General features: G+C 40.6%; 2 protein-coding genes across 4 annotated transcripts; one reads left to right on the top strand and one right to left on the bottom strand.

Moving 5' to 3' along the window:
* Nucleotides 1-19,714: 19,714 nt before the first annotated feature.
* On the bottom strand, nt 19,715-37,454 carry UBE2QL1 (ubiquitin conjugating enzyme E2 QL1). The gene is made up of 2 exons (XM_026107122.2): nt 36,183-37,454; nt 19,715-21,047 (listed from the first exon to the last, which is right to left on the bottom strand). The coding sequence occupies exons 1-2, from the start codon at nt 36,990-36,992 to the stop codon at nt 20,916-20,918; spliced, it is 942 nt and encodes a 313-aa protein (XP_025962907.1). The 5' UTR covers nt 36,993-37,454; the 3' UTR covers nt 19,715-20,915.
* A 15,643-nt stretch (nt 37,455-53,097) lies between these two features.
* MED10 (mediator complex subunit 10) lies at nt 53,098-57,263 on the top strand. Of its 3 annotated transcripts, none has more exons than XM_026107131.2 (5): nt 53,098-53,282; nt 53,560-53,643; nt 54,808-54,910; nt 56,493-56,568; nt 56,994-57,263. In XM_026107131.2, exons 1-5 carry the CDS (start codon nt 53,155-53,157, stop codon nt 57,029-57,031), a joined length of 429 nt encoding a protein of 142 aa, XP_025962916.1. In that variant the 5' UTR covers nt 53,098-53,154; the 3' UTR covers nt 57,032-57,263. The 3 variants fall into 3 exon arrangements, with proteins under 3 accessions (XP_025962916.1, XP_025962918.1, XP_025962917.1); XM_026107133.2 differs by having other exon boundaries at nt 56,493-56,613; XM_026107132.2 differs by having other exon boundaries at nt 56,493-57,263.
* The last annotated feature ends 43,699 nt before the right edge of the window (nt 57,264-100,962 follow it).

Here is a 100,962-nt window from a genome sequence, read left to right as displayed (position 1 = left end):
GGACATTTTCATTTCCTACAGAAACCTGGAATCATGGCTGGATTATCTGCCTACTAGCACAGGAAAGTCCATGCTCCCTTTGACTTTGGCCAAGAGACATTCATGCACCAAAACAAGTTCTACCCCAGCACTGTGCCCTGGCCTGAACTTTGACCAAAAGGGATTTAAGACATTGTTAACTGATATGTGGTAAAATAAGCAGAGGCAGGAATTTCAGTTTCTCAGTTATCTCATTTCAAAAAGGAAGGCTAGGCACTACTGGAATGGCAGTCTGTGAGGCACTAGTCCTGGTCGGACTACAGCATGTTTGAAAGAGGTTGTGAAATCCCTTTCATGGAAAGAAATATGTGTGGAAGGTGTTGATAGCGAGCATGTTCAGTTCGTTCTGGGTGGCTTATGAGACAATCTCAGAAAAAATGGTCTGTGGAGAACAGCAACACATTTATATACTGATGGGTCTCCTGTAGGTCCCATGTCATGACGGCCAATCCCATGAAGAGGTTTCAGATGCTCTAGAACATCTTAAAGACTGTTAGTGGCTATATTAAGGCAACTGACTCTCACTTCCCTGTGTGCGGTACTTCAATGTTTGGCTAATATCAGAAACTATTTGGTTAATTTTGGTTTTCTTTCTGAAAAAAGATATTTTTGTCATAGCAAAATTGTTTCAAGGAACGTAGGTACACCTTGCACTGGAAAAGGGTGAGCTAGAGACAAAGGTGTGTCAAATAGCAACAGCAGTCACCACAACCAACAGATAATTCATCTGCTTCCTATGGAGAATGAGTTTATTCTGCTTTTCACATCCAAGTGGGATTTGAATCCAGTTCCAGTGTTCAGGAAAATTCACATAATACCTCACTCAAACCCCCTGAATATTAACTAATTCTTTAATGTTTTCCTTAAGGAACTGCAGCAGATCATGGAAGTGGCATGCTTTACTATGAATTGATATACAAAAGTTCTGCAAGATTAGAATGAAGTGAAATCTTTAATCATGCTATCACAGAGACTGCTCTTCCTTCTGAGAAGAAATGATGGGGATCATGTAATAGTAATGGTGAAAAATAATTATTTGGGCTTTCTAAGGAGTTTGAGCACATGGCAAAGTACTAATATTTTATTCTACAGCTTGGCTTTGCACAGCAGTGTGATGATAAATAATTCTATTGACTTCAGTGAACTATACATATTGAACATGAGAGCAGAACTTAATTCAATTCATAGAAAAGTATATTAAACCAGATCTGATCTGGAAAGGTAAACATCATGAATCAGGGTATTTCCCAATATTCTTTGTAGTATCCCAACCATTTACAAAAAGTTAACATAATTTTCTGTCTTCCTAAATTAATTTTCTATCCCTACTCCAAGGTAGACTAAACTGCTTTTCACATCAACTCTGAGGCAGGTCCACTAAACAAAGAACACAGAATCATAGAAATAAAAGAATAATTTAAGTTGGAAGGAACTTCTGGAGGTCATCTAGTTCAGCCCCCTGCTCCAAGAAGGGCCAATGCCAGGCTCAATAGAAGGGCCTTAATGTGCAAAAATGAACAGTAGCATAAAGATGCTGATCATAAAAAGAAGTTAAACATCTCAAAGAGCTGGTAAGGATGAACCTGTACTTAAATTTATGACCAGAAGCACCAAGCAAAGCTGTTAACTATGATTTCTGGGTGAGGTCTGGGGACGGAATTGTTAGAAGTGCCTGGTGATCACTGGAAATCCACCGTATCTGCCTCCAGAGCCCCAGCTTGGAGGTCACAGATAGAAAGACTGGCTCCAGCTCAAGACCTTCTCACTACCTTACAGATGGAAGATCAGTACTCACAGCAACAAACTGCTCTTCCATATGGACCATGTAAGAGATGACCTAGAAAAGACCTGTCACAAGAAATCAAAGAATATGCAGCCCATGATGACAGTTCCATAAGTTCTCATGATATAAACTTTGCTTAAAGGGGTGACCATGTTCAACAAACTGCTCAAAAGCACTGTGTCCCACCCAGCACCACTAAGTTGTATAGGACAGGTCTTCAAGAGCCCAAGATGCTTAAAAGCACTGTAGTTTGAAAGTGGCTGGAGGAGACTGCATGAGAAGTGGTTCTTCAGTGAGCAAAACCATTGTGAACACTGAATAAAATCCCTTTCATTCAAGAGGTGCCCTGCAGTGCTTTCCTTGCTTAAGAGAAAAGCATGGATTGATCCGACGGTGAATAAATGCTGTCTGCTTATTCTCATGTAGAGCCGTCCATTCACAAACTGATCTCTGCTTCCCAGTAGGAAAGTGAAATTAGCTCTGAGTATACATACTGCCCAGGGGAAGCTGCCAGGGAGTGAATGCTTCCAAGGGAACTGGTGAACTAGATGGGAAGTGGGAGCACAAAGGACATAATATATATACATCATAATACATATATATACTCTATATTCAATGTGTATTAGATATATATATACAAATTATTTAATTTTGTTGTATAAATTTATTTTGTTAAATGTTTACATTTAAATTTTTAATTTTATTTAGATATATTTCTATTTATAGCATAAATTATATATGATGTATATATATAGTATACTTATATCATGTAATATATAAATATGTATGTATATATGTACATGCACATTTTATATATACAAATATCTGTATTTTTATATATATATAAATTGTAATATGTTACATATTATTATCTATTATATTATTAATTTATACTATAATATATTATATATGTTTAAAATATGTTAACAGTCAACAGTTTATCTTTTATATACTACAGTGTATATTTGGTCTATATAAATATGTATTACATGATATATAAAATAATATATATTACAGATAAAATATAGACATTAAATACATACAGGAAATTTTAATTTCTCATTGAAACCTGATTTTGTGGCAGAGGATTGAAGATAAGCAAAATGTTAAGCATCTGTTTTGTTTTCAAATTGAAAAAAAAAAGTGATCCAGAGAATCATGAGTCAATAAACTTTGTAGCTGACAGAGAGGTATAGTTGTTCATTCAAAATAAAATTTAAAAAAAGAACACCTTTTAGAAGCAATTTTGTAAATGAGCAGCTGAGGGAGAACATTATTAATCATTCAATAGGCTTTGAAGAAGTCCTTTCTTAGCAACTATAAAAATGCAGAATCTTGCTATGGCTACAAATCTGGCCATGAGACAGAAAACAGAGTTTAGGAAAACAGATTTTCACCATTTTCTGGCTGGCAAAAGAGTAGAATCATCAAAATGTTTAAAAACATTAAGCTTCAACAGTTGATCTGCATAAAATACTAAATACTGATTTGGAAAGAGGATATGAACAGTGAATTAGCACAGCCAGCAGAGGCTATTTATTTTATTTAAAACCTATTAGTTTTAGTTAAACCTGTTAGTCTGCTAGGCTTGAGTTAAAGTCTAGCAGAGTCCGATGAAAGACAAGTAAATGGGCTGTGTTGTAGTGAATGGCCCTCCCTACTGAACACAACAGAAAGAGCACTGGAGAGAAAATAGAAAAATCTTTAAACAATTTTCAGGGTTTTAAATGGATAAAAACAACTTGATAATGAGCTCTGGGCATCACTACACCAAGCTCAGGATAGACCTCTACTTGATGCACAGTTCCATTCAAATAAAAAACTATGTCAGGTTGAGACATAAACTGGAGAAACGAAACAACAATTCTCTGTCTCTTAAGGCTGGATTTACTTACAGCCAGCCTCTGACCAGACATGTTCAGGGAAAGAGGACAAGATCCAGCAGCCACAATTTGCAGCATGGGAAATTCCAGTTGAATGCGAGGAAAAGATTAAGCCCCAGGAGAGCGACTGAGCACTGAAACGGATTGCCCAGAGAGGTGGGGGGATTTCCATCTCAGGAGATATTCAGGACTCACCTGGATAATGCCCTGAGCAACCTCATCTAGACTTACAGCTGGTCTTTTCTGAAGTAAGGAGCTGAACTAGATAACCTCCTCAGGTCCCATTCCAAACTAAATCATTCTCTTTCCCAAGGCAAGAATCTTACACTGTCCTCTAAGCCACTGGGATACAGAATTAGATGACTATCTGATCCAGCTGGAGAATGCATTTGTACTGATTTCAACATTTTTGTGTTATCTCAAAAATATAAAACAGATGCCTGTTTCAAATCTTGGCTAGCACAAGATAAAACAGTTGCTTTTATTGCACCTCATGAACACAGAATGGAATTTGCAAGTAATAGTGAAAGATTATGAGATATCATATATAAATACTATCCTACATTCTTCAGGAAAAGCATTATACTTTCCTGTATGTCTGTACAGCATGTTCAGAGTCTGTGGATGCCCTTGCAATAAAGCTGCTGGCTAGGTAAAGCTGTCCCACACATAACACAATATGAAGGCTATGATTCCTTTTCAATCAACTTTAGGCATGTCAAAATTTCCAGTGGTGTCAGGTGCAGTAATTAATAAAATCCAAGTTTTGGCATAACATTAGAGCATTAGCACCCTTTTCAGTTCCCTTGTGGTGAGGTTATGCAGAGATCTAAGACAGTGTGAGAGCCTTCCAGCCTGTTGCAATCCCACATGGGGCACAGGCTGGACTCAGAGCAAATTCAGAAAAAAGCATTGCATCCCTGGAGTGATATCTGGTCCCACTGGAGTCCATAGTTAACTCCTACTGATTTCCACAGGGCCACTTTCCACTTTCTGAAATAATTGTGTCGCTTTACTCTAAGTAAAAGGTTCTTTTTATCTGAGTAAAAAGCATGTTTCTGAGTAGTGCTGGTAAAATGAATTTTTTTTTAATTACTTTCAACCCTGAAAATGGAAGATACAGTGAAACTTTGTCTTAAGTCCTTCTTCTGGTCCAATCCAAAGTGTTATATTGCTCAGGAAGGAAGAGACTGAGGTATGAAGGGAGGGTGAGGTATTTCCTATGGGCTTGGATTTAACTATGTGAGTCACTTCTATGGATTTCTGCCTTACTGCTAGAAAATGGAAAACAGTGAGAGAACACAAGGAAGGATATAAAGGTGGTTGTCTCAGTTGAGTTCATTTTCTTGCTAGCTGATTTTCTTAATTTGCTCCTTGTGGCCAGACCTGTCTAGACAGTAACACTATGGCTTGTTGCTCTGTGCTAGCTTGGCTTTTCTTTCCTCTTCCCTTACCCCGTCCTACTCTCATCCCTCTGCTTCCATCTCACCACAAGGACTCCGCTCTCCTCCCCTTTGTGCTTTCTTGTGGTCTCTCTCTGCACTTACGAAGGAACAAAAGAGTGGAACGAAGAAAATGGAGAAAGATTTAAAAGCAATAGGAAAATGATTTAATGTGAGCTCGATGCAGTGTTGCAGTGGTTTGAGGATCTAGGTAAAGTTCCATGTTGCTATAAATGCTGAGCTGTATGCATTATAGTTTTATGCAATTCAGGATCATCTTTCTAACACTTGCTTCACACCTTGTTCTGAAAGACAGGGAGGGGAACCCAATGTCTTATCTCTAAACACACCGTTCATTCAAAACATCCCTTTTGAGTAGTTTTAAACAGTTCTAAAGAGAATGGATTCCTCCCCAGTAAAAATAGCTGCCTCCCTTTCTCGAAATTGAAGGGGGCTTTTTTCTCTTTCTTTGGCAAAAATCTTTTGGAATGACAGTAATAGAAAATCACGTTATTCTGAGCTTCATGGTTCATTTCAGCTTCAAAATGCAACTTCATCCTGAATTTAGCTTTTTTCATTGACAATTCTTCCCAGTTTTCCTGTACTCTGTTGCATATTTCCTTGTGTCCTCTTTGGTGGACTTTTCACCATTTCTTTTTGCTTCAGCTTAGCCTTTCCCCTCCCTAGACTGACTTCTTCAATCATCTGTCTGCACACAGACAGCAGAACACTTATTTTTGCTGTTTTTTTATCCACTGATTCAACTTCTTTCCCACAAAGCATTCCTCACTCTCATTTTGCAAGACAGAAAGGATGTGAAGTCGTGGTTGGCAGGCCCAAAGGAGTATTATTTTGAAGAGCAGCTGACCTTTAAGGAGCTGGTGAGAAAAAAGCAGAAATCAGCAGCTCATCTCTATTTAGTCTGACACACACAACATTGTTACTGTAGATAGGGTGAGCCATTGCTACAGTCAGGGGCCAGAACTGATCAACTCTGAAATCTCCTTGTTGGAAAGGGAATAGATTGTCTTGTGATGAGTAGTCAGCAAAAAGAGCTTAATTTTCATAAGAACTACAGAGAAGGAGACAGAAGTTTCTGGGCTGGAGCAGTAATCTCCACCGGTTACTACTGCGCACCACTGTTCGGATGCATTTCCAAGAGAAGGCTGGGCAGGTTTGCCAACACTGCAAAATGGAGGGAGAGTCTGGGCCATGGACGTCACTTGGGAAAGTAAAAAAGATACCAGGGATGATAAAGCATACGGAACACAGTCAGCCCAAAGGTTCACAGGTGTGGCAGTTGGCATGAGTCAGGCCTGGCTGAACATTAGTTATAAGAAAGTAGACAAAACTAAGGAGTAATTTAAGGGTAAACAACCCGTGTCCTTACAAACTGGTGGAGAACATTTGAGGGGACAGGCTGTGCATGGCAGTGAGACAATGGCCAGTTGTTGGGCTGAGCAAACTTGAATGAGCCAATCTAGAATCGACCCAGTCCAATAAATGATGTCCAGAGTTATTCAAGAGGGACCCAGAAGAGACACCAAGAGAGACACTGGGGAGAGCCAGGTCGATTCCAGGAGTACCTGAGCAGAGGGGACACCACTGCACTGACTCACCCAGCTTCTCTCCTGGACTGCTTTGGTATCCAAGCCCATTTAGTCTCTGCACTGTCAGTTTGGTCTTAAACTGCAAGAACAAAGCAGGGAAAAACAAATAAACGCCATGCATTTGCTAAACATGGTCCCAACACTCAATAGGCCACAACAGCATGAGTCAGTAACAAGGAGGAACTCAGGGAGGCTTCTTTCTTCTGTGGAAGGGAATGTTTTTGACTGCTGGACCAGTCACAGCTGAGAGACCTCAGCTGTGGAATTAGAGACACTTTGTGACAGGAAAAATAGCTAGATGAACAAAATTCACAATTGGCAACTTGTAACTCTGAAAAGATGCTGCAACCAACTCTCAAAAGGAGTTTAAAAACACAGAGGAAAAAATGTCAAGGAATGGCATGCAAAGGTTTTCTGCTTTTCCTCAAACTGTGCATTGCATGTCTCACCTAAAATAAAGAATGATTGTTTTAGAAATTTGGTATCAGTGTTCTCCATCTGTTCCATGTCCCTGAGAGAGCAGACTGTATATCAGGGTTTTCCCTGAGCACTCCAGCATGTTGGAAGCCCTGTGGCCTTCAGCTTAATAACAATAATTAGGCACAGCAGATCTCAGGTATTGTCAGGTGACTTATCAGGTCTTGAACCTATGTAAGCTTGATTGATTTTAGCTGTAGCTGCAAAAAAATTATTTAAGAAACTTTTTGCAGAACCTGCATCTTGCTCTAGGGTCAGATGACTATTGTCTAGGTTATCTTAGCTGTAACAGCAAAATTATCACAAGCATTGAGTCTCTGTTGCCTGTCCTGTGGTTTTGTTTTAGTTATATTATTGCACAACTTGTTTTAGTTTAAATTCTTTTTGCTTAGCTTTGTGCAAATGTGTGGTTCTTCTCCCCCAAAAGAAGCCATACCTTATGTGGAGAAATAAAAAACATAAGTAATCATAACGCAGCAAACCCTGTGGGGTTGTTACAAGACAACCCTGGGAAGCTCAGAAAGGATGTTCATACTGTTTAAACTAGGCAGATTAGGATAACCTCTATCTGTATTTTCTGAAAAGAAGCATTCTTTAATCAAGGGCATCCTGGAACTGCTAAAGCCCTAAAAGAAACATTAAATCAAAATGTTTTATTTCTAGGTACGTATTGCCAATTTGGCAAAAGAATTGGAGGTCCATGTATCCCTAACTGAACTGTCCTCATTATAATACAAAAAATCATGCCCATAGGTCAAAAAGACCTGTGCCCAGGTGAAGACCCCTCCCCTGAGCATGCGTAGTAGTAAAATAGTGTGTAAGCAAAATTACAATTATATGTAAATCACTAACCAATCAATGTAAAAGAGAAAGTTGCAAACCTGGCAATTTGTTTGTATAAATGCTACTTGAAAAGCTGGGGGGGGGGGGGGGTGTGCTTGATTTGTGGGAAACCACTGAGCATCCAGGCTTGCGCAACTCAAATAAATAAGCAAATGTCTTTCCTGAGTGTGTAATTATTGGCTTATTGCACACCGGGCAACGAATCCGCTTTTCGGACAACAGAGTGGCAAATAATCAGAATAACCTTGGGCAAAATGATGAGGAAGAAATGTCCACATTGTACTCCTGTTGAAGCACTCAGGATACTGACAACTTGTTGTAACAATGCATTGGAAGCGTGAGAACTTGACGTCAGAGGAAAGGGGCACATATTGGTGTCTATGGATTTTATTGTATTATTAATGATCCTGATTAGAAATTGGGTTATTTGGATTATTGTTGTTACTGGCCTAATAAGCAGTTGTTGTATTTTGGTAACACCATTACGGAATTAGTTAAAATAACATTAAATTCTGATCCTTAGATCCTCATGTAAGGTATGTTCTTTTAGTTGTCCATTACAAAATCATCTGCATAACTAAGGAAGCTGATCAACATAATTCTTAGGGGTGGCTGACAAATGATATCTCGTATGCTTGGAGCTACCTGTCAGGCAGGAGCGAGAGTAAGGGAGTGTGAGCTGGGAGCTTAGGCAGTAAGGGGCAGCGACCTCAACCAACAAGGGGTGCGCAGTCACACAGTATTAAAACACGATGAGTGGAGCAGGTACAGATCACTGTAAGCAGGTAAGCAGGTTTAGCCACCAGTCCAATGAATGTCAAACAAGCCTGGAGTGACAAGGCAGTCCAAAGTCAAGTAAGGAAGTAAAGTCAGCAAGCCAAGATGATGATCAGCAAGGCACACAGCCAGACACAGACATAGCTGCAACATAGCTTGAGCAAGCACCAAGGGCAAGATCTGGAGCATATTTGTCAGACTATCAGCAGATACCTTCCTAATTTTTCCTGTGCCACCTATAGGAACAGGATGAACCTCTAGTAAACACTCCTACAGCCACCATAGTGCTTTCCTTCCAACATTTTTCTTCTGACTGTTAGGCCTAATAAAATTTATTTCTCTTTAGGCTTAAAAAAATCAGTTAATTTCTAATTCTGTAGACTTGGACTAATCAGAATTATTTGCATAAGTAGAGTCATGCTCTAGTGTAAGTAGAGTACGCTCTACTGTTTGCAGGACTGAGCCTCAGGACATAATTTCTTCCAAGCAAGTCTCACATTTATAGTTCTGTTAAGTAGCAGTAACGATTATGACATCTAAGTGTTTAAATTTGCTCAGAAAGTGAGGGACAGGTGACCTGTTCCAACCCCCACTAAAAGAACAGGAAAATTATTATTATTAGGAGATAAGCACTTGGCAAACCTGCTTTCATAACTATTTTTAAAGGGTTATCTCCAGTGATTTATTTGAAGCCTGCTTGTAATTAGTTACACCTTAGGGCTGTCACAACTTGCTGCAGCCCACTTGCCTGCAGTTGTAATAAAAGACAAGCACTCCCTTTCACATTTCAACCCCTAGATTTTCTCCATTCTTTTGGAACTGTAATGAAATGACCAGTGTGTAATTAAAAGCCTGCTTACATATCGGCAGCATTTCTAATTATAAAGTATATCAATGCCACTGCAGTGAACCATGCCACTAGAAAGCCCCAATATGAGGGCTTGTACAGCTCGCGCATGGGCAAAGGCCTGTGTGTGGTTAAACTCATCACTGGAATCATTTTTAAAAGCACCAAAATTCTACTGCAAATTCCCAGCTTTATCTCTAAATTGTCTTAGAGATTTATGAAAGGCAATGGGATTTAGAGACCTGTATATTAAAATTTATCCAGGGCCTTTCAGCCAGTCGCAGGCTATCACAACAGAGACTATGTAATAAACTGTGAGCCCATCTGAGCTGTATGCCCTGCAGTTAGCATTCTGCTCAAGAGATAGTAAGGCTTGCAAGTCACTGAGCTAGACTCTAAAGAGATTTTCAAAAGTTCATTGGCTTAAGTCCAAGCCTGGTGTCATAGAATCACAGAGGATTTAGGTTAAAAGGGACCTCCAGAGGTCATCCAGTCCAATCTTCTGCTCAAAGCACTGCCAAACTTCATAGCTGGACAGGTTGATCAGGGCTTCATCTCAAAGAATAGAGATTCCACCACCTCTCTGGGCCACCTGTTCCCATGCTTAACTACTCTCATGGTGAAGAAGTTTTTCTTTCTGTCTGATTGAAATGTCCTCAGTTGCAGCTTGTGGTCATTACCTCTTTCCATTTCACTGTGAATCTCTGAGAAGAGTCTGGCATTGAAGGCTTTGGAGAACTCTTCCCTCTTTCTGAATTTTTTTTCAATATACATAGTACTGTCTTTGTACTAACGGACAAAAGCCATTTAAACCTAAGAAATCTTTTTACTGTCAGGGTGGTCAAGCACTGGAATAGGTTACTCAGAACAGTTGTGGAGTTTCCATCCTTAGAGATATTCAAAACCTGATGGGACACAGACTGGGGCAGCCTGCTCTAGCTGATCCTGCTTTGAGCTGGAGATTTGGACCGGATGGTCTCCAGAGGTCTCTTCTAACCTCAACTATTTTGTGATTCTAAACCCACTTGGGCCCTGGGGTGTGTGGGGACAGCTTGAATCCTTCTTCCCCTGTTCAAATCCACCAGGCTTCAGGGGCAGCTTGAACATCCTCCTTTATCCCCAAGCCCACTCCGGCCTCCAGGGCCCCTTATAGGTAGCTTGAACACCCCTAGCCACCCCCAGGTCTCTCATGTCGTGTCCTTTTCCCAGTGCCCTGTCCATGCTCTGGCTTTATGTTGCCTGAAATAGCCCACTGACACCCCACAGTAATTAAATAACTCCACAGCAAGTCCCTTCTGAGCTCAGGCACACCTTGCTGGTAGGGGAGGCTGCTGTCAGGGCCTGTGGGAATTAATAAGCCTTAATGGCCTTGACGAGCTTCATCTGGGGTTTTCACCCTGCCGTGGGTCCAGGAGCCCCATTTAAGCGCAGCCTTGGGCCTTCAACCCTTGCCTGAGCTACACTGTAGAAGTACCATTTTTCTGCTCAGCTATGTCCGTACCTGGCCATGGACCTCATTGAGCCTGACCTGCAACCTGACTTCCCAGGTTGACCTCAGCCCTGTCTAGTCAGTATGACCTGCCTGGTGATCGCTGGACTGTGTCTGTCCTTGGCTGCCCTCACCAGACCTGATTCTGACCTGTGGATTGATTTTCTGGCTTTGACCTCAGACCTGCCCCATCACCATGAACTTGCCTGGTGATCTATACTCTTGGTTGAACCTGGCTCTCATCTTCAGGTCTGCCCTGCTCAGGTGCTGTGGGACTGGACCCTTGGCCCTGGCTGGCAAGACTCCTGCCCTTCCAGCCATGTTATTATGCTCAGGTCCTGGCTCCCTGTCCTTTGATAAGCAGCTGGTCCTTGCTGCTCCCTGATGTTGAGTTCAGCAGGCTGTTTTTTCTGATCTGGATTTTGCTCTTGTCTTGTGAAGTAATGTGGGAGAAAAAGGCAAAAAGATGAATTTCCTGGTAGTCTTTCAAATTTCTATGCACACTCTCATTTCTCATGTGAGGCAGTTTGGCTTTTTTTATCTTCCAGGATTTTATGATGTTGTCTGTCAGAAGCTTTCAAAAGAGATTTAGAGCATAAACTGAAGCTTCTCCTTCAGGGGGTTGCAATAACTTTCATTTCTTTCAAAGGGAGTTTTAACTTTTTCCAGGACTATAGTTACAATAACTTATGGTCACCATGTGTACTGTTTTGGGGACTGTTTCTGACTCTTTTTTTTCCTATCCTCAGCACACACACTCAGGCTCCTCTAGTTGGTTCTATGTTTTTGTTTTCCATAAAGAATTTGCCATGACTATTATAGGCAGTATCCAGCTGTCTTTTTGAGAACTGATGCATGAGTTGTAGAGTAGACAGCTCCTAATACAACTTGATCATGTCATCTGTCAGTGAAGCAGATCTCAAGGAACACATTTTCTCTTCAAGTTGCTTCCAGTGGTCAGGAACCTTTGAATTTAGCCCTGCCAGTACAGAAAAAAAAGCAGACATGGCTAGATAAAGTTGTCACTTTTACCCCAAGTGCTGCAAAAAATGCATATGTAGTTCTTCTCCAGGTCTGAAAGCCTTATGGTTGTTATGGTGAAAAAAATACCGGAGTAGTCTGGTTCAGCTTTGGTCTTGATTTGGGTTCAACCTTCCTCTGCTGAAAGCTACCAGGAATAATTGAGTGGTAGAAGAGCTGGCCAGAAGAGCATACCAAGAGTCATATTTGTCCTGTTTGGTGACGGAGGAGAGGTGACAGGCACCCTAATGTACATACAGCTTTTTTGCAAAGGACCCCTTAGAGGCCTGGTACCAAATGTGCTTGCTGAAAGCAGCAAAACTGCTCTTGCAATGCTTAATGCTGAAACCAAATGCACTTCCAATATTATTCCATTTTGCACAGTGTAGAAGATAAATGAGCTGAATCACAACACTATTCACTGTTGCAATGTTAACAGCTGTGCTGCTCAGGCTATTCACTTTGAATAAATTAGCTCTTTGTTCAGTCCCTTTGTTTCTCTGAGTGCTCTGACTGTGCTTGTGAGGGAGGGGTACTTGACGACACAACTTTATCTCAGAACTGATGTTAAATGTGCCTTCACTGAAGGCTTTCCTATCCACGAACAGTGATGCAAAGCATTCCAGGAGGCAGGGAAGGAAAATCCAGACCCTCACACTGGCCTTCTTTGAGTCTACAAGATGGGCAGGGGAATCAGATGTATTGACCAGAATGGGATCTCTTTTGCAGCAGAATGTGGGCATCAAACAGAAGCCAATGTGCTGTATTATGATATATTCCAAGTGAAAGTCCCTCCCAGAAATGTCATCAAAATCTCAAACATTGGTTTGCAAACTTGGCTTTCAAACACAGAGAACTTTCTTGCAGAAAATCCCATCTGTAAACTCTAGCTGTTTTGCTTTACCTGATTTCCTTCCTGTTCTCCCTACTGGCTGAGATACTTTTTGGTTTTGCATTGTAAGGAAGGAGACACCATGAAAAGCCTGTTAAGCTCTGTGTTCTTCAATGACAGCAGAATTACAAGTCAGGAATCTCAAAACACCAATTTAAATAGGAAATATTTATAGCAGTGGACCAGTAGCTGGCATATGTGTGCAAAATTTTAGTGTGGATATGTTACAGTATCCCAGTAGTATCAGGACAAGGCACATACTAATTCATGTATCACCAGCTGTGTTTCCCTTCCATCAGTGCCAGTGTAATTAATTTTTGAATTCACATGTATGTAAATTTTTGGGTACCTTTCATTCATACTCAGCTGTGCTCTCAATTATGGTTGACATAATTTAATTCTCAAGCATAGCATGATGGAAAATACTTCTCTGTATTACAATAATTTAATTCAATGAGTTTTAAATAATGAAGGCATATTTCTGAAAGTGTGACTGAAGTTGCATAGCTACCAGCTTAGTGAATCAGGCAGAGTTTAACATATTACAACAGGTGTATTTTTGGCCATAAAATTTGTTTCCCACAAACTTCTGAATAGCAAAGCTGGTAATATATAAATAATGCCATAGAATCACATAAATATTTAAGTTGGAAGGCACCAACGGAGATCTATAGTCCAAACTCCACTTTCAAACAGGATTCACTTCAAAGCTGTGTCAGGTTGCTCAGGGCACTGTCAGCTTCAGGGCACAGTCTCAAATCTCCCAGGATGGAGATTCATCACTTCTCTGGGCAACATATTCCAGTGCTTAACTGCTCTCATGGTGAAGAATTTTTTTCCTCTGTCCAACTGGAGTCTTGCTTGCTGCAGCTTGTGTCCATTACCTCTTGCCCTTCTGCTGTGCATCTCTGAAAAGGGTATGGCTCTGCCTTCTCTGTAATCCCCCTTTGGATATTGGATGACTGCAGTAAGACACCCCCATCCTTCTCTTTCCAGGCTGAACAGAGGCTGCTCTCTCAGCCTCTTCTCACACATTTTGTGTTCCCAGTCCCAAACCTTCTTGGTGGCCCTCCTCTGGGTTCCCTCTAGCTTGTCAATGTGTCTTGCATAGGAGAGCTCAAAACTGGACACAGCGCTCCAGATGTGGTCTCACAAGAATCAAGGGAAGCATCACTGCCTTTGACTTGCTGGCTATGCCCTTGCTAATGGAGTGAGGCATGTGGTTAGCCTTCACTGAGACAAGGGCACATTGCTGATCCCTGTTAAACTTGCTGTCCAGCAGGACTTCCAGGTCCACTCCTGTAGAACTGTCCAGCCTGTACTACTGAATTGGATAGCTCCACTAAAAGGACAGGACTAAGCATCTGCTGCTGTTGAGCTTCATGAAGTACCTGTTGGCCCATTCTTTCAGCTTGTTCAGGCTCCTCCGAATGTGAGCCTTGCCTTCCAGAATATTGACCACTCCTCCCAATTTAGGGGGATTATTAAAATACTACTAATACAAATAATTTGTATATAATGATTAAAGGAATAACAAAAAAATCTCATCAAAGATAAGGCATGACTTGTGTTTGTATTGTTATCACACATTCTCAGAACTAAACAATTCTGAGATAAATACAATCTAAATTTCTCTTAAAGGTAGCTTGCTTTCAGTCCCAAGATACATGCTAATTCAGGATAGCATGGATTTTGTGCTGCATGCAAAGTCTCAATTGTATTGAGAAACTTCAGAAGGGGAATCTGTAGTAAAAATCTACAAATCTTCTTAGTGCAAACGGCAAGCAAAGAACTCCTCTAAATCACACAGACAGTTAGATTCAGTTCTGTTACATTTCACTGACTTCTTGTACAGAGGACCTGTGACATACTTCAAATATTGCTGTTAGTAAACCACAAATAATTTAAAAATACATGAGGTCAGTGAGTAAGACAACACAAAAATACTTGACAACAAAAGATAATGAATGTTAAATGTAGTGGCAAACACTGAGTATAAACCACAAAGTTTTCAGAGTGTGAGGAGTTATCCCTGAATTCTCATTTGGCAAAATACAACTGCAATAAATATTTACTTGCCACCTTATTTAGCGGCATGAACAAAAAGAACTTTTACAAATAAACAAATAATACCCTGCTGGTTTCACTGCTGTTATCCTGGTGTTCTATTTTTAAATTAATCAAACTGAAAGACACAGCAATTGGGGAAAAGATCAAGTCAAACACCTATATTGTAGTTTCTATTTTTGTGTTAACTACCATCCTCACTGATTTGCCCAAGGCTTACTAGCGTGAGCATGTTGTTAGCAAAATTTGGCAGGTGTCAGAATGCCATTAGACTGCTTCTAGAATGAAATGCAGGTTTTAAATGTAAACTTATATGACCTGTTTCAAGGTTTCCTTAGTATATCAGTAAAGCTTGGAAGTGATTTATAGGGAGGTAAAACTTACAAAGGAGAGCAATGTAAATTTAAGAGGGTGTAATTGAATTGTCAATAATAGAGTGGTGGCGGGGGAAGGAATCATGCTCTATCTTTGTTCTATAATTTCTTGCAATGTCCTACTGGCTGTTCTTGCTGCAGCACCTCACCTCTACTCTTTGATATACAAATGAAACTGCATCTCCAGTGCAGTTGTGCTGATAATAGCAAGTGACTTGCATTCAACCTATTTGTCCTCAGACCTAGTTTGACAGCTACATTACTTTTCAGTGCAAGCAAAGCTTTAATTGTGTCACTATCATATATGAAAACCTGCAATGCATATTTAATAACCCACCTGTTCTGCAAAACCCAACCCAGGTCAGAGACGTATGGAACAGTTTAACTCAATCCAATGAATATAAAAGGTTGTAAAGTACTTGCAGTATATGGATGCAAGATAGGCTGCATGTTGCCCAGATAAGCTGAGGGCCTGGATGACCCCAGCTTCCCACCGCTGACCCCTCGCAAGGCAGTGCATGCCGTTATGATAATGCCCAGCCCTCTCTGTTGCTCTCCTCCACTTAGATCAGGATTGCATCCCCCCCCCGCTGGAATTCACTGGGAAAGCTGGAGAAGATACATGTCCAGCAGCTTTTCTTCAGGGTCTCTACTGTCATCTTCTGCAAAATGATGTGTGTTGCAGAAATCATTTAATATAGGTGCTTGCCAGGTGCTGATAGTTTACTGGAAAAGTACATTGTACTAGCAGGTTGCCTGCTTAATTCTGTTTGTATAATTCATAGTACACATTGAAAAACCTTCTTAGCTAGAATTTACCTACCATACGGAACAGACAAACCTTTTGCACTGATTTTATGCAAATGGTTCCTAATGTAAGTTCAGCTAAGCCTTCAGGTGCCTATGCATACATCACCCCTGCCCATGTATCAATAAAAAGTAAATCCTCAGTACATCAGCAAAGCTCCACACCCAGGCTCTGAGTGGAAGACAGCTATCCTCTAAAAATCTCACAAATGAGAAAAGCATGTTCATAACAGACCATCTTATTTGAGTCAGTAAATAACCATGCTGGCCTTGATGCTGGTGTAAAACCAAGATGCTCCATATCTGTGCCTGAAAATCTTGAAAAGGGAGTAAAATGTGGCAAAGAAAATTCAAGAGATTTGAATGCCAAACACCACTTAGTTCTGCAATATTTTCTCTGTATAGTCAAGCATGTCAAGATTATACTTCTTCAATATTACAAATTCCTGTGGAATGAAGAGTACACACATGCCAGTGTACTGTCCAGGACAGAGAGATCATTGCTTGGCATCTGTGACTTAGAATATGTTTTTCTGATTTTCTAAAATAAATATGTATTACACAGTCATATCATGTGGATTTGTTGTACTAGAAAGGCTTTGTGGTTCTGACCCTGCTACCTATATAAGAAGCTCTATTTTAGGACCTTATTTACTGCTTTGGACTAGGAGAATGGATTGAGTCTTTTTTTTTTTTTTAATATAATATAGTGTTGCAACACTAAATAAACAGACCATACCTATTATTTTTGCTTGGATTTGGGGCTGAAGTTTGTATTGAAATGAATGAGACACACCATCTTTGGAAGAGAAAACAAGACAAGTTCAGGGCTTCTTTGACTGCTGAGATTTTGGTTGATGATTTTTAGGACCAATTTTTAAAGTCACAGAAATGTGTTAGTATATAAATCATAATCTTCTTCCTGGAAATCTTTCAGTGTCTAGGTTTTCACAGACAGCTTTCTTTCTTCATCATAGGCTTTCTTCATTCAATGCCTATACTCAGCTGAGTAGCCTTTTCAGACTTAGAGAGGGTCCTTCAAAAGGATATAACTTAAAAAGAGCCAGGAAGTAGCCTCCTAATATAACTTTATGCCTCCCCAGATGATAGTTTCAAATTAATTAACTCTTCTGGGGACAGCAGATGAAAAAATTCTTGATCATATGAATATAATGAGAGCTGGAGGAACTGCTGATTTACAAGATCTCATAGGAGTTTTTGGATTGGATAAAGGGGAATGTTGCAATCTACTGTATGTAGAAAAAAATCCCCCCACTTTGATATTAAGGAACTTTGACAAAACTGAAGACTGGCTAAACTATTTTGATTTGGATCTGCTTGAGCTTAGGATCTGGGAATGACACTTGACTCTACTTCTCCAGTCACAAGAGTGAGCTGATGGCCTGGTTAGAGCTTCACCACCAAAGCTCCAAGTCTTAACATCCTCCTCAGCTCCCAAGAGGATAGAGCAAGGACGAAGCAGATACTGCTTTCTAGGACACAGATGGAAAGCACCTTTAAGGATCTTTTTTCACCGGAGCTTGCTCTGCATAACATAAAGGCACCTGGAGCAGCTGTGCAATCAACTTCTGCAGTAGGGGCTATCTAAACTGCTGTCCTTTAACCCTCCTTGTTGCCTCTTTCTGGTAATGACATTCCCCTTTGATTCCTTGTTTTTCCCCTTCCATGAATAGACTTCTTTTTTCCTGTGTTTTTGCTGTCCACTAATATACTCCCCCAACCCCCTTAACTCTAGTCCTTTTCCTTTCTCTCACACACCTTTTCTTTCTCAGTTTTCTCATTCGTTTTTCTAGGCTTGTCCATTGCAGAAAAAGCAAAACTTGTTCTTCAGTAGTAACATGGATGCATAAACTACTGATGTAGCCAGACAAAAAACATGCACTAATTTTCCTAAAATAGATCAACCCTCTTTCACAATCTCTTAATTAACTCCATTCCTAGCAGTCTCCCTTCCTCCCTAGGCAGCAGCATAATCCTTGTGCTCCCTGCTGTCCCCCTTTCCCTGCATTTCCTCCAAGCATGGGCTGCTCTTCCTGTATGCTGCCTCTTCAACAGGAGCGCTCTTATTTTTGGTGTGGTAGCAACTTCATCCTGCCCTAGTTTATGCAATGTATTTTTCCTTCTTTCTGCACTATTGGTTGCTGTAGCTTATCATATGCACCCTGCTCTCCTTCTGCTACTGCTTCAAAGCACTCCAGATTTTTTGATTTGCCTTTCCTACTGCTCCACGATGTTGAGCGATGCAGAGAACCTCCTACAGCCAGAAGGTGGCTGTGATTTTTAGCAATGATGTTTGCAAGAACTATTTAAAGCATACTTAAGAAGATAGATACATAATAAGTAGGTTTGAGGGAAGTGGTAGTAATCCACCTGCTACCTTCCTTCTAGCTAACCCTTTAATTAAATATTAAATTTAAGATTCTCAGGAAGATTTAAAATAAACCACTGACAGACACAAGTTAAAAAAACGCAGAGAAAGTGATACCCCTCTCCCCAAGGTTTACCACACCCTCGCAGTGCTTTTGACAGAAGTGTTCTGTGCCTATGAGGGAAGAACTTTAAAGAAAGGGAAGCAACAAACCTTATGCTTTTCAGTGCTAGAACCCACTATATATTCTCAGCAATTCCCATTAGGGATTGAAAATTATTCGATGCCTAATAAAACATGCTAGTTTCCTCTTTCATAAAGGATAACAAAAAATATGTTTATAAAAAAATAAATAAATGACTTGCAATGTTTTCCTCACTTAAAGCTACGTTCTGCTGTTGGATGCACAGAATTGATATGCACAGTTTGAGGGGAAAATTACTTGATGTACACTGAATCATGCTACTGCCTGTAAGTATAAAACAGGGTGGGATAAATCAGAGTAGGATCTGTGCATATTTATGGTAAAAGGCATTTCTTATTGCAGTCTAAATTGAGATAAGGCACACCAGGTGGGGATCACAAGCGGTCAGAGTGCTGGATGCTTGCTCTGCTACTTCTTCATTTGCATTCTAATTCCTTCCTTCTTTGTTATTCTTTTGTTCTTCTCTGTTATGTGCAGTTTGAAATCAAACTCTAAACCTCCAAACCCTCTCTACAGTCTCCACTGCTCTTGTAATATGACCAGAAGCTGCTCAACCGTTTTGCTTTGGTCTTGTGTTAGACATATAATGGAAAGTGCTTTCAAACATGTACGTTTTTTCCTCCAAAGCCCTACAATCAACTTTATATCACACTTTCAATTAAAATATTACCGCAATGGATATATCTGTAATGTTTCTAGAATTTCACAGTACTAAATCTATTACTTTGAATACAAAAGTTGGCCAAAATGATTGAATTCTTGAGGCAATGAAAATGATACTGGTGATTTTATTCAGCATGTGTCCAATACGATTTTCCATTTCAATTCCACATTTTTTTTAATGCTTTCCTTATAAAGTTCTAAATGTTACCTTCAGATTTTTTGGAGTCCCTTAAAAAGTTTTTTAAATTGTTCACCAGAAAACTTAAATTTTAATGATTAAATAATAGGAGATTTATATACATCGGGGGGGGTTCTCAGATACTGGGCTCTAAGTACATACAATGTCTATTGAGTAAAAAGAAAAAAGAAGAATCCAGTCATGCAAATCATTTTACAAACCATGTTTCATTTGCTTTAAAAAGTTTTACTCTGTTACTGGCACATCATTTTAAAGTTAAGCAGATAATTTTTTTAAGGTTGCTTTGTCCCTTTCCATTTATTTGCTTTGCCATTTTGCAGAACTGACAGGTCACATGCTACTGTAAAAGGTACTGGAAGGTTTAATAATGGTTCTGCTACCATCAGCCACTCCAGGCTTTGGAGTGGATGTGTTTAAAAAAATCACCTAACCTCCAGTTAACTGCACTGGTTTGTTTCTAAACAGCACACCACAATATCAGCATAGATTGCGCATTGTAGCCAGTCGGGTGATTCCACTTAATAATTTTTCAACACTAGAACCTTTCATCATTGTAATTCTGTTCCATTTATGAATTAAAGGTCATATATAGAGCACAAATAAGGTCTAAATTTAGTCACAGCAGACCACAGTTCCACATAAAGACAAATCTTCAAGTTATGTTGACCTGCTAGGAGACAAAGATAAACAGCACAGCAAATATGTACCTGCAATGCACTGCTTCCCTATTAAATATTAACTGTTTCATTTACATTTAAATGAACTGAGCAGTAATGGATAGACTTTCCAGTACCGCTGTTTGGTGCTGCTGTCACGGAAAGAAGCTGCAGACAATGTGGTTCGTATGGGGGCTAATGATGCCATCTCAACCTCCGCTCAGGTGACTTCAACGACGATCGGTCTCCAATCTTGAAATATAATCCTAAACAGCTTTCTTTTTTTTTTTCTCTTCCTCTGTAAACACATCTGTTTATAAATAACTTAGGTGTCTCCTTGACATTCACGGTATCTAACTGAAGCTGAAATAGAAAAGGATGGGTGGTGTACAGCACTGAGGAGATGTCATAGTACTTTTGCTTAGCATTTTTGCCAAGTGCCGGTTGCTAATATCAGCCATCAGAGACGGGTGGGGTGACCCACCCATATTTTTCATGGGTCTTCACCAAACTCTTAAATGTTGCTTCAGCTTCCTTACGACTGAACGACTTTTTTGATTTGCCAGCTTTTCTGCAGATACGGCCCTGCACCAAACAAAACAGAAACCCTTCATTAAACACATGAATATGCAGCTGAAAACCACAGTTGAAATTTTCAACAAGTCAGACCAATAGGCATTCACTTACGGATACCAGAAAAGAGAGTTCCCAAACTGGGACAAATCTGTTATTAGAGATGATTAAAAACGATATGCAGTAAAGGAGAAAAGACATCTGCTAGGCTATTTTTTCCCAGAGAAGCCATGTGCTGGCACACTGCCCTGAGCGTAGTGAAAAGCCACTGCTGCCGCACAGCTCATATCTCTTTCTTTTATGTGGGGACCCATTCAAACAAATGAAGGGATCTTTGCCATAAAATGTTTGGAGCGTAACAGTGTTAAATCCTCATGCCTCCATATGATCACAAGTGCAGGCCTGAGCAGAGGTCATGGCATTTCTTAAAAAGAGAAGTACTTCATAACCAGCTTGCTTCCAAACTGCATTAAAAAAACCTACTTTGTTTATTCCCCCTTCATGACATATTGGTTTGATGACAAATGAAAATATAAACACTCAAACATACAGCATCTTTATTAGTTTGGAATTAAATATTACCTCTAAATGCATGGCAGGATATAATTTCAAATCTTTGTTTGGCAACGTAGACATTTAGTGAGTTACGAATAGCTTACCTCATTTTGCACATTGGTCCATGGCAATTACCAAGTAACAGGGACACAAGAAAGAAACAGAGCTGCAGATTTATTCTACTGTACAACAATAATACCATTTAAAGTATTTATGCTTATTGGATTTGTCACATAACAGACATTTGTTATAGTCACAAATCTAAAAATTTTTATAAACTGATAGACTGCCCTGAAAGCCTTTGTCTGAATAAATAGTATTTGATGAGCAGACACCATACTACAGTGTTATAGTTATGAAGAACCAAGTTAATATGCTCTCATTTTTGCACTCTTTTGCTGAAAATGCTGGGCCAGGTTGTATTCTTTGCTTCCCATGTTTTGCTGCCAATTTGGAATGTAAACTGAAAATTGCCATTCTTAATCACATGGAACAAGTAATAATGAAAAAATAATTAGGTATGTGGAGGAAAAACAGGTAAAAAAGGGAAAAATAAAACCAGCAACTGACTCTGTCCTCAGAGTATCAAAGTTATTTTTACAGACTAAAATGAATGAGGTTACTTTGCAGCTGGGACAAATCATCTCCTCCTAGAAAGCTGTCACAATATTGCACAGATATGTTTTTGTGTTCAGCACTGCTATCATTACAATAAAATTATGGCCATAAGAGTTTAAAAAGCTGTTTCCTACTCCTCTTTTAATGAGTAATTTTGATATGTGATTTCACTTGTTTCAGAGTCTAGCCTATCTAAAGACTAGGAACAGCCTCTAACTGCCAGACTGGATTTATTCACAGCCAACTTACACCCATTGGTTCTGTGACAACATAGTTCTGTCTCATAGATAGCTATTTTACCATTTGATGTTTTTCCTCCCCTTTCCCCTGGCCCCCATTTATCAGCTATTAGCATATTGCTTCTTAAACACTCTTCTGCTAGGCTAAACACCAAAGACAACTTCCCCATCCTCACACTAATTCAGCAATTAGTATTTCCCAAAGAAGGATGATCTGAATGGTACCTGATTTAACTAGGCTAATACATTTTCTCAGCAAATGTTCCTTTTTAGTTCTGACAAAAGGAATGATTAAATAAAACTGGGTAATATTTTTCAAAATCTCATGAGTCCTAGGTCTAATATTGCTTTTCTCTCAAAAATTGCTATTCCAGTTGTATGCTGAAAACATAACACATTCTCAATGGCTAATTATCTTACATATCCTGCAGGAGTATTTTTGTTATTACAAAACATATTTTCTATTTTCTTCCTAAGCCAGGCTTCCTTTGGAAGTATACTTGGAGAAAAATAGGAAAAGATAAGGTCCAACAGCAGGTGAAATCAGCACAGGAAATGATGTCCTCAAAATGTCACCAATGAAGTACTTTTGAAAGTAAATATAACTCCATGAACTTACTCCACTACTTAGTTTATGGATTAGGTCCATTTGCCATCTCTTGTCTTATACATTTTTTTTTTTTTTTATCATTTCAGGCTTTGATATCTTTCTGAATTGTTTGCATAGTCTTCCTCAGCTTTGTCATAGTACTAATACTATTCTGTACCTAGAAATAGGATCTTTACATTAAGAATCACCATCACTCATACTCAATATGTCAACTATGTACTGCTCTGAAAGCAGGAGCATACGAATTTTTTGGTCTTCCAACACTGCAATGACTATCATGCTGTCTGAAACGTTACTGCAGTTAGAGCACATGAAATGAGCACCTTTCCATAAATATATTTTCGTACTTGTTATTAATGTAACAAATCATTAAATCCACTTCTAAAGTGCATTCAGGCACCATATGCAGGCTGTATGTAAACTGCATCATCAAGGACTAGCTAATTCTACCAGTTTCCAAGTATGTATTTCTATATACTTATACAGCAACTATGAGTGGCATGGTTAGCACTGTCTCTTATTAACCAATATTCTGCCAGGTGTTTATAATTTGGATAAAATTTAACCTTGTGGGCTGAAAGTTTCCCTGTTTGGTGCCTCATGTAAATCTGAGGTAAAGAGCAAGAAGTATGGAATTTCAGTCAAAACAATTCTGATGCTTTTGAGACTATACTGGAGTGATACCAACTGCGTTAATGATTTTTAGCAATTTACCATTCCCACAAAACTTTTCCCAAGGTTAACTAAAAATGGTGTTATGCACATAATTATAAAAGAAAATGTCAGACAGCTATTTTAACAGGTGCTGTTACCAGTTCTGACTACAGGATGTTTTCAGGTTACTACTTAAACATACAGTCACTTTAACTCTGGCCAGGAGACTATGACCTACTGCATATTGTAAATATGATAAATACAGTAAATATAGTATGTAAATACAGTACTGCACATAGCACAGTTGCACGCAACTGTATATTGCCTGATCTCTAAACCACACAAGTTGTCACTATGGCCATAGTAAGGAGGACAGATCACTTGCATGGCCAATGTTTTGATGCACCCAGCACCCAATCAAGAAAAGACATCAAACTGATATCTGAACAAGATGAGAACATAGCACAAAAGATTAAAAGTAACAAAGAAAACTGAAGAAAGCTTCTCATAAAGATATTGATGATATCTTTAACTCTAAGAAAGTTGTACCAGAGCTTATTTAAATATTTGCAATACTTTCAGATGCTTTTCATAACTGAAAAGCCTGATTAAAATAAAGAACCAGAGAGAACATTTCAGATTTTACTATCTGCTGTAACTTTATGCATGCATTAAGATATAATTTCAACAAGCCAGAAACATATGAAAGGTGAAAGTAATGCCACAGCATCCAATTGTTTTTACACAGCTGTGCTGAAATGCAGGAGGATGCATGCAGCACCGAGCCTTCTCACTCATCTGTGCTCCTACTGTACCTAATTTACACAGCACTGTGAGCAAATGCATGTCACTCATCCACTCCTTGTCCGAACTAACGGCTTTGAACAAACAGCTGCTCAGGATCCGGCTAGAATCTTGTTAACTGTGCTGGGAGAGGATCTCCTGGAGTATCGTCTGCTACATGTGGTCTTTTCAGGACCCTGGTGATACGGAGGGACCATTACCTCCTTCCATATTCAGCAAAAGACCTGATGTGAATCTCACACAGGATTTGGCACCCTCATTTACACAGCACTGTGGGCAAACTGTGTGATCTGACAGCTTTTCTACTTTTCAGGGATGCCACAGTAGTTTCCACATTTTCCCCAAACCATCAGTGCATCTGTATGCCCCCTCCTCTAGAATATGGTGTGACATTGTAGAACATCCTCAGTGATATTCAGCTCAACATCTAATAGGTCTTTAAAGTCCCTCGGTGTTGTTATCAGCAATTTGCTGTATCTGCTCTTCCCCAACATCATGTCATGAAGTGGTCCAAAGACAGACTTAAGTCCTGTACAGAAAGACCAAATACGAAGCCTCTTTAGCTTTGGAATCCCACTACAACCATGCTTCCACCCACATTAGGCCTATGTGTCATGAAAAAGGTTCCTAACATTTCTTCTGGTATTTTCAGAAACAGGATGGCCTCAAGGGGGTTTCTGTGGCAGCAATGAAAGGACTTATCTCTTTCGTCAAACCACTTACAGTAGCTCCCAGACACAAAACCAATGGTTTGCTCTACGGCATAGTGTACAGTGTCAATTTGTTCTTCCATGCTGTATCAGTTTTGGCACTACCTGAAAACACTGCACTACTGAACAGTGACCAGCCTCTCACAGAACCACAAGAGCACAGAAGTGCTGGGTGGAAGGGACCTGTGGAGGTCTCTAGTCCATCTTCCTGCTTGGAGCTGGACTGCCAGCTGAGGTCAGGTCAGCTGTGACACTGTGTAGCCAGGCCTTCGAACTAATTCCCAAATTTTCAGAGATGCATTGTACACAGCCATCAGCCCTTAAATGACTGAGGTTATCCTGAAAATGGTTTAAGTCCCTGTGCTACACAATGCTGTAATCTCTGAGATGCCACAGCCGACCCTTCAAGCCCATCCAGACTTTCTTTTCTTGTCTGGTTACCAAAAAATTGTATTTATTACAAACAGTACACAGACTTAGAAGCAGGTTCATGCTGTTAGCACCAGTTTTAATGTGAACTCCTCAGTCCTGCATTCCTTTTGTTAATTCTGTATATGCAAATAACTCAAGATGGCATAAGGAAGCATGAGTAAAGTTTAATTTCCTCCCTTCACCTCTTAAACAGGTGTGCCACACTGCAGCTTTCTGTGCCCAGAAAGAAGCAGGTTCTATGGATCCACCACCAGGTAAAAGGCAAGAGCTAGAAAATGAGCAAAAGTTTAGACAGGTACACAAAAGACAGGAGGAATTCACTATGACACATTGTACCTGTGCTGATCCCTCCAAAGACAGGAAGGACATCTGCAAATATGTGCCCCACTTTCCAAGTAAGTCTGTTGTCCTAGGCTTCTCCATGGATGATGCAAAAATTCAGATTTTCTAAGAGCTGGAGCACAATATGAGGCTCTGGTATATCACATGCTCCACTAACGTACCAGTGACTAATGGGCTTGGGCCTCAACCATTCAAAGCTGCATACTACACAAATATGGTCTAATGTTTTCAGATAAGAGATATATAATGCTACAGCCTAAGCCAGTCCTTTTTAGAATATTTAAGCAAGTTTTAGAGAAAAATATTTCTACTGGCTTTAGAGAAACTACCTGGTCATTAAAGTTAAAGCAATGCTTAAATGGGCTAGTATCATGCCTTCAGTGCAATGACTGACTGCAATGTGCCATAACATCATTTTTAGAGTTTAATGTACACACTCTCTCCCCTCCCGACTACATGGTTATAATTTCTTTCCTTAATGTACTGATGAGACACAGTTAAACATATCTCAAAAGCGACACAGAATTTATATTGCACTATATATAATTACTAGCTATAGCTAAAATGAAGTAGTATAGAAAATGACACAGACAAATGCTGTTAACGTCATGGCACAAGTGAATTAAAGACTGAATGTTTTTCTGCAAATGTGTAATTTCCGAAGCAGTATTTCTATGCCTTTTTAAACTCCTTTGCGAGAATAATCCCTAGAAAGAAGTGGAAACTTCCAGCTTTGGAGCATACTATGAATTGCTCCTTTTGGGAATGTAACTATTCATTGCCTAGGAAAAGAAATCCGAGTTCCAGCTGAGTAATTATTAACACTCACTAGTCTGTGTGCAGTCTGTGTGCAACTAGCTCTTAATCAATATGAACACCTACAGTCCTAATCCCTGTTTGACAGCTACAGAACACTGCACTGCTTTTCCTTGCTTTTCCCTATAGCCAACACAGAGCCAACAACATGATTTCTATTTAGCTGAGGGTTAAGAAACTTCCTCCCTTCATTTTAAGGGTGGGATGAACTCTGCTTTGGCAAAAGAAAAAGAGTATTTTGACAGCTAATGACATTCTTGGAATATACTCCTCTAGTGCTGAAGATGTGGTCTTACAGTATGGGTTAAATTAGCCTAATAGTGGGCTTCTGTCAAAAGAGGGTCCCTCTCCTCTGCCATCAAAAGGTCACCTGCTGACAATGAGTCATTTTCTCTGTCAGTTCTCTGCTGAGCCCCCTGGACTACATCTCTAGGGAATCAGATGACAGCAGTTACCGAGAGCAGGTTTTAGTCCAGGTGAAAAGGCTGGGAATGTGGCAACCCCTCTTTTGTGTCAGCCCACAGATAGCCCATCTCATGAAACTGCAGTTAACCAAGTTAAACAAACCCACAGTTGTAAACCAAACCAAAGCAAAACAAACTCAACCCAACCCAACCCAACCCAACCCAACCCAACCCAACCATTCTTCATGTTGGGTTCTAAAGCCAAAGAAGCTACAGCCCAGAGAAGAATGGATGAGCACAGGAGGGAGAGAAACACTGCTTAGCTCTGCATTTCCCAGAGTTTCACCATGACAAGAAACAAAACTAAAAAAGACTGCCTTTAGGAACAATTAAATGAGTTAGGAGCAAATCTGGCAGCATTAGGGTCACAAACTGATGTGCTTTTTCCGTTGCTACTTATACAAACATGTTAGTCTCCTGACTATATTTGTTTCATATTGATCCGCATGGACATCTATTCATATAGCTTCTGTTTTTGAGTGCTTTAAGAATGTATCTTCAGATTACCTTTGAAAAAAGGATTATCTACACTTTACAGATGGGAGAGAGGAATATGGTGAAGTTATGTGACTTAATCACAGTTGTACCTGAAGTCAGTGGCAAAACCTGGAAGTTATACTTGGATCATCTCTCCTCAGCCTACGTGGTCTAACTGAAACATCCTTTTTTTCTGAATAGTTATAAAACACCTTAATTATATTTTTATAGAAATCCTTAATCTTGTTGAATTTATAGAAAATTTGACATTTACAGAAGTTTATAGAAAATTTGACAAGATTAATAACATCAATTTCCTCCTTTTTGTGATGCTTTGGGTTTTGTATGGGCACATGTTATGGAAGTAAGTCCCACACTTCTTACTGGATCTGGGGTTTTGTTACCATTTATAACATAAACCTATGACCAGGACAAATATCTAGTCATTCCTCATCTCATAAAACCTGACTATGAGAAGCATTGGAGCTCTACGTCATTTTATAAAGCTGGCTTACTCTTCCTTCCTCAGGTAAATTTTCTCTCATTTTTGGACTTTGATTTGGGATTGTTACTGGTTTATAACTTTATCAAGAGGTCACTGTAGAAGTTCGATGGATTTTGAAGAGCCTGTGCAGAAGAGGATTAAATCACTGAGGATGCTTGATTTGACAACATGCACAAAATCACAAAGTAGATAGAAAATACATTTTTCATCGACAGAACCTGCGCGTGCATGAGGAAGGCATGTGGCATGCTTCTGTCACACATGGCCGAGTACAGGCATAATTTATGTACCACTCCTCAATCTGCCTGTTAACTGGGATGGGGCAAGTTAAATTGACACCTTGATTCTATTTCAGAACAGGAGTCACTTGAACACCTAAAGTATGGTGGCCACTTACCTATTTGTGCAGACCAGTATGGAGTGTAAGTTCATTTTCAGCAAACTACACCTATGTTTTTCCCTATCTTATGCTTTTTCATGTTTTTATTAAAGTAACAGTAGGAAAAGTGAATAGAAGTTAAGCAACTTCCAGTGCAGTGCTGATTTCACTGCCTGCTCGGTTAGGTAACTATACTGTCACAGTCCTGTGCAGCTTGGTCCTGCAACTTCTAGAATCTATTCAATTACCACAGTTTTTAGTTGGAGTTAGATTTGTGGCAGTCTTCAGCATCCTCCAGAAATGACTATATAGAGTATGACTGAACCATGTGTCAGACCAGCCCCATATGTCATATGCTTTCCAATAATATGATATAATTCAACAATAACAGTAACAATAATTCAACAAAAGAATGGTATTCAATGTACAAGTTGGGCAACTGGATCTTGTGCATATTAAATTTAATATATGTTTTGAGCCTTTCAGGTAGAATACTCATTGCAACCTCTGAAGTTCTCCCTGTTTAACTACAGAGTAACTGTACCTGGCAATCCTTCCATGCTTAAATCTCCTCTGTGCCTAATGTCACCATTACTTTTTTTGGATAGTTGCAGGAAAAGATAATTTGTAAACTGGAAACTGTATGGGAAAGACTGAATACATCAAGGGAGGAGGAGATCTTCGCTGTTTCTCAACAGCCCAAAGACGTTTAGATGGGAAAGAAACCAATGTCCCACTTTGAGATAGAAGACACCTACTCAGGTATATGCCTTGGATCGAGCCTGGCAAAGACTCCAATGAAATAAGGACCAGAATTATTGTGGAGTTACAGATGTTCTGTTTAGAAGTCTCTGGCCATGCATGGAAATCTCTGGGCATCGTGTAGATCCTAGGAAATCTGTGTATTTTCAAGGCTAACCTATTGAAGGAAGAGTAAATCTTCCTCACATTAGAAAACCAGTTCTATTTGAACACCTTCACTGAAGAAAATGAGGGCTTCTTTTACAATTCAGGGAAGAGGAATAGCACTCTCTGAGCAAATTCAATTTTGTTATGATCCACAGCAGACAATTATTTTAAATTCTTACTAGGAGATCACCAAAGTATTACAAGGAAGAATTAGTTCTACCTGCTAGAAAAGCATGTTTCAAAAGAAGCAGTTTGTTTCAATTTAGCGATTTAACTTAATTGATGACTATTCTAACAATAAAGATGATAACTGAAAGTACTTTAAAATCTCTACAAAATTTTTTTTTATGTTTTGAAGCATATGAAGAATGGAGATCATGTTCCCTCTGCTGTTTAAAAGAATTAAAACAACTCCTACTTCAATGAGTTGAAATCCTTGTGTCTTCAATCCTCTCAGTAGAATATATTTGCATAATAATACAGTCTATAGTCAGAACAATAATATATCAGAGTACACATGAACAGTGTTTCTTCCAGCCCATTCATCACTCCCAGCATCTCAGCATAGCAAATACATGCTCCCTCTTAAGCTTCAGCTTGAAAACCTGAGACTTCTCAATGGCAATAAAAGAAAAATCTTAGAAGGCCAACACATCTGATTTTCCTCTGTAACTAAATAATATTATTTGCTACCTCTTTGACTCAGAGTTTATATCTTTTCATGGGGTACAAACTCCATAATCACATTCTTTGTTTCCTCTGTAATTTTTGTATAGGAGTTGATGTGTTTCTCAACCACCGACCTATAGCAACGTTCCTTCCTTTGACGATAACTGGCATAATTTGCTCAACAAAAAGCAAAACACAAGCCACTTTTATTTTTTAAGGCCCTAATATGGTAACATAGCTTCAAATAACTTAGCGACCACTGTGTTCTCTACACGTATCTGTAGCATTTGAGATTATCTGATTTATTCATGGCTACAGTCCTCAAACTGAGTATCTGGAGCATGGTGAAAGCCCATGGATTTGCAATTAATTTCTGCTATACATATGTGAAAGACCTGCAGTCTGCTGACCTTCTGGACACTACGTAAGTCCCATCTGCTATCTGTTCCTTCATACTTTTGTTTGAAAGGATGAAGAGGAAGCTATTCACACTATGATTGACAGCTACTTTCTGTATTTGTTTTTCATAGAATGACCCCAGTGATTGTATCACTCTATTGTTTTGACCCAGTAGAAGTCAGCTGTGATACTAGTATTCCAAAAATTGAAAGATAGATTAGTCCAATATTCTTCTAAGCCACGGAACTCTTGAAGCAAACTAATAAGATTCCACTGAGATATTTCTAACCTTACAATGTGAGTGATGGAAGTCCTATATACTGATATTTTTTGTTAGAATTCAGGCAGTAGAATGTTAATTACAAACTGCATCTCGATTTTAATTTAAATCCTTATACAGAAGCCTACGAGAGTGAGAGCACTCATAGTTAGGGGTTTCCCTTTCCTATTTCAGGACAGCATGTCCTGACAAAATTTTCATGCTCATCCTATTTACTGAGAGAATGGGGGCGTATTTTCCTGAAAACAAAGAACTTTTTACCTGATGTAATCTGCAGAATCATCTGGTAGCTGATAGTTACCTTTGGCTGGTAGGCCTGTCCCCAGCATCCACTAAGAGAACAACTGACTCATAAAAAGGAGGACAAGACTGCTACTGATCATTTTTATTACAAGCTTAGGCCCAAAGTCCTCATCAGGTACAGCTACTTCAGTCATTCTTAAAAGAAGCAATTCATGATGTATTATTCCTACATTACCATACATAGTTTTGTCTTCTTTTAAACTTCTACTAAACCAGAGTCAGATCATTCCTCTACAGTGAAAGGAATCATGGATTTATTTCACCTTTCAAACTGCCTAACATCATCAAAGGAAACAAGCTATGGTGTCTTTTTCCGCTAAATACAAAGTGCGAGTGTTTGGTTTAGGTTATTAAAGGACATAAAATCCTGTTCCACTTTTGGATAAAGTCCCTTTCTTCTCAGTTGGGACCATATTATCTGCCGTGCTTTCAAGTGAGAGAATATTCCTTCAAACACTGATGCTGCCCCCAGTCATGTACATTATTCAGTGATAATCGCAAAGTGACCTCCCACTTTTTCATTACTATCCTATGACCGGCACTGTTCCAGCTTCCTTCGTTCAGTGATTAAAAGTTATTAATATTATCATGACAATGATCCTGCTATCAGAAAACTGATAATAATAGATTAATTTAAAAATCTCTGTTTTAAAGTTCATATTATTAATAAACATATTTAAAGTGTGCCGCTAACAAGGAATAACAGTAAACACACAGTTTCCAGAGCCTAGATAAACAGATATAAATGGGAGGTTCTGTCTAGACAAGAATGTTAAACAGTTGCCTCCAGGACAACAACAACTGATATTTAAATTATTTTGTTAGTATCATCCTAATTCTTTGGGGGAAATCCTAGCCCAACAGTAGCTAATAGCTGTTGTTTTCACTGGTTCAGCAGGGCCAAGTCTTTGCCCAGTATGAGGAAAGCCAATGAGCAATAGGCTTAACGGGAAGCAAACACAGTGTCATCCTCTTAAAAGCAAGGCTATAGTTGAGTTAAGGACAACACAAAGTTTTTAAAATAAGATTCTGGATTTCAGACAGATAAACAGTTTTAGGCCTTTGATGTACTGAGAATTCCCCCCAAGATACTGGCTAGAGCTGTGTGAATAATTGATTTTTCAGCTGAATGGCTCAACCAACCAACCAAACAAACCCCAACTTGTTTGTTAATTAACATGTTTTTCTCCCGTAAAAACTGGGGGGAAAAAAGCATAGTCTGGGATTGCTGAATTGTTTCATTCAAACAGAAACTGTCTCTCTTCCATTTTAAACATTTTTCCAGATAAAAGCACTCACAATGAAATATTACATTTGTGATAGGAAGAAAGGGCATACATAGAAACACAAGATAATTCCTGGCCTAATGGGAATGCTGCTGCAGCCCATGATGTAGGGCATCCCTCAAGCAAGGTCACCTGAGGGATGGGCTTCCTGCTTGCTAAATGTGGAGAAACACCCACCCTACCTTAAAACTTTCCAAGAGACATGCCCAAGTTCACATTCCTGCTCAGGTCTGGGGAATCTGAACTTAGGTTTCCCCACATACAAGGGCAGTTCCTTAAGCACAATGCTGAAAAGCAGTGGAAAGGTGCTACTCCTCCATTTCTATGATTTATTCCTTCAGTTTTCTTATGAGCCTAACTCCAGGATCAAATGTTTCACTTTCAAAATGTCAAAATGATTTATTTGAATTTTCATTTTACTCTTAAAAAATCTGTTAAATCTGTTTTTAAAAAAACAGAATTTGTCAAGAGTCTTGGCTGCCCCAAAACATATTTTCAGAGTTATTTTCATTTGGTTTGTGATCACTTTGTTGAAAAAAAAGCTATATAGATTCACAAGTTATTTTTAGGTTCAGCAAAAACTAAGTAGTACCGTAGTTTTCTCCAAACAATTAAAACCCACCATTAAACAGCAACAGTATAGTTAGTATTTGGAAACAGGATTGATAATAAACAGTGAATGAAATCAACCACCCTAATTTTATCATTCAAATTAATAAAATGAAACTGTAAGCTGGTGAAAAGTTCAGGTCTGCCTACTCACATCTGCTGTCATATTAAAAAGGCACATTTTCATATGTGTCACAGGCTCAACTATTTACAATGATTTTGCATTAAATCATCAAACTACTAATCAGTGACATTTCTTTTAATCTAAAAGGTTTAATTTATTCTTGCAAATGCCGCTAAAGGCCCAGTTCTCTATGTACTCTGCAAGGCAAATCCCATTAAAGGTGGAGGAACGCTCCCATTGACTGTAATGGGAGCCGGGTTGGGATCCATACTGAGACAGATCCTGCAAGTGGATATGGTAAGGCCTCCTGTGAAGATGTACAAAGTCACGCAGGGCATTATAACGCCCTATTAGCACAGCACTGGTTACACCAGCTTCACAGTCTCTCGCTGGAGTGGGGACTAATAAGCACCACTTGCTCATGCACTGTCATTTTTAGAAAGTGGCTATGGGACCTAGTTCTTTCAACCTTTCTGAGTAATAACAAGCCTACTTAATATTTTGCACTATACTGTAGTACAGAATATTTACAGAAATTAAATCAATTAGCCTGACATAAGTCATCATTATTTGTTCATGAAGACTCATTGTGGCCAATGAGACTGTCTACAGCATGACAGCAGTTACCTAAAATCAGCCATGTAGCTCAGGAAAATGCAGTACCTGCATTTGCAACATTTTTGTCACCCTATTTTCATTCAGAATTTACAGTCAAAATGAAGTTAGCCTTTAAAATAAAGAATGAAATGGGGATACAGGAGTGTCTGTTGCACTTTGAGCTGTATTATGCAATTGAATCAAGATTACATAACTCGAGTGTGATTACAGAAACATGGCTCCCATTACATGGAGCCTGGCTATGATTACAGAGTGGCAATCCATCACAGATTACAAGTCTGTAACTGAGAAATTAAATTTATTAATATTATCTATTAACATTTTAACTTGGAATGCACATCATGAGACTTTGAAATACGCATGTTCTAAGTATGTAACTACTAAGTTACTGGCAGTAATTTTTTCAGCTTTTTTATTTTATCCCACAAGCATACATCCATTCTCTTTTTTATAATTAACATCTTAAACTTCTGGAAGGATGTTACTGAAACTCTTTTATCTTAAATCTGTTTATTAATGATGCACACATAAACAGCCTTTTTACCAGAAATTATTATTACTTTCTAGAAATCTCTTCAGTGGTTTAGGGAAGAAAAGTATCAGGTTATATAATGTGTAACTATATATTTATTATTAATCAATAATTTAATGTGTTTCTTTACTGAGTCCTTCTGTGATCCCAGTAAACCTTCCTTTAATCTTTTTACATTCAACATTCAGTATTGCAGAAAGACATTCAATTGTTAAAAAATGGTGAGAATTTAGCATTGTCCTTCTAAATCCTGTTTAAAATAATGAGAAATAATGATCATAATAAAAAGAGATGTATTAACAAGTAGTGAGACTAGTGGCTACAAAACTTTAATACACCTTGGGGTCAACGTAAATTAAGGCTCTTTTTTTTTCTGGTAGATGTTTTTTATATCTCAAGGTGACCTAGGGAACCTGACCTCTTCAAATGAAGTGCAGAAAAAAATACTACCTATCTGGTTAAAAAAAGGAGCAGTAGGCCTGAATCAAACAGGGAAAAAGGAGGAAAAGCCATTTACAAAAGAGTCCATTAAATAATCAAAATAAATATTTTGTGTTAAGACAAACTGAGTCTTTACTTCTGCTCATGCAAGCAGTTCCATAGAGGCAAACAGGAGTAACCTCATTTTTAAACAAATAAAAATATGTTATTATTCTACTCTTTCTGCCCTTATTTTGCTCAGATACAAACTGAAGAAGTTACTTAGCATCATTTACTGATAGACATGGAGCTGTGTGTGTCCACCGGGTTCAAGGGCATCCATGAAGTGAAGCAAAAAAATCAGCTTGCCACAGCCATGTGTATATTGCCCACTACAATGACCATAAAGCAGGACAGGCTATGAGTTCAGCTGAAATATTTACTCACTTATTTAAATTACCCTATGAAATACTTCTCTTCTAAGCATATTCTGCAGGAGAGAAAGAAAAAAGGATAATCTGCAGGAGAAAAAAAAAAAAGCATAAAACACCAGTGTGTTCAGTTGGGAGAAAATGGCCTATCATTTGACATCCTCTGCTGAGGGAATTAAGAAACTGCTCCAGAAAGAACCTGGCAGGAATTAACTGCTGCAATTGAAGCATGTATCCTAAATTATTTGTTCCTTTCAGGCAGTGAGATTTTTAAAGGGGCATAACTTTGCCAACAGCTCAGGCAAGAAGTCCAGGTGTGACCCTGGGCCAATCCTTTGTCTGGTGCACCAAGTTGAAAACTGGGAGCAAAGGGTGCCAGGGGGGTCCCCTCTTCTCCACCTGCACTATCTGGAGGAGTACAGGACAGCACCTGACAAAGAGCTGGGAGCCGCTGCTTCAGGTGTTGCATCCTAAACCAGTGGCAGGACCTCTAGCAGGAGACCAGCAAGCATGGCTGACTAATGGGTGAAGAGCAGGAGGCAGAGACTTGAATCCCAAAACCCACTGAAACCTGACGGATCCCTTTTGGCATAGGGCAAGGGAGGTATCCCTCAGGGGCATGTGTCTGGGTGCACCAAGCAGCAGCGCCAAGCGCTGGGACAAAAGACAGGCAGGAGGACACCATGGAGACATTTGCTCCTCACCCCTCCGAGCTGCCTCATACTTCCTCCACGCTACCCAAGAAGGGACCCCAAAAGAGCAAAACATGTGTGTCCCTATCTCCTTCCCACCGGTGACGCTCAGACCTCGGGGAAAGGTGTCACCCCGGCTTGGCCAAGGTCAGCGCCTGAGGGGCTTTTGACCCGCTGCCCTTTGTTGTGCCCATCCAGCACACGCGCGCGCGCACGCACACACACGCACACAGGCACCCAGAGGTGGCTCCATCCCACGGACCCCCCTACCTGCCCCTTGACCAGGCTGGCTGCAAACTGCCTCATGACCGCCTCCACCGTGTAGGCGCTGGACCAGCCGCGGGGGGTGAGCAGCTCCATGCAGATGGCCCCGCCGTCCAGCACGTAGCCGTTCTCCAGGCGGGGGCTGAGCACCCGCATGAAAGGCGGCGAGAAGGGGAAGTTGTCGGGGAAGGTGAGGTTGAGCAGGATGTACTCCGTGTTGGTCTCCTTCATGTCCTGCCACAGCACCGAGTCCTTGTCCACCTGGTGCAGCTTCACGTTCCAGTCGAAGAGGCTCTCGTCCACCAGCTCCACCGAGATGAAGCGGTCGCTGAGGCGGGCGATGTCTTGCAGCTCCTTCATCAGCCGCCGGGTCCGCACTTGCGTGCAGTGCTGCTGCCGGCCGGCGGGCACCAGCGGCGCCGAGCCCGACGGCAGCGGCCCCAGCGGCGCCGAGCCGGGTCGGCCCCCGCTGCCCAGCGCCGCCTTGCTCTCCTTGACCGAGCCCGGGTCCCTCGCCGCCTCCCTCGGCCTCTCCCTGCCGCCGCCCGGGCCGGGCTGCGCCGGCTGCCGCGCCGGCTCCGGCGCCTTCTTGCTCCTGTGGCCGCCGGGGCTGCCCTCGCCGCCGCTGCTGCTGCTGCTGCAGCCGCCGCCCCCGGCGCTGCCCGGCGGCGGCTTGTTGCTGCTGTTCTTCTGGCTGCCCTTGGCCCGCAGCGAGGAGCCCTGCTGGCTGCTGCGGTGGTGGTGGTGGTGCTTGGGGTCCTCCGTGTCCCTGTTGTGCAGCCGAATGAGGCCGATTTTCCGGAGCAGAGTGGCCATGTTGCGCGCGCCTCGCTTTTCCTCCTTTCTCTCTTTTCTTAACCCGCCGCCTGGCAAATGCGGTGCCCCCGCTGGAAGCGAAGGCGCTGCGAGCCCTCCCTCGCTAGCGTGGGCGCATCGAGCAGCGGGCGACGCGGAGAGAGAGGCGCCGCCGCTGCGGGAGGATGCAGCGCCGGCCGACGGCCCCGCCGCCGCTCACACGCCGCCTTTCGCTAGGGCTGCGGCGGGCAGCGTCGCAGCAGCGCCGGGGCTGCCCTCGGAGGCATCAGCGCTCCGCTGCCGGGGCCATAATCCCGTCAAAAGTTAAAAGAAAAAGGAAAGAAAGAAAGAAAAGAAGGAGCGAGCCACCCCCCCGGCAAAATCGCTGGTGCAGCAGATGGCTCCCCCAAAGCGCCCCCAGCTCCCGCCGACCCAGCCAATCCCCGGCGGCTCCGCGGCGGGCTCGTCCCCGCGCCTCGCCGCGCGCCTCCCCGCCCTCCCCGCGGGCACCGGCAGCGGCGGCTCCCGCCCCCGCCCCCGCGGCGCCCACCGCGGCCGCCCGCGGGCTCCGCGCTCCGCCGGCGCCCGCCGCGGCCCTTTGTTCGCCGCCGCCGCCGCGCTCCGCCCGCGCGCGCGGCCGCAGGGCGCGGGCCGGGACCCCCCCGCGCAAGCTACGCGCCTCGCGGCATCGCAGCCGCTCACCGCGACGGGGGCGGGACCGCAGCGCGGCCGCGCCGCGCCGCTCCGCCCCGCGCTGCGGCACCGCGGGCCCCGCGGAGCGGCCGCGCCGCCACGGAGGGGCCGGGTCGGGCCTCCCCGGGGGCCCCGGGGCCGGGCCCCGCCGCCCACGGCACGGCCCGAGGATGCTCACATGGGTACTGTACTGACGCACCTGTGTGTGCACGCGCGCATCCTGGCTCACGGCGCTAGAAAATTGCATACCATGCACTGAGAGTTTAATGCGTACATATGTATACGTAAAAAATACAGATATATAAAAACTATATAATGATATATAAAGATAGAATTGCTTTTGTATGTGTTTTTGTACATGTATTTAGTACGCATATATACCTATCTAAACACCGAAAATTACACATATAAAGTATATACATATATAAAATGACACGTAATCATGCCTGTATAAAGTAGGCAAAATTCTGTATGTCTACATATATTTGTGCGCATGTGTGTGTATGTATTTCTGTATTTCTGTTTGTGTGTGGGTAATGAGGAGACAATCTTTGTCTCCTTGGCACAGCAGATATCTCCTGTCCCCAGCATACTTGCTCCCCTCCAGACTGGGTAGGTCCATCCTCCTGGGACTGTGTGTGGCACAGGAGGGAAAACCCAGTTCCCAGAATCTTTGCCCCCACAGCTCTCTTTTCCTTCAGAGACTGGAAAAGAGAAAACAATAAATAAACACTTTGAACTAGGGGGTAGTGAAGGCAAGAACTAACGTGTAACTATATCTGTTGTGCAGAGGATGTAAAGTAATGGACAGTTTATGCATATAGGAGCATTATATTCCATAAAATCTTTTACAAGTAAATACTCTCCTTTTCCCCAGGAGAGGCCTAAAACAGTGTCTTCCGTGGTTTTGAAGAGTAACCTAAACTGGAAAAGGGCTGCTGTAATTCTGTAAAAATTGCATTTTGATGCATGATCTCTCTCTACAGAATCCTGATCGACAACTCTTCTGTGTTACCACATACAGTCGAACCATGTCTACCAGTTCCATGTGCAGAAGTCAGGTTGACCTAGTCTGCAATCTATCAGATGCTACTCCCATGTTCTCACTTTGGAACAGGACCGGTTGCTCCACTTACGGTGCATAAACACATCTAGAGTGATCAATGACTTCAGAATCAGGCAGGTAAGGACATCTGGGTGTGAAACATAGGCTGACATCTGGCAGATATTTCTGGTACATCTTCACCTGGAGAGCTGCTTTCAGGCTCGGCCATTGTGCACTGACTAGAACACTGACTAGGACAGTGTCTAGAGCTCAGGCTCAGCAGCAGCCCTTGACCTCGCGTAGAGTGGGCTGCTGGTGATGGAGGGCACCTCTCAGGCTCTTCTTGGAGTAGAGAGGCATCTCTCACTATCTGGAGACTCAGAGCTCCCAATTGCAGGTGCAATGTCAATTTGTTCTTATCTGAGGCTACCAAGAAGGTGTTACTTTCTGACAGTGTTTTTCTCATTATTTATGAGTTTGCAAAAAAAAAAAGTAAGTTACCTAGGGCTCAGTTAAAAGCTGAGATGCATATTATTTGCAGGAGAGCTGTAAGGCCTGAGCACAGGTTTAGCCATTTATATTAGAATGTGTTACCTAAATTGAACAGATGCAAAGAAGCATTTATAGGATGTTTAGGGGAACCAAATGCACCTCTTCTCAGAAGAATTAGAAGCTCTTGTCTTGTTTAGTCTGGCCCAGTGAAGACTGAATGGCGAGGTGGTAACTCTTTATAAATATATTTCAGAAGTAAATGTCAGGGAGGGGCACTGACTTCATCACATGATCAAATGCTTGTACAGTGAGTGGTACTGAATGTATCTGAACTTAAAATTTAAAGGCGGCTTCTAGGTCTCTGATGAATGAAGGACTGGAATGCTCTTCCAAGCTGCAGATGGAAGCAGTCCCCTTCAACCATGTAAGATGGAGCCTGAGAAGCTGATAGACATGACTGTACAACAGAATAGGAGAATCCCTGAAGATAGAAAATTAAGCTTTTAAGTTCCTGGGCATCTGATGTGTTGGTATCCACGAATGTGTGAAAATAGAGACTAGATCACTGCTGATTTGCATTATACTTATATTAATCCCATGCCTCATGGCTTTCACTGAAGTTTGGAAAGATTTTTTATTTGAATAATTTGTCTTCTACTAGTCTTTCTTGCCTTCCTCTGCAGGTCTGCAGCTAGATTGCTCTAGCTGACATTAAAATCTTAGGGTTTGTGTGTTGTACTCAGCATCAGGCCAGCCTCTAGATATGGAATTCTAAAAGAGCTGTTTATCTAAATCAGTTTGGTAGGTACCATTCCTTGATAGTATGGGTCAGAGTTTCCTCCCTAGATTGAACTGAAGTTTTAATTGACAAATCTGCAAACACATGGTTTTCCAACAAGTACGCTATATATTCGTCTCTCCCTGCTTTGCCTGATTGATTTCTCCCAACACCTACTGGTATCTTACTAGCCATCTTAGATTCTTCATTATTTGTCTGCCTCCTTTCATCCTCCAAAGTGGCAACATCACTTATTACAGAGTTTATTCAGAGGAAAGGCATTGCTAGCAACAAACATGAAGAAAGAACAAAGACACAAAACAATACTCTATCCAGGAATGTAAAAGCCTGTAGCGGTGCATGTGCAGTTCCTATGTTACTGTTGACACATCCTCTGAAGTTACCTTTCTCTCAGCACCAGAAATCCATCTGGCATTTCTCTTCTCTTTCACTGAGTTAGAAGAATGAAATACACGAGGTGACCTCTACTCCACAGACATGATAAGCCCAGGTAAATGCAAAGGTAATGTTTTAGATAAATGAATAGCTTGCATATCACAACAACAGCTTTTGAGAATGAGGAGGCCTGGAGAGCATGGTTGTTTGTTTTCTAAGTCTGCACAGCAGTAGAAATGTTCAGAAGAAGCTTTTAATGTCCACGATGTTCACCCTGGAGTATTGCTACTTACCAATTAAAAGAGATTTGCATTCAGGAATTCTGAATCATAGAACGTCCTTTACTTTGTGTCAGAGATCACCATCTCACATACACACAAGTATGTTTGAAGTCCTACACTTGTGCACAAATGCAAGATATGATTAGTTATTCTGAGAGAAACCTTATTGTAAAGCATGCAAAACACTCATAAATTTCTCCTAAAATAAAAGTACAGTGCATCCTTCACTTTGTTTGACTTTCAACATTGACATCTTCAGGCCACATATTCGTGTTACAAGCTCCCCTTCGCAGTCACACTTGAGCAACTCAGCTATTATGGTTAAACAGCTCTTTTTTTCCTATTGAGGTATTAAGTAAAAGTCCCTACAAATCAAGGAAACAGGAAGGTGTATTTCATGCAATGTTTGGAGGAATGGCAACAATATAACGTTCATTCTAAGGTTCAGAAGTTCCTGTTTGTATTTGTAGATAGTGACTTTCTACACTTTCTGGCTAGCATTTCTTAAGACCATGAACTTTTCTGGACTGCTGCATATAAACAGAGAACCACAGCCACCAAGGAGGCCTTACAGATCTCCTGCATTTAAGTGGGGGCAAATAATATGTATTTGAGCTTTTAGCTGAGCCCTAGAAAACACCTTTTTTTGCAAGCTAAGTCTCCATATAGTGATGAATGCCTCTGTACTCTAAGAAGAGTCTGAGAGGCACCCTGCATAAGCAGCAGTACACTCTACACAAAGTTGAGGGCTGCTTCTAGAACTGCTTCGCTAGGCTGATGGCTGAGCAGCACTCCAGTCCCTTTAGGACTCACACAGGTAGCTGATTATCTGCTCAGTATGACAGTTTAACCCCCAGCTAGAAGAAGGTACTAAGACCCTAGGTCACCTAAGTAACAAATGGATATCAGTGTGAACGAAGCAAACACAGTTAACGTATGCGGACAGTCAAACCCATGGAGCTCAACTTTAAAGGCAGAATATTGGAATTCCAGCAATTTAGTCTCAGATACTTTATGATGCAATCAAATCATTTTTGCCTCCTGAAGTTTTAAAACTGCATCCCAGAGCTCTTGCTCATCTGAAGTAACAGAAACAGGATAAAGTTTAATAGTACAATGTACAAAGGTCATGTGCTGAGGGGTCAATGATAAGGAATTTTTACATAAATCTGGAGGAGCAGATGAAGAAAGAAGAGATACAGAAAGAAGAAAGAGTGTGTTGGTAGACTGGATTAAAAGTATGTACTGCCAGAGTGATGCAGCTTAAAAAAAAAAAAAGGCTAATGTGTCTAAAGATGGCACTCCATGAAGTGCTTTTAGTAAAGATAGGGAAGTATTAGAACCATTCTATAAGATGTTCTTAAGGTCACACTTGAATTACAGGACAACACACTCATCTTTGATGCCTGCTAGACCCTTTTGCTTTGACTCTGGCCAATCCTTTACCTTTGTGCTCCCTTCAGATCTAACTACATTCTGTCATATTCCTCTTTACAGCACATAGCCTTAAGAAAGGTCAATTGTGACACATTAACGGACAAAGAACTCTCTCTTCTTTCTCCTAAGATCTTAACATCACCTTTGTCATCACCATGGCAAGAGAGAAGCTTTAGCTTGGGTGTTCCTCAAACAATTAGAACTCCCAAGCTACCATGAAAAGGTTCAAAGGGGGTAAGAAAGAGAGAACTAAATATTAAAAAAAAAAAGGATTAATTATAAGATCACTAGAAGTGGCTCTATTTGTCAAAAGTGTGGAGTATGTGTTTACACACACTGTCACTGGCAACTACAACCAAGTCCTCACCCACTCATCTTGGAGAAGCTGAACTGCTGCTGCCACCAGCTGGTTGTTCACTGGTCCTTGGCCAGAAAGGGATCTTACTCAAAGAAGTCCCAGGAAGACAGGCCCAAAAGGAGGTCACTTCTACAAAAAAGGTTGAGAAATACTGCTCCAGCCCAAAATACATTTTGGTACTCCACAAAAGAAAAAGTCTGTATTATGTTAAGAGGGCAAACTGATAACCACATTCACAATCGGCAAGAGTGACCCATGAGTATGGCTGGACCAACAAGCATACTGAATTCATAGCATCACAGATGTGATGCTCACATTCATGTGCTTCAGCACTTGGGTTCCTGAAATAAATTTGGGGTGACAGCTCCTTTGTACTGTGGAGGCAAAAATGGCAGTTTCTTGCATGCTTCACTGTTGCATCTGTAGGGCCAATGTAAGGAGGAATCTAGTAAACACTATGTCACGTGCCATGCAAAGGACGAGTGGTTTGGCAGCCTAATCAGTGTTCTGCTTTCACTCTGTACTGCTGCCTTACAAGCCCAGCAGCAATGGAAATAAATGAAGCTTCCCGCAGCTACTGAGCCTGATGCTCTGCTAGTCTTTTTGCAGGATGATTTGCTGCTGGTAAAAATGAGACCATAAACACAGACTGGTCACAAGTGTTTCTGTGTTTTTCAGTTTGTCACTTCCATTCATTATTGCATTCCCAATACATCATGGTAAGCATGAATTATAACCTGCAGATATTTAAGGCAAGATTCGTAATTTTATGCTGAGCTCACCCCCGTTGATTGGCTAACATTTGAACGCCACTGATCACAGAGAAAAGAATGCCAGTTATTTACGGAACGTAACAAGAGTGACCATCAGAACATAGCAATGCCCAGTATGAGCAGGCTGAAAGCTGGAGCTGCTACTTTAACAGAAACACTTACTTAAAAAGAGGGGGGTTTGGCCCATTCTACTTGCGGGCTGTGGATGTGCAGGGGAACACTAGTCTCGTGTGCATCAACAGGAATGCTTTTTATCTACTATCTCAGATGAGATCATGAGCCACAACAGCTATTCTGCAGTACTCAGTGTGGTAGTGTGTAAAGAATATTGCTTTATTTGGAGGTCTGAGACAGAATGCATGACCCTAGATATCCTCATTCTCAAACACGAGAAATAGAAAATCTTGTTAAATTTTAGGCATGACTTCATAGCAGCTTAATTTAGGGCTGCACAAGTTCTGTGTACTCATTTGTGCCTCAGCCACAAGTGCACCAGTGGTGATGAACAGTGTTTATTGTAAACAAAACCACTGAGTCCTAGCTGACTATCAAAGAAGTAGCAGAGACAGAACTACTGGCTTCAGAGTCTGCCTGACTGATGATGCCTCAGTCTTTCTTCATTAGTGAGGCCAAGCTTTCTTCCTTAGCCACTGGTATCAGCTTGGTGATGTCTGAGTATCTATCTATGCTGTGCCAGATATTGCTTACCTGCTCCAGCCATTCTGAGACACACATGTGGACTAAACTGTGATCATCTGCAGAGTCTATGTGGTCTATCTTTGCTCAGCTAACTGTGAGTAGGTGAACCTCAGGTAGCCACCAGTATGCCCAATCTATGTGCTTTACTACTGCCCCTTATGGTACCAGGCAGGAGTGCTGGTTGGCCATTCCAGATTTTTTTTGCTCCTGCTCCTCCTGCTCATAAAACCAAGCCTGGTACTACCACTGCTAGTGCTTCCAGATCCCGAGAAGGCAAAGGAGGGGCCATATGTGCATATTTGACTCAACATCTGATTCAGAACCAATGCTCATAAGGGTAGCAGCAATAATGCAGCATAGGTTCTGACCTTAACCTCCATTTCTTTCTCTCTGCTCCTAGACTCTGCTTCCCTGCCTCCATACCTCTGTGACACCAATCATGTAAGAGATGCACAATCCTCCATGAAACCTCTTAAGCTTGTGAATTCCCTATGCAAGACACATAAGTCTCTTAAAATCTGTCGCTGCAATTGCTGGCTGTTACCTGCTTTCCTTCTCTCCAAACAACATTTTGCTTCAGCTTCCCATGGCAGCCTCTGAGAAGTGTCTGCCCACACAGCAGGATCTGAGCTAATGTATACTGTGCTGGGTGTCTCACAAGGAGATTCAGACTCAAAAGGACATGGCAGTCCCAGCACCATTGCGACCACATGGTTGATAGGCAACCTGGGCAAGGTGGGTGCTCAAATGTCATTCTCACTGTGACCACAGGGTTGGTAGGAGATCAGGGGAAGGAGACGGCAGGGGCTGAACCCTGAAGATAACTTCTTCCCTCTCCAAGCCTGGACCACTCTACTAACTTCCATCTTGGTCTCCCCTCTCCCCCTGTCAGAAACAGAGAGGCATTTTCAGGTGGGGAAGAGGGCTGCCAAGTGTGGGGTGTTTACTTCACCTTCATGGCACATAATCATAGTTACAGGGCTGGACAGTTGTTTAAATTGGGCCTTCATCCACCTGCACCCATTCTCACAAGTCTTACCACAAGAATCATACATATCCTTGGAATCTGAGCCAATGGTGGCATTTGGATATGACATGCGCAAGTAGAAAAATATGTGAAAACCAGAAGAAAAGGATCTATCCAGGCTTCTACATAAGGTAATTTTTCTTACAGTGTCCCATGAGGCTTGGCCAAGCCTTTTCCTGAGACCAGGACAAGGACCACACCCAGACCATGCTTGTTGAAGGAGGCTGTAAGCAAGTCTTCCACTCTGGTTCTGGTGGTAGAGGAAAGACAGGTAGTGGAAGGGTTCCACTCAGAAGCACCAAGGTCATGAAAAGGAAAGGGACCAAACAATTCCTGAATCAGTTTTTCCTATTTAATTTCTTCCTGTTTCCAGAACATATGGGCTCTTCCTCTTCCTCAGCCTTTTTCTGGCACCAGGGCAGGCTTTTCCTTACCTCTGTATGGTCAGCCTTGTCTGCCATGGCCCCTAGGACATTTAGTATCCTCTGTTTCCCCATCCTCTGGTAAACAGTATGTGCCTTCCAAGATGGGTTCAGCCAGAGCTTGTAATTCCCTTTCAGAAATATCTGTGAAGGGAAAAGGAAGTAGGAAGACACATAGCCCCCAGTGCTGACACGTTCCAGTGAACTATTGCCCATAGTGATTTTCTCTGCAGATACCTCCATCTCTAGACCACATTTTGGTTTAGAGGGGCTTTGGTTGGACTTACTCTATTGCAAACTGTATCTCAGAAGAACTGCCAAGACAGGAGGGCTACCAGCCATTTGTCAGAAGGGTGGACATGGCAGTGCTCTGATGTTTTGTCTAAAGATCTGTGTTGAGAAGTAGAAAGCAAGAAGGAAGCACAGAGAAGAGCCAAGCTGTGTGCTTATCATAAGAGAGTTACATAGAGAGTTATCATAAGAGAGGACTTTTTCCTGCTCTATCTTTTCAGCCTGCACAGTACAGAGAGCAGTCTGAGTACCTGTGCTACTACAGCTGTCTTGGAAAGGGAGGGACACTGAATGCTCCTGAAAATGGTGTTTTTATAAGATGCTAAGGGTGTGTGTGGCATGGCCTGAGGCAGGAAGTGTAGGGACATGCAGGAACATAAGGCCTTCTGGTATTGGACAACTTTAGTAGGCTGAGCAATGCAAACCTGACACAATACAACATGTAAAATCAGGATCTGGGAGCAATCCCTTATTCCAGGCTTCTTCTGCAATTCTACTCAGATCAAGCTAGTCAAATCACTCTGAAATCAGTTCTGAGAGCAATGTGACATATCAAGTGATCTGTTCCTGGGGTCATTCGCCTGCAAAATTTTATTTGGCAATGGTCCCAGTGGAGTTCCCTGGGGGGTCTAGTCCTGGCATATAATAGTTTTATTGATGCTGTGGAGGTAAATATAAAAGTGCAAATAAAATAAAGAGTGGGCAGAAAGGTCAAGAAAGTGATAAATAGCGAGGAGGCTGCGTAAACTGAATAGTACAATTTGTCAAAGAAGTGCAAATGATGGCAAACTCATTCTCCTAGAAGCAAATTGTGCAAGCCACATTTACGGAACTGGAGACTATATTCCTTACAATAGTAATCTGAAAGGGAATTAGGGGTCATAATGTGCCAGCAAATCGACACAAACATCTAGTGGAACACTGTAGCAAAAAGGAGTTGTGCAATCCTGGGATGTATTAATAGGGAAGGAGTGAGCAGTACAAAGCATGGGAGAGTAAGACTAACACCTCTGTGGAGACCAATACTAGATTTCGATGTGCAGTTCATATTGCCTTTTCTGGTGATATTGAAAAATTGGAAACAGTACAGGAAAAGGTGAAAGTGATTCAAGAAAATGATGTAAAGGGTTCAGTTTGTTTAATTTATCATATAGAAGACTGAGAGATGATTCAATTATTTGATTAAAGAATAAATACATCACAACAGGAGTAACTGGATAATAGAGCATTCCTTCAGCAGGCAGAGAGAGGTGTGCAAAGAATCAGTAACTGTAAATTAGAATCTTATTCAGGCTACTTACGTGAGTAAAACTTATTTAAAGACTGGATGCTGGGCATGAACAGGAAAGAAGGTATCTTTCCCAGAGATACAGAGAGATACTAAAGAGGGTAGAATATGAATGCAAAAGTGTGCAAAAAATGATCTAAAACTTAAAGAGTTACTTCAACAACAACAACAACAACAACAAAACGAATAGAAAAAGGAGAGTCTTTAGCTCAAATGTCTACCTGTCTCATAGTGCCTTTCAGGAAGTAGCCTTATGACCCTTCATTTTTATCATATGTAGTTGGTTGCTTGTATCAAGGGAGAGTAGGCTGAATCCTGTAGTGCCTACTGAATCCAAACTCTCTTGCATGAAGTCCCTGCAAGTTTCAAGACTACTCCCAGGGCCAAGGTGACAGTGCCAGTAGTTCCATACTGTTAATAATGGCTCCATGAAGCTTGGCGGACATACAGCTTAAACACTTTCATGACAGGTTATAATTGCAAATACTAAGTAATCTTTCTGATTTTCTGATTTGTTCTGTTCTAAACCCATACAGGTATTCCTTTCTCTTGTACACCGTGCATAGCTCTATCTTAGAAAAACTAAAAGTGCCAGGGAATGGCACAAACGAACACAACCATCCATGTCCTTCAACTGTTACAAAGTACCCAGTCAGCTTTTTGGCCTAGACCAACTAACATTCTCCCTGAAGTGTCTTCAGGCAAATTTCAGGGGTCAGAATATAGGTAAGGGCAGCTCTGTACCAGCTGGACTCAGTGCTAGAGAATGGTCCCAGGTCTGTTTCATTTGCTAGCTCAGATGTGGTCTGGGAATCTTGGTATATTCTACCGCCTGGGGTACTCCTATGCCTTCTTTCCTGTCTCTCTGGTAATGAGAAAAGTATCAGCTTTAAATATAGCTCCAAAAAAAGGCAAAAAGAGATTAATCAATCTTACTTATTGGTATTCTATAATGAAAAGTTAATAGTTTTCTAAGAGCACTATATATATACATTTCTCACATCTGTGGGAAAAATCATGTGAAGGTACTTGGTAAATATTGAAAATGCCTCTGCATTTCAGAAGAACAGATTTTTTTTTAAATAACATGTGGTGACAATATGGATGCAATATAGACCCAGTCAAATAAATAAGATTAATATTTCAGATGAAAAAAAAAATCAAATAATTCCGTTGATTTCTCAGCATATTTTTTTTCAAATAAAATTATCAATTAATTCTTTATATAATATTTAGGGATAGTATGAAACAAAAGTTTTCAATATTGCAGTTCTAGATGCATTGTCATTATGCTACGGAAATCGAGTTCCTGCCTGAAACATACGCATAAGCTCTTTATCATATCTTGCTGGCTTCCTTGGAGCCAGAATTGCAAAAAAGGCTCTCTCATCCAAAGTCCATTACCATCAATAGAAAGAGTCCCATGGGGTTCCGTTATTTTTGGATTAGGTCCCAGAACATCTGAGGATCTACTGGACTTGGAAGAGCAAAAATTACATGAACAAAAGCCTGATCCTGCGGCTGCTTAGATAAATATATTTAGATGATTTCAGTAACGCTGAGATCCAGCCATGTTGCATAAATGCACCACCCACAATCTGTGGTAAGTAGGTTTTTTCAAATCATTAATGAGCAAGCTGTTAAATACACGATCTGTATGGGAGCTATAATTACACCTCTTATTCAGCTGAATAATGGGAATGTATATCTTTGAGATTTATTTTATCACATCGCTTTTATTCCATTTAATATAAAAATACATTGCAGCATGCTTCTGAGTAAGTCCAAAAATTCCTAAATATAAGTCTTATCAACCTGATTTATCAAGAACAGATAAATAGCTATTCTCTGTGCTGCTCACACTTATCTTCCCTGCTTCTCTTTTGCTTATCACCTGTTGTATTTAAAACAATGAAGAATAGTTGGCTTATAAAATGGAATTTTTAGGTAGGTGACATTCTCTGTTAATGACCTGAAATTTTAACTGCATTTCTGGGTCTTCACAGAGACAGAATGAGGAAGAAGTGGTCTGTATTTTAGAAACAATCGTGCAGGAAAAGAAAAGAAGTGAATGACAGGAAGGAGCAAGAAATAAGGAGAGAAAATGTACATCACTGGAACTCAATGGGCTTTATCTTTTTCATTTGCTTTTTCCATGTTATTGGCCAGTGGCAGAAAATGAAAGCTGTGAGGAGAAGGACAATGCAGGAGATGGACAAAAAGATGAATAATCTGTGGTTATTTATAACTCTGAGAAGAAAAAATGACTATGACAGTGCTTTCAGTAATTAAATACTGCATTGCGCCATATAACACTGGAAGGGTGGTTTATCTGACATATATCACGAAAGAAAATGGTGAATCGAGTTTTGTTCAGACCTTAAGGCCCATATAAACAGTCTCAAATCAACCTTTTTTTATGCTCTGTGTGGTAAGAAACCACCATGCAATCCCTCTACAACCTACACAGAACTGGTCCTTCTTTGACAGCTCGAGCAGCCACAACCTCACAACAGCAACCACACAGATTCGAATCAAGGTTCTATCTCGCCCAACATCTTGTGTTCAACAGCAACTAGAAGCAAACACTTAAGAGCGAGAACATGTATTAGACTAATCCTGGACTTGGACTACTTTCAGTTCAGGGGATTTCCTGGGCTAGGGGTGGCTCATCTACCTCTCTGTAACTCTCTCTACCAAGCACTTGTCCCATCTCCCCTTCAATCCAATTAAACTTTTAGTGTCCACAACATCTTTCGGCAAGAAATTCTACAAGCATATTAAGCCTTGCATGACAAAAATCACTTCTTTCTGTGTGTTTTGAACCTGTCTCCCATTGGCTTCATTTGATGGCAACTAGTTCTTGTGTTGGAAGACAGTCCAGCCACACCAGACCACTCATGGCTTTGTAGATAAAGCAGAACATCTGTCATTGCCCCATTTGGTGGGCTCTTTCCCAATCTGAAAAGACCCAGTCTACTCAGGCTTTCCTAGTACAGAAAACACGTCATGTTGGCAGCCCCTCCCTGAATCATTTCTGGGTCTAGTCTGACTTTGAGGGAACCAGGACTGCACACAGTAGTCAAGGTCAGGGTGAACTGTGGATTTATACAATAGCACAATGACATTCTCTGCTTCATTCTCAAAATACTTTCCTAACAATTCCTAACTTTCCATATGATTTTTTACCACTGCTGAGCACTGAGCAGATAGCTGATAGATGATTTTGATGGTTCTCATTGTGGAACAAAAATGGTTGCAAGTTGTGACTATGAATATATAAACTACATTAAATTTGTTGACCAAATATCATATCTATGTTGGTTTAATTCTTATTTCAAATATTCAGATAATTCATTGTGAATCAAAGGGTCAGATTCTTATCTGCTGTAAACTGACAGCTAATTCCTTTTCAATCAGTGGTACTTTGGAAGACATGAAGGGCTGACCTTTAGTTTTAATTGAGATTACTGGACTGATCTTCTCAGATTCAACTGAAAACAGACGCACTGGAAAGAAGCTGTTTATAAAACACACATTTATTGTGAAGTGCCACAGGAACTTAAACATGTCAGATACTCTTCCCACAGGGTAAATTATATCTGGATTATTTAATACAGACTAATATTTTGTCATTCCTCAGATGATCCCATTATGTTTTTTATTATCAAGCAAAGTTCTTCTGTGTATATTAACTCTTCTATTTTTACACAGTTTAGAAAAGCACTCATTACCAGCAGATATAAGAGAGGTTGAGAAGATTATGAGTACTTATTAGATAATGAGTCCCTGGTTCCTCCATTTCTTTGTGTGTGGTATGCCAATTCTTTTCTTTTATTGCCCAAGGAATACTTAATTTCCCCACAAAGTGGAACAGCCACAATGAGAAGAAGGAACTGAAAGGACCCCACTGAAAAATATAGTCTAGCCTCTGAGATCAAGGCTTTCTGTAGACTCTGATTCTTATAGGTAAAAGAGAGATTTAAATCCAGGTATCCTGCATTCCAGGTGAACATTTTCCCTGTCAGATAAAAGGAAAGCCTGAGGGCTTCCTTTATGTGTAGAATCAGGCATTGTCGGAGCACATCTACTGATCAGACACTGGGAGTGACACAGGCGGAAAAATACCTGCTTTTTAGATCTGCACGGTTACTTGTATCACAGTAGCATATATGGCCTTTACCCATGCATTAGGTCCTACTGTGCTAAGAACTTTACAAAGATGATCTCTAACACAGAGACTGTACCAGTAGACAGCAACTTGCAGCTGTGAAATTTACTGTGAGTATCAAGGGAAGTAATTTTAATGAGCAATTTGATGGAATGCACTGAAGCAATAGGATAATTACACACAACCTTACTTTTGCACATTTATGGTTATTAATGGCAGTATGAGAAAAACCATGAAAACCTCTGAAAATCTTTCACGCAGGTAGTGGGCTCTAAACTGCAAATGGATCAGGACTAGAATTTAACCTTTTGTACAGCATCAGGGTGGTAAGCGAACTGGAGTCAGATGTAAGCTATGAAAGTATCTGAAAACGAAGAACAACTTGTATGTAAGTTATAACATAGACTTGACACGCATAACGTGTAACAGTGTAACACAAAGGGGAAACTCAAAAGAAGAGAGGTTCGAAGTGATAGTTAAAAATATCAGCAACATGCTGGTATTTGTTGAGGACAGAGAAAATGATAATGGAAAAAACAAAATGAGAGTGGATTAGAACAGTTTCATAAGAGTGGACTGGCAAGAAAGATCATGTCTTTGGGAAGTCACACAGAAAGACACTTAAAGATCTAGATGGAGCAGCCCATGTCTGGTGGGCCACAGCATTAGCAGTGAGTTTTCAAATCTCACCATTTCAAAAGAAGTGCTGGAAATTTTTTCAGGGATGCTATTAGTTGCTTTGAATGCTTCCTACTCAACTGGGTTCTGCTGAAAAATTCCTAGAGATGCTATATGGTAAAAAGAAATTAAAAAAAACAAAGGAAAGTAGTGCTGAGGGCTATTGAATGATCCATATTGTCAAACTCCAATTATCTGGAGTTTGTAAAAGATGCTAATTATAATTTAGTATTGATTTGCCTTCAGAGTAAAAATATTTCTCATTATTTGCATTCATATATTTGATAAATCTAGAATGCCCAAAAGCCAATACTGACCTGTGCGAATTAGGGTTTATAGATCTTACTTTTGTCTACAATTCATTTTCCATCAGTTGTGAAACTGGTGAATTGAGCATCCTTCAGTTCCATAAAGTGAGACACATAATTAAAATAAGTCATCATAAATGACAAATTGTGTTTGAATGCTAGTCTCGGGAACATTTTGAGGCTTGTATGATACCTACTTTGACGAAATGACATAAGCAACTGCTGAACTCTCTAGGAGCAAAGGTACTACTAAAAAAGGACACAGCTCAAGGCAGACAGGAATTGTATGCAGGTGGTTGGGGCATTTTAATAAAGTCCTTTTAATAAAAGAGCAGAAACTTCTTGAGAAATACAATCAAGTGTCCAAGACATTATGTGTATAAAACCTGTAGTTACAATTAATACTGCATACTCTAACAATTACAAAGCATTCACATGAGTATACATGAGGTATTCAATCTAATGGCACCATATTTAACTAAAGAATTGAAGCCTCATACATCTTGGCTACAGGGCAATTCCCATGAAATAAGCATGTACATGGTGCTTTCTCAAGGACTCCTGCAGACAATGCAGTTCCAACACATGGAAGGACTGGTGGTCCTTGCTGCTGGGCATTCCTTAGATCTTAATTTTGCTCTAATTGTCCCGTGATTTTGTATGGCCCGCACAGGCAGTTTCTGTGGAGCACGTTTGCACCGGACACAGCACGGGACCACCTCCCGCCCACACCTGCTGCCATGTCTTGGCCCCATCAACGTCCTGGGCGCCAAAGCCGGAGGCAGCGCTGGACTGTCTTTTGAGAGGCACCAAGTGGATAAACACGGCCGGAGAAATTAAAAAACATGGAGTGATTCCTGAGGAGAGGAGACTTGAAAACCCAGGGCATGGCACCCCGGCAGCCGCACAGCCAGCCACGCTCTGCCACGACAGGCCCAGAAAGCCCCTCCACGCCCAGCCGCCTTCCCACCCTGCCGGCAGGGCGGAAGTGGCGTGCGGCAATCCGGAAGCTGCAGGGAGGCGCCCGGAAGTGGGCGGTGGCGAGCATGGCAATGGCGGAGAAGTTCGACTCGCTGGAGGAGCACCTGGAGAAGTTCGTGGAGAACATCCGTCAGCTCGGCATCATCGTCAGCGACTTCCAGCCCAGCAGCCAGGCTGGCCTCAACCAGAAACTGTGAGGCGCCCCTCGGCCTAGGGCAGGGCGGGCTGGCGGCTCATTGCCCCCCTCTTCTCCGGGCAGGGCCTGGCTGCGACGCGGGGAGCCCCGGCTGCGGGCCGGGTCCTGCCCCGGGGCCCTGGCGGGAGGTGCCCCTGGCCTGGTGCCGCCGCTGGCGCCCCTCCGCCGTGCCGAAACGCGGCGGGGGGCTCGATGGCTGGGGCTTTGTGTCGCGAGCGGCCCCTGTCAGTGGCGGTTAGGGTTAGCGAAACGCGTGCCCCGCTTTCTCTTCCAGGAATTTTATGGTGACGGGCTTGCAGGATATCGACAAGTGCCGGCAGCAGCTTCACGACATCAGCGTGCCCCTGGAAGTTTTTGAGTGAGTAATAACCGTGTCTGGAAGAGAAGGTGTTGTAGGCTGTGTGGTTTGAGGTAGCCTGCGTTTGTGGTGTTGGATCCTCCTGCTGAGAACTGGCTGTTTCTTAAAACTCTGTCTTTGGAATATCTCACTGGAATGTGAAGGCAGAAGGGTATGGGAAAGGGCGAATTGTACATCTGCTTTCTTTCAGGTCCCTTTTTTTTCCCCCCCCCCCCCTATCTATATTGCATGGCATTGCATGATTAGGCAGAATCTGTCTTACTGCCTGCATTTAGTGACTTGCTAGGTAAGCTTTTATTTTGGAAAGATACTTTTATACTACATTCAAATCAAGATGTAAACTTGCAGGTGAAAATATAGGCCAATGTTTAGGTGTTTAATTTCATTAGCAACCATTTCCTTGTTGGCACAGAATTAAGACAGTAAAAACTGTCATGAATGTGGAGGAAGAGCTATACAAGATGGCTTTTACAGTGTAGCTCTCAAGTTAGTGTACTCATTCTCCATCTTCCGGTCCAGATGCTGTCGGCTTGCTACATTCTGGTGTGTTACTGACTATAGAGCTACCTCAGGAAAATTTTTCACTCTTTATTCTAGTAACTTATGTTAATAGTTTTGTGTCTTCCATTTTATTTATACAATAACAATATATCTTTGCCAATTACATTTTGTTCATATTGCAAAGCAAAAATGTGCTTATATGTTTACTAACTCAAGTGTGTTAATCTTTTTTAACACTTGTAGAGATGCTTCCTCCTCATCCTTGAATTGCTAGGTACCTTATTCCTAGGTGCCCATAGCTAGTTAGTACATGATGAGCACCTTTAGGGTTGGTTTCCTTGCTTTTGGTTGGAAAGGGAGCGCCTTTCTCTTTCATGTGGAAGGTGTTGTGTTATTGTCTGTGAGGAATTGGATAGCTATATTTTTGTTTGCTTTTAATAACCTTCCTCAAAGCTCCAGCCTTTCTGGAAATAAAGATTGAGGCAGCTGTTAGCAGGCCCCAAGCTTGCTTTCCTTGAGTTGTCTTTTGAAAATGGCTGACCTGAACTGTGTTTTAAATTGCACTTTTCAGTAACAAAAAGAAAGCAGTGTGAATAATTCTGTTTCTTTGTGAAAATTGTATTTGGAATATGATCATTTAGGTGGTATCTCTTACATTTTCAGATACATAGATCAAGGCCGTAATCCTCAGCTTTACACTAAAGAGTGTCTGGAGCGAGCTTTGGCTAAGAATGAACAAGTAAAAGGAAAAATTGACACAATGAAGGTAAACTAGAAAAAATGAAAGTGCAAATGTATGCAAAACCTTTTTTGATAAGTTCTCACTTATCTGTAAATCTGTGTATTTTTCACTTGTGCAGTTATTAAATTTTCCCTATTAGGTGGCTTGCATTAGGGATTGCTCTACTTCTCTGTATTTTAATTGGTGATGATACAGCCTATTGTAAAAAGGAAATTTCTAATTTCTCCTGCAATTGGAGAAGCAATTATCTGCATGGTTTTTTTGTTTTGTTTTGTTTTGTTTTTTTGACTAAATGTGTGTGTTGTGTTATAGAATGGAATGGGTCTTGGAGTACTACTACGGCAAATGGTTTGCAAGCACAAGCTAATCTTTATGAAATGACCTAAAATGTATGCTAGCAGTTAGGTTTTCTGAACTTGTAGTTTCATCTGGTAATAACCTGAGCATTCTGTCACACTGTTTAACCATTGGAATGTACTGCTGAAAGTATGAACAGAAAACAAAGTTCAGTAAAACTCAAGAAAGGGTTGTTGGTGTTTCAGAACATCTTTTGGCTGAGCTTAAAATTCATATAGAGTATGGCTACCTGTGCTGCAGAACATAGGCATATCTCCGTATGTCATAAGGTTCTCTTTTCTTTTGGTATAACACTGCATGCTTGTAAAAGTTGTAGGAAGAATTATATATCTTGCAGGAGGTGGGGGGGATTCCCTATCAAATCAGGTGCACCAGTCCTTTATCAACTTTGCATTAATAAGGTCATCTAAAAAAAGTCTTATTATTAAGAAGGTGTAATTGGAGCATAGTATGTTCTAAACAGTGAAATGTTTATGGTTAGTCACTGGAAACCTTAGTGAAAACAACATCAGTGGATCTCATTGTGCTCCAATTTCCTGTTTGTTCTGAGTGACCTAGGGCTGGTAGTAGGAGGTGGTGGTGGGGAGCACTGCATACTTTCCTAGCATTTCAATATTGCTAGTTAATTATCCTACACTTCTGCATCCCCTTTCACTTGAAAGGGAAATAAGGTACTGAAGTAGTCCTGTATGGTTTTTGTTTGTTCTTGTTTTTCTTCCCATCCCCTGAGATGAGAAAGTACTTGGAGTAATGAAGGATTTTGGCTCATAAATTGCCTCAGAAGTTTCATTGAAAGAGGTGGAAAGCATTGGAAGGGAAGGTGGTAATAAAAGTAATACGAATAAAATATTTTGAAACTCAAGTTTGCAAGTATAACATACTTCCAGTGCAAGTTGTGCTAATCTTTAAATTATAATTCTTGGAAGAAACTGTTCAGAGCTTTTAAGAACCAGACAGATACTAACTACTTTGCATTTCTTGGATAGGTGCAAATGCTAGTTAATTTATAGAAAATCAAAAATATTTTATTTTGCCTGATGCTTTCCTAGCAGATTTTACTTGGGCATTTTCTGTGAATTTTGTAATGTCACTTTCTGTTTGTTTGGTTTTTTGGATACAGTTCTTTCTGGTCATTGAAATGTATAACTAGACTTTGTTGTATACAGACATTTGTATTCATCAGATAATACTGCTTGATGGACTAAGTAAGTGGTGCAGGTGATCTATATGCATTTTCTTCTCTTTCCAGAAATTTAAAAGTCTACTAATTCAAGAGTTAACCAAGGTGTTCCCCGAAGACATGGCAAAGTACAAAGCTATTCGAGGTGAAGATCCTCCTCCTTAAGTTGGCCTTCAGTAGCTCTAAAAACGTCAGTTCCATAAATTGACTCTTACCTCTCTCTATAAAAGCATTGTTTGCAGGGAGGGGGAAAACAGGCCTTCAAAACAACTGTACTAAAAGGTATGGCAGTGATAGACTGGAAAGGAACTTGATGATCACTGGTAGTTCTGCTTCTGAAGTTACTGAATTTTTCTGAAGACTTGTGCTTAAAGATTACAGTTGAAACTTCCTATGATACCTGCAGGCAATTATACTGTATTTTCCACAAAGTGCATTTCCAGACCAGAAAAACATAATTTTTTGTTTTCAATAAGTATGCTCCAGGACTGTGGATTGGTCTGTTTTTGGGAGAAATGTATTTATTATTCCTGATTATTTTTCATTTGTAAACTGCTTTTTTTATTGCAGTAAAAAAAGCCTGCTTTCGTCTTGCAAAATTCTACTGAAATGGAGCCCATCAAGCGGACTGCAGTTTTCGTATGTCTTAATGAATTGCAGCCCGGAAGACATTTTTGTTTTGTTCTGTGAGCTGCTGGCTGAGGATATAGAAAGTGCGCGTATTCAGGGATTGGCTCCTAAACAGTGTTTATTTTGTGTAATATTATTTCATGTAGACACCTTTAATTCTCTTAATTTTCTGTAAGCAACTTGTACAATAAAAACATGAAAAAAAGGAAATTCTAGCATGTTTCAGTCCAGTGCTACTCTTTGGAGAATGAACTGAGAGCTGTGAGAAGTAGTGCATTCCTCAGTCTCACAGTGATAAAAATAAAATCTCTATAAAACTTGCGTTTTAAAAGTTTATATCTGAAGCTAATGCAAACTTGATGTTTTGGCCCTTGTGAGGAAAACTTCTAATAGCTGAAGTGGGAGATTTTTCGAGATCAGTGATTGTATTTCTGAATAGTTGCAAACTCTTCTATAAAATTGATTGTTATTTATAGGTAGTATAGGCCTAACAGAAAACAGCTTGATGGAGTCTATCCCCAGGCCTATAGCGCAGGTACAGAAGGCTGTTTTTGTAGTTAAAGGAACCAAAACTGCACTTAAAAACTTAAGGTAACTTAAGATGACGGTGACTTAGTCATATATCTTTCCTGATTTTATTACTGAAGCACTTTGATATTGCACAGACACTTAACATTAAATTTCACAGATCAGTCTGACAGCTGAAGTAATTCAGAAAATTTATTATCACAAAAGCAGTAACTAATGCGTGGCAATTGTACTGCCAGTTAAGATTATCACTTGTTTTTGAGGATCTCTTAATTTTTGGAATCTGCAGAACTTTTAACTGCGCATACATGTAGCCTTCTAAATGTAACTTGACTTCTTGTAATACAGACATGAATTTCCATGATGAAATATTATATATTGACAGTCATTTATATAACTGCAGGTGCATATTAGCATTACATAAAGAAAAAGTGTATTCAAATATACAGGTGTGCAGTCATCCAAATACACACAGGAACTATGCATCTTTGGTTCTGATGCATTAACTACTGTACTGTACATACCATACTGTACTGATTTATACCGAAAAGAAATTTCCTCATGTAAGACCCTGGGAGGCTTTTCTTCAACTATAATTCTGTAGACTAGGTTTGGATTTTTTTTCTTTTACTTTCACAAATGCCTTCACTTACTTCACAAGTGCAGGGTTTACTAGAATTTTTTTCTGTCACTTAATTTTTATCAATTCAGGTCTACACTTAGGCAGATACGACTTTAGTGCTTGTTGCTTATATTTCTGTGGCAAATATCCTCATCTGCATAGTATTGTAAAGTTCCATGTTGTCACCTTACATTCAGTATAAATATATGATCACAAATAGAAACAGTGGCAGACTACCCAAAGCACAACTGATGCTTAAATGAGATTAAAATTTGCATCTTTTTGTCATGTGTGAATAATTGTCTGAACCAGTTGATGCTGTGGCTATTTCATTTAAAAATTGTGAATGTTCTGTAAAAGCTTAGTACTCATATTTCCTTTGGAGAAAGGTTAATTAACTTCTTTTATCTCCCTTCCTCTATTCATGACCAGCTAATGAAGTACAAACAGGAAAAAAAAATAGGAGCTCTTAAGAATGCAGCCCTTTTGGAGGTCTGATAAGTTTTCTTTTTAGGGGATTTTAGTGTGGATAATATGGAGCTGATACGAAAAACTTTCTTTTTGCTTGGAACCACACTTTAAAAATGTGGAGCCAGCATTTCTAAAATACTAAGGCTATCAACCATTCCTATTTTTTATTATATAAAGATTCCTAGGTATAATTAGTGGACACACGAAGTTGAGCATAACACAAACCTCCAAAAGCTGGAAAGGGAATGCAGACATAATGAGGTGAAATAACATACTAGGATCACATCTTCATTTATTGTGGAACCAGAAGCAGAATGCAGCTCCCTCCACAATGGAGGGAAGGTGGAGTGGAGTGGAAGGGACCTCTAGAGGCCAATAATCCTCCTCAGAGTGGGGTCAACTAGAATAGGTTGCCCAGGGCCTTTTCCAGTCAGGTTTCATTATCTCCAAGGATGCAGACTTCACAACTTCTCTGGGCAATCTGATCAGTGTTTGATCATCCATACAGTGAAAAAGCTATTTTTTTTAATGTTTGGATGGAATGTACTGTATTTCAATTTGTGCCCGTTGCCTCCCATCCTGTAACTGGACACCGAGAAAAGGTTGGCTCCATGTGCTTTACAACATGTCATCAGATATTTACACGTTGCTAAGATCCCCCTGAGCCTTCTCTTCTCAAGTCTAAATAATCCCAGCTCTCTCAACCTCTCCTTGTAGGACTGGTGGTCCATTCTGTTAGTCATTTTTGTGTCTTCACAATGACATTGGCCAGCTCCCTCAGCACTTGTGGGTGCATCCCACCAGGTCATATAGACCTGTGTATGTGCAATTTGTTCAAGTGTTTCCTAACCTCATCCTCTTCCACAAAGGGTAAGTCTTCCTTTCTGCGTATTTTCCCTCTGGTCTCAAGGGCCTGGGATTCCTGAAAGTTGGTCTTACCAGTAAAGACTGAGGCAAAGGTGGCATTCAGTATCTCTGCCTTTTCTGTGTCCTTTGTCACTAGGGCTCTGCTCCATTTAGCAGCAGGCCCACATTTTCCCTAGTCTTCCTTTTGTAGCTGCTTAGGTACTTGTGGAAGCCATTCTTGTTGCCCTTCACATCTCTCAACAGATTCAACTGCAGATGGGCTTTCACATTACTAACCCCCATCCTTACACTTTTATGCTCTTGGTATGTTAAAAAATTTCAACTGAAGGAGATCTACATTGTTTGAAAATGCTAATGTATTAATGGAGATACAGAGGCCGAGATTCACTCTGCCTTTTGGCATGCAAATGTATATATGTAATTTATGCTGACGTTCAGCAGATGTCGTTTATGACTTACATGAGACTGATATTTATTATGCTGATAGAATAACTCTGCTGGATGTACTCTTTGTTGAAGAGATGTATGCATTAAAAACTCCTGAGAGAGATGAAATATCCAGAATTAGCATGATATAAGTGACAATAATGAAAAGAATGGCAGTGGAAAATGAATAGATAGTAAAACACTGCCAGATTTGTCAGCAGTGGTAGAATGGGTTTCACTAATTATAATGTAATTTAGCATGTTTTTCCTTCTCTAACCCTTCATATCAGTGTTAATAATAGCAAATTAATCCTCACAACAGGTTTGCAAGGTAGATATAAATATGAAAATCACCTTTTAAAGCTTGGTCAGCATATGTAGGTAGGCTGGATTAGATTTAATATCTGACAGCATATTGAATGTTGTATATCATAATGCAAAATAGTTCTTACTGTAGTACCAAATAACATGGAAAATAAATTCTAAGATTGCCAGGTTCTTTTCCTTTGCCACCTCAATATCAAACTGTGAGCCACTTAGAGATTAAATCAGTGTCTAATTAACACCAGTTTGGAAGAATAAGACCCGATTTGCTGAAGATCGTGCTATCAATTTAAGTTATGATTTTTTTAAGGCACTTTAAACTGGATTTAAAATGTCCACAAAGTTTTCACAGTTTTACAAATTCAGTTTAAACTAAAACTTATATTTAAAAACTTTTCCCCGTAGACATGTCTTAAGCGAGTTTTATGTTATCCCTTTATGGCAGACAAATGAAAAGCATATGGACATAACTGTTAACACAATTGGTGCCCTTCTTGGTACTGAACAAGGAGATACAAATTTAGAGTATGGGAGACTGAAAAGCTATTTCATGAGGTTAGCATCCTTTTCTGCTACACTGATTTCCTCTTCTCTCCCTTAGGACAAGAATATGTACAGAAATGTCATTATAAATGGGAGAAAGAAAGAACTCAAAGAACTGATTGAACCTGGAATTGAAAAAGACCAATTCTGAGCCGCTGAATGCAATCTTCCACAGGAGTCAGAAGCATTTAAACAATCATGCAGAAGGGTACACCAAAGAGCTACTTCATGCACCACCAAAAGCAGCACATTCCATTATGCCCTGAGAAGGTTTTAGGATAGATCAAGGGCATCTGTAATTGCTCAAAACCATGCAATAAGCACAGAATTTGTTAGGTAAAAATATTCAGCTGATTCTGTGAAGTGAGCTGTGCCATATTCAAAGTCTGTGAGGTCCTGAGAGTCTGAAATCAGGTAAAATACTTCCCTGACCTCACCTATCGCAATCAGTTAAATATTTAGAACATGAGCTAGACGTGTTATACAGCTTCCCAAGGCATTTTTATTACCACCTGGAGCCCTAGCACACGCTACCCAATGTATCGTCTCTGTCTGTGACCAGTCTGATATTTCAGAGGAAGGCAAAAAATTCCTGGGAGAAATAAAATCTTCCCATTTACCATAAGAGAAGAAAGAATATTTAATAGCTACAGCATGGAGACCTGGGAACACCTGAAGCATGAGATTAATTCAATATAGACACAGTGTGAATGTGAAGAATCAGTAAAGAATGAGTATTTCTTCTATCACCTTTCCCCATTTCCCCTTCTCCCCAGACATATGATGATAAATACCTATCTGATAAAAAAGTCAACATGCAAGGACTCATATTGTCTGTTTTAATTTTACAATCCCTCATCACCTCTATATCTTAAGACAAGGCCTTCTCTGAGCTTAAGTGACATCTCAAATAACTTTTTGTTCCCTGCCTTCTAATTCCCAGTCCACATTTGTAATCAACGTGATCTCATGTTAGAATTAGCTTTTAACTTCAGTAATGCTTCTAATTCCTTGATATTTGCACTGACTATCTTAGTAAAAATTTTTTTGTGTCATCTCCAAAATTCCATTTTGCTGGGCTGGACAAGCTGAGCTATGTCCTTCTCTCCTCATATGACAGACGTTTCATCTTCCATCAGCCTTCCTGGTAGCTAATTCTTTTAGCTACCAAGTTTTCAACTGGCAGTTTTCATTGATTCCAGATGAATTGTTGAGGATTCTGCTTGTCAGAATAATGACCTCTTAATGCAAGGCAAAAATAGAAGCCTAAACAAGGACTGATAAATTTTCAGTATTATGCTGGAAGAATCACTTAAGCATTTATATGCTTAAATACAGACTGAAAATCCTAACATTAGCTCCTACTTTTAAAAGCTTGACAAGCGTTCCTGATGGTGGTACCAAGAAAACATATAATGTAGTCATACAACCACAGAAAAATGTTGGAGACTGTCTAGTCCAACCTCTTGCTCAAAGTAGACATTACACCAGGTCTAAATGAGCACGAAAGAATCAGAAAAAACAGATGATTAAATACAAAAATTCCAGATGAAAATCTTCTCTGTATTTTATCAGGTTCAAAAATCCAACAGATCATAATCATTTCACTACCAGTTTAGTGTCAGAGCCCTGAGTACACTAACTGACCAGTCATAATGGCCCTGACCAGCCTCACCTGAAGCCTCCAACAAAACCTTCTGCCCAGGGTGTCCACTTAAGCTCAGGTCCGGGTGTTCAGTCCCTGCCTGAGCTGTGTTGTAGGCATGTGTGTTCCAGCTGTAGCTGGCTGTGGACCCCCTTGGTCTGGATGCTGGTCAATGGACTGGCTTTCCAGCTTGACCTCAGAGCAGCCTCGTCACTTTGGCCTGCCTGGTGATCACTGGACCATGTCTGGCTCTAGTTACCATCAGTAGACCTGATCCTGACCTGTGGACTGACTTTCTGGATTGACTTCAGACCTTCTTCATCAGCACAAGCCTGTCTGGTGACCTGGATTTTTGATTAACCCTGGCCATCATCTCTGGGCCTGTCCAGGGGACCTTGCCTGAGCACTGTGGGAGCAGGCCCTGGCTGGTGAGGCCCTTGTCCTGCTGGTCTTATGTTTGGCTCTCTGTCCCTTAGAGAGTCTGGCCCTTGCTGCTCCCAGACATCTAGTGTTGCCTCCAAAATGTTTCATATGTGCATGTCCAAATTATAGAAGTCTTACATACCAAATGCCATGGGGATTTTGTTTAATCTATCCTTCTATTCCATAATGTGATGTGTATTAAAGAAAATAACCCCTTTGACTTCTTTTCTACACTTCTGTTTTTCATAGAAAAAGATTCCAGTGTTTTGACTGCTGCTGTATCATGCTTTTAAGCAACACACACAGTAATCTCAATTATGCTTCAATATCATGCCCAGTATATTTCTTTGAGAGTTCCCAGCAATTAGGTTGCTTTCAGTAATGTGATCTAAATCCCTAGGCATTCCTTAAGATATTCTAATACTTAAATCAATACCCCATTCAAACACTTTCTTTTATTTTGGCAAAAAACTTAATCCACTCCCTGCCCCAAAACATGTTAGCTAATTTCTGTTTGTGTTTATTTAACCTGTGAATTGTCTCAAAGGTTTGTTACAGTGAGATGAATATGAACACCTTTTCACGTGTTTTATTCATTTACAGCATTGTTTATTCTTCCACATATGAGTGCTAGGAACTAAAATATATGAACATTATTTCAAGAGTTATTTAATTCAAATGTCAAAGAAATCATGATCTGACACTTAGCACTACTTTAGCAGGATTTCCAGGTGATAAATGCATTATTTTGCTCTAACCCCCTTTAGCTTGTTACTTTATTTTCAGTCAGTATTTGTCAGATGTCATTACAGATGATGATCATCCCTAAAAGGATGTCTATTTGAAAAGATACATTGTGGGAAGCTATCATTCAAGCATCAAATCTGATCTCGAAAGCTCTTTGAGATAACACTGTGTCATCAAATATGTCTACCTATCTTTTTGGAATATTTATTTTTACTTATGTTATCAGTGCTAGGCCATCTTTTTGAAGTTATCCTAAATGCAACTGCATAAATATCTAAACCACACAATTGCATTTACATTGTATATATATAAATATGTATAAATGTATAAATACAAACACATATGTATAAATGCAGATTGGTTTTGACTTTGTATGTAAAACTAATCTTTTATCCTAACAATTTCTGGCACTTACTTAAATTTGTCTCTTTTGTTTCATCATGTCCAGTATTTAACTCTTGAGTATAAATGAATCATTCCAGAAGCACTGGATCCTCTTCCCTAGTTACTGTGTGTCTCGCCTCCATTGCAGCGTGACACAGGTAGGCATGTTTTGGTTTCAGCTAACACGTGAGGCCAAAAAAAAAAAAAAAGCGCTAGGAAGAACTGCAGGAAATATCTGTTCTGTCGCTTCTGCAAGGAAGGATCTACTAAACCATGAAATCATAGAAAGATCCAAGTTGGAAGGGACCTCTAGTCCAACCCTTGCTCAAGATAGTTCTCCTCTAGGGCTAGCTTCAGTTAGATCACAGGGCTCAGAACCTTGTCCAGTCAAGTTCTGAAAGTCTCCAAGGATGGAGATACCAATGTCATTCCTCAAAATATCTTTGCCTAATCTATTCTTAAAAGCTTCCTTGTTGCTAAACTTAAATTTTCTTGGATCACTTCAGGACCTTTTTTTCTTCTATCCATCATATCCATAGAGAACAGATTACTTTCTTACTCTTTGTATCGGCATTTTTACAGATTAATTCCCTTGGATTTTTTACAGTTGATCCAAATCTGTATTGGAGAATAGTTGACAAAACCGTGCTGAAGCTAAAGCTGTCGGGGCCATGAATGTGCTAACAGGCTCTGTAACCTTTTTCCTCTCTGCCAGGAGTTTAAGCTGCCTGTGTTCAAGGTTAACCCTGATATGATGCAGCTATGTAACATTGGATCAGACTCCCATGAACTCAGCCAAGTTGTGAAAAAGAGGTATGAGAAGCCTTGTCTGGTGCTTCCACCCATGCACTTTCAGCCCTTTGGCTTGGAATGTGCCTTTAGGCTCAGGCCCTTGTCTTTGGTCCTTATCTGAGCTATCTATCAATACGTTTTTGCATGGCCTTGCACTTGTATGGTGGGTTTGCACCTCTTGGTGGTGTCACTGTACCTGCGTGACTCACTGTCACCATCATCTCCTGGTTTGCCTTATCCTGTGGAATGGGCCACTTTTACTGCTCCCTGACAGAAGTCTTCTGTCATCCCAATACGAAGTCTCTCTTTTTCACAGCATCATTTTGTGATAAACTACAACCCTACCGGTTTTTGGCAGAACTGCTGCATAACTTGTGCTTCATCCTGTGTTTACGTAGTTGAGGACTTGCATCTAAGTGTAGAATGTGGAGATGTTGAATTTTACAGTCCTTTTTTTAGTACTAATCCAGCCCTCAAATGAATAATCCTTCTTAGGTTTTTGTAATCAGCAGATGTAATAAGCATGATCCCAAGCCATTAATGAAAATGCTGTGTAGCATAGATGCTGCAATCAAACTTGATTCACTACTGCCGTCCATAATACTGGAATCCGCTAATAAACAGCTTTTGAGGATTGTTTTAAACATGGTTTTGCACTTGTCTGCAGTATTTTTGTCTTGATTACTGGTGTAGATTCCACTTAGGGTACACTATCACTTTATTTGCTTGCCCATATTCACAAAATTATTAAGACAACAATGCAGTTATTTGTCTGGCCTCTCCTCCTTTGTCAGTGATGTAAATATTGTTTAAAACCTAAATTGAGATACTTTTTAATCTTAAAAATTCCTGATAAAATGTTCATGAAGCATCCTAACTAAATTCCATCTTAACAACATTATTTCTCGTTCTGATAGCATTTTCCCCTTCACTTGCACAAACCCACCTGACCTGTTGCAATACATAAATGGTTGTAGAATTTAATAGTTCAGTGTACTTGTTTCAGTGGCCATAGAGATGATGCCTCTGCAAATGGACTTTTGTAGTTTTTTACATATAAGGTCAGAAGAGAATAGACCATCTTATCTGCCTTATTACATTCTTGTGAAATTCTGAACACCAGAGGCTGTAAAGTTTCACTCAGGCATTCTTAGACTGAGTTTTAAAACTTGAGCTGTTTTTTAAAAAAAGTAAAAATTCATGCAAAATTAGACAAAGTAAGTCCTTAAGTAGCTGTTAGACACAGTGGTTCTGATGTGACATGAATCCTAAGCTTTCGGGCCCCTAAGTTTGTGAGTAAGCTATAGCAATTAAATACCTGATCTGAGCCTACCAAAGCAAGGGTTCACTGTATCCCATGTTTGTTCTCACTCTGTGATTGATCCACATTGCTAAAAGAAGACAGGAACAAAACCAAAACCATGAGAAAATACATCCAGTTAACTGCATGCTGGGAATAGCATGTAAGGAACAGAAATTCACCTTGATGTCCTTGGCAACATCCCTGGTAAACACTGTCACCTGCAAAATATTCTACTTGCAGGTAGGCACAGGAAAAGCCAAGGTGCTGTGTGCAGGTACCCCGGGCTGCACGTTAGCTGGTGGGCCTCATAGTGCTCTGAAGTTCCTGTTTCCAGGCATATGTTCCAGCAAAGTCCTTACCCTATATCAGCTGTGGATTGACTCTACGATACATACACTGTGTGCAATTTTTTAAGAGTAAAGGACTCCTTGGAGCTCATTTATGTGAAGAAGCATTTTAAAGCTGGAGTCTACTGCACATGACAACTACCAGGCCACTGTCATCAAGAAATGACTAAGAATTAGAGTAGAACATCTCCAAAGAGCAGTGCAAATATTAATTTTCACAATATTTCTGTGGCAAATATGGCTCAAGTTTCAGACTTATAAAATGAATCAGAAACATAAAGCAAGGTTACAAGTGGAGCAAATGTAGAAACATGGCTCCACCTGCCTCCATACCTGTCCCTCAAATAGATTAGAATTTTCTACATATACTACACAGATATTCAGAAAACATGCCAGCCTTAAATTGAAAGAGCTCTGACCTGCTTGAGATGACAAAATGTGTGGAAGCAGTGGTAGCTTGCAGAGCATCTCAAATCCATTTCATTCTGACTTTGTTAAAATTAATTTTAATGAATTTTCCCAAGTGTGTTAGAAGGATTTTGAGGGTATAAGTGCACTGATACAAATCACTCACCAAACCTAGAGTGAACCAATTTACACTCTGGCTGATACAAACAATTTTTGCTTATTTAGCAAGAAGACCAAACAACCAATTTTCTAGAGGCACTGCAATTGCTTACTATGAAAATTACAGGATGTCTTCAAGAAAGGGTAAACACCAAATGAACTTCGTGTATTTATTCCCCTTTCTGTTGAACGGTTTTGGCCACAGCTTTTTGAGCATCAAATCTCATTTAAAAGGTGACCGGGAACACAAAACCTTTTAATTAGCCTGAAAAGCCAACCTGCTTTATATACATGACTGTCAGCCCTTTTGCCTTCTGCTGTCCTTTGTCACTATGGCAACACCTTCATAACAATGGCTTTTATATTGCAGAAGGAGAAAAGCATAACCAAGATGTTCAGAACTTCTGCCTGAAGCCCGAAAAACACTCACAATGCAACTGTGTGCTTAAGAACTGCTCTTTCAGTAAGTTTCATTGTTATTTTTTACCCTCAGATAACACCCAGAAGAAATTTTTTTTATTAAAAAAAAATCCCCAAATAGACTGCAAATGTTAATTCACCTTCCTTCCTCAAATACCATTTGTGAAGTGCCAAATGAGGAGATTGCTGTATCGATCAGGGTAATTCAATTTATTGATATCTGTGAAACCCCTCCAGTTTTTGCTAGTTGACAATTATCATTTTGCCCATTGTATTGCTGGTTCAATCAAAAACAGATTCATTTTAATTGATGAAGAAAAGATACTTAATGGTGTATTTCTTAATATTTAATACGTAGCACAGATTTATTATATGATACAAATCACAAAAATACACAAATAGATGCTTATATCTAGAACTGTATTGAGCTATTGATCTTTTAAATACTTTCCCTCTTATCAGGTATATGGTTTTCTCTAAAGCATCTTTCTTTATGTCATTAAACTCTTGTAATTATTTGTAAGATAGCATTCAAAATGTTTGAACACATTTTGTCTTCTATTTCAATAAAACAAGCTGGGAAATGTAAGTGATTTTAATTTGTCATCATTCAAAAAAAAGAAAAAAAGAGAGAAAAAAAGGAAGTATTCTAGCATGGTTCCAAGAGCATTATTTGAAATAGTTACCATCTGTGCTGACCAAGGATTTTCATAAGCATCGACAAGATTCCGTGTCTTCATTAGGCACTGATTACTCTCATATAACTATCCATCATATGCAAACAGATGCAGAGATACAGGTAAATAAAGCTGAACTGGAGTGTTAGAGATCAGCTTCAAGACTTCAGAAAAAGAGGGAAAACTGAGAAAAGAAAGTGGCTTCTATCTGGATAACCAAGTTTGGATTAAGGAGCTTAAATTTAGAAACTAATGTTTGAAAATGTTAGTGGCAGGCTATTGTAAAGCATAAAAAGAGTGAGAAGTACCATATCACTACAAAATAAATTTTGGTTTCCTTGGAATAATACAGGCTAGACTGCAATTCATTCCTTAAATTACAAATTTACTTAATTTTGAAATGAATAACTATTATATAGTTGCTTAGCAACTCAGACAATACCAATGTCCTTGGCCCGGTTGAGTTTATTTCCTTCTCAGAGTTTCTAGCTGTTGCTTTCCATTTATTTAAAGCCCTGTAATACCTTCCTTGCTTCTCATGATATAAATCCAAGACTGTCCCCTTCTGTTTCTAAGTTCTTTACATAACAGATAGCCTCTAGCTAGAGGAACTGGGTCCAAAGAATAGAAAGCTCTAATGTATTAGAGATATTTCTATGTCCTTATAGTCTCTTAAAATAAGTTATGGAGAAATGCAGCTGAATTCTATTTTCATAAATTAATTTTATTTATTTTCATTAAAGTTTTTACCTGGTCTTTGTCCTTAGTCAAAAACATTGTTGATGTGAATGAGGTAGGAAAATGGTCTTCATATGTTTTAGGAGCAAATTCCTCCTTCGTACTATGTATGATGAAGACATGTCACTTAGAGTGAGTCTGGTGGAAGGACATTGAGATGGCTGGAGCATGTGAGAGGCTGAAGGAAAGGGGCTGATTTGTCCTGGAGAAGAAAATGCTAAGAGGTAATCTAACTGCTGTCTGACAGTACCTAAAGTTGAGTTATAGAGAACATCATTGCACCACACTCTCTTCCAAGATGCACAGTGAAATGACAAGAAGCAACTTTTGCAGTAGCAAGTTGCAAGAAGAGAAATTCCAATTAGCTATAAGGAAACAATTCTTCCCCATGAAAGTAGTTAAGCACTGGCACAGGTTGACCAAAGAGACAGTGGAATTTCCTTCCCTGGAGATTCCCTAGATTCACTTGGATGGCCTCCAGAAGTCCTTTCCAATCTAAGTTGTTCTGTAACTCCATGAAGGGGAAACATTCCTGCAGCTGGACACATTACGAGTTATGTTCCCTGCTGAGCTATGCAGGGAGATGATGAGGCCCAGTCATGTTTATGTGAGTACTGCTGATGTTTATGTGGGTGCCAGTAAAGGCACTGTGTTTGTGTCCTGTATATTCTGTGTGTGTGTCAGTGTGTGTGTGTGTGTGTGTGTGTGTGTGTGTGTGTGTGTCTGGAATATGTGATCAGTCTCAATACTGGACAAATCTGGAAAGAAGGAAGAGCAGCAGCCATATTCACTGGACTGGGATGGGAGAAACCTTCTGGTTTTAGAATGCACCAGACTGGTCTTTAGTGGCCTAGAGAGGAGGAATTCCCTGGGTGCCAGAGTCAACTCCCTTAACACTTCCTGTATTGAGCCGTGTGATGGTGTCATCCTCCCAAATTAAGGTAAGAGTGCTGCTGGTGTTCAGGTCTGTGGCTCTAGAGATGTATACACTCTCAAGTTATGATGGAGCCCATGTCCCTGATGCAGCTGTTTCATGGCTCAGTTGGCTGCATCTGCCATGAGGGAGTTAAAAGCTTTGGAGGAAAGCTCAGCCCGGCATGGGGAACATGTGAATTCCTAGCTTGGTGCCTGGGGAACACAATTTAGGGTTCAGGGCTGCAAATGTGAAGTGGAAGGCTTGATAGACCTGTTATTGGGAAGAGCTGTGTTAAACTAATACTAGCAGTTGTAATAATCACTCCTTAGTCCCCTTTCATTTCAGACTGGACAGGTCGAGACTGATAGCTAGCTTCAACAGGAACAGGGCTTTCAAGGGCTGGAGCTGAAGTATTTTACACTGTCAAATCTTATGGCTTTTTGAAGCTTGGCATTTTCTGATCCAGATATCATATTATGTATTAGTGGTAGATAACACAAAACTAGGATGAAGGCTGGGGAGAGTGAGCTGTGCAGCAACAAGTTATTTGCTTATTCTTTTCTAAATTGCTTAGCTGCCATGGAGATGAGCATAGTACAGATACCAAGAGGAACCAGTGTTATTCCCACACATGCCATTTTACAGCACTGTGTACAGTTAGGAAGCTTTAAAAATAAAGTATTATAGGACGGTTTGAATTTAGGAATTCTGCACTCCAGAGGTCTGCTTTGATTCCTTGAACAGTATTGCCTTCCAAGAGAGAAAGAAAACTTCAAAAAGCACAAGACTTGAGACCAGGGGCTATCTCTCCGCCTTTTAGCTTTTGAAATGAAATTTTGGAGAACAGGAATTTTGTCTCTGTGTTGCTATCATCTTTTATTTATTTCATTCAATGATTTTTGTTCTGTGATTTGTTTTGTGCTATTGCAGTAGTGCTTAAGCATCTAAGCAAAAAGGGGGAGGTAGTGGCGAATTAACAACACTGTTTATCTGATGCTTGATTCTCCCTTCCTTTCATAGGGAACTCTTCCAGAGGAGCATATCTACACCAGACATCTCTGGTCTGGTTCCACAACTAGAAAGAGGAAATCTGCATGTACAGACTGCTGTTCTTGATTTAATTAGCCTCTCCAGAAGGGTTAATGGAATTATATTTCTTTTGGAGACTGGAGTTAGTATGGCTCCACAGAGCCACAGAGCACTGTATCAGTATGCCCCTTGCTGCCTGCAGAGAGGGTGCAGAAAACCCAGCATCCTGATAGCCTCTCCAGCTCACCAGAAATGTTGAGAAAAGACATGTGCTTAAAGCCCTGCTCCTGTCAGGTCTTTCATGACTTCACACAGGCTGGAGAAAAATATCTAACCTGCAGTCAATATCCATGACTTTGAATCCTTCGTGGACAGTTTTCCTTAAGAAATGTAAAAGTATCTCCAGGGTGCATAGGATCTACTCTAATTTCACTTGTCCTGAGAAAATTTGAACACCCTGCCAAGTCAATATTGTAGTACCAGGACACTGGCTACTGTGGTAGAAGGGGAAAGTTTACAACTCCTTCTGATAACACTGTTCCACTTTACACTGAATAACTGAACATTCATCAGTTGAGCAAATCAATTGGCCAATATTATGGTTAAAACACTCTCCTGAGATACGGATATGTAGGGATTTGTAACAGAAATATTCAGTTTGAAATGATGACAGCTGAATGGAAATGGACTATGTGCAAGCATCACAAGGAACACTAGAGTACAGGTTGAAGGAATGGCATGCATCAATAGCCAATGACTTATCTGACAGCAATAAAACTGGTAAACACTGAGGAAAGTGTTGCTTTCAGCAAGACCACAGTGCAGTTGACTCTTTGGCACAAGACTTGCCCTCTGATAACAGGAGGATAGCAGAAAGGTTACAGCACATTGTATGTGGCTATCCTCATCCTGGCAGTCTGAAGATATCCAAACGGAGGAAAAAAAGGAAATGGGCAGATGTTTTGTCTTATATGTATGGAGGCTATAGTAAGCAAGATTCTGAGGCAAAAGATTATGCCAATAATAACAATAATAATAATAATAATCACCAATAACTGGTGATTCCTAAAGGGTATGAAAGATCTGTCCCAAAACAGCTAATTGTCATCAACAAAGAGATTCAAAAGACATAGCAAAGACTCAATAGCTGGCACCTCTCATCTCATCTGTTATCACACAAGTGACCAACCCAGATCACTGATACACACATCTTGATGTTTGTATGAGTGAAAGGTGGGAGAGAATGATTGTTAGGATGGAAAATCAGTTTTGTTTAAAATAAATATCACCCTTTTCACAAGGTCTTGCACTGATTTTCATTCACTTAATTTGCTACGGTTCCACTCCTTGTTTTGTGACTATATCACTATATTAGGTATTCACCAAATTCTAGGCAAGTGCTCTAAAAATTAAGCTATAGTTGCTGTAAATCTCTAACTCAGTAAATCTCTAACTCAGTAACTTGAGTTATGAGTTGAGAGCAGTACCTTCTCTTCTCACTGTGTTCTTCATCCTCTTCAGCTGCTGTCCACTTACTAGATGGGACCATCCTCTACAGGTGTTTAGGGAATGTAGCATATACATTTTGGCACTTTTAGCATCCCAAGGTTTAGTCATCAAGCGAATGGGATTTTAGGCACAAGGAGGTGCGTAATTAGACAACACTTACATGCATAACTCTTTTGGGAATCTCACCCCCACTAATGAATTGTCAATACTACTCCCCCCTGGACTTTGACCTTCTCAGAAGGTCATCTAGCTATTCACAACTATGTGCTATTTATGATATATGACAAGAAGAGAGGCCAAGGTTATATATTCATGTTTAATACCAATGCATCACTCCTAACCTTGTAATTCAGAATACAAAGGGAAATTATTCTTATTCCCTCCTTCTAACGAGATAGCTCAAAATATTGGGGTTTGTGTATGAATATGAAATAAGTGTTTCTCCAGACTAGAACAAATCTGAATAACTTGAAATTATCTATGGTTTTGTTATGTACATTCACAAGAATATAAACCAGTGGCATACTATTAAATCAGCCAGGACTGGAGATGGGACTCATCACTGAGAGAGAATGTGCTGAAAGTATTGCAAGTGAGAACAAAAGAATTCATCCCAGCCTTGATGACCTCCCTCTGAAACACTTGCAGGCATAGAGGATGGGTTTGTGAAGGGAGGAAGGGAGGGGAGAGGCATGTGGCTGGTTAGTCCAAGTGTTTGGGGGATTTTTTTATTGCTGGCAGAGTGCCTGAAAGAGAAGAGAAAAGCTCTGTGGCTTTGCAGAGGTCTGTGTGCTGCAAGCTGTCTCACAGGTGCTAAGAAATGGGGGTAGGGGTGGGAAAGCAGCTGGGAAAGCTGAAAATTTTGAATCTAACTTTGAAGTCTCTAAGCTGAGAAGTCAAAAGTTGATGAGTGTTAGCTTCCCTCCTCCCTAAGGGATAACTTTGTTCTGTGTCTGCTTTGAAGGTGTTTCTTTCCTTCTTACCAGTGTCTTTTTTTTCCAGGTCTTTTGCTCCTTCATGCACTTCACCATGATCATGTGGTCTGTAATGAACTCCCGCTGCAATGTCACTCTCAGTAGCCTCTCCTCTGATCCTGACCACAAACTCTCAGCCAGTGATGTACATCCCATAGAAGAACTCCATACATGAAGCTACTTCTTCACATGGAGGGCAACCCCCACTTCTTATCTTCTCTGCCTGTCTTCCCTCAACAGCTTGTATCTGTCTGTCACAGCACTCCAATCGTGTGAGCTGTCCCATCATATCTGTTATTCCAACCATGTAGTGGTTTTGTGACTTCAGACAGTGTTCAAATTCCTCCTGCTCGTTTCCTACGCTGTGTGCGTTTGTGTACATACACTTGAAGTGGGTGTACTTTGCCCTGTTTTATTTTTCCTAAAGTCTTTCTTGTTCCAATCACTCTGCTTCCTTTTCTTTTGGTCCCTGTCCCATGCTACCTCGCTTAAGTCTGGGTTGTAATCTCCCTCTCCCATCATTTCTAGTTCTCCTCACAAGGGTGACCTGCCTTTTGGAAAAGATGCGCTTGCCCTATCTTGACAGGTGGATCCCAATTCTCCCTAGCAGTCCTCGATCCTCTAAGTGGTTTCTATGGTCATGAAACCCAAATGCCTGGCAACAACACCAGAGCACAACCAGGTGTTGAGCTGCAGGATCTGCCTATTCCTTTCCAACCAAGCCTCTCCCCTTCACTGGCAGGATTGAGGAGAGCACCACATGGGCTCCATGCCCTAGATCTTCACCCTCAGGTCCTGGTAGTCACTTTTGATAAACTCAGGATCTTTCCTGGCAATACCATTGGTGTCCATGTGGGTAAGCAGCAGGGGGTAATAGTCTGAGAGCCTTGGCTATTTCTCTGCAATGCCTTGGATCTGAGCCCCTAGCAAGCAACAAACCTTTCTAGACAGCAAGCCAAGAGGGCATATGGGGGCTTCTGTCCTCGACAAATGGGAGTCTACTGCTAATATCACTTGCCACTTCCTTCTGTTGCAAATTCATGGTTCAGGCTTGGCCAGCTTTGATGCTTCCCCGGACATGGCTTTCGGTCTCTCACCTGCTTCTAGGCCATTGAATCTATTCTGCAATCTTAAGTCTGCAGGTGGAGAAGGACCTGTCCTCCTTGTGCCAGAAGTTAAAAGCCTCCAGCCTTCCCCATCTTGGGAATCTCCATTTGCCCCATAACCAACCACAGTATCTGGCTGCCTCTCATTCTCTGCAAGTGAAGGTTCAGGCTCTCCTCTGTGCAGGTATCTGTAAAGATCCTCTCAATCCCTTTTCATCTTCCCTGATGCTGACTTCCACAACTCCTCATCCTGGCGACACAGCTCCTCAACCAGCACACACCTCCTGCAGGCAAGCATACTGCCTCTGCCTGCCCTGGGGAGGCTCCTGGTACTGCCTGTCGTACCAGACCTTCAGAGCTGCATCCTTCCTCTGGAGCTCCATCTAGGTCAAGGCTTCTGCTCTAGCTGATACTGGAGACTGCCCTGTGGTGTCTTCAACAGATTTCTGCCCCACTTCTGTGCACCTTTCTGCACCAATGGCTGCACAAACTGCTGCTCCTGGCAGCTGTGCTTGGGGACCTACAGTCTGGGCCTGGTGGTTACAGAGTTTGCAAAAATACATGCAAATCCTTGAAAACCTGACTGTTTTGTGGTCACCAACATCAGAATTGTTGTAGAAGAGGAAGATTGTTCTAGACAATACAGATTCTAAGCCTAATGGTTTGTTTTCTCCTGCAGTAAGAAGGCTCTGAATATTTTTCAAGGTGCAAAGAATCATCTAAAAGGCTAGAAGACCAAAAGTGCTAAGAAAACTGCTTATCATCTGGCTTCAAATCTGGTTGCTCTCACAACCATACAGCATTACGGGCATTATCTCTATTGTTTGCTTGTTTCTAATTTAGTTGCTATACATCAAGTACATAATAAGTTCTCCAGAACAAGGAAACATTTTTAGACTATCATATTCATTTTATGTGTCATACCTGCTTTTAGTGACTTTTAAAATATTTGTGTTCTGTGCTAAATGGACAAGGCAGGGAGGTTTTTTCTTTGGATCTCTGGATGTGGGGCTGGCCCTTAATAAGTCTGGTCTAGAAAATTTTTTTAATCTGGATAAAACCTACTTAGAGCAAGTAGATTTGTTACTGAAACTCCACAGCTTGTTGCACAAGTATATGTCTTGTCCTCATGTTTTGTAGTACCACACAAGCTACAAACTATGCCACCAGAACTTACATAGGATGACCAGAACTTACATAGGGTGTTTCATTATTTTTATACCTACAAGGCCAGATCTATGGACCTTAAACGTCATTAATGCCTGGTAACAAAAACAAAGTGTACAAAAAGACAAATATCGCACAATTCTCCAATGTGCCACCTGGCTGACTATATCTGTCAGGAAATTGATTTTTCCTTTTTCTTGAGCAATAACTTTTGAGGAACTACCACTGACATATGCTGTATCCATCCTTTGTTCTGACACTGGTGTTTGTTATAGTCCTTCTGCAAAGTATCCACCTTCAGAAGTGAAGTGTACAAGAAATCCATCACCTTTCATGTAGGCACAGACTCCAACATTGTAGTTGTGACTGTCTGACAGGGATTATTCAGTAGCCCATAAATATTTTATATTCCTCTCTTCTTATTTTTCTTTATCTTTCTATTATTCTCTAAAAGAGAGTAACTACCCATTTTCTATATAAGTTTTATTATAGATCAATAAAAGCAATCATACTAGGTGCTCCAGGGAGCTAATTTATTGCAATGATAAAAATAAATAGGTAAAATATCTGCATGAATCAAAAAGACAGACATTTGCGTAGACAGTAAATTCATGTCTTTCAAGCTTTTCACCTATGGTCATACTCATAAGTGAAAAGCATCTTTCATAAGATTATCAAAGGTTTTCTGTCATTTGGTAAGAGTTTTCCTTCAGCTAGTAGAAATATACTCCTTAAAATGACAGGCTATTATATACAAAAAATTATTTTCTATTATGTTCCATAATATGTGCTGAATTACTTATTCATCTGCATTAAAATAATTCTTAAAAATTACAATATGTTTTTATTGGCTGGTTAAAGGAAACTTGTTTCATAGTTTCATTGGAAATTGTTTCCTTTTTTTCCACATCAAATACAAATTTGTAATGCTTTAGAGCTTTCATGCATGTTTTATTGTTTAATTTTTTTCTTAGGACTCCATGATTTTAATGGGCTGAACAATTTTGTTTAGCCAAAGAATACCTAAAGCACAGGCATCAGCACAAGCTTCTTTTATTATTCCATAAATATTCTTATATGCTGACGTTAGAAGGCATTTAACTAGGTCTGAGATAACAGTATGGTTCCTATACCAATTCTTTGTTGATTAAAAGGGGAGTGGAGCTCTTGTAGTGTGGATGGTGAGGCATGGAGTATCGTGTTGAGGAAACCAAGCTGCAATGAGTTGAGCGGGGAAGGGCTTTTGAGCCCTATTTCTTGCTCCCTGAGAGAGTCCTTTCCATACTAGAGCAGACATAAGGTCTTTTAATGAGGAAACAGAGCCAGTGCAGGCATGCTCCATACAAAGCAGCAACGTTCAGTTTTGTTACCGGCAGTATACTGGCAACCTACAGATACAGTGGCTAACATTGTAATCATGTTTTTACAAAAGCCCTCAGATACCACACAGTGTTCACAGTGGGTGTTAGGTTGTGTGATAAAAAGCTCATCTCCATACAAACAGAGGAGTGCACAGGAACAATGCCAGGTGGGGGAACCCATATAATACCTTGCCCTGCTGTACCCAGGCTGCTGGCAAGAGCGCAGTCATCCATGAAAGGCTCACATCAGCAAACCTGAAGGCACACAGAGGCACAACAGCAGGCAGGGGACCCCAATAACGCAGTCAGAGAAATGTACCCCTTCCCCAACCCATCCCAGAGCTGTCACAGGAAAGCAACTGGCCCTGCAGTCCAGGTGTGTGACCCACCTGGTAAGTCAGTGGGAGAGACTGTTGGGGTTATCTTGCAGACTGAGGAGGGTTACTGCCTGCAGGGGTATGGCAGGGATATGGGCAAATTATGGGATGCAGGCAAAGAGCATTTGGGGATTGCCCAGGGCTTATCATGGGATGTTTAAAGGAGGCTCAAAAGGTGCGGAAAGGGAAGGAACAGAGCGGTCTGGGAAGGAACAAACATGGGAAAGTACAGGTATAAGGGGATAAAAGGGACTGTGTAAACAGGCAGCTGGTTGGCATGCTTCTCTGACTGTGCCCTGTGCCTGATCAGCACAGTCTGTCCTGTCTTCTCATTCAACTCCATTTCTAACCATTTTCCTGTGTGCACGTGTGTCTAGGGAAGTCTAAGTGCCAGCAACTGGAGTCAGACCACAGGTAATAAGGCCTGTGTGTCTGAGGTGCCAGCAGCTGGAGTGAGTGAGGGTACACATGTCAGTGTGTGATCGCTATCAAGAATCATGCCAGACTAGTTGGTGAGTAGGTTAAGTGGCTTGGGAGCCGCGTGTATGTGTGTATCTCTGAGGGTGAGGCATGTGAGCTGGCTACTGGAGGGACCAGAAGGTACAGACAATTGCTGGAGAGACTATAAAGGTCTGGGGGTTGACTGAGAGACCTGTTTGTGTGCGTGTGTGTGTGAGTGGTGTCTTGGTGTGGAAGACAGCTGGGGAGAGCAGTTACTGGATGGGCTGAGTGTCTAAGGTCAGTTACTGGAGGGATCCATAGTTTGGTGTACCTCGCTGTGCATGCCTGTGTGTGTGTGAGTGAGGGTGGCTGAACTAGCAGCTGGTACTGGGTTGCGGGCCTTGAGCGCTCATGTATCCAGGTGCCACCTACTGAGATGTGGGGATCCAGAGGCCAGCTACTGGATAGCCTGAGTTTCTAAGGCCAGCTACTGGAGGGACCCACATTTTGTCCAGAAAGCAGCCAGAAAGAAATGTCAAAAGAAGAAAAACAGAAGAAGGTGGCCATCGGTGAGGACCTGTAAGGAAGAGTGTGATTTTTCATCTCTAACAGCTAGAACTAACCATAGATGCAAGAAGAAATTGATTCAGGTAACCACAAAGCAAGAAAAGTAGACTAAAATTGGATTTAATTTGCTCAGAGATATGTAGACAGAAGAGTCACATTTGGTGTCGTATTTGTATTAATGTAGCTTTGTATCAGCAGATAATAAAAGGAGGCTCTACCTGGATGATGTTATTCTAGTTTTGAAAACACGTTCATGATTCTGTTCTTATCAGCCAGCACAATGCAATTAATGTTTCTTCGCAACTTAACATCTGAAAATCTTGCCGTATTTATCCCTAATATTCTGGAAATCTATTTGAGTTTCTTTGCATCTGAAAATGTGTAAATTGGCAACATTGCAATTTTTTTCTTTTTAGTAAGTCTGTATAATTACACCAAGTATTTATATATATATATATTTATATATATATATATATATAAATACATGTAGTATTTATATTGTCTTATTTTTAATTTCTTTGCTGTATTTCTGTGATCAAGAACAAGTGCTTAAAACTGGAAAATGCTGAAACAGGGAATTTCAAGACTGTATCTCTGGAAAGACAGAGACAGCAGTCAAATGCTGAGGGTAGCATTTAAACTTCATAAGGATTACCTAACAAGCTCCTTTAGTATTTTAAGATCAAGGAACAGGAAGATCTTAAACAAAGATTGACACCGTGTTTATCATATCCGCTCTAAAACTTCGGTAGGAAGTGAAAAACAGCATGAAAAACACTTCGCAAATGACCAGGATTTATGGTCTGTTCTTTAGTCTAGGCTACTCACAAGAACTCAGACTTTAAGTTGGAAAGAAAATTGAGGTGGCAATAAGGCTTGTGGAGGTATATACTGGATTTTTCACATATTCACCAAGTGCACAACTCGGAGTGGAGAGGCTTTGTGAACCACCAAGGAAGGCAACCCACATTGCTGTCAGATGAGAAACTCTGCAAGAACTGTCATCTGAACTGTCTCTTGAGAATCAGAGGCTATTATAGCATTCCTCTGTGGGAAAGTCTGCTGAGCTTTTTACTATAATTTTATAATTCTAATATAGTTTACAATAATCTACTATCATTTACAATTACTTTTTATGTTACACCAGTATTTAAAGGATCTGATTTTAAATAGGATTTACTGTAGTAGGTTTTGTACCAACCTAAGTATTAACCAAAACTCTTTCCTAAACTTCTTGAACCAGAATGGCAAAAAATAGTCTTTAGCAATTTAATTCCATAACCAGAACTTGCTATTCAAAGGATCAACCTTTTTTCTGAAGTATTCTGTCATCCCTCAGTTTTGCAGCAACATGTTGTCCCGTCAGCAGACACAATGGTTCCTGTCATTTACTATTTTAAAGGAAACTCTAATGCTGCTGTTAGGTTGGGTGCCAGCACAATTTGATTGCAGCACTTGAAGCATGTTTCTGCTTAATGAATTCTCCAGAACAGCGTGACGCCTGCATGCTACATCCAATACCTGAGAAAGATATCTTACTACCCAAAAAGAAATCTAGTTTGGGTATTTCCACACTGCAGACTGTTCTTTATTATTTGAAACCTGTCAGAGAAAGTTTTCAGCTTTTTTGCCTACCTTATTTCTGTTAATTTTGTTATCAACCTACTGGATTGAGTTCAGACTTTTGAGCTGGGCTCCTTGGGGTAATCTAGCTCTGTAAATCTGCCAACGCGGTATGGATCACCCCATGCTTTTGTAAAAGAAAAAATTTCCATTCAGAATTTTACTTTGGGGGCCTGTTCTTCCTGGAAAGCTTACAAAAGGGAAGGTTAAAGTGTGGCTAACAGAAACAGCCAAAAGATGTAGCAATTTCTGGGATCTGCTTCTCTGAGATTGTTCTGAGCTTCTGGAGTCTTCTAGGAATGCTGTTCGAGATCTTTGGGGGACGCCAGGGAATCCTCTGAGGAACTTCAGGGTACCTGCTGCTGACCCCTAATTACAGAGGGCCAAGCACCCTTTCAGCAGGTACTAGCCAGCCTATATAAGTACTGGCCGAGAACACAGCTTCCAGACGCAGCACTTTCTAGGATCTGCAGAACTGCGTAGCATCAGAGATGATGAGAAAGAGATCAATCAGATCTCTGAGACTCTGCAGCTTCAAGACCCTGAACACCCAACTGTACTGAAAGAAGGGCAGGCTGAGTTTGTGCCTCTCAAGATGGAAACTGGGTCAGCAACTGTATGCAGACCTGAAGGCTGTAAGCTTGTGACTTCTGGCACCAGGAGGAAGGCTCCTGCTTTACCCAAAAATCTGCAATTACAGAACAGATTCAGTGCCCTTGTAGCTGACATGGGGGTGGGAGCTCTGTCAGCGAAGCACCCATGCCAGCTAAACCTGAGCCATGCAGGAACCCCAGGAGGAAGTGGTAATAGTAGTGAGAGACACCCTGCTGCAGGAGATGGAAGCCCTCATGTGTTAACTTGACATGTCATCTAGGGAAGTTTGCTGCCTGCTGGAGGCTCAGATTTAGGACAGTGTGGAAAGACTGCAGAGGCTTGTTCACCCTCAAACTGTTACTCCCTGCTGCTCTACGAAGTGGGCACCAATGATTGTGCCAGTGGTGACCTGGTAAGTATCAAGTGTGACTACACAGTTCTGGGGGCAATGGTCAAGGGCATGGGGGCCCAGGTGGCTTTCTCCTCGATCCTTCCAGTGAGTGGGAGGGTCTTGAGGAGGAGTGGATGGATCCTGTGGGTAAACAATTGGTTGCACAGCTGGTGTTGGCAACAGCATTTTGGTTTTATGACCTCTTAGAGGATGGAGGGTTGCTTGGAAGAGATGGGATGCACCTTTCCCCAAGGAAGGGGAAAAGTATCTTTGCCAACAGGCTGGTCAGCCTGGCAAGGAGAGCTTTAAACAGGAATGACAGGAGAGGGAGAGAATGATCCACAGTCAAGTGAGGAAGTGGTTGACCAGGTTGGCAAACAAAGGGTACAGGCTGATGGAAACAGGGGGAGGGACCTTGTAATCAATAAAATAGGGCAGAAGGAGGCCCATCCCAAGTATATCCACATAAAAAAGGAAGTGCCTCCCAGACAGAATTATGGGGCAAGCTGTTATACCCTTTGTGGTAAATCAGCATGACTCGGTACCTCTCTGAAGTGCCTGTACACTGTACAAGAGGAATTAGAGGCCTGCATACAGTTGCTGACTTATGATCTTATTGGGATCATGGACATGTGCTAGGATAGCTCACAGGACTGGAGTGCTGCAATGAATGGATACAGGCTTTTAAGTAAGGCAAGATGACCAAGCAGCTGGAGTATATGGAGCTGTGCTTTGCGATGGATGATGAGTTAGTCAAGAGCTTAGGAGGGCAGGCCAATGTGGGCAACATTGGGTGTCTGCTACAGACCACTTGATCAGGAAGCACACATAGATGAAACTGTCTGCAGACAACAGGAAAAAGCTTCATCTTCAGAGGCCTTTGTTTTCATGGGGGGTTTTAACTACTCAAATATCTGCTGGAGGGATAATGTAGTAGGGCACAAACAATTCAGGAAGTCTCTGGAGTGCATTGATGATAACTTCCTGGCACAAGTGAACAAGAAGTTGATGATGAATGGCACTCTGCTGGACCTCATATTTACAAACAAGGAAGAACTGTCTGGGGATGTGAAGGTTGGAGGCAGCCTTGGCTGCAGTGACCATGAGATGGTGGAGTTCGGGATCCTCAGAAGAGGGAAAAAAACAGAGAGGGATGACAACCTTGGACTTTCAGAGAGCAGTCTCTGGCCTGCTCAGGAATCTGCTTGGAAAGATCCCATGGGAGGCAGTCCTGGAGAGAAGAGGGATCCAGGACAGCTGGTTGATTTTTCAAGGACCACCTCCTCTGAGCTTGTGAATGATCCATCACTATGACCAGGATGTAAAGCAAAGGTGGCAAGAGACCTGCATGGATGAACAAGGAGCTCCTGACAAAAATCAGACAAAAAGGAAGCATTCAAGCGGTGGAAGCAGGAATACAGAGACACTGTCTGAGCATGCAGGTATGGGGCTAGGAAAGCAAAAGCCTACCTGCAGTTGAAACTGGTAAGTGCAGCAAGAAGGGCTCTACAAGTTCATCATCAGCAAAGGGAAGATTGGGGAAAATGTAGTCCCAGTCCTGAATGGGAGTGGGGAACTGGTCACGAGGGATACAGAGAAGGCAGGGGTACTGAATGCCTTCTTCACCTAGGTCTTTACTGATAAAATCAACCCTCAGGAATACCAGGCCTACAAGACCAGTGGGAAAACCTGAAGCAAGTAAAACTTATTTACCCTCAGTGGATAAGCTTAGGGAATATTTAAACAATTTAAACATACAGAAGTCTATGGGACCTGATGGGATGCATCCATCAGTGATGAGGGAGCTGTGAGGCCACTCAGTTATCTTTCAAAGGTCATGGTGATCAGGGTTGGTTCCTGAGGACTGGAAGAAAGCAAATGTCACTCCTATAGTCAAGAAGGGTGAGAATGGGGATCCAGAGAGCTACAGGCTGGTCAGTCTCACTTCAATCCCTGGGAAAGTGATGGAGCAACTAATCACAGATACCATTTCCAAACATATTAAGGACAAGAAGGTGACTGGGAATAGTCAGTATGGATTTATGAAGGGGGAAATCATACCTGACCAACCTGATAGTCTACTATGATGAGATGACTAGCTTGGTGGGTGAGGGGGGAGCACTGGATGTTTTTTATCTTGACTTGAGCAAGGCTTTCAACACAGTACCTCATAACATACTTCAGCAGTTTGACAGTATGGACTAGATAAGTGGACAGTGAGCTGGACTGAAAACTGGTCACAGGGGCAGGTTCAGCAGGTTGTGATCAGCAGCATGAAGTCCAGCTGGGGGCCAGTCACTACTGGCATATCCCTTTGTATGACTTTAAGCCAAGGGCAGACTTTTTTTTTTTTTTTTTAACTTTCTAAATGTCAGACAGAGGATTCCACCAGGGCCTATATTGTCTACATGAACAAATTTTGCACATTATTTAAATATATAACATAGAATCAATTTAATAAACTACAATACATAGCTGAATCTTAAGACAGTCCTAATTTCAAAATTGTAAATAAACTTGTCTTTCCTTAATCTAGTTTAAAACAATTTTTCCCACTGATGTTAAGAGGACAACACCCTTAGTTTACTGTCATATTATTTGAGAGCAGGTTAGGACATATCTACAGACAAGCACTGCTGTGTTTGATTAGAGATGGTTCTGATAACAAAGCCAACAGTAAGAAGGGCCCGGAAATGACTGGGAAACTTTTAATAAAGCACGTCATGCACAGATTACAGGCAACAATGGCTGTATGTTATTTATTTCAGAAGACTGAGATAACTTCCCTGATATTTCACATGAAAAACTGTAATCTCATTTGTCTGTCTTATTTAAAAAATACTGTTTTCAAAAAATGGAAGATAAGGTTGTGGTTTCATGGTGGATAGCACAGACACAGGCACATCTGATGACAAATAGAATGACTGGACCAAAAAGAAAGAAGAAAGGTGATACTGGGGTTAAGTAAGGACAAAAGAGGAATGACAGAGAATATCAGAATCCAGAGAAAATAGGGGGCAAGTGAGAATGGCAAATAAAATAAAATTTGACCTATGGAGTTCCAGAAAAGCAAAGGAGAGCAGCTTCCAAAGAATAAGTTATGGAAACTTTCATAGCACTGAACCAGAAAGAGATTTAAAAGGAAATACACAGAGTATTGTCTTTCAGGTCTATGGTTCTAATCTTAAGTACACTTGAGTACATAATCAAGTCAAGCATATTGTTTCTGCTGACTGGAGCAAGGTAAGATTTTTTTCCCTCACCTTGGTGAAGATGAGAGTTTAAAAATTCCTAACACTTCAGTGTTAAAAATGGGAAAAAAGAGATTTTCTGTCTTCTGAAGATCCAGAGGAAGTTACTCCTCTCTTACCTGCCTTTTCTTTATTTCCACCTCCCAAAACAAAGAAAAAAAATCACCAAACTAAACATCAGTAATAGACCCAACACAGGCCACAATCACAGTGCCTTCTAGCTGGGTTCTGATCAGGCATATAAATCTCAGGCTGTACTTTTGCATTTGGAGATAGGGTTGCTCAAGCTTCAGAGGCTTACATCAGCTTTAACTGTTTTCACATTGCACTATCTGTTATGTCAGTACAGGATTTTTTTGTGAGGTTGCATGATGAGCCATATCTGGCCAAAACATTACACAGCACATGGGAGGAAACAAGAAAAGGTGGATCACTTTTCCACACTGATTCATTGCACAAGCACAAAGGAGATGTGCTGCTTTGGTAAAAGAATCAGATTTGAGGCAAGAAATGCTTTAACTGGCATTTTCGTCAAAGAAACACCTCTTTTTTCTCCATCCAGGAATGGAGAACTGCAGTAAGGATTCTCTCTTCTACAAGAGATATTCTGGTATGCAAAAAAAAAACAGTGAAACTTTTCATGACATCACTGTTGGTTCCTGCATAGTTAAATGTTGTGGAGCTAGGCTTTTTTCCTCTGTTCTAATGATCAATGTTCTTATGACTTATTCAAGTAAGAACAGCTCCAAGCAAAGAGCAAAAGAAAAAGACATTAATGCTATTTTGCTTTGTCAAGAGAGTGGTAATGCAGTACAGAACACCTTTAAAAGCACCCATAAAGTGAAAGCAGACATTTCTTCCCTAGCAGAAAAAGGAATAAAAGGTGTAAAAGCAGTAACAGAGCAAATCTGGCATAGATACAAGGTCATCTTTAAAAATGAGAGTCACTAATTACAGGGAAAGCTTCAGAGACAGTGTGATCACTCCTAGATAAATTTTTGCACTAGGCTGGATGAAGACATCTTAGATGTTTTGCTAAAGACATGTTACAGCCCAAATAGAAGTTCCAAAGTTGGGAAGGCTGGGTCTAGACTTCACCCCAGCAGATGGATTTAATCCATAACACTGAAGAATTCTCTATTTCACCTGCCCCTTTGTACTGAACATTTTCCACCAGTTTACTTTGGGCAGACTTTAGCCACTCTAGCTGAGATTCATTTGATTAAATGTAGATGCTTACAATTTATATATCTACATCTGAGCTAAACACTTCAGGCTCCTTTTTTAATCAGTGGAGAGACTGATTCATGTTAGTTTGAAGCAAAAATCCCTGACAGGTCATATCTCTGAGCTAGCTGTTTAGAGTTCCATTAGGTTGCATCTTAACTCTCCTTATTTTTTCTGCAGGGTGCCTAGATAGCCTAAAATGTGCTCCTGGACTCCAGTTTGAAGGTGAGATACTCACAGTAGACTTACTGCAACTACTTTGGGGGACTTATTTGTGTCTTTGATTTCCAAAAGCAGGAGGAGATTACTTGTGCACTTTTTAGGAAGATTGTATGGATAGCAACATTCAAGTCTTTGAGGAACTACAATATTTCAGTAATGTTATGTAAAGCAGACGAGAAAATGAGAGAAGCCATCTCTAGCCTGTAAAATTTATAGAAACCAAAAAAAGATCTCATAAAGACATACATAGAAGATTAATTATTGTCTAACAATTAGAAAAAGGTCATGTGTTGTGCTATTGTAATGATTTCTTCTTGTTTTCCTCCTTCTGCTCCTCCTCTTCCTCCTCTGATTGTTGCTGTCCTTTTCTTTTTTAATTCTTTGCAAATATTTAGTGCAGGCATAAATAGAAAACAGATACTCACTGCTTCTTAGACATCATCTCTCACTTTTCTGATTTCCATTTTATTTACTTTATGGTTATTATAATATCTGCTACCAACCACTCCTACTTCAGTGTGCTAACCATGACTCACATAAGCACCTAATAAATTACATCAGTGGGAAGCAGATGAGTGCATGAAGAGGAGATGCAAAACTCTTTAGTCATGCAGTTTTTCATTCTGGGGACTGAATTGCCAGACAGAAAAGCATTGTGAGTGGCTCATGCATCTGCCAAGTCCACCAGATGCCAATCTCGCTCTCACAGTTTTGGTAAAAGCCATTAATCAGTATGCACTATTCTCTATGGTAAACCAGGAGCTCAGTTAAGCAACCAGCTAAAACAGAAAGAAAAAGGTAACCCCCCCCCCATATACAGTGAGTTTCTTTAAGCAAAGAGAATTACATAATTTTTATCACTTGAAGCAATATTTAGAAAACGATCACAATCCATATATTCCTCTTTCATACGCTATCTTGCATAACGATGCAATGGAGGGGAGGTATTCTGGAACAACAAAGTGAAATGAAGAATTTCCATCTGCCAGACACTGATCAATCTGCATGAAATAAGGTGTATCAGTGTACTAGATCATAATCTGAAGAGGACATATATTACACTGCTGTCTACACTGATGAGGGTGAGGCAGCATCTTCATTACAATCTGTGTGGTTTCAGGGCTTATAGCATATTATAATAGCTCATCTCAGGCTGAAACTGCATAAGTTCTCTCTACAGCCTTCCAGGATTTTTTTTTCTTTGCTTATTTTCACAGAAGAGACACTGGCAGATTTACAGAGGAGCATAGCACATCAAAAATAAAAAGAGTCCATTTTTTCTAAAGTCTCCAGGTGCAAAGACTCAGCATGAGAGAGTCTTCAGAGCACAAAGGGTTGCAGTCTACCACAGCCATTCTCATAAACTGATCTGTTGGCCAGAAGGTTTTACAGAAAGATTTTAGCCTGTGAAGGCCAGAAACATTATAGTCTATGGCTCTTTATACTAAAATGCTAACAAATAACCTAGGCCATTTTTACTTCAAAAGAATTACAGGTCAAACGATGACTTCAATTACTCTTTGCTTGTTGACAAAGTAATTAAAAATGAAACTTGAAATCTGTAGCAACACTAGTAAGTGGAAAAAAACCCCAACCCCCCCCCCCCCCAAAAAAAACCCCTGCACTATCCTTTAGCTAGGAAAAAGCACTTGAGAGAGTGCCTATGACAATCTGAAAAAATAAAATGATGAATATGAATGATGAGTGATGAACATGAAGGCTTTAAAGGAACAGTACACAGAGCACAGGGAAAAAAAAAGAAAAGCTGAGCCTCCTGAGGAATGTGACACATACAGGTTTATCTGTCCTGAAGACTGAGATATGGTGCTGATTCCCAGCTCTCTTTGAATGGAATGCAATGCAGTTCTTTGATCCCACAAGAAGAGTAAAAAATATGACTCTTTCTATATTAGGATGCACTGAGTCAGAGCTGTCTCTAATCTGTCCAACTGCTTGTTACTTTAAACTAGTTATATACATGCCTTCTCTTCACCCAGCACTTGTCTGTATCCAGACCAAACCCAAATTTAAACCTGCTGAATCAGGTATCAGCAGCAGGTCCCTACAGTAGCTTCAAGTGTTCTCTATGCCAATTTATGCAGCTTTTCTTGGTAGCTGAACTGGCTTGTTTACAGCTAACATGGATATGTCAATATTTCTTGACAGTAACAAGACATACCCAAAGGGACAAAGCCATTTGAGTACACTTTTAAGCACGTGTTGTTTTCCAGATTAATGCAGGAAACTCTAAATAGCTTAAACAGGCTGCAACAGCTAGGCAGCACAAAAAATTGGAAATAGTCAGTGAATGTTTTTTTGTTTCCTGGTACCTTTTGATTCCCATCAGTTTTCACTTTATGTCATTGTTGTCTCTTGTGTACTAATACACTCTTACATCCATTTCTGTAGTTCTAGAACAGAATGTGCACAAAAAGTATTGCGGCTTAAGGTGCTCCATTAGAAACCAGTCTTATCTTGCACTCATTATACTATTATTTTAATGATGATGACATAGCAATTTATCTCCAAAAATGTGTCGTGATTCAATTCCTCATTGTAGGAAATTTCATGTGGCTGAATTGCACACATCTGATTGTATCATTAGGAATATGCAAGAGAAACGCAACAATAAGATAGAGTATTTCGCAAGTTAATCTTACCAGCAAAATAATATTAATAAAACTGTGCATGAGGCAGGGAGTCCCTTAGTAGTGATCGGTGTAGTATATTAATATTCTGCATATCTTATGAGGCCACTTTGGCAAATTGGTATATCAATGTCTTTGTAATTCATGCTAACTGATAATATACAAACTTACAACTCCCGTCATTCAGAGCTGAAAAGGTAAAGTAAATTTAGCTGTCAGCTAGAGAGTTTTACTGGGAGGTGGAGGTGTTGCTGTGAAAATATGCATGTTGTGCTATTTACAGCTCTTCTAGGAAAAATACTCTTTGTTGTTGGTAATTGGAACTTGTAAGGAATTTTCAATGACTTAAGCAGCCTGCAAAAGAAGCATTGCTGCCATGAATGAGCAAGTCTCTGCCTTCAACATATTAGACAAAATGAAAGCTTGATGAATACATGCGGTTAGGAAAGCTCAGATTCGTCCCTGTGTAGAAGAGGAGCTGGGGCCTGGTAAGGCCAATGGTATCCTGGGCTGCATTAGGAAGAGCACTGCTAGCAGGTTGAGGAAGGTGATCTTCCCCCTCTACTCAGCCCTGAGGAGGCCACACCTGGAACACCGTGTCAAGTTCTGGGCTCCACAGTACAAGAGAGTCAGGGACATACTGGAGCAAGTCCAGCAAAGGGCCATGAAGATGATGAGCGGCTTGGAGCATCTCTCACCTGAGAAGAGGCTGAGAGAGTTGTGACTGTTTGGCCTCAGAGAGAGATGGCTCTGGGAGTCTTATCAATGTGTATAAGTATCTGATGAGAGGGAGTAAAGAAGGGACTCTTCTCAGTGGTATCCAGTGAAAGGATAAGAGGCAATGGGTACAAACTGAAATATGGGGAATTTCACTGAAATATAAGAAAAGCCTTTTATTACTGTGAAGGTGGTCAAACACATAGCAACAGGTTGCCCAGAGCAGTTGTGGAATCTCCATCCTTGGAAATATTCAAAATCTAACTGGACAAGGCCCTGATCAACCTGTTCTAGTACACCCTGCACAGAGCAGGGGGAGTTCAATTAGACCGTCTTCAGAGGTCCCTTGCAACCTCAGCAATTCTATGATTCTATGAGTTGATAAAAAAGCATAGTCAGCATCCACTTTTTAGTGCATTTAGGCACCTTTCATATAGTGTAGCTGTCCCTGAGGCAGACCTCTTGATAACAGACCTTGTACAGCTCTCTGTCAGTAGCAGAAGGCAGTAATGACTCCTTAGAGCAGTCAGTGTCATCATGAGCACGCACGAGACAGGCATCCTGGGAGTGCTGGGCATGCCAGAAGGGCACAGGTGGTGAGGCACAGCATGCTAGTATGTGATGATGCATTCTGCTGGAGTGGAGGAGGGATGCGATCTTCAGCTAGAAAGACTGCAGGATCCTCTACTTTGTAGACAGAACGCACCCAGGAACGGGTATGCACATTCAGAGCCTTCTTTTGAAACCTGTTTAGGTGCAGTCTGAGAGTACAGATACATCTTGCATTTGCAAGCCATTTTTAAAGTGAACAAAAGAGGAATCAAAAAACGAAAATGTTTAAAGAAGGAAGAAAGACTTTATCATCAGTAATTAGAATACATAGAAATCACTTACTTATAAAAGTTAAGGGTTCTACTCTCCTTTTGATAAACAAGTCACACTCTCATAAATGTCAGTGAGCATTATCATCACTGACAGTCGCGTCTAAGGCCTTTCGTGCCTCACAATCACCCAGATTTTGTAGAACCTCTGCATATAATTTTAATTTGATATAGGTCAATCTGTAGTGTTTATATGCAACTGGAACTGCTGAAGTGATTTAACCTTCACTCATAACATTGTCCTTACACCTTCATTTCACCTCTCCCCTGGATCATACCTACTTAAGTAAGTGGTACTGAAAAAGGCTGTTCCCATATTGTTGAGGGCAAGGTACCCTAGAGTGGACTGATTGTATGTACTCTGCACAGCTTCTGTAGACCAAGGGTGATCTGAGCTACAGGTCAACCCCTTGGCCCTAAGACATAATTATTAAGTATTGGGGGGTTTTCAGTCAAAGTTTTTGGGACACCATGAAGGGCTCTATCACAGCTCCTGAGAATGGTGTTTCCATAATGTTACTGCATGGGCATGTGCTGTATACCTGGCATCAGGGTGTTTGAAAGTGCCAGGGCTCCTGAGATAGTACTGGAAGACAGTGTCTGGCAGAAAGAGCCAACTCTGTTGTGTTCTTATCCATACTGCCTGTTGGAAGTGGTCTTGGGAGGGAACTATGCTCAGAATTACACTTGGTATTTTCTTGGACAGAACTAGAGGGGCCTAATCCAAGAAAGTGTTTGGAACTAATATATTTATATATGTATATACATTTTGAATGCTCAGGAGACCATCATGGAGCAAACCATGAAGTTATCTGAACAGATATTTCCAGTGATTATCTGGGACTATCTACAGAGTCATGATTCAACACACCCTAGATCAGAGATTTGAGTCCAGAAACTGCAAGGCTGAACAAAGCAAATCCCTGAAACACCACAAATGTGCTTGTTAATTTTGCTGGTAGAGGTAAGTTACACTCTGTTCCCAGCTCTGCTTAGCATACTGTATTTGGCAAAGTGATAGCGCATATACCCTAGTGAGATTTGTCATTTCCAGAATATCTGGTCTTGCAATGATTGGTGCATGGCAAGAAATAGAGTAGATGCTTAAAATGCACATGAGGAATCAGATCCTTTGTAGACCAAACATGAAAGAAAGTCTCAAACTAACTATGCTTTGCATAAGAATCAAGCACAAAATTCCTCAAATCTATTGAGAGATTCACAAATTGACTTCTGAACTTGCTTGAGAATTATACATTTTAGAATTCAAAAAGCATTCACTGACTTTTGCATTTGGGCATTTTGTCAAAGAGATGACATTGAGAGGTGGCATTGAAAGAACTCAGTCTAGATTTAAATAAAACAAATCTTATGTGATGGGACACAAAAGAAGGCAGAACTTTGAGATGAATCGGCCAGGCTTTTTTCTTACAATGAGCTCCTCAAAAAAACCCACAGTTTTTAAACTCAGGAGAGTCAGAAGCTTCTTTGAGCAGCAGCTAAATCAAAAACCTAAGCTCAAAACTGCACAGATCAAAATGAGAAAAGGACTATAACCTAATCTCCCTACCTACCAGATTCTTGCAGGAGGGGTCCATCCTTCCAGGATTGATTTCAGTCTGCCCACAAACACTTCCAATTTCTAGAAATTTCCTTTTCCACCCTGAAAGGCATAGCTAGGTATCTGCTTGTCTCAGCAGTCTTCCAGGCTCTTCTTTGGCTGCAGACTTCTGCCTGCTTGCTGTGACTCACTTCTACTGAATGCTACACCTTGAGCAAACTCAGTTGGCCTCCTTGGAAGAAACAATTTCCTCTTTCCACCACAAGGTCCTGTCACTTCCTTTCGCAAGATCACAGCTACAAACTGAGGTCAAACCAACAAACTAGATGTGTCTGTCACACCTCTCCAAAGGGCATAATTCAGAGACATACTTATAACTCATTTCATATACAAATCTTGCCTGAAAATTCCTCAGCATCATCTTTCTTTCACAAAATTTCTGAGACATTTGCTTTAAGTCAGAAAACTGGTTTTGTGGATGCTTGGACCTTTGTTGTTTTCCTCAAACAAGGAACAGCAAGCTTTGTGCTAACCTTTGCACACATCTCCAGTACACCACTTCAGTCTCCACTGGGACCACTGCCATGATTCAGAAATGGCAGCAGTTCCAAATTCTTTTCTGTGTACATTTTGTCCCAGCCTCAGGGTAAAACCCTGGAAGACACCACAGAAAAGAAGCCCAGGTTTACATCCCTCGAGCACTCCAGCTGGATGCCAGTCAGGATGATGGGCTGACCCAAGCCCCACACTACGTTACAGGCTGCATCAATAGGTAAGTGTAAACACAGTCAGTTTCCCACACTTTCGGAATGCTCCTAGCCCAGAGCAGGCAAATTTCCCAGGGATTTGCTTATTGATAACTTGTCCGTGGTGTACATTGTTAAAGACAAACTCTGCCAAAACTTGGAGGACTATTTGTGATAGAGATACGTAATCCCAATATTCTTCCTTTCTTTGTCCCACAGAGACTTGCTACAATACCCTCTGCAGAGCACATATCCACTGATAGCTTTGCTAGCATATTTTGACAGTCAGACCCTGAAACTGCTCTACAGTGTTGCAGTTGAATCTATGTATGTATCTCTATGTGTATATATCTGTCTATGTGTATATCTATCTGTATCAGTGAGGGAATCACTGTGATGAGAATGTTTAAAAAGAATGGTAAATCAGGTCAGTTTTAAGCTTTAAAACAAAACTTTACTATATCTTCACTAACAACACACTGCCAATGGCTAATTCTTCATCATCATCATTATCAATACATAAAGCAGTTAGTTAGCCACTAACAATCAAGTCCTACATTAGCTGTGAGTGTGTTACTGGTCCTAGTTGCCAAGGGCAAGGTGATCAGTCTTGAGAGCTCTTCAATGAGAGAAGTGGAAAGTGAAGTGGAAATCTTCTCCCTCCTCACCCCAATTTTGGATCTGGTCCTTTTATAATATGTTTAATTCTTTAAGCAATTCCCAGCACAAGACCTCCACCCTCTGGGGTATGTACTGCACAATACTGAGACATGTCACTGTCCCAGGCTGTGGCAGGTGCCTTATCCTGTCATTAGGCTTTTTTGTTTTCTTCCATAATCACTGCTTCTTTCTGTAAAGCAAAAACAGTCTTTCCCAGCTCTTAAGGTATTGCTCCTTCAGTGACCAGTAACTGACCATCAAGAAGTTTTCTTCTAGGGGCCTGTTCTCAGCCTGTGCCCATATTTTCAAGGCCTTTACTTAAAGATTAAGAAGCCTCATGCTTAAACAGTACATCATAACAAGAGACCTCTGGTAGCAAGCTCTGGTTCACAAAGCAGGTTCTCATAACATGCTATTAGCAAGCCAAAAGCCCAGACCTCTCACTCTTAGCTTAAGGTCTGAGACCCATTCCTAAGCAATGGCAATATCATTTGCACTGGGTCACTGGGTACAAAAATGCTTGTACATTGTTTACCAGTTATGCTATATCAGTGTGCCTATGTCTTAGTTCCAGATAAACTCATATTAATTAAATCCTGCTTAGTGTGCAACACTTTGACTTGTATTGTTTGTTTAGGTTGAATTGTTTAGGTTGTGATCTGCCATCTTAAGTGAAATTTAAAATGTGATTCAGTACCTGATCTATACACAGGAAATGGTATTAATTAATTTAATCTAAATTTATGCCAGCATGAGTTATAAAATAAGCTGTCTACTAACTTTTTTCAAATTTATACCAAGCCAAATTAGAAGATAACCTACACACTAAATAATCATCATAGCTAAACATTGTCTCATGATTAGCAAATCACCAGTCTACACCTCACTAGTAAAATAACCCTCATTCTCTTACAAATGTCCCGTTTGACTTCAATTTCCCTGCAAAATAAGCATTTTCTCCCTCTTCCCCCCACACACAATGTCATTTCAGCTCTCTCCCTTGCCCTCTTCCCTATATAACACAGGGGCAAAACAACCTGTATTGTGGTTAGTCCCAAGCTACTGGTCCACGTAAATGGGTCAGCACTTGAAGAGAAGAGCATCTGGGTCTCTGTCAGCACTGAAATTGCAGAGGTGAGACGGACTTGTGCATGTTCCACCCTTCCCTGAATTAGAATCAATATCAGCTTACAGAGACATTACAAAATTAGAAGCTGAAAACACTGATATATCTTCTTTCACCATTAAGTTTACTTACCAACCCCACCAAATGCTGATGGCCAAATGGTTTTACAGCATTATAAAAGGAATTTGACATTTACATTATATAAATAATAATAACTTCTGAAATTATGCTGGCTTAAATAATCACATGAGATCGCAGAGCTTCTTATTTCAACTTTGGAAGTCTCACCCCTGTGACAGTTTCATCTGCAATCACCTACAGACCAAGGAGCCAGTTGCTGGCACACATCAATGTTTCCCGGTACAGTCAGAGTGAACAATGGGAATCTTGGTATGGGGCAACAGAAAAAGGGGTCTGCAAACAGCAGTGCTGGCACAGGAGAAAACTGGAACAGGGGAACTGAATGGTGTAAGGATCTGTAGCATGCACTAGGGCATCAAGCTTCAAAAGTAGTAAAGTGTGTGATCCCCACCATGTCATGGGACATAAGCACACACTATGGGGAAGATCACCAGGGCATCAATAAAAATTGCTCCTGGTGTTTTCAGATTGTAAGGAGAGGTGTGTCGTCTTCTGAATCACCTGATATGGACTTCCGTTACTACTTGGACATAGAGCAAGGATTGGCCTGCTCAAATATGTTCATTCTTTATTTTACAGAGTTCATTTTACTCACTTAACCCTTCAGATTTTTTTTCCCCTGTAGTGGAGTGCTGTACCTTACAGATTCAGTAACAGGCCACTATATGCTGCTTATAGGAGGTTAAATGGCTTTTTGCAGCTAAAAAGTAAGTGCAAGATTTAAATTTTCTATTGAGGATGTGAAGATCTCAAAAAAGGCATAACACATTCTGGCAATTAATGAGATAGTTAAAGATTGTGTTATTTGGTTAGACAAAAAAAGTTTTTCAACAGCAACAAAAAGCTGCTGTTAAGGGTCACTTTAGGAAAGGAGAAGAAAGGAATATAGACTGGAAGTTAGCCTTTCTCATCCTTCCTCTGCTTGATCCCTGTCAAGTTCTTTAGTACATTTCTTACTATGCTTGAAATGTACAAACCCCAGAAACATTAAGGTCATTTTAATCAGTGACTCACTAAATGGCAGGCAATTCTTTAATGTTCCATGGCAATGTGTGAAAAATAAAATCCCAGCTTCTTTGGGTGAATGGAGATCTGAACATGATGTCTGCAGTCCCTTTCAAGACAACAAATGGGCAAAAAACAGAAAGCAAATTCAGTGACTAGCAATAATGCCAACTATTTTAAAGTACTTTCTACCATTAGATCCCAGAGCCCCATCCAAAAATGTTTTCATCATTTCTTGATGTTACTGCTGGTGGAACCAAAGATGCTTACCCAGGTATCACCCAAGAATGTTCACGTTATTCTGAGAAAACATCTGCAGAAGGGAGCTCATTACACCTTCCTAGTTAACGGAGTTTGTCCTGGTCCTCAAGCAATAGACCTGGCCAGGAACAGTTCTCTGGTCTACAGCCAGAGCTTCTTAACCTACTGAACAGAATAGCTGTATCCAAACTGATCACAGAGCCTGGGGTCTCTGGGCCAAGTTAGTATCCCGGTCATGCCCCAGCACATTCTGGGAAAGTGCTAGCTGGCTCACGTCAAAAGTACTAGCAGTTTAAGAGCGTGGGTGACTGGGTACCAGTGCTCAGGCCTGTGCTCTGGTGTTGCTCAGTTTACTGGTAGAGACAGAGCCACAAATGAAGGAGACCATTACATATAGTTATGCCAGCAAAATTCTGTTGCTGCATCCTTACCTGTAAATAAAACAGAGCCCGTGAACATACTCAGACACTGTCCCACAGTCATCTGTACCTCCAAACTGATAGCATGATTGAGGAGCAGCAGCCTATCTTCACTGTGCATCTGAGGCTGGAGCCTTGAAGCGGCTGACCAGCCCTCTTCCCCAAGGCTTCTCTTTGGGTGTACAGTCGTCTCCTTTGAATAACACATATGATACCCTTCATTAAGCATACAGAAAAATGTAATCCTTGCCTACAAGAGCGTTTAATGTCAGGGAGAGCAGACCATGACAGTCAAAATCACTTTTACTTTGTGAGTACTTTCATTGTGTTGAAAAGGCTGAAGCAGGATAGCAGGAAGGAAGACTGATTTTTGGAAGCAGTAATTCTAGTTCAAGTGGAGCCCTCCGGAGAGAGGACTGACAGTATCTTCCTGAATGTTGAGAGAATTTTGAGGGCACAAATCTGGGTGGGCAGAGCCAGGAGTTCACAGGAGCAGTCTGGCAGATTGGCTTTTCCTCAGGATCCAGAAGCATGGTGTGATTTTTGCTATCGCTAGTTTCCATCACAACTTTGCAAGGACAATCAGCAGGAAAAGGTTGTTTACAGAAGTTGTTCACAATTATTCCTTATTATCTTACCCACAGAAGCTTAGACGCCAGGACATATAAATAAAATGATACTAGATTTGCATCTAGTAAGAAGGCTAATGTGCTCTGAGAATCAGGATATCAGCTTTTTGGAGAAAACGAAACACAGAGAGGGGTAACCAAAATAAGAAAGGCTGAAGAACAGTGAATTATGATAAGTCATTGTGAAAGACAAGCAAATATTATTATAGTAATAGGTGTAAGCAGTAGAAAGATGGAGTAAACATTTGTTAAAAAGGAAGAAGTAGAAAAAATTAGCAAGATAAATATGTAAGAAAAAAAATCCAGTAGACAACATAGTTGAAGGCAACCATTATAGTAGATAATTGTATTTCATTAATATTTTTAAAAATATTTTTGGAAACTCGTCCTACCTTCCTATTCTGCTCTCTGAGCATTAGCTCTTTGTCAGTGAAGTTAAATGAGAGAGAAGAAAATATAATTAATTTGAAAGGCCATACCTGAATAGGTGATTCTGATACTACATTTGAAGAATGATATGACTTTTTTCATCTCGGGATTTCAAACCACTAGAGTATATAGCATCATACCAGCTAGGTGGGTGTTTTAGCAGTTTCATTTTCATTTATTACATGTAAAGCAAAACATTCACTAAGAAAATAAAATCAAGAAAATAATCATTCCAAGCTGATAAAATGTTAAAGAAAAAAAATCACAATATGAGCTAACCTGCCCTGATACACGCAAGTTCTGAATTCTTGACTTACTTTCACTCTTTTCAGAAAGCCTGAGATCTCTGTTTTGCTCCCGGAAACAAAAAGTTTCAGACTCAGTTTGTTGGATCAGGAAAGAATGTCCTTACAGGCTACTGAGATCCAGGTACTGTCTATACTGAGGCACAGGGTTAACCAAAGCGTGAACAGCTGTCTCTCATCTATGCCCTGACTTGCTGTCTACCCATTGCTCTTTCCATTTTCTTGCTTGTTTCTTAGACAGAGAATTCAGGTGTGTTCCAGCTTCACTTCAGTCATTTCACCCCAGCCATAAAGACTTTCCTTTCCTTTCCAGCTTGTGGCTTCCTATGAACAGTCAAGACAGAGCATGTGGAATATGGAATCCTACCAGCTGTTAGGAAAACAAACTTGCAGGACTGCTATCTATAGATTTCCTGTGCTTAACTGCAGCACACAGGCAAGTAATCTATAAACATTTGCCAGGGAAGGTCAAGGCTTCTCACACACTGATGTACTAGAACAATGGCTTCCAGGAGTCAGGTGAACAGTGTACACTGAAAATAGTCAACAAATTTAGATTTCATTTGCAGTTTAGATATGGCCTAAATTTCAGGTTCTAGCATCTGAACTGTCATAGTTTATCAGTGTCAGAAGTGAGAACAAAGTAATGGATAATTTATATAAAAGATTTATTATGGAGGTAAAATGAAACTCCAAGAGATTAATTGTTTGTGACACATTCAAGTTATTGCATTGATAAGGCCCAAGTACATCAATAGTGCTCTGTTTTGATAAGTACAAATTGAATCTCTTGAATTTGTTTAACGGTGGACCCATTTCATCCTCCTCTTGTTTATTAAATCTTGTCTTTGGGATAAACTCCATTTGTTGATATCATTTGCTGTAGGAAAGGACCTCGGGATCTTCATGGACAACAAGAAGAATATGAGTGAGCTGTGCACACCTGTGGTGAAGAAGGCCAATGCACACTTAAGCTGCATAAGCAAGAGTGTAGCCAGCAGGTAGGCAGAAGTGTTTTCCCCCTCTATTCAGCACTGAGTACTGTGTCCAGTTTTGTGACTCCACTATGAGAAAGACATTGGAATACTTGGGCAAGAACAGCAGAAGATTAGCAAGATGGTTAGGGGGCTGAAGCACATGCCATGCAAGGAGCAGCTGAGCAAACTAATTGGTCAGCCTTTAGAAGAGAAGGGAGGATCTCGTTCCTTTCGTCAACTGCTTAATAGGAAGGTATAGAAACGATGAAGCCAGAAGCTTCTCAGAGGTACAAAATAATAGCACAAGAGGCAACAAATTGCAACACGTGAAGTTCTAATCAGTTGTTAGGAAAAAAACTTTTTGCAATGAGGGTTATGAGATTGCTGAGAGACTTCACTGAATTTCAGTCCTCAGAAATATTTAAAACTCAGCTGCGCAGTGCTCTGAACAGCGTAATCTAAGTTGGCCCTGCTTTGAGGGGGAGTTTGTCCCAGGTGATCCTCATAGCTCCCCTCAAACCCATAAAATTCTTTGATTCTGTGACCCTGATACCTGATGCCTGCAGAAAAGGCATTGCCTCACATGAGGACATTCTATCTAGAGACCATTTCTTAAAGCAGTAGGTTGAATTTTCCAGCCATGTAGCTGTACAAAAGAGAGTGCAGTTGCACTGAATGTGCCCAAATTCTATGCAAGTAATGTACAAATACTAAAAGCAGGTAAATACTATTCTGGAAAAATATCTCTCTATGAGAGTGCGATATGGCACACTTCAATGCTTAAAGACCCCAGGGGTATTTGCTGTTATTCTTTTGCTAGCCAAGATTTAAATATATTGGCAAAGTTGTGTTTAAGCTGCTTTTGAAGATTATTTCTGCAGATAAGTTACTACACTAAGTCTGGATTGTAACATCTCAAAAAAAATCATTCAAATTCAATAAAGCTCAAAAAGACTAACCTTCAGTTCAGCTGTAAGCTCAGAAACAATAAGATGCACATTTTTTTGAGAATGTTCTTCCATAATTTATAATAAATGTAATTGGACTAAGACTCATATAACAATGTGAACTGATGTCTTGACTTTTAATATGTTGTTCCATATTAGATGCTATTTTTATTATCATCGAAATAGGCCCTTATTGCATATCTCCTTCTCTTGAACTGTGAAACAATATAGAAGTCCAGGAGCAGTATCCAACAGATAAAACAAATACAGATGGCAAGCAGAAGAATCTTGAATCTACCATCAGAGAGAAAAGCCCTAACCTTATACTTACGAAAAAAGTGTTTTACATTTGTGAATGAATCTCCTCAACATTTCTGGGACTTTTCTGTTTCAAAATCAACAGCACATTATAAGATGGCAAAAAACAACCAAAAGAATAGAGGTCAACATTGGCCACTGAAAGTGGGTATTTTCCACAAATAATTTTTGTCTTGATGTAAATTCCACTGTCTGTCATAGAAGCTTTAGTAAAAGAGATTAGATCAACAGTCATTTTAAAATTTTCATGAGAATTGAAGACTCATAGCTAAAAGAATTCAATAGTACTAGTATCAAGAAGGGGAATAGCTTAGTCGGTTTTAAAAGGTGGCAGAAGAGATGGGAAAACAAATAGCTTTTGCTTCTGCCTTTTACAGCGATGCATAGATTTACCTAAATCATACAGAATTTGGTGCCTAGTCCCCACTAGAACTTCACGTTTGCAATTTATATTAGTATAATTCAATTCTGCCACATGAGAGGTCCACAGAGATATTCTGTATTAGGTGAACTTAGATCTCTGGATGCAAAGCAGATTCTCCCAAAAGTAATATTGAGTCTGTGCTCAGCAGAACACATGCTATGGTTGTCAATACCACTACCAAGAACCAATGCCTTCTGCATGTCTATGGGAGACTGCATGTTGTTCCAACATCTATAGTGAATCCTCCTGTCTTGCAAGGAGTCACACATACATCGTGAAAGAATGGAATTACTGACACTTAATGAGCTGTTGCTGAATGAACATAGTAAAGACATTAGGTTTTTTATAGGAACACTCTTTGGGTATAGTGCTCAGAGAGATAAGGAGGTTGATTTAATTGCTGAATACATTTCCAATACATGCTATTATCTGTAGCACAGCAGAATGAGGTAAACCTTTATCTCTTGTTGTGCCAGCTCAGTGAATCACAACAGTCAATCTCCCTACTCTCTGTTGGCATACATATGACCCCTCTGCAATGCTGTCATCATAAATCAACATTGAAGACAATGGGGCAATTCAGAAAAAGAGATTGAGAGAGTTAGAAGAAGAACTCAGAGTGTGCAAGGCATCAGAACCACTGAAAACCACTCATCAGTAAATACAGAGCAGATAAGAAGCTTAACAAATAATATTAAAGCATTGCAAACTCAAGAGAATTCACAATTGTCAGAACAAGCAGCTAGACTTGACAAAATAAGGGCAGAAAAGGTTCTTGCTTTTCAGGAAGCTGACTGTATGAGCTAGGGTGTTTAATTCTAGGTTTACTATAAAGTGGGTGTAGGAATCAGATCTGCAATAGAAACTATATAAGCATGTTACTGAAAGAAGAATCACAGCTGAAGACTGTGATGAATAGATGAAATTCTGTGACATCAGCAGTTAAATATAGACTATGATACAAATGGGAGTAAGCAAGCCCAAACAAGAGAGTCTCAGGAATTTTGCAATACTTGTCTTCAGTTAATCTGAAGATAAGTTAAGGAGGTCCCATAGCAAAAAGTGCTAGCTTGGCATTCTTGGAAGCTAAAATCTGGGGTTATAGGAACAAGTTTCCCAGAAATGTGATGGAATCT

Source organism: Dromaius novaehollandiae, chromosome 2 (genome assembly GCF_036370855.1).
Source record: "Dromaius novaehollandiae isolate bDroNov1 chromosome 2, bDroNov1.hap1, whole genome shotgun sequence".
Lineage (NCBI taxonomy): Eukaryota > Metazoa > Chordata > Aves > Casuariiformes > Dromaiidae > Dromaius > Dromaius novaehollandiae.
The sequence above is the reverse complement of the archived record's forward strand: the minus strand, read 5'-3'. Positions and strand labels throughout refer to the sequence as shown.

Coding starts and splice junctions, on each gene's coding strand:
- UBE2QL1 (XM_026107122.2), bottom strand. CDS start 36,992: ATGGCCACTCTGCTCCGGAAAATCGGCCTCATTCGGCTGCACAACAGG. Junction 21,048..36,182: donor CCAGCCTGGTCAAGGGGCAG/GTAGGGGGGTCC, acceptor TGTTTGGTGCAG/GGCCGTATCTGCAGAAAAGC.
- MED10 (XM_026107131.2), top strand. CDS start 53,155: ATGGCAATGGCGGAGAAGTTCGACTCGCTGGAGGAGCACCTGGAGAAG. Junction 53,283..53,559: donor GCTGGCCTCAACCAGAAACT/GTGAGGCGCCCC, acceptor TTTCTCTTCCAG/GAATTTTATGGTGACGGGCT. Junction 56,569..56,993: donor AAAGTACAAAGCTATTCGAG/GTGAAGATCCTC, acceptor TTTTTATTGCAG/TAAAAAAAGCCTGCTTTCGT.